Here is a 144,179-nt window from a genome sequence, read left to right as displayed (position 1 = left end):
TCTAGGGACAATAAGGAGACCTGCGTCTTGTGACCGTAGCGTACGTTTAGCTATGTACGGCAGGACCAAATCAGAGAGATTGGTAGGAGCAAGCCCATGTAATGCTTTGTATGTTAGCAGTAAAACCTTGAAATCAGCCCTAGCCTTAACAGGAAGCCAGTGTAGAGAATTGAGTACTGGAGTATTATGATCAAATTTTTTGGTTCTATTCAAGATTCTAGCAGCCGTGTTTAGCACTAACTGAAGTTTGTTTAGTGATTTATCAGGGTAGCCGGAGAGTAGAGCATTGCAGTAGTCTAATATAGAAGTGACAAAAGCATGGATTAGCTTTTCTGCATCATTTCTGGACATAAAGTTTCTGATTTTTGCAATGTTACGAAGATGGAAAAAAGCTGTCCTTGAAATATTCTTGATATGTTCGTCAAAAGAGAGATCAGGGTCCAGAGTAACGCTGAGGTCCTTCACAGTTTTATTTGAGACGACTGTACAACCATCAAGATTAATTGTCAGATCCAAAAGCAGATCTCTTTGTTTCTTGGGACCTAGAACTAGCATCTCTGTTTGTCTGAGTTTAAAAGTAAAACATTTGCTGCCATCTTCCTGGTTAGGCAATTTTGGGGCTTCCCCATGTTTAATCGAAATGTACAGCTGTGTGTCGTCCGCATAGCAGTGAAAGTTGACATTGTATTTTCAAATGACATCACCAAAAGGTAGAATATGTAGTGAAAACAATAGTGGTCCTAAAACTGAACCTTGTGGAACGGTTGATTTACAGTTGATTTGTCAGAGGACAAACCATCCACAGAGACGAACTGATATCTTTCCGACAGATAAGATCTAAATCAGGCAAGAACTTGTCCGTGTAGACCAATTAGGGTTTCCAATCTCTCCAAATTAATGTGGTGATCGATGGTGTCAAAAGCAGCACTAAGGTCTAGGAGCACGAGGACAGATGCAGAGCCTTGGTCTGACGCCATTAAAAGGTAATTTACCACCTTCACGAGTGCCGTCTCTGTGCTACGATGGGGTCTAAAACCAGACCAGACTGAAGCGTTTTGTATGCATTATTTGTCTTCAGGAAGGCAGTGAGTTGCTGCGCAACAGCTTTTTCCAAATTTTTTGAGAGGAATGGGAGATTCAATGTAGGCCAACAGTTTTCTACATTTTCCAGGTCAAGGTTTGGCTTTTTCAAGAGAGGCTTTATTACTGCCACTTTTAGTGAGTTTGGTACACATCCGGTGGATAGGGAGCCATTTATTATGTTAAAATAGGAGGGCCAAGCACAGGAAGAAGGTCTTTCAGTAGTTTAGTTGGAATAGGGTCCAGTATGCAGCTTGAAGATTTAGAGGCCATGGCTATTTTCATGAATGTGTCAAGAGATACATGATTAAAAAACTTGAGTGTCTCCATTGATCCTTGGTCCTGGCAGTTCTGTGCAGACTCAGGACAACTGAGATTTGGAGAAATACGCAGATTCAAAGAGGAGTCTGTAATTTGCTTGCGAATGATCATGATCTTTTCATCAAAGAAGTTCATGAATTCATCACTGCTGAAGTGAAAGCCATCCTCTCTTGGGGAATGTTGCTTTTTAGTTAGCTTTGCGACAGTATCAAAAATAAATGTTGGATTGTTCTTATTCTCCTCAATTAGGTTGGAAAAATAGGATGATCGAGCAGCAGTGAGGGCTCTTCGATATTGCACGGTACTGTCTTTCCAAGCTAGTCGGAAGACTTCCAGTTTGGTGGAGCGCTATTTCTGTTCCAATTTTCTGGACGCTTGCTTCAGGGCTTGGGTATTTTCTGTATACCAGGGAGCAAATGTCTTGTGACAAATGTTTTTTTGTTTTTCGGGGTATGACTGCACCTAGGGTATTACGCAATGTTAAATTTAGATCCTCAGTTAGATGGTTAACTGATTTTTGTACTCCAACGTCCTTGGGTAGGTGGAGGGAGTCTGGAAGGGAATCTAGGAATCTTTGGGTTGTCCGAGAATTTATAGCACGGCTTTTGATGATCCTTGGTTGGGGTCTGAGTAGATTATTTGTTTTGCGATCGCAAACGTAATAAAATGTTGGTCCAATAGTCCAGGATTATGAGGAAAAACATTTTTCCTCTTTACCTTTGCATCAGTGTGTGTGAGTGTCATGATACTCCCTGATCACTGTTGTCCTGCACACTCATGCTGTGTTAGTCAGAGAATAGGAAGTACAGTGTCTATTATGGTTAGTCTCTGTCCATCCGACACTCACTCTGCCTGTGTGAGCCAATCCTATGAGCCATACTCACTATTGAATCAGTTACATAATATTGTTTATTCAGCAAAGCAGGTGAGATCATCCAGCACGTGTGATTGTGAGTATTTCTGTCTCTAGCTGTCTGCCAGTGGACCAGTGTTTTTCTGTTTTATTTGTCCCTCTGTGTGTATGTGACTACAAAATCTGTTACCAATAAACTGGTGGATTTTTGTCCAGAATCTAGCGTGTGTATGTGTTCATCTGTGTGCTTTTGCGTGTGTGCTTGTACTTGGTAGCCTTCCGGCATTCAGCCCAGACATGGAGTGTCTCCAGCTCCTTGGGGACCTGTATGTGAATCAGTCTGGCCTCAAACACACATCCATAAAACCAGACTAATACACTGACTATGACTGACCATTTTCCAGGAATCATCGGTTTTCCCAAAACACCCCAAAATGGTTCTGATGATTGGTCCCGTGTCATCAAGCCAAGTAGCATGTGAACAAGTTGTCATTCAGTCAGTCTATTGGCCCAAGGCTGATTAAAGAATACAAAATACCCTGTTTGTGTGTGTCTGGCTCTTTGTTTGTGTCTGTCTGTCTGTCTGTGTTTGTTCCTCGCGCTTCAAACCAGTATGTTTCTGGTTGTATGTCAGCATCTATACCCTATACCCCACCCTATACCCTCCATACTATAACACAGGCCTTACCCTATACCCCACCCTATACCCTCCATACAATATCACACAGGCCTTACCCTATACCCCACCCTATACCCTCCATACTATAACAGAGGCCTTACCCTATACCCCACCCTATACCCTCCATACTATATAACACAGGACTTAACCTAAACCCCACCCTATACCCTCCATACTATATAACACAGGACTTATCCTACACCCTACCCTATACCCTCCATACAATATCACACAGGCCTTACCCTATACCTCACCCTATACCCTCCATACTATAACAGAGGCCTTACCCTATACCCCACCCTATACCCTCCATACTATATAACACAGGACTTAACCTAAACCCCACCCTATACCCTCCATACTATATAACACAGGACTTATCCTACACCCTACCCTATACCCTCCATACTATATAACACAGGCCTTACCCTATACCCCACCCTATACCCTCCATACTATATAACACAGGCCTTACCCTATACCCCACCTTATACCCTCCATACTATATAACACAGGCCTTACCCTATACCCCACCTTATACCCTCCATACTATATAACACAGGACTTATCCTATACCCCACCCTATACCCTCCATACTATAACAGAGGCCTTACCCTATACCCCACCCTATACCCTCTTTACTATATAACACAGGACTTAACCTAAACCCCACCCTATACCCTCCATACCATATAACACAGGCCTTACCCTATACCCCACCCTATACCCTCCATACTATATAACACAGGACTTATCCTATACCCCACCCTATACCCTCCATACTATAACAGAGGCCTTACCCTATACCCCACCCTATACCCTCCATACTATATAACACAGGACTTACCCTGTACCTCATCCTATACCCTCCATACTATTTAACACAGGCCTTACCCTATACCCCATCCCTATACCGTCCATAATATAAAACACAGGCCTTACCCTATACCCCACCCTATACCCTCCATACTATATAACACAAACCTTACCCTATACCCCACTCTACCCTCCATACCATATAACACAGACCTTACCCTGTACCCCACCCTATTCCCTCCATACTATATAACACAGGCCTTACCTTTTAGCCCAGCCATATACCCAATACCCCCTCCCTTACCTTATACCCTATACCCAGCTCCACCCCCAGCCCCAGCTCCTGCCCCAGCCCCAGCTCCTGCCCCATCCCCAGCCCCAGCTCCTGCCCCAGCCCCAGCCTCATCCCCAGCTCCTGCTCCAGCCCCAGCCTCCAGCTCCAGCTCCATCCCCAGCTCCTGCCCCAGCCTCAGCCCCATCCCAAGCTCCTGCCCCAGTTCCTGCCCCAGCTTCTGTTCCAGCCACAGTCATCCTGTATAGGATCAATGCTGGGGGCTGGGGGCTGTGGACTGGGGGCTGGGGCTGGGGGCTGGGGGCTGGGGGCTGGGGGCTGGGGGCTGTGGGCTGTGGGCTGGCGACTGGGGGCTGGCCAGTTTCTAGTGTGGACAGGGACATAGAGGATCAATCAAAGCCATGATATCTTATTACTAACCTTATTTCACTCAGGCCAGAGCAGTATAGATCCATGCATTAGCCTGGCTGCCCCAGGGTCCCAGTGTCCGGTCTGGAGCGTGAAGTCATGAGCTCTGCTGGTCGGCTACTGCATAGCAACCTTGCGGTGCCAAAAGTCCTGGTCTGCCCTAGAAAGCCTATGTAAATTACGATCGCCAGAACGGCCTAACAATCTTTTTTTAGACGGCAATTTTGGGCTCTAAAATTAGTTTATTTTGATTAAGTTCAAACCCCATGGTGAAGTCTTTTAAAGTTCGCTACAAATCAAGATATTTCATAAAATAGTGATCTATTCTGACTACTACATTTGTTGTCACACAGGACCAAGTGCTGACACAGACCAATTACGAGCTGGCAGGCTACAAGGAGGCTCCTCGTTGACTATCTCATGGAGGATGAAAATGACTACATCGACCATGATCCTTCGCTATTTCATGCCCCTTTCACCATGATCGTTAGCGATTTTTTGGTGCCATTCAGCAATATGGCTTGCTTCAAATTCTAATACTTCCGGCTTTATGCGCCATCGGGAGTTTTCCATAGGAATACGTGGATGACATCAGCGCTATCACTATCTACTGGTTTTAATGTCTATGGGCTGCCCTTGCTTTAGAGCACAGGGGAGTAGGCCGGGAGGAAGTGTGTGTGTGTGTGTGTGTGTGAGTGTGTGTGTGTCTGCGCGCAATCGTGTATCTGTTTTCGTGGAAGGGTGTTTCCTGAGAAGGCCACAGCAGGAGGATGACAGGGAACCTCCACTTGACTTGACTAGAATAAAGCCTCATACAACCAAAACAAAGCTTTAAAATATCCTCTATTAGTATGGTTTGGTTTGGAAAAGAGAAGAAAATATACACAGCTGGGAATCAAGTTCAAGTTCAGGTGTTTTGCACACACACACACGCACACACACACACACACACACACACACACACATACACACACACACACAGCGGCCCATAACTATATCAGTTGGTGTCTAACTGACAGAGCTGTGGTCAAAGACTGATTTAAGAACGTCAGAGGTTCAGAGGAAGTAAAGTTTTGGCTGCACGTTCTAGGGAAGTGAATATGCCGATTCCAGCAAATTTGGCCAAAATCCACCAAACTCTTTACCATACTTTTGTTGTGGGGAAAGCTGCTGAGAATGTCACTATTGACTACCCTTAACCCACTATCTCTCTCTCTCTCTCTCTCTCTCTCTCTCTCTCTCTCTCTCTCTACTCTCTCTCTCTCAATTCAATTTAATTCAATTCAATTTAAGGGCTTTATTGGCATGGGAAACGCGTCTCTCTCTCTCTCTCTCTCTCTCTCTCTCTCCCCTTTGGTCTATCTCTCACTGTAGAGGTCATTTTAAAGACAAGGCCTAGGCCAATCAAAGTGTAGTTGGTTAGCCCTAGTTGTGGCTCACTGATTGAGAGTGACATTGACACGATTACCACAGACAAACTTGATTAACAACGACATGGCACTCCCCTCCCATCCCCTCCCCTCCTCTCTGTCCTCCCCTCCCCTCTCCTCCCCTTTTCGCCCCTCCCCTCCCCTACCCGCCCCTCCTCTCCATCCTCCCCTCCCCTTCCCTTCCCTCCCCTCCCCTTTTCTCCCCTCCCCTCCCCTCTTCTCGTTCTCCCCTCCCCTCCCCTACTCTCCGTCCTCCCCTCTCTAGATCTCCTTTCTCCTTTCTCCCACTTGTTCTCCACTGTCTCTCTCATCCAGTCTCACTCTTTTATTTTCTTCCTATTCTTCTTCTATCCCTTATTATTATCTCCCTAGTCTCTCTGATTTGAAGGAGTATGTGTGTTTCGATGTGTGTGTGTGTGTGTTGTGATGAGGCGGAGAGAGGATTGTTCTGGCTGATGATCTAATAAGACCCCATCTCGTTTTTCAGCGCTCCCCTCAGCCCCTCTCCCAAACATGGTTAGTATCGGTGCCATGATTACTTTAATGAAGTCTGAGGGAAGTCACTTCTCTGGCCCCTCTACACATCTACCCCCTGAGAGCCTGCCACTCTGGCCCAGCAGAGTTGCTCCTGGATGGGGAAAGACTCACCGTGGGTGGGGGCTCCATTTGGGCCTCCAGAGATTTTGGTTTAGTGACAGAATTGGCACTGAAGATATATCTTTTCAAAGTGAAAAAATTGAAAAACAAACTGAATATGCAAAAGACATTCAACCATTGTCGAACAAACAACCCCCCTCCAACCCCCACACTGTCACGGTTTACTAAGCCAGAACCCAGAAGCAGACCAGGACAAGGTGAGTTGAAACGAAGGTGAGTATTTATTTAACAGATTCAAAAAACGATGTAGAATAATCCAGGGGACAGAGCGGGCGGCGGAGATGAGAAGGTGGAGGTGCAGGGGCAGATCCAAGAATGGCTCGGCAGCCGCCGACAACCAGGCAGGGGTTGGGTGAAGGTTCCGGGAGATTGACTGCAGATAGAAACAAAACGGAGGTAAGTACACGGCAAGCCAACAAGGTGCAAAACAACAAAACTAACGCTAGAAACTCCAAGGCTGATACACTGACAAACATACTGTTCATGGCTAACGATCCGGCAGGGAATGGATGTCAGGTCAGGGCTTAAGAAGGGTGATGATCAGGACCAGGTGTGCAGACCGCTGATGAGATGCAGGTGCGGTTAATCGGGAGATCTCCCGCCTAGCAACGTCGCCCGGCAACCAGGCCGGGAGCGTTCACGAACCCTCAGGAAACTGGAGATTCCGAGCAGAAAAATGGCAACACAGGCAGGAACCGACTCAGGATGCAGGGTTCATGACACACACACTGCATTTCTCAGGGTGAGTTTTACTATCTAGGCTAGGCTATAGGCTGTTCAATGTGGCTCTTATGAGTGACATTGATCCCATGGAGTGTCACCCCTGACCCTGCCTTCTATATGCAGCCCTAAGGGACCACACCAATATGGGCTATCAGCCTTTCACAATCTAATCACTGAATGCCATCATATCACTGAGTGCTGTTATCACAAAATGACTTTATGATTCATCTATAGATACCCAGCTAGCTGTTACAAACACAAATGGTTGTGTTTCTGAGCGCAGGGTAGATTCAACACTTTGATCCGTCTCTCATGTCAACAGGGATGTGTGTGTCCTTGTGTTGGAGTGTGTGTGTGTGTGTGTGTGTGTGTGTGTGTTTGCGTGTGTGTGTGTGTATGCGTGCCTGGTGCGTGTGCGTGTCCGTGCATGCGTGCGTGTCTGTGTGCGTGCGTCCCGGGCCTCCTGGCTGAGTCCACTATGTTGCTCATGTTATTGTCTCCATAGCCAAGTCTTCCGCCTACGTTGAATGAGTGTTTTATAACCTAATTATTCTTCATGACCTAAAGTGTCTCCATTAGTAGAGGCTGGGATAGAGAGCGTGAAAGGGTGAGGACAGCAGGTTGCCCTAGAGAGAGGACATGTATACTGGAGATGGTCTTACTATAACTGTTGTTCAATACAATACGCCTGCCTGCCTGCCTGCCTGCCTGGGAGACAAGCTGCTGCAGCGTTTCACAATCTGGACTCTACCGTTGGTGTATGTGATTTTACACAGTAGTGTAGTTGGGGATATTTTAATTGTATGAGGTTATCACAGTTCAGTGTGTGTCTCTGTGTGTGTGCGTGTGTGTGTCTGTTCAAGCATGTGTGTATGTATGTATGTGTGTGTATTTGTGCATATTATGCACGTGCAAGTGACTGTGTGTGTGTGTGACCATGTGTGTGTATGAGGGCCCTTTCATGAAGGGCTATCCCTAGGGGTGAGATAGAGGGAGGGAGTCAGGGTGGGCCTGCACCTTGCTCCAGACCCTCTTTGATAACACACTCTAATTGGTCTGAGTCTCACTCTCCTGAGAGGACTAATTAGAACAAGGTGATGAAGAGGAGAACAACATCTCTCTCTCTCTCTCTCTCTCTCTCTCTCTCTCTCTCTCTCTCTCTCTCTCTCTCTCTCTCTCTCTCTCTCTCTCTCTCTCTCTCTCTCTCTCTCTCTCTCTCTCTCTCACTGTTGCCCCAGTGGCCAGTTTTGAAGGCATTTCCAGACATCCTCAGGACATGGATAGACGTCCAATTTCAATCTGAGCCAAAAAAGCCAAAGCCCCTGGGTGGGTGAGCATAATAATATGCAAGGAATTTTTAAGCTGCTAAGAAGAACCTTGACAACCTTGTACCTAGCCGGTGGGAATTCCGGTAGAGACACCCACCCAGGTAGTGGCAGTGCTGGCAACACTAGCTGCAGTAACCAATGGGGAGGGGGTCACACTCTGACAATCAGAGAAATGGCAAATTATTGTGGCCCTGGCGGCACAAAATAATCAAAAGGTCTGACTGCTCAGAGATGCTTGGGAAAATAGTCACAACTGGGGACCAGCGTGTGTGTGTTTCAGTGGAAAGGGGCGTATCTGAGCTCCATCAGCTAGGACTTGACATTGGTAAAGCAAAACTCCCCATTCTTGCTAATTTTTGCATACAGCTACAACTGTGTAGGCATTCGCACATCAAGTCTTCTCTTGAGTTGGGCTCGGGGATGGAACAACTGTTGAACATCTGAGCTTGTGGTTGTTTGTGAGGGAAGGCTGGGGAGAGTGTGTGTATGTATCCCACATCTGTTGCTAAGGGGTAATGATGTTAGGGACAGTATAGGATGAATCACAATAATTGTTCCCCAAAATAGTAATTGCTTGCCAAAAAATGGAATTTTGTATTGACTGTCCTGGTTATAGGTAACAATCCTTTGCATGAAGTGTCTGAATTATTACGCATATCATTCGTTAATTGTGGAACTAAATTCAGATATGCAAGATTTTTATAAATATATATTGTATATATATTTTTAAATAACAGTATAAAATACAATCTAGGTGAGGCCGTTGGAAATACTTTTGGCTGTTAATCTGCTTCTGTTCTGTAGGTGGCACTGTGTGCTCTTTTTAAAGGATGGGTCACAATCTCTCAAAGGCTTTGGTGGTCGGCCAGTCACTGGGACAACAACCCAACTTGGGGTGGGGGAATTAGTGGGTGGAATAGTGGAGAACAATTGGAGGTTTACTCAGTAGCAGTGCAAATATCATGGTACAGCTATATGGACACTCAATCATCATGATACTTTTTAATGGTAAGTTTACAAACATATATTATGATAAATAGAATTGAAATTTGTATCTCATTACGGTAAATGGTGAAATAAGTATAGCCAGTTATAATTGTAATGACTTAGTAGGTAATAAGAAAAGAAGATCAGTATTTACCTGGCTAAAAGACACGGAATATAACATCTATTGTTTACGGGAAACTCATTCAACAATTTTAGATTAAGTTACAGTGGGGAAAAAAAGTATTTAGTCAGCCACCAATTGTGCAAGTTCTCCCACTTAAAAAGATGAGAGAGGCCTGTAATTTTCATCATAGGTACACGTCAACTATGACAGACAAATTGAGAAAGAAAAATCCAGAAACTCACATTGTAGGATTTTTAATGAATTTATTTGCAAATTATGGTGGAAAATAAGTATTTGGTCACCTACAAACAAGCAAGATTTCTGGCTCTCACAGACCTGTAACTTCTTCTTTAAGAGGCTCCTCTGTCCTCCACTCGTTACCTGTATTAATGGCACCTGTTTGAACTTGTTATCAGTATAAAAGACACCTGTCCACAACCTCAAACAGTCACACTCCAAACTCCACTATGGCCAAGAACAAAGAGCTGTCAAAGGACACCAGAAACAAAATTGTAGACCTGCACCAGGCTGGGAAGACTGAATCTGCAATAGGTAAGCAGCTTGGTTTGAAGAAATCAACTGTGGGAGCAATTATTAGGAAATGGAAGACATACAAGACCACTGATAATCTCCCTCGATCTGGGGCTCCACGCAAGATCTCACCCCGTTGGGTCAAAATGATCACAAGAACGGTGAGCAAAAATCCCAGAACCACACGGGGGGACCTAGTGAATGACCTGCAGAGAGCTGGAACCAAAGTAACAAAGCCTACCATCAGTAACACACTACGCGGCCAGGGACTCAAATCCTGCAGTGCCAGACGTGTCCCCCTGCTTAAGCCAGTACATGTCCAGGCCCGTCTGAAGTTTGCTAGAGTGCATTTGGATGATCCAGAAGAGGATTGGGAGAATGTCATATGGTCAGATGAAACCAAAATAGAACTTTTTGGTAAAAACTCAACTCGTCGTGTTTGGAGGACAAAGAATGCTGAGTTGCATCCAAAGAACACCATACCTACTGTGAAGCATGGGGGTGGAAACATCATGCTTTGGGGCTGTTTTTCTGCAAAGGGACCAGGAAAGTCCGTGTTGCCCAGCGACAGCCCCAAAACATCACTGCTCTAGAGGAGATCTGCATGGAGTAATGGGCCAAAATACCAGCAACAGTGTGTGAAAACCTTGTGAAGACTTACAGAAAACGTTTGACCTGTGTCATTGCCAACAAAGGGTATATAACAAAGTATTGAGAAACTTTTGTTATTGACCAAATACTTATTTTCCACCATAATTTGCAAATAGATTCATAAAAAATCCTACAATGTGATTTTCTGGAAAAAAAATTCTCATTTTGTCTGTCATAGTTGACGTGTACCTATGATGAAAATTACAGGCCTCTCTCATCTTTTTAAGTGGGAGAACTTGAGAAATTGGTGGCTGACTAAATACTTTTTTCCCCCACTGTATGTGGAAAATAGACTGGGGGGGTGTGAAATACAGTGCCTTGCAAAAATATTCAACCCCCTTGGCGTTTTTCCTATTTTGTTGCATTACAACCTGTAATTTAAATAGATTTTTATTTGGATTTCATGTAATGGACATACACAAAATAGTCCAAATTGGTGAAGGGAAATGAAAAAAATAACTTATTTCTAAAAATTCTACAAAATAAATAACAGAAAAGTGGTGCATGCATATGTATTCACCCCCTTTGCTATGAAGCCCCTAAATAAGATCTGGTGCAACCAACTACCTTCAGAAGTCACATAATTAGTTAAATAAAGTCCACCTGTCTGCAATCTAAGTGTCACATGATCTGTCACATGATCTCAGTATATATACACCTGTTCTGAAAGGCCCCAGAGTCTGCAACACCACTAAGCAAGGGGCACCACCAAGCAAGTGGCACCATGAAGACCAAGGAGCTCTCCAAACAGGTCAGGGACAAAGTTGTGGAGAAGTACAGATCAGGGTTGGGTTATAAAAAAATATCAGAAACTTTGAACATCCCACGGAGCACCATTAAATCCATTACTAAAAAATTTAAAGAATATGGCACAACAACAAACCTGCCAAGAGAAGGCCGCCCACCAAAACTCATGGACCAGGCAAGGAGGGCATTAATCAGAGAGGCAACAAAGAGACCAAATATAACCCTGAAGAGATTGGGGTATCTGTCCATAGGACCACTTTAAGCCGTACACTCCACAGAGCTCGGCTTTACGGAAGAGTGGCCAGAAAAAAGCCATTGCTTAAAGAAAAAAATAAGCAAACACGTTTGGTGTTCACCAAAAGGCATGTGGGAAACCTGTTTCAACCTTTCCAAAAAGTCAGTTTGTCAAATATCTGCCCTGCTAGAGCCGCCCCAGTCAACTGTAAATGCTGTTATTGTGAAGTGTAAACGTTTTGGAGCAACAACAGCTCAACCACGAAGTGAGGCCACACAAGCTCACAAAAGGGACCGCCAAGTGTTGAAGTGCGCAGCTCGTAGAAATCGTCTGTCCTCTGTTGCAACACTCACTACCGAGTTCCAAACTGCCTCTGGAAGCAAGGTCAGCACAATAACTGTTCATCGGGCAATTCATGAAATGGGTTTCCATGGTTGAGCAGCCACACACAAGCCTAAGATCACCATGCGCAATGCTAAGTGTCGGCTGGAGTGGTGTAAAGCTCGCCGCCATTGGACTCTGGAGCAGTGGAAACGTGTTCTCTGGAGTGGTGAATCACCACCTGACAGTCCACGGATGAATCTGGGTTTGGCGTATGCCAGAAGAACTCTATCTGCTCTAATTCATAGCTCCAACTGGAAAGTGGTGGAGGAGGAATAATGGTCTGGGGCTGTTTTTCATGGTTCGAGCTAGGCCCCTTAGTTCCAGTGAAGGGAAATCAACACTACAGCATACAATGACATTCTGGACAATTCTGTGTTTCTAACTTTTTGGTAACAATTTGGGGAAGGCCCTTTCCTGTTTCAGCATGACAATACCTCCATGCACAAATCAAGGTCCATACAAAAATGGACCATCAAATAATTGCCATATACATTACTCTTGCAGAATTTCGACGTGGGCGAGGATATTGGAAATGTAATCAAACCCTATTGGATGACAACTTGTTTTTAACCAGGACAGAAGAATTTATAACTTCCTTTTTCCAACATAACATAGGTACAACAGATCCCTCATTGTATGGGACACTTTTAAATGTGCCTTTAGAGGCCATGCGATTCAATACTCATCTTTAAAACAAAAGTAATCTAGGGAAAAACTGTTAACAAAGGAAATAGAGAGACTAACAGTACAGATAGATAGCAATAAAAACTGTACCATAGAATAAGTTTGAGGAAAAACAAAAAGAACTGGAGGAACTTATTCAAGAAAGATCAAGTGTAATATATGATACAAAATAAAGCAAACTGGATGGAATATGGGGAAAAAAAATATGGGGAAAAATGCACCAAATTATTTTATTATCTTCAACATAGAAATGATACCAAAAAGAGTTTACTGAAACTTTGTACAAATGACAGTCCCGTGTAGCTCAGTTGGTAGAGCATGGTGCTTGCAACGCCAGGGTTGTGGGTTCGTTTCCCACAGGGGGCCAGTATGAAAATGTATGCACTCACTAACTGTAAGTCCCTCTGGATAAGAGTGTCTGCTAAATGACTAACATGTAAAAAAATGATTCACCAAACTATATTTTGAAAGAGGAAGCAAAAAACTTTAAGCATATGGTTTTGTTTCAGTCTACTCCAACTCCACTAACCAAAGTTAATTGTAAAGATTTTTTTCTATTAATAATTTAAAATTAACAGCTGTACTGAAAGACTCATGTGAAGGACAAATTACAAAGGAGGAACTTCTTGATGCAATTAAAGCCTTTAAGTCCGGGAAACTTCAGGACTGGATGGTATACCAGTTGAGGTATATCAAACCTTTTTTGATGTACTCAGAGGACCATTATTAGCATGTTTTAACCACTCTTATAAAAATGGTAGATTATCAGATACTCAACAAGAAGGTCTGATTTGACTATTACTGAAACAGGACCCATGTGGTAAATATAAAGATCCAGTCCATTAAAAAAATTGGAGGCCCCTTACACTTCAGTGTTGTGATGCAGAAATTCTAGCAAAATGCATAGCGCATAAAATTAAAAAGGTATTGTCGGGTATTATTCATCCTAATCAGACACGTTTTTTACATGAACGATACATTGGAGATAATGTCTGACAAGTACTGGAAACAATAGAACACTATGAAAAATCTGGGAAACCAGGCCTGGTATTCGTAGCTGACTCTGAAAAGGCTTTTGATTAAAAAAAAGAGTTTTTCAATTTAAATTATTAAACAAAATTCTTGCAACCAATATAATGTTATATATATGGGATAATACAACCATCCCAGCTCTGCAGATGTTGCTGCAAAGAGACAGAATCATTCAATCATTTGTTTTGGTACTGTCCATATACAGCTGGTTTTTGGTCGCAGGTTCAGGAATGGCTGAAGAATTGCAACATTTACCTGGAGTTAACTCTGCAAATAGAACTGCTGGGTGATCTGAAAAGTCATAGTCAATTGATCAATAATATAATAATACTCTTAGTAAAAAAATGTATCTTTAATTTACAATCTGTAGAAATAATGAGAATAGAAAGCTTCAGAACTTTTGTGAAACATCACAGCACAGTTGAAAAATATATGGCAAATAGAATTCAAAACTGGATGGTGTTCGGAGATAGATGGGAGGGGTTGAGGGGAGCTGAAGAGTGGGAGAAAAAAAAAAGAAGAGATAACTAATGTAAAATATACTGTGTCCGTAAAATGTATATAGGTTCAGCACTTTTGTGAAACATCACAGCACAGAGATAGATGGGAGGGATTGAGGGTAGCTGAAGGATGGGACTAATAGCTTATAGCTGATCCACCCCCTAAATATATATATATATATATATGTGTGTGTGTTATTTCATAGTTTTGATGTCTTCATTATTATTCTACAATGTAGAAAATAGTAAAAATGAAGAAAAACCCTTGAATGAGTAGGTGTGTCCAAACTTTTGACTGGTACTGTATATATATATATATATATATATATATATATACACTACTGTTCAAAAGATTGGGGTCACTTAGAAATGTCTTAGTTTTCCATGAAAACATACATGGAATGAGTTTGAATAGGAAATATAGCAAAATGAATAGGAAATATAGTCATTGACAAGGTTAGAAATAATGATTTTTAATTGAAATAATAATTGTGTCATTCAAACTTTGCTTTCATCAAAGAATCCTCCATTTACAGCAATTACAGCCTTGCAGACCTTTGGCATTCTAGTTGTCAATTTGTTGAGGTAATTTGAATAGATTTCACCCCATGCTTCCTGAAGCACCTCCCACAAGTTGGATTGGCTTGATAGGCACTTCTTACGTATCATACGGTCAAGCTGCTCCCACAACAGCTCAATAGGGTTGAGATCCGGTGACTGTGCTGGCCACTCCATTATAGACAGAATACCAGCTGACTGCTTCTTCCCTAAATAGTTATTGCATAGTTTGGAGCTGTGCTTTGGGTCATTGTCCTGTTGTAGGACGAAATTGGCTCCAATGAAGCGCCGTCCACAGGGTATGGCATGGCATTGCAAAATGGAGTTATAGCCTTCCTTCTTCAAGATCCCTTTTACCCTGTACAAATCTCACACTTTACCACCACCAAAGCACCCCCAGACCATCACATTGCCTCCACCATACTCCTCCAGCATTTTTGCCAATGTTCTTCTTTGTGATCCGAACACCTCAAACTTCGATTCGTCGTCCATTACACTTTTTTCCAATCTTCCTCTGTCCAGTGTCTGTGTTCTTTTGCCCATCTTAATCTTTTATTTTTATTGGCTTTTTCTTTACAACTCTGCCTAGAAGGTCAGCATCCCGGAGTCGCCTCTTCACTGTTGACGTTGAGACTGGTGTTTTGTGGGTACTATTTAATGAAGCTGCCAGTTGAGGACCTATGAGGCATCTGTTTCTCAAACTAGACACTCTAATGTATTTGTCCTCTTGCTCAGTTGTGCACCGGGGCCTCCCGCTCCTCTTTCTATTCTGGTTAGAGCCAGTTTGCGCTGTTTTGTGAAGGGAGTAGTACACAGCGTTGTACGAGATCTTCAGTTTCTTGGCAATTTCTCGCATGGAATAGCCTTCATTTCTCAGAACAAGAATAGACTGATGATTTTCAGAAGAAAGTTATTTGTTTCTGGCCATTTTGAGCCTGTAATCGAACCCACAATTGCTGATGCTCCAGATACTCAACTAGTCTCAAGAAGGCCAGTTGTTATTGCTTCTTTAATCAGCACAACAGTTTTCAGCTGTGCTAACATAATTGCAAAAGGGTTTTCTAATGATCAATTAGCCTTTTAAAATGATAAACTTGGATTAGCAAACACAATGTGCCATTGGAACACAGGACTGATGGTTGCTGATAATGGGCCTATGTACGCCTATGTAGATATTCCATTAAAATTCAGCCGTTTCCAGCTACAATGACCCCAAACTTTTTAATGGTAGTGTATATATATACAGTTGAAGTCGGAAGTTTACATACACCTTAGCCAAATAACTTTTAACTCTGTTTTTCACAATTCCTGACATTTAATCCTAGTAAAAATTCATTGTTTTCGGTCAGTTAGGATCACCACTTTATTTTAAGAATGTGAAATGTCAGAATAATAGTAGAGAGAATGATGTATTTCAGCTTTTATTTCTTTCATCACATTCCCAGTGGGTCAGAAGTTTACATACACTCAATTAGTATTTGGTAGCGTTGCCTTTAAATTGTTTAACTTGGGTCAAACGTTTCGGGTAGCCTTCCACAAGCTTCCCACAATAGGTTGGGTGAATTGTGGCCCATTCCTCCTGACAGAGCTGGTGTAACTGAGTCAGGTTTGCAGGCCTCCTTGCTCGCACACGCTTTTTCAGTTCTGCCCACACATTTTCTATAGGATTGAGGTCAGGGCTTTGCGATGGCCACTCCGATAACTTGACGTTGTTGTCCTTAAGCCATTTTGCCACAACTTTGGAAGTATGCTTGGGGCCATTGTCCATTTGGAAGACCCATTTGCGACCAAGCTTTAACTTCCTGACTGATGTCTTGAGATGTTGCTTCAATATATCCACATCATTTTCCTTCCTCATGATGCCAACTATTTTGTGAAGTGCACCAGTCCCTCCTGCAGCAAAGCACCCCAACAGCATGATGCTGCCACCCCCGTGCTTCACGGTTGGGATGGTGTTCTTCGGCTTGTAAGCCACCCCCTTTTTAATCCAAATATAACGATGGTCATTATGGCCCAAAAGTTATATTTTTGTTTCATCAGACCAGAGGACATTTCTCCAAAAAGTACGATCTTTGTCCCCATGTGCAGTTGCAAACCGTAGTCTGGCTTTTCAATGGCGGTTTTGGAGCAGTGGTTTCTTCCTTGCTGAGCGGCCTTTCAGGTTATGTCGATATAGGACTCGTTTTACTGTGGATAAAGATACTTTTGTACCTGTTTCCTCCAGCATCCTCACAAGGTCCTTTGCTGTTGTTCTGGGATTGATTTGCACTTTTCGCACCAAAGTACATTAATGTCTAGGAGACAGAACGCGTCGCCTTCCTGAGTGGTATGATGGCTGCGTGGTCCCATGGTGTTTATACTTGCGTACTATTGTTTGTACAGATGAACGTGGTACCTTCAGGCGTTTGTAAATTGCTCCCAAGGATGAACCAGACTTGTGGAGGTCTACAATTTTTTTTCTGAGGTCTTGGCTGATTTCTTTAGATTTTCCCATGATGTCAAGCAAAGAGGCACTGAGTTTGAAGGTAGGACTTGAAATACATCCACAGGTACACCTCCAATTGACTCAAATTATGTCAATTAGTCTATCAGAAGCTTCTAAAGCCATTATATCATTTTCTGGAATTTTCCAAGCTGTTTAAAGGCACAGTCAACTTAGTGTATGTAAACATCTGACCCACTGGAATTGTGATACAGTGAATTATAAGTGAAATAATTTGTCTGTAAACAATTTTGGAAAAATTACTTGTGTCATGCACAAAGTAAATTTGTGGAGTGGTTGAAAAACTAGTTTTAATGACTCAAACCTAAGTGTATGTAAACTTCCGACTTCAACTGTACATACTGTATATAAATGCAAGTTTTAACCCTCCAAACTCATCTTCATTATATAAATGTGCTCGTTTAACTTTATCTGGTTTGCCAATCCAAATAAAGTTAAATGATACTTTTTTGCATTATTTGAAAAAGGACAGCTGGAATCGGTAGAACCATGAATAAATATGTAAACTGTGACCTATCACTAGAGAATTCATCAGTGTAATCGTCCCATAATTGGAAATGTGTTTCCCTCTCCACGGTTTCAAGATTCTAGCTATTTTGCTAAGTCTTCAAGTTAATAGTTGCAAGATCGCTCAACTTTTCCGGGATATGTACACCAAGCACATCGACTTCACCATCCGCCCATTTAATGGCAATTTAAAGTTTGCATCTATTAGAGACCCAATCCGTAATGTAGTACACTTATCATAGTTGGGTTTTAGTCCAGAGAAACTGGAGAAATTATCCACGTCCTCAATGAGGCATACATTGATACTTTTGTCTCTAATCCCTTAATTTGTAGCCCCTTAATGTTATCATTAGATCTGATTTTTTTAAGATAACAATTCAAGACAGAGGGCAACCTTGTTTTAGGCCTCTTGACAATTCAATGTTCTCAGAGAAGTAACCGTTATTTATTATTTTACATAAAGGATTGTTGTACATGACTTTTACCCATGTTATGAGAGATTCTCCAAAGTCGAATAAATCCGGGCACTCATAAACAGATTCTAGACGTACTGTATCAAATGCTTTCTAGAAATGTGCTATAAAGACTATACCTGGTTTCCTGCATTCTCACACTTTTCCATTATTTCTAGTAGTTGTCTAATGTTGTCTCCAATATATCTTCCTTTTAAGAATCCCGTCTGATTGTGAAGAATAATGTCCAGTATGACCTTTAAAAATATACATATATACAGTGGGGGGAAAAAGTATTTAGTCAGCCACCAATTGTGCAAGTTCTCCCACTTAAAAATATGAGAGAGGCATGTAATTTTCATCATAGGTACACGTCAACTATGACAGACAAAATGAGGAAAAAAAATCCAGAAAATCACATTGTAGGATTTTTTATGAATTTATTTGCAAATGATGGTGGAAAATAAGTATTTGGTCACCTACAAACCAGCAAGATTTCTGGCTCTCACAGACCTGTAACTTCTTCTTTAAGAGGCTCCTCTGTCCTCCACTCGTTACCTGTATTAATGGCACCTGTTTGAACTTGTTATCAGTATAAAAGACACCTGTCCACAACCTCAAACAGTCACACTCCAAACTCCACTATGGCCAAGACCAAAGAGCTGTCAAAGGACACCAGAAACAAAATTGTAGACCTGCACCAGGCTGGGAAGACTGAATCTGCAATAGGTAAGCAGCTTTGTCTGTCATAGTTGACGTGTACCTAGGATGAAAATTACAGGCCTCTCTCATCTTTTTAAGTGGGAGAACTTGCACAATTGGTGGCTGACTAAATACTTTTTCCCCCCACTGTATACGGTACCAGTCAAAAGTTTGGACATACCTACTCATTCAAGGGTTTTTCTTTATTTTTACTATTTTCTACATTGTAGAATATTAGTGAAGACATCAAAACTATGAAATAACACATATGGAATCATGTAGTAACCAAAAAAGTGTTAAACAAATCTAAATATATTTTATATTTTAGAATCTTCAAAGTAGCCACCCTTTGATGTCTTCACTATTATTTTACAATGTAGAAAATAGTAAAAATAAAGAAAAACCCTTGACTGGAAATGTATATATTTTTTATTTTACCTCCTTTTTTTTAATCTTGTCTCATCGCTGCAATGGCAGGCGAAGGTTGAGTCATGCGTCCTCTGAAACATGACTAACCAAACCACAGTTCTTAACACCCACCTGCTTAACCCGGAAGCGAGCCACACCAATGTGTTGGAGGAAACACCGTTCACCTGACGACCGAGGTCAGCTTGCAGGCGCCCTGCTCGCCACAAGAGAGCAATGAGCCAATTAAAGCCCCCCCGGCCAAACCCTCGCTAACCCGGACACCGCTGGGCCAATTGTGCACCGCCCTATTGGACTCCCGATCACGGCCAGTTGTGATACCGCCCGGGATTGAACTCAGGTCTGTAGTGACCCCTCTAGCACTGTGATGCAGTGCCTTAGACCACTGCACCACTCGGGAGGCCCAAGTAGGACCTTTTTTATTCAACACTGAGGGGTATTTTTAGGATTTTAGTTGTGGGTCAGAAAGTACTAAAATCACCAAGAATTCAGCAATTTTGTATTTTGATACCCTCGGACAGGGCTAACCAGGATATCAACAGACCACCAACTTTCTACCCTGAGACAAGGCTGAGTATAGCCCACAAAGATCTCCTCAACCACACGAGCCCGAGGGAGTGCAGAGTGATCCCCTGTAGCTCAATTGGTAGAGCATGGCACTTGTAACGCCAGGGTAGTGGGTTCGATCCCCGGGACCACCCATACGTAAAAATGTATGCACACATGACTGTAAGTCGCTTTGGATAAAAGCGTCTGCTAAATAGCATATTATTATTATTATTATAAGACTCCCTCGGGCTCCTGTAGCTCAGTTGGTAGAGCATGGTGCTTGCAACACCAGGGTTGTGGGTTCGATTCCCAGTATGAAAAATGTATGCACTCACTAACTGTAAGTTGCTCTGGATAAGAGCGTCTGCTAAATGACTAAAATGTAAAGACCGGACAGGAAGATCATGTCAGTGACTCAACCTACTCAAGTTGAGTATAGTGAAAAAAGCCTTGCACGACATGACACACCCCTCATAGGCATGGCATGGAAGAGCACTAGTAAGCCATTGACTCAGCCCTGGTCAGAGGCAGAGAATCCCAGTGGAGAAAGGTGAGCCGGCAAGGCAGAGACAGCAATGGCGGTTCGTCACTCCAGTGCCTTGTTGTTTACCTTTGCACCCCTGGGCCAGACTACACTCAATCATGAGACCTACTAGATACCTCACAATCAAATGGCAACTGTATTATCTCCCAAGCGAATTTTCCATGGTTATAGCCCTGGTCGTTTATATCCCCCCTCAAGCCGATACCACGACGGTCCTCAAAGAACTTCACTGGACTTTCTGCAAACTGGAAACCACATATCCTGAGGCTGCATTTATTGATTTTAACAAAGCAAATTTGAGGACTAGGCTGTCGAAGTTCTATCAACAAATCGACTATTGTACTCGCGCTGCTAAAACACTCAACCATTTCTATTCGAACTTCCGGGATGCTTACAAGGCCCTCCCCCGCCCTCATTTCAGCAATTCTGACCACGACTCCATTTTGCTCCTCCCTTCCTATAGGCATAAAATCCAACAGGAAGTACCGTGCTAAGGACTATTCAAAGCTGGTCTGACCAATCGGAATCCACACTTCAAGATTGTTTTGATCATGCGGATTGGGATATGTTCTGGGTAGTTTGCGAAAAAATTGTAGACAAATACACTGACTGAGTTTATCAGGAAGTGTATAGGAGATGTTGTGCCAACTCTGAATATTAAACCTACCCTAACCAGAAACCGTGGAAAGATGGCAGCATTCGCACAAAACTGAAAGCGCGAACCACCGCATTTAACCATGGCAAGGTGACTGGGAATATGGCAGAATACAAACAGTGTAGCTATTCACTACGCAAGGCAATCAAACAGGCAAAACGTCAGTATAGAGACAAAGTGGAGTCGCATTTCAACAGCTCAGACACGAGACGTATGAGGCAAGGTCTACAGACAATCACGGACTACAAAAGGAAAACCAGCCACGTCGCCGACACCGAAGTCTTGCTTACGGACAAGCTAAACACCTTCTTTGCCCGCTTTGAGGATAACACAGTGCGACCGACGCGGCCCACTACCTAGGACTGTGGGCTCTCCTTCTCCATGGCCGACGTGAGTAAGACATTTAAGCATGTTAACCCTCGCAGGGCTGCTGGCCCAGACGGCATCCCTAGCCGCGTCCTCAGAGCAAGCGTAGACCAGTGGGCTGGTGTGTTTACGGAAATATTCAATCTCTTCCTATCCCAGTCTGCTGTCCCCACTTGCTTCAAGATGCCCACCATTGTTTCTGTACCCAAGAAAGCAAAGGTAACTGAACTAAATGACTATCGCCCGTAGCACTCACCTCTGTCATCATGAAGTGCTTTGAGAGACTAGTCAAGGATCATATCACCTCTACCTTACCTGTCACCCTACACCCACTTCAATTTTCTTACCGCCCCAATAGATCCACAGATGATGCAATCGCCATCACACTGCACACTGCCCTATCCCATCTGGACAAGAGGAATACATATGTAAGAATGCTGTTCATTGACTATAGCTCAGCATTCAACACCATAGTACCCTCCAAGCTCATCATTAAGCTCGAGGCCCTGGGTCTGAACCCCGCCCTGTGCAACTGGGTCCTGGATTTCCTGACGGGCTGCCCCCCAGGTGGTGAAGGTAGGAAACAACACCTCCACTTCGCTGATCCTCATCAATGGGGCCCCACAAGGGTACGTGCTCAGCCCTCTCCTGTACTCCCTGTTCACCCATGACTGCGTGGCCAAGCACGCCTCCAACTCAATCATCAAGTTTGCAGACGACACAACAGTAGTAGGCTTGATTACCAACAATGACGAGACAACCTACAGGGATGAGTGGTGCCAGGTAAATAACCTCTCACTCAACGTCAACAAAACAAAGGAGATGATCGTGGACTTCAGGAAACAGCAGAGGATGCACCCCTCTCTCCACATCGACTGGACCGCAGTGGAGAGGGTGGAAAGCTTCAAGTTCCTCAGCGTACACATCACTGACAAACTAAAATGGTTCACCCACACAGAGAGTAGATGGTGAAGAAGGCGCAACAGAGCCTCTTCAACCTCAGGAGGCTGAAGAAATTTGGCTTGGCACCTAAAACCCTCACAAACTTTTACAGAGGCTCAATTGAGAGCATCCTGTCGGGCTGTATCACCGCCTGGTACGGCAACTGCACCGGCCGCAACCGCAGGGCTCCCAGAGGGTGGTGCAGTCTGCCAAACGCATTACCGGGGACAAACTACCCGCCCTCCAGGACACCTACAGAACCCGATGTCACAGGAAGGCCAAAAAGATCATCAAGGACATCAACCACCCGAGCCACTGCCTGTTCATCCCGCTATCATCCAGAAGGCGAGGTCAGTACAGGTGCATCAAAGCTGGGGACTGAGAGACTGAAAAACAGCTTCTATCTCAAGGCCATCTGACAGCTAAATAACCATCACTAGCATATTAGAGGCTGCTGCCTATAGGCATCAACTAGAAATCACTGCCCACTTTAAGAAATGGAACACTAGTCAATTTAATAATGTTTAGAAATCTTGATGTGATGAGGTGATTTCGAAGGAGGGTAAATCACAGAATAACAGGATTTATTCTGAAATACAGAGTTACGCAGTAATGCGTCAAAACACTTCAGTGTGCAAAACAGGCACACTGGAAAATACAAGGCACACAGGGAAATATCCAGGCGAAACAAAATACACAGAGCTCCACCGAGCTTCTCTATCCTCCACAATAAACAATCACACTGTCACGGATTCAGCCGAGGCTGCTCCTCCTCCTTACTCGGGCAGGCTTCGGCGTTCGTCGTCCCCGGAGTACTAGCTACTGCCGATCGATGTTTCGGTGTTTGTCTTGTTTTGTCTTTATTGTTTACACCTGTTTCCTATTATGTTGTATTGTATTCCCTATATTAACCCGTCTCTCATTGGTTATCGTGTGTGATTGTTCTTTGTCATTCCGGCAGTTGCTTTGTGTACGGGTATTGTGTTTTCCTCCCTGTTTTGGAGGTTTGTTGTTTTTGTACGTTTATTACTGTGTTCAGTAAAAGTACGTTGCCAGCCGCTCTGTGTCCTGTGTTTGACTTCGCTGACCGCATACACGTCGCGTGACAGAATCACACACCTAGACATGGAGTCAGCAGGAGCGACGGTGCCAGCTGGATCAATGGAGGAGCGCGTAGCACAACAAGCGGCCATGATCCAGGCTCTCAGCACCGCCATGGAACGGGTGGTGAACACCATGGAGCGATGGGAAAGAGGAGGTTTGCCCACACCTCCTCCGACGATACCACCACCATCAGCTATACCCATCGCTTCACCTCCGGGGCTCAGTGGGATTAGGCTCTCGCTTCCGATGGCTTATGATAGCACAGCGGCCGGGTGTCAGGGTTTCTTGCTCCAAGTGGAACTCTACCTGGCAACCATCCACCCGGTGCCCTCGGGATACGAGAGAGTGTCCGCCCTCATCTCCTGTCTGTCCGGCAAGGCGCTGGAGTGGGCCAATGCCGAGTGGGGGGGAATAGACGCCGCTACAGTCAACTATGCGGAGTTCACCCGCCGCTTCAGGGCGGTGTTCGATCATCTCCCAGAGGGAAAGGCGGCGGGTGAGCGTCTGTTCCACCTCAGACAGGGGAAGAGGAGCGCTCAGGAGTTCGCACTGGACTTCCGGACTCTGGCTGCCAACGTGGGATGGAATGAGAGGGCCCTCATCGACCACTAAAGGTGCAGCCTGAGGGAGGATGTGCGTCGGGAATTGGCCTGCAGGGACACCAACGTAAGCTTCGATCAGCTGGTGGACATGTCGATTCGCCTAGATACCCTGTTGGCTACCCGCGGACGTCCGGAGTCGGGGCCGTCCATTCCATCCCCCAGCACTTCCGAGCCGAGCCCTATGGAGCTCGGGGGTGCTGGTGCAAGGGAGACCAGGAGAGAGACCAGGAGAGAGGCCGTCCCCTGCACCAACTGTGGCCGCAGAGGACACACTGTATGTCGGTGCTGGGGAGGGTCTCCTAGGAATCGAGGCAGTAGGCAGCGCACTGATGAGTCATTCCAGGTGAGTAAGCACCCAACTCACCCAGAGCTCTCTGTTGCACATCTGTGTATTACAGTTGTGTTTCCCGAGGTTTCTCCTCACTCCCAGCATAAGGCGCTAGTAGATTCAGGTGCAGCTGGGAATTTTATCGATCGCCGGTTCACGTAAAAGTTAGGGATTCCTAATATACCAGTTGATGTGCCCTTCCCCATCCATGCCCTAGATAGCCGCCCTTTGGGGTCGGGATTGATTAGGGAGGTCACAGCGCCACTTAAGATGAAGACGCAGGAGGGCCATGAGGAGATTATACGGTTATATTTGATTGACTCTCCTGCGTTTCCCGTGGTGTTGGGGCTTCCATGGTTAACATCTCATGACCCCAACATTTCATGGCAACAGAGGGCTCTCAAGGGATGGTCTGATCAGTGTGTCGGGCGGTGTGTAGGTGTTTCCGTAGGGGCAACGAAGGTGGAAAGCCCAAACCAAGTTCCCACCATGCACATTCCTCCTGAGTGTGCCGATTTGGCACTCGCCTTCTGTAAAAAGAAGGCGACTCAATTACCACCTCGTCGACAGGGGGATTGTGCGATAGACCTCCAGGTAGGCGTTGCGCTTCCTCGTAGTCATGTGTATCCTCTGTCTCAGGAGGAGACGGCGGCTATGGAGACATACGTCACCGAATCTCTGAGACAGGGATACATACGGCCGTCCACTTCCCCTGCGTCCTCAAGTTTATTTTTTGTGAAGAAGGATGGGGGTTTACGCCCTAGTATTGATTACTGTGGTCTCAATCAGATTACAATCAAATACAGCTATCCTCTCCCTCTGATTGCTAGTATGACGGAGTCATTACACAGGGCACGATTCTTCACAAAATTGGATCTCAGGAGCGCGTACAACCTGGTGCGCATTAGGGAGGGAGATGAGTGGAAGACAGCATTCAGTACCACCTCGGGTCACTATGAGTACCTCGTCATGCCATACGGTTTAATGAATGCTCCTTCAGTCTTCCAATCGTTTGTGGATGAGATTTTCCGGGATTTGCATGGACAGGGTGTAGTGGTGTATATTGATGACATTCTAATATACTCCACTACACGAGCCGAGCATGTGTACCTGGTGCGTCGGGTGCTTGGTAGACTGTTGGAGCATGACCTGTATGCGAAGGCGGAGAAATGTCTGTTCTTCCAGGAGTCCATCTCCTTCCTGGGACATCGGTTGTCCGCGTCAAGGGTGGAGATGGAGATTGACCGCGTTTCAGCCGTGCGTAATTGGCGGACTCCCACCACGGTGAAGGAGGTGCAGAGGTTTTTGGGTTTTGCCAATTACTACCGGAGGTTTATCCGGGGTTTGGACAGGTAGCAGCTCCCATCACCTCCCTGCTAAAGGGGGGCCCGGTGCGTCTGCAGTGGTCGGCTGAGGCGGACAGGGCGTTTAGACATCTGAAGGACCTGTTCACCTCGGCTCCGGTGCTGGCACATCCGGATCCCTCTTTGGCGTTCCAAGTTGAGGTGGATGCGTCCGATGCGGGGATCGGTGCTATACTGTCTCAGCGCTCGGGCACGCCACCAAAACTTGGCCACGCAGAAACCTGCGCTTTCTATTCTAAGAAGCTCAGTCCGGCGGAGCGCAATTATGACGTGGGGGACAGGGAGCTGCTAGCGGTGGTTCAAGCCCTGAAGGTGTGGAGGCATTGGCTTGAGGGGGCTAAACACCCTTTTCTCATTCTGACTGACCATCGTAACCTGGAATACATCCGGGCAGCGAGGAAACTGAACCCTCGCCAGGCTAGGTGGGCCAAGTTTCTTACCCAATTTGTATTTAAGCTCACTTATAGACCAGGGTCACAGAACGCTAAGGCAGACGCCCTGTCCCGACGATATGACACAGAGGAGAGGTCCATTGAGCCCACTCCCATACTTCCGGAGTCTTGTCTGGTGGCACCGGTGGTGTGGGAGGTCGATGCGGACATCGAGTGGGCGTTACGTGCCGACCCTACTCCCCCACAGTGTCCAGAGGGACGGAGGTACGTGCCGCTCGAGGTTCGTGATCGACTGATATATTGGGCTCACACGTCACCCTCCTCTGGTCATCCTGTTATTGGTCGGACAGTGCACTGCCTTAGTGGGAAGTGCTGGTGGCCCACTTTGGCTAGGGACGTGAGGGTTTACGTTTCGTCCTGCTCGGTGTGCGCCCAGTGTAAGGCACCTAGACACCTGCCCAGAGGGAAGTTACAACCCCTACCCGTTCCACAACGGCCGTGGTCTCACCTATCGGTGGATTTTGTCACAGACCTTCCCCCCTCCCAGGGGAACACTACGATCTTGGTCGTTGTGGATCGGTTTTCTAAGGCCTGCCGTCTCATTCCTATGCCAGGTCTCCCTACAGCCCTACAGACTGCTGACGCCCTGTTTACTCACGTCTTCCGGCACTACGGGGTGCCTGAGGATATAGTGTCTGATCGGGGTCCCCAGTTCACCTCTAGAATCTGGAGGGCGTTTATGGAACGTCTGGGGGTCTCGATTAGCCTTATCTCAGGTTTTCACCCTGAGAGTAATGGGCAGGTGGAGAGATTAAACCAGGATGTGGGTAGGTTTCTGAGGTCCTATTGCCAGGACCGGCAGGAGGAGTGGTCGGGGTATATCCCCTGGGCAGAGATAGCCCAAAACTCAATCCGCCACTCCTCCATTAATCTTACGCCTTTTCAGTGTGTGCTGGGTTATCAGCCGGTCCTGGCACCCTGGCATCAGAGCCAGATCAAAGCCCCTGCGGTGGATGAGTGGTTTCGGCGCTCGGAGGAAACATGGAACGCTGCGCATGTCCATCTGCAGCAGGCTATCAGGCGGCAAAAGGCGAGCGCCGATCGCCACAGCAGTGAGGCTCCGGTGTATGCACCGGGAGATCGGGTCTGGCTCTCGACCCGAAACCTGCCCCTTCACCTGCCCTGCTGGAAGCTGGGTCAGCGGTTTGTGGGGCCATTTAAAGTCCTGAGGAGATTGAACGAGGTATGTTATAGGTTACAACTGCCCATTAATTACCGCATTAACCCCTCGTTCTATGTGTCTCTCCTCAGGCCGGTGGTAGCTGGTCCACTCCAGGAGAATGAGGTACAAGAAGCTCCTCCGCCCCCACTAGACATCGAGGGGGCTCCGGCGTACTCAGTCCGTTCCATCTTGGATTTGAGGCGTCGGATGGGGGGTCTGCAGTATCTCGTGGAGTGGGAGGGGTACGGTCCGGAGGAATGGTGCTGGGTCCGTAGGAGGGACATCCTAGATCTCTCCCTGTTGAGGGATTTCCACCGGAGTCATCCGACTCGCCCTGCTCCACGTCCTCCTGGCCGTCCCCGAGGCCGGGGTCGGCGCACGGCTGGTGCCGCGCGTCAAGGGGGGGGTACTGTCACGGATTCAGCCGAGGCTGGTCCTCCTCCTTGCTCGGGCAGGCTTCGGCGTTCGTCGTCCCCTCAGTACTAGCTACTGCCGATCGATGTTTCGGTGTTTGTCTTGTTTTGTCTTTATTGTTTACACCTGTTTCCTATTATGTTGTATTTTATTCTCTATATTAACCCCTGTCTCTCATTGGTTATTGTGTGTGATTGTTCTTTGTCATTCCGGCAGTTGCTTTGTGTACGGGTATTGTGTTTTTCCTCCCTGTTTTGGAGGTTTGTTGTTTTTGTATCTTTATTACTGTGTTCAGTAAAAGTACGTTGCCAGCCGCTCTGTGTCCTGCGTTTGACTTCGCTGACCGCATACACGTCGCGTGACACACACACAAAGACAAGGGGGCAGAGGGAACACTTATAAAGGTACTGATGAGGGGATATGAACCAGGTGTGTGTAATAAACAAGACAAAACAAATGGAATGATGAGATGAGGAGCGGCAGTGGCTAGAAGGCTGGTGACGACAAACACCAAAGCCTGCCCGAACAAGGAGAGGTGGAAGTCGTGACACTTGCATTACTCATCTCATATGTATATACTGTATTCTATACTATTCTACTGTATCTTAGTCCATGCCGCTCTGTCATTGCTCGTCCATATATGTATATGTTCTTAATTCCATTCCTTACTTAGATTTGTGTGTATTGGGTATACAGTTGAAGTCAGAAGTTTACATACACTTAGGTTGGAGTCATTAAAACTCGTTTTTTCAACCACTCCACACATTTCTTGTTAGAAAACTATAGTTTTGGCAAGTCGGTTAGGACATCTACATTGTGCATGACACAATTAATTTTTCCAACAATTTTTTACAGACAGTTTTTTCACTTATAATTCACTGTATCACAATTCCAGTGGGTCAGATGTTTACATACACTAAGTTGACTGTGCCTTTAAACAGCTTGGAAAATTCCAGAAAATGATGTCATGGTTTTAGAAGCTTCTGATAGGCTAATTGACACCATCTGAGTCAATTGGAGGCATACCTGTGGATGTATTTCAAGGCCTACCTTCAAACTCAGTGCCTCTTTGCTTGACATCATGGGAAAATCTAAAGAAATCAGCCAAGACCTCAGAAAACAATTGTAGATCTCCACAAGTCTGGTTCATCCTTGGGAGCAATTTACAAACGCCTGAAGGTACCACGTTCATCTGTACAAACAATAGTACACGAGTATAAACACCATGGGACCACACAGCCGTCAAACCGCTCAGGAAGGAGACAGGTTCTGTCTCCTAGAGATGAACGTACTCTGGTGCGAAAAGTACTTTGGTGCAACAGCAAAGGACTTTCTGAAGATGCTGGTGGAAACAGGTACAAAAGTATCTATATCCACAGTAAATCGAGTCCTACATCGACATAACATGAAAGGCTGCTCAGCAAAGAAGAAGCCACTGCTCCAAAACCGCCATAAAAAAGCCAGAGTACAGTTTGCAACTGCACATGGGGACAAAGATTGTATTTTTTGTAGAAATGTCCTCTGGTCTGATGAAACAAAAATAGAACTGTTTGGCCATAATGACCATCGTTATGTTTGGAGGAAAAAGGAGGTTCTTGCAAGCCGAAGAACACCATCCCAAACGTGACGCATGGGGGTGGCAGCATCATGCTGTGGGGGTGCTTTGCTGCAGGAGGGACTGGTGCACTTCACAAAATAGATGGCATCATGAGGAAGGGAAATTATGTGGATATATTGAAGCATATATATGGGGGGGGTGCAACTCAATATATTAGGAAGGCGTTCCTAATGTTTGATATCACTGATGTTTAAATTATGTTTTTGTCTAAAACTGTCCCTCTCTGTTAGACACCCTAAAAGAGTGCCCCACCTCATCCTGCTGCAGACAACATCATTTAAATACACACCTTCCAACCAACCCTCCTTCCCTCTCTACCTCCCTCCCTCCCTCCCTCCACCCATTCTTCCCTCCCTCTCTACCTCCCTCCCTCTCTAGCTCCCCCCTCTCTTCCTACCCCCTCTCTACCTACCCCCCTCTCTACCTCCACCCATTCCTCCCTCGCTCTCTATGTTCCTCCATCCCTTCCTCTCTCCCAGGCCAGTCAATACCCTTGAATTATTGAACTCATCCCCAGTTAATTAGATATTTAATTGACTATCTGTATCCCCTCCACCTCACCCCACACACACACACACATATACACACACATACACACATATACACACACACACATGGACACACACACGCACACACTCATAAATGCATGCAAATGAAGACCCACTTGACCCCTGGGTAGATTAAGAGGCGTAGTCCTCAGGGTTAGAGTTCAACAAGAGGCTGCCATGGTCAAGCCTGCAGCTTGCTCACTAATCACTACACTGGCACTGGACATGTGTATCAGTGGTCACTGGATGGATTATTCAATCAGACCTGGGTTTTAACACTATTTATGGTTATGTCAATTACTTTCAAATACATTATTTGGTTATTTCTGAATATAGGAATGTATTCGGAAATACACTTGTAAAGTATTGGCATGTATTTTGGCATGTACAAATATTTAAATAGACTTGTATTTGAACCCAGGGCTGTTGACAATACAAGCAAGGAATGAAAGGAAGTGACAATGGTTCAAGATCTAGTGTAGCGTCCACATCCTGCCCCCCAAAAACAAGATCTACAGTAACTTCCACATCCTTCTCCCCAATAACAGAGATGCCATCACAGGTGTCTGGGAATATAGCTATGGTAATGGGAGAGATCAGGAATACTATGCACATAATGGGGTTTGACAAAATGAAAATTAACCCATCTCTCACACACACATACTCCTTTCCTGCTGATAGCTAGTGTTGTTGATGCCCTAGTGATTAGGCTTTGTGTCTGAGAATATTCCCACCTCTCTCTCTCTTTCTCTCAAACACATACACACGCTCACATATGCATGCACGCACGCACGCGAGCAGACACACACACACACACACACACACACACTACCCCCGTTCTGTCTCCACACCAGCCATTCTCACCCAGACACTTACATTGTGGTATCCCCCCTCCTTTCGCCTACTCTCCTCTACTTCCCCTCCTCCCTCCATCACTCCCTCTCTCTAGGTGTTTGTGTCCTCGGCATCCCTCTATCCCTCCTCCCTCCTTTTTTTCCCTTCTCCTCCACTGACTCCGCTTGCTTCAATGGACTTTCATGACAACTCACTCCATAAGGGTCCCTTTTTTTCTCTCCCTCTCTTTCTGTTTCTCCTTCTCTCTCTCCCTCTCTTTCTCTTTCTCCTTCTCTCTCTCCACAGGTGAAATATTGATGGGTTTTTTATGAATAGCTATGAAAAATTCATTCAAATTCTGAAATGAAAAAGCGTAAACATTCCTGCATCTTCCTATGCCTCCCGCATTCATTATCCTTCACAACACCCTCCCTCCTTTTTTGTCTCCTCCTCCTCCTCCCTCCTTCTCCTTCATCCTTCTGTCTACCTGGAAAAGTCATGCCACTGTCTCTTTTCCCACCACTTGGCCTAATTGCTTAATTTGACCTGCTTTCTCATCAATTCTAAGTCTGTCAGAGAGAGACAGATGGAGGATGGAGGGATGGGGGGGGTCAATGGACAGATCAATGACAGAAGAGATCAATAAGTGAATAGAGAAGGACCGGGATGGAAAAAGGAAATGAGAGAGGGATGAAAAGATGAGGAGAACAAATTGAACAGGCTTGTCTTGACAAACAATCTCTTTCTCTTTCTTCAAAGGGCTTTATTGGGAAAGGGGGATACCTAGTCTGTTGTACAACTGAATGCATTCAACTGAAATGTGTCTTCCACATTTAACCCAACCCCTCTGAATCAGAGAGGTGTGGGGGGCTGCCTTAATCGACATCCATGTCCATGGCGCCCGGGGAACAGTGGGTTAACTGTCTTGCTCAGGGGCAGAACGACAGATTTTTACCTTGTCAGCTCGGGAATTCGATCTAGCAACCTTTCAGTTACTGGCCCAATGCTCCTACCCGCCAGGCTACCTGCCGCACCTATTGGCATTTGAAACATATGTTTACATTGCCAAAGCAAATGGAATAGACAATAAACTAAAGGGAAACATTAGTAAACATTACACTCACAAAAGTTTTAAAATAATATAGACATTTCAAATGTTATACTATTGGCTATGTACAGTGTTGGAACAATGTTGTTTGTGCTGCACTACACCGGCTCTGACGCTCGTCGGATTTGGCAGGGCTTGCAAACTATCACAGATTACAAAGAGAAACCCAGCCGCGAGCTGACCAGTCACTACCAGACTACCAGAGCCTTCTATGCTCACTTCGAGGCAAGCAACACTGAACCATCCGTGAGAGCACCAGCTGTTCCGGGCGACTGTGTGATCACGCTCTCCGTAGCCAATGTGAGTAAGACCTTTAAACAGGTTCACAGTCACAAGGCCGCAGGGCCAGACGGATTACTAGGACACGTACTCAGAACATGTGCTGACCAGTTGGCAAGTTTCTCCACAGCCTGTAGGGAGGAGGTCAGAGACCTGTCAGTGTGGTACCAGGATAAAAACTTATCCTTCAATGTCAGCAAGACAAAGGAGCTGATCGGGGACTACAGGAAACGGAGGGCCGATCACGCTCCCTTTCACATCGATGGGGCTGAAGTGGAGCGGGTTGAGAGCTTCAAGTTCCTCGGTGTCCACATCCCCTAAGAATCTATCATGGTCCAAACAAACCAACACAGTCGTGAAGATGGCACGACATCACCTCTTCCCTCTCAGGAGGCTGTAAAGATTTGGCATGGGCCCTCAGATCCTCAAAAGGATCTAAAGCTGCACCATTGAAAGCATTTTGACTGGTTGCATCACCGCTTGGTATGGCAACTGCTTGGAATCTGACCGCAAAGCGCTACAGATGGTAGTGCGTACGGCCCAGTACATCACTGGGGCCGAACTGCCTGCCATCAAGGACCTCTATACCAGGCGGTGTCAGAGGAAAGTCCTAAAAATCTCTCTGCTACTGCACGGCAAGCGGTACCGATGCACCAAGTCTGGAACCAACAGGAACCTGAACAATTTCTACCCCCAAGCCATAAGAATGATAAATAGTTAGTTAAATAGTTAACCAAGTAGCTACCCGGACTATCTGCATTGACCCTTTTTGTACTAAATATTTTAACTGATCACATACTATGTGCTACTGTTTACTATCTGTCACTTTATTCCTAATTATACAGTATGTACATATCTACCTCAACTACCTCGTACCCTTGCACATCAACTCGGTACTGGTACCCCTTGTATATAGCCACATTATCATTACTCATTGTGTATTTATTATTACATTTTATACTTTGCTATTATTTCTCTATTTTCTTTCTCTCTGCATTGTTGGGAAGAACATGTAAGGAAGCATTTCACTGTTAGTCCACAGCTGTTGTTTACGAAGCATGTGACAAATACAATTTGATTTGATTTGATTTATCAAGCTAGTAAAAAGGTTTGTTTTTAAGATAAACTTTTTTGAAGTTTTGAAGTTTTGACTTTCCGTTATTTTGATTGTTGATATGGAAATTACGTTAGAACCGTATTTATTATACGTGTGTGTAATAATATTTCACATAATCATATTATGATGGGTGTGTTTGTGTGCTTGCGCGAACCGTGTGTGGTACATTGGAATAATTGGCTGAGCTGTTGAGCAGTGTGTAATTTTGTTGGATGATATGAAATATGCCGCCATCGGAGTATACCGCTTGTGTTATTTGGCTACATTGGTATTTACATTTGGTGAAAATTGTTTGTCAATTTCGGTTAATAGCCTGAGTCACTCTGGTTGTTGTAGCTATCTGTTGTATGATGAACTTGTGCTTAAGGTTTATTTGTGAGTAAATCTGGCTTTGATAATAGCCCATGCCTACCCAGCCACCAACCTCACCACACGTCACTGCTGTAGATTTATTTCACATGTGTCTGAATGCATGTGATTTATCGTGGTGAGAAATACATCTCCCAATCCATAAAAGGAGGATTTCAATCAATGTGTCATAGTGATGCTGTAAATCAGTATGTGCCTCCCACATATTCATTCACACTCACACAGACATGCTTGCAGAGACACACACACACACACACACACGCATGTAAAGTTGCACATGCAGATTATGAACAAACACACAAAAGGTGCACACACACGTATACACAAACACACTTATACACACACATAAAAGTATTTGATCCCCTGCTGATTTTGTACCTTTGCCCACTGACAAAGACATGATAAGTCTATAATTTTAATGGTAGGTTTATTTGAACAGTGAGAGACAGAATAACAACAACAAAAAATCCAGAAAAACGCATGTCAAAAATGTTATAAATTGATTTGCATTTTAATGAGGGAAATAAGTATTTGACCCCTCTGCAAAACATGACTTAGTACTTAGGGCAAAACCCTCATTTTTACATTTACATTTTTCGTCATTTAGCAGACGCTCTTTTCCAGAGCGACTTACAGTTAGTGAGTGCATACATTGTTTATTTTTCATTTTTTTCATACTGGCCCCCCATGCAAATCGAACCCACAACCTTGGCGTTGCAAACGCCATGCTCTACCAACTGAGCTACATTTCACCCAGTTCTCCTCTGAATCATTCAGATGTTCATTGGCAAACTTCAGACGGGCCTGTATATGTGCTTTCTTGAGCAGGGGGACCATGCGGGCGCTGCAGGATTTCAGTCCTTCACGGCTTAGTGTGTTACCAATTGTTTTCTTGGTGACTATGGTCCCAGCTGCCTTGAGATCATTGACAAAATCCTCCCGTGTAGTTCTGGGCTGATTCCTCACCGTTCTCATGATCATTGCAACTCCACGAGGTGAGATCTTGCATGGAGCCCCAGGCCGAGGGAGATTGACAGTTATTTTGTGTTTCTTCCATTTACGAATAATCGCACCAACTGTTGTCACCTTCTCACCAAGCTGCTTGGCGATGGTCTTGTAGCCCATTCCAGCCTTGTGTAGGTCTACAATCTTGTCCCTGACATCCTTGGAGAGCTCTTTGGTCTTGGCCATGGTGTGGAGTTTGGAATCTGATTGATTGATTGCTTCTGTGTACAGGTGTCTTTTATACAGGTAACAAAATGAGATTAGGAGCACTGCCTTTAAGAGTGTGCTCCTAATCTCAGCTCGTTACCTGTATAAAAGACACCTGGGAGACAGAAATCTTTCTGATTGAGAGGGGGTCAAATACTTATTTCCCTCATTAAAATGCAAATCAATTTATAACATTTTTGACATGCATTTTTCTGGATTTTGATGTTGTTATTCTGTCTCTCACTGTTCAAATAAACCTACCATTAAAATTTATGGACTGATAATTTATTTGTCAGTGGGCAAACTTACAAAATCAGCAGGGGATCAAATACTTTTTTCCCTCACTGTACATAGACAAAGACAGGACATACAGATACAGAGGCAGACAGAGAGAAAGGAGGAGATAGAGAGAAAGACAGAGAGAGAGAAAGAGAGAGAGAGAGAGAGATCAGCCAGGTCGTTGGTCTCTGACCGTGTTTATCTTTCTGTCTTGGCTGCGTATAAGCTACTTGCAGTAGGCCTATAAAACAGATAAGGACTTCTCCTTAGTGTGTGGGTCGCTCAGGTGGGTGCCTAGGGTATAGGATTGGGGACTGTTCCATCATGATAAATAAATATACTATTTATTTAAAAATGTATATCCCATATCTGCACAAAATTGAAAGCTCTCTCTGTCACAACTCCTGCTCGCAGACACACATGGGCTCTGGCATTTGCAACCATTTTCCTTTTTCACGTAACCACACTTTTCCAATCACAAAAACACTCACCCCATCTTCCATCACAACCACACTCCCCCAACATATACACCCTCACATACCCACATAATGTGCCTTCTATGTCCTCTGTTTGCTGTGTTTTTATCTCTACCATGTTGATTCCTACCTCATTTCGGGCTTTTTAGTACTTTTGTGTTCCAGTTCCTTATATTTGAAGATGTATTATTTCAATAATTGTCCTTTCTTCAAATATTGTCTTTTATCTATTTATAAATACTATAAATAGAAAGTCAAATATTAATTATTTTACAACATTCCCTATCTTGAATGGTAGTGTATTTGTAGTTTATTACTTTATCAATTGTTGTGTTTGATTGTTTTCCTGTTATTAAAATCCCTACCATGGATAGTACTGGGTGTTCCATTATTCCACTCCTCTATGGGAACATTGTATAATTTAGAATAGCCATGGAGTAGTCTTGGTGTCTCAGAACAGTTGGTTATCAATGTACAGTTTATCAACTACGAGAGCTACACATTTCCCTTTTAGTCTATTCACTTTGAAGAGTGGGTACAGAACTTTGCGCCGTTCTGCAATTTCCTTCGGGAACTGATCATTCATGCCTATTTTCGTGCCAGCGAGTCTTTTGCCTTTTAACCATTATTTTACCCTTAAAGAATGCTAATTTGGCAACAATTGGGCTCTCGTATCACTGTCCTACAAGTTTGAATTTTGTCGACAGTATCGCCTGGGATCTGTAGCGCGTTAACCAGGAAGTCTTTCACCACACTCACTGGATCTTCACCCTCATTCTCATTAATACCGGTAAGTACCAGATTTTCTCGCATAGATCTAGTCTGTATTTCAAGTAAGGCTTCTCTCAGAAACTTGTTCTCTTTTTTAAGTTCTTTAATGTCCGTTTCAACAGTATTGACTGTACCTTTTAGCTTGTTTGTTTCTTTCTCCATTGTCGCTGACACGATCGTTGAGTACAGGATTGGACCAAGGTGCAGCGTGGTATGCGTACATGTTCGTTTATTAAATACCGAACAAAACAACAAAAGCAACGTAACGTGAAGTTCTAAAGGCTAACATCAAACAAGCCAAACACACAGAAACAAGATCCCACAACATAGGTAGGCAACATGGCTGCCTAAGTATGATCCCCAATCAGAGACAACGATCGACAGCTGCCTCTGATTGGAAACCACACCCGGCCAACATAGATATACAAACATAGAATGTACAACCTCACCAAACCAACAAGAAACAACAGGCATTAAAGGTCAGGGCGTAACAGTACCCCCCTCTAAAGGTGCGGACTCCGGCCGCAAAACCTAACTTAACAGGGGAGGGTCCGGGTGGGCATCTAGCCTCTGTGGCGGCTCCGGCTCCGGGCGTGACGTCCTCTCCCTTACTGCCTCCCCATTGCACCCCTGGTCCAGTCTGGACCTCGGCGTGATGCTTCCCCTCTCAGTCCTCCGACGATGCACCAAGCCCTGTCTGGACCCTGGTGTGGGAGGCCCCGACCCTGGAGAGGGGCTGACGTCTGGGCCTGGACCGGCAGTCCCCCTGCGATGCACCAAGCCCTGTCTGGACCCTGGTGTGGGAGGCCCCGACCCTGGAGAGGGGTTGACGTCTGGTTCTGGAGCTCTGACTTGAGCAGCTGACCAGAGCTGGACTGGGCACCACTGGAGCGGACTGCTCTGGCACTGGAGTGGACCGTACCGGGCTGGGGACACGCACCACTAGTTTGGTGCGAGGAGCAGGTACGGGGCGCACCGGGCTGGCGACACGCACCACTTGTTTGGTGCGAGGAGCAGGCACGGGCCGTACCGGGCTGGGGACACGCACCACTGGTTTGGTGCGGGGAGCAGGTACGGGGCGTACAGGGCTGGCGACACGCACCACTGGTTTGGTGCGAGGAGCAGGTATGGGCCGTACATGACTGGAGACACGCACCACTGGTTTGGTGCGGGGAGCAGGTACGGGGCGTACCGGGCTGGCGACACGCACCACTGGTTTGGTGCGAGGAGCAGGTACGGGCCGTACATGACTGGAGACATGCACCACTGGTTTGGTGCGGGGAGCAGATACGGGGCGTACCGGGCTGGTGACACGCACCACTGGTTTGGTGCGAGGAGCAGGTACGGGCCGTACAGGACTGGAGACACACACCACTGGTTTGGTGCGGGGAGCAGGTACGGGACGTCCTGGGCTGGCGACACGCACCACTGGTTTGGTGCGAGGAGCAAGTACGGGTCGTACCGAACTCGATACACGCACCACTGGTTTGGTGCGAGGAGCAGTCACGGGCCGTACCAGACTGGCGACACGCACCACTGGTTTGGTGAGAGGAGCAGGTACGGGCCGTACAGGACTGGAAACACGCACCACTGGTTTGGTGCGGGGAACAGGCAAGGGCCGTACAGGACTGGAGACAAGCACCACTGGTTTGGTGCGGGGAGCAGGCACAGGCTTTACCGGTCTGTGAAGGCACACTGGCGGCACAGTGCGTAAAACCGGCGCATAGCCTGGTGCCTTCACGGTCACACGCTCCTCAAAGCGAGTGCAGGGAGTTGTCTCTGCTAACCTCTGCTCTAAAGACTGAGCTCTCTGCTGCTGGAGGGTTCATTCCTCTCTCAGCTTCTCTTGTTGCCTGGCCAGCTCCTCTCTCCGTGCAACCATTGACTCCTTCTCCCTAAGGGCCTCCTGAGCGCCTCCTCTTGAAGGGAGCTCTCCTGCTCTATCTTCGCGATCAGCCCCCGTAAGGTGGTTGCCTCTTCTATCAGAGTGCTAATCTGCAGGTCTCTCCGAGCCTCCTGCTGCTTAGCCAACCACCCTGTGTTGCCTCTCGGGCTTCCTTAGCGGTCGGCACCGTTGGCGTCGCTGTTGATCCTCTCCTACCTGGGCTTCTCCTTTACCAGCAAATATCTCCTCCCAAGACCACATCTTCCCCACCTGTGTCCAGGGTGTGCTCCTCCTGGGCACGCTGCTTGGTCCGTTGGTGGTGGGATCTTCTGTCATGATCGTTGAGTACAGGACCAAGGTGCAGCGTGGTATGCGTACATGTTCGTTTATTAAATAAACACCGAACAAAACAACAAAAGCAACGTAACGTGAAGTTCTAAAGGCTAACATCAAACAAGCCAAACACACAGAAACAAGATCCCACAACATAGATAGGCAACATGGCTGCCTAAGTATGATCCCCAATCAGAGAAAACGATCGACAGCTGCCTCTGATTGGGAACCACACCCGTCCAACATAGATATACAAACACAGAATGTACACCCTGACCAAACCAACAAGAAACAACAGGCATTAAAGGTCAGGGCGTGACAGTCACAGCTTTTTCATCACTTATATCAAGGCTCACCTTCAACTCCTTTACAGCTTTGCTGACTAGTTCAAGTATGCCCAATTTATCATTTATCGACTTTAGCAAGTTGGTTTCTACACTTACCGTTCCAGGTGGTGAAAAGCATAAATTGTCTGTGTCAGTCGAGGAGTCTCGTTTTGCTTTTGGGAATTGGTCCTACCTGCTTATTCTCTGACATGTTTTGGTGTTGACTGTGTTAATATTGGTCGATACATTTCTATAGCCTTATCATTTGTTTTGTGTTGTTATCCAGATTGAAGGTTATTGCCCACGAGTATACGAGTATGTGGAGTGAAGTGCTAATATTTAGTCCGATTTACAGATATTGAATATTATGTTTTTATCTTGAGGCATTCTGGTCCTCTGTCTTCAGTCCGCCATTGTTTAAACTATTAATATTATGGTATTAAACCTCTCTCTTAAAGCCTCCATTGTACTGAAATTGTATCTAAATCCAAATTGGTTGTCTATCAAGCTACTAAGCCCATCCTACAGTCCCTTCAGAAAGTATTCACACCCCTTGACTTTTCCAACATTTTGTTGTGTTACAGCCAAAATTTAAGATGGATTGCATTTTATTTTGTTTGTCACTGGCCTACACATAATATCAAAGTAGAATTATAATTATAATTATTTTTTGAAACAAATTAATTAAAAATGAAACGATGAAATGTCTTGAGTCAGTAAGTATTTAGCACCTCTGTTATGGCAAGCCGAAATCAGTTCAGGAGTGAAAATGTGCTTAACAGTCACATAATAAGTTCCATGGACTCTGTGTGCCATAATAGTCTTTAACATGATTTTTGAATGACTACCTCATCTCTGTACCCCACACATACAATTATCTGTAAGGCCCCTCAGTCGAGCAGTTAATTTCAAACACAGATTCAACCACAAAGACCAGGGAGGTTTTCCCATAACTCGCAAAGAAGGGCACCTATTGGTAGATGGGTAAAAAAAGAAAAGCAGACATTGGAATATCCCTTTGAGCATGGTGAAGTTATTAATTACACTTTGGATGGTGTATCAATACACCCAGTCACTACAAAGATACAGGTGTCCTTCCTAACTCAGTCGCCGGAGAAGAAAGAAACCTCTCAGGGACTTCTCCTTGAGGCCAATGGTGAATTTAAAACAGAAACAGAGTTTAATGGCTGTGATAGGAGAAAACTGAGGATTGATCAAAAACATTGTAGTTACTCCACAATACAAACCTAATTGATAGAGTGAAAACATTTAAGCCTATACAGAATAAAAATATTCCAAAACATGCATCCTGTTTGAAACCAGGCACAAAAAATTTGGCAAAGAAATTAAGTTATGGTCTTGCCTACACCTAGCGAACAGTTTTTTAAATTATATGAGAAAAAAATATTCCATTTTATTTGGAACGGCAAGCCAGACAAAATTAAACAGGCCTATTTATATAATGAATATGAATTCGGAGGACAGAAATGATTAAATATTAAAGCATTAGACCTATCACTAAAAGCTTCAGTCATACAAAAGTTATACTTAAATCCGAACTGGTTCTCTAGCAAATTAGTAAGATTGTCTCACCCAATGTTCAAGAATGGCCTTTTTCCCTTCATTCAGATTACAACCACTCACTTTCAGTTATTTGAAAATATCACTATTTCTAAAACAAGCCATAGAAAGTTGGTTGCAATTTCAATTTAATCCTCCAGAAACGACAGAACAAATAACTCAACAAATATTGTGGTTAAACTCAAATATACTAATTGACAAAAAAAATTATTATTTATTTTTTTATAAAAAAAAAAGGTATAATCTTCGTAAATGATATCATCGGTAGGACTGGTGGAGTTATGTCGCACATGCAGCTAACAAAAACATATGGAAATGTCTGCTCTACCCAAAATTACAACCAAATAATTGCAGCCTTACCACAAAAATGGAAGAGGAAAGTGGAAGGGGGAGAAAGTAAGGAACTTGTCTGTCGGCCTTGCATTAAAGAACATAATTGGTTAAGGAAAACTGTGATAAATAAAAAAGTATATCAGTTTCATTTAAGGACCAAGGGATTGACAGCCGTCCCATATAGATTGCAAAATAGTTAGGAAGAGATTTCTGACGTACCGATCCCATGGCATAGTGTTTATGAACTGATACGCAAACTGACACCGGATTCAAAACTTAGAATCTTTCAATTTAAATGATTATATAAAATTCTTGCTACCAGTAGAATGTTATTTATATGGGGGATACAATCTTCCCAGCTCTGCAGATTTTGCTGCGAAGAGACAGAATCATTAGATCATTTGTTTTGGTACTGTCCATTTGTAGCTTGTTTTTGGAAACAGGTCCAGGAATGGCTAAAGGATTGCAATATTTACCTGGAGCTAACCTTGCAGATAGCATTACTGGGTGATCTGAAAAGTCATAGTCAATCGATCAATGACATAATAATACTTTTAGCAAAAATGTTTATTTTCAATTCACAATCTGTAGAAACAATGAGAATAGAAAGGTTCAGAACTTTTGTAAGACATCAAAGTACAGTTGAAATATATACAGTGAGGGAAAAAAGTATTTGATCCCCTGCTGATTTTGTACGTTTGCCCACTGACAAAGACATGATCAGTCTATAATTTTAATGGTAGGTTTATTTGAACAGTGAGAGACAGAATAACAACAAAAAAATCCAGAAAAACGCATGTCAAAAATGTTATATAAATGTATTTGCATTTTAATGAGGGAAATAAGTATTTGACCCCTCTGCTAAACATGACTTAGTACTTGGTGGAAAAACCCTTGTTGGCAATCACAGAGGTCAGACGTTTCTTGTAGTTGGCCACCAGGTTTGCACACATCTCAGGTGGGATTTTGTCCCACTACTCTTTGCAGATCTTCTCCAAGTCATTAAGGTTTCGAGGCTGACGTTTGGCAACTCAAACCTTCAGCTCCCTCCACATATTTTCTATGGGATTAAGGTCTGGAGACTGGCTAGGCCACTCCAGGACCTTAATGTGCTTCTTCTTGAGCCCATCCTTTGTTGCCTTGGCCGTGTGTTTTGGGTCATTGTCATGCTGGAATACCCATCCATGACCCATTTTCAATGCCCTGGCTGAGGGAAGGAGGTTCTCACTCAAGATTTGATGGTACATGGCCCCGTCCATCGTCCCTTTGATGCGGTGAAGTTGTCCTGTCCCCTTAGCAGAAAAACACCCCCAAAGCATAATGTTTCCACCTCCATGTTTGACGGAGGGGATGGTGTTTTTGGGGTCATAGGCAGCATTCCTCCTCCTCCAAACACAACGAGTTGAGTTGATGCCAAAAAGCTCCATTTTGGTCTCATCTGACCACAACACTTTCACCCAGTTCTCATCTGAATCATTCAAATATTCATTAACAAACTTCAGACTGGCATGTATATGTGCTTTCTTGAGCAGGGGGATCTTGCGGGCACTGCAGGATTTCAGTCCTTCACGGCGTAGTGTGTTACCAATTGTTTTCTTGGTGACTATGGTCCCAGCTGCCTTGAGATCATTGACTAAATCCTCCCGTGTAGTTCTGGGCTGATTCCTCACCGTTCTCATGATCATTGCAACTCCACGAGGTGAGAACTTGCATGGAGCCCCAGGCCGAGGGAGATTGACAGTTATTTTGTGTTTCTTCCATTAGCGAATAATCGCACCAACTGTTGTCACCTTCTCACCAAGCTGCTTGGCGATGGTCTTGTAGCCCATTCCAGCCTTGTGTAGGTCTACATGTACGTCATTTAGCAGACGCTCTTATCCAGAGCGACTTACAAATTGGTGCATTCACCTTATAGCCAGTGGGATAGCCACTTTACAATTATTAATAATTAATTAATATTATTATTATTATTATTATTTTATTTTTTGGGGGGGTGGGGTGGGGTAATCGTGTCCCTGACATCCTTGGAGAGCTCTTTGGTCTTGGCCATGGTGGAGAGTTTGGAATCTGATTGATTGATTGCTTCTGTGGACAGGTGTCTTTTATACAGGTAACAAGCTGAGATTAGGAGCACTCCCTTTAAGAGTGTGCTCCTAATCTCAGCTCGTTACCTGTATAAAAGACACCTGGGAGCCAGAAATCTTTCTGATTGAGAGGGGGTCAAATACTTATTTCCCTCATTAAAATGCAAATCAATTTATAACATTTTCGACATGCGTTTTTCTGGATTTTGTTGTTGTTATTCTGTCTCTCACTGTTCAAATAAACTTACCATTAAAATTATAGACTGATCATTTCTTTGTCAGTGGGCAAACTTACAAAATCAGCAGGGGATCAAATACTTTTTTCCCTCACTGTATGGCAAATAGAAATCCTATATGGATGGTGTTAAAAGATAGATGGGAGGTGTTGAATGGAATTGAAGGATGGGAGTAATAACAACTAACAACAAATAATAACAAGATAACTAATAATGTAAGCATACTGTGTCCATAATAAGTATATAGGTTGTAGGTTGGGAGCTTTTGTGAAAGAGCACAGTTAGAAAGATATGGCATATAGAAGCAAACCGGATGGACATCATGAAAATGATCGGAGAGGTTGAGAGTAAATAATAATATAATAATAGAGTAGAGGAAGTTCAGGAGAAAAAAACAAACAAAATATAATTATTGTAAAATTGACTGTGTCCAAAAAATGTAGATAGTAGGTATAAGCTGGAAGTAGAGGCCAAAGCATTGTTGTTCACTAGTTTACTCCAAGTAGGGAAAGGGTGGTGGGGTTGGAAAGTAATAAAGGGGAATATATATCTTTTTTTTAGGATATGTATGTGTATGTATGTATGTATGTATGTATGTATGTATGTATGTATGTATGTATGTATGTATGTATGTATGTATGTATGTATGTATGTATGTATGTATGTATGTATGTATGTATGTATGTATGTATGTATGTATGTATGTATGTATGTATGTATGTATGTATGTATGTATGTATGTATGTATGTATGTATGTATGTATGTATGTATGTATGTATGTATGTACAATGGGGAAAAAAGTATTTAGTCAGCCACCAATTGTGCAAGTTCTCCCACTTAAAAAGATGAGAGAGGCCTGTAATTTTCATCATAGGTACACGCTCAACTATGACAGACAAAATGAGGAAAAAAATCCAGAAAATCACATTGTAGGATTTTTAATGAATTTATTTGCAAATTATGGTGGAAAATAAGTATTTGGTCAATTAACAAAGTTTCTCAATACTTTGTTATATACCCTTTGTTGGCAATGACACAGGTCAAACGTTTTCTGTAAGTCTTCACAAGGTTTTCACACACTGTTGCTGGTATTTTGGCCCATTCCTCCATGCAGATCTCCTCTAGAGCAGTGATGTTTTGGGGCTGTCGCTGGGCAACACGGACTTTCAACTCCCTCCAAAGATTTTCTATGGGGTTGAGATCTGGAGACTCCAGGACCTTGAAATGCTTATTACGAAGCCACTCCTTCGGTCCGGGCGGTGTGTTTGGGATCATTGTCATGCTGAAAGACCCAGCCACGTTTCATCTTCAATGCCCTTGCTGATGGAAGGAGGTTTTCACTCAAAATCTCACGATACATGGCCCCATTCATTCTTTCCTTTACACGGATCAGTCGTCCTGGTCCCTTTGCACAGAAAACAGCCCCAAAGTATGATGTTTTCACTCCCATGCTTCACAGTAGGTATGGTGGTCTTTGGATGCAACTCAGCATTCTTTGTCCTCCAAACACGACGAGTTGAGTTTTTACCAAAAGGTTATATATTTTGGTTTCATCTGACCATATGACATTCTCCCCAATCCTCTTCTGGATGCACTCTAGCAAACTTCAGACGGGCCTGGACATGTACTGGCTTAAGGGGACACGTCTAGCACTGCAGGATTTGAGTCCCTGGCGGCGTAGTGTGTTACTGATGGTAGGCTTTGTTACTTTGGTCCCAGCTCTCTGCAGGTCATTCACTAGGTCCCCCGTGTGGTTCTGGGATTTTTGCTCACCGTTCTTGTGATCATTTTGACCCCACGGGGTGAGATCTTGAGTCGAGCCCCAGATCGAGGGGAGATTATCAGTGGTCTTGTATGTCTTCCATTTCCTAATAATTGCTCCCACAGTTGATTTCTTCAAACCAAGCTGCTTACCTATTGCAGATTCAGTCTTCCCAGCCTGGTGCAGGTCTACAATTTTGTTTCTGGTGTCCTTTGACAGCTCTTTGGTCTTGGCCATAGTGGAGTTTGGAGTGTGACTGTTTGAGGTTGTGGACAGGTGTCTTTATACTGATAACAAGTTCAAACAGGTGCCATTAATACAGGTAACGAGTGGAGGACAGAGGAGCCTCTTAAAGAAGAAGTTACAGGTCTGTGAGAGCCAGAAATCTTGCTTGTTTGTAGGTGACCAAATACTTATTTTCCACCATAATTTGCAAATAAATTCATTAAAAATCCTACAATGTGATTTTCTGGATTTTCTTTTCTCAATTTGTCTGTCATAGTTGACGTGTACCTATGATGAAAATTACAGGCCTCTCTCATCTTTTTAAGTGGGAATTTGCACAATTGGTGGCTGACTAAATACTTTTTTTCCCACTGTATGTATGTATGTATGTGTGTATGTATGTATGTGTGTGTGTATGTGTGTATATGTGTATATATATGTGTATACAGTATATATATATATGTGTATGTGTATGTATGTATGTATGTATGCATATACAGTGGGGAGAACAAGTATTTGATACACTGCCGATTTTGCAGGTTTTCCTACTTACAAAGCATGTAAAGGTCTGTAATCAAAAATCCAGAAAATCACATTGTATGATTTTTAAGTAATTAATTTGCATTTTATTGCATGACATAAGTATTTGATACATCAGAAAAGCAGAACTTAATATTTGGTACAGAAACCTTTGTTTGCAATTACAGAGATCATACATTTCCTGTAGGTCTTGACCAGGTTTGCACACACTGCAGCAGGGATTTTGGCCCACTCCTCCATACAGACCTTCTCCAGATCCTTCAGGTTTCGGGGCTGTCGCTGGGCAATATGGACTTTCAGCTCCCTCCAAATATTTTCTATTGGGTTCAGGTCTGGAGACTGGCTAGGCCACTCCAGGACCTTGAGATGCTTCTTACGGAGCCACTCCTTAGTTGCCCTGGCTGTGTGTTTTGGGTCGTTGTCATGCTGGAAGACCCAGCCACGACCCATCTTCAATGCTCTTACTGAGGGAAGGAGGTTGTTGGCCAAGATCTCGCGATACATGGCCCCATCCATCCTCCCCTCAATACAGTGCAGTCGTCCTGTCCCCTTAGCAGAAAAGCATCCCCAAAGAATGATGTTTCCACCTCCATGCTTCACGGTTGGGATGGTGTTCTTGGGGTTGTACTCATCCTTCTTCTTCCTCCAAACACGGCAAGTGGAGTTTAGACCAAAACACTCTATTTTTGTCTCATCAGACCACATGACCTTCTCCCATTCCTCCTCTGGATCATCCAGATGGTCATTGGCAAACTTCAGACGGGCCTGGACATGCGTTGGCTTGAGCAGGGGGACCTTGTGTGCACTGCAGGATTTTAATCCATGACGGCGTAGTGTGTTACTAATGGTTTTCTTTGAGACTGTGGTCCCAGCTCTCTTCAGGTCATTGACCAGGTCCTGTAATGTAGTTCTGGGCTGATCCCTCACCTTCCTCATGATCATTGATGCCCCACGAGGTGAGATCTTGCATGGAGCCCCAGACCGAGGGTGATTGACCATCATCTTGAACTTCTTCCATTTTCTAATAATTGCGCCAACAGTTGTTGCCTTCTCACCAAGCTGCTTGCCTATTGTCCTGTAGCCCATCCCAGCCTTGTTCAGGTCTACAATTTGATCCCTGATGTCCTTACACAGCTCTCTGGTCTTGGCCAATGTGGAGATGTTGGAGTCTGTTTGATTGAGTGTGTGTGTGGACAGGTGTCTTTTACAGGTAACAAGTTCAAACAGGTGCAGTTAATACAGGTAATGAGTGGAGAACAGGAGGGCTTCTTAAAGAAAAACTAACAGGTCTGTGAGAGCCGGAATTCTTACTGGTTGGTAGGTGATCAAATACTTATGTCATGCAATAAAATGCAAATTAATTACTTAAAAATCATACAATGTGATTTTCTGGATTTTTGTTTTAGATTCCGTCTCTCACAGTTGAAGTGTACCTATGATACAAATTACAGACCTCTACATGCTTTGTAAGTAGGAAAACCTGCAAAATCGGCAGTGTATCAAATACTTGTTCTCCCCACTGTATACATATATATATATATATATATATATATATATATATATAAAAACATGGGGGATTGGAAGTAATGCAGACAATTACATTGATGGAAGTTACAATCTATCTGCAATATTAAGCTGATCTACCCCCAAAGAAGAAGAAGAAAAAATAAATAATAAATAATAATAATAATAACGTTTTTGTCCTAAATACAAAGTGTTATGTTTGCGGCAAATCCAATACAACACATTACTGAGTACCACTCTCCATATTTTCAAGTATAGTGGTGGGTGCATTATGTTATGGGTATGCTTGTAATTGTTAAGGACTGTGGAATTTTTCAGGATGAAAAGAAATGGAATGGAGCTAAGCACAGGCAAATCGTAGTGGAAAACCTGGTTCAGTCTGCTTTCCACCAGACACTGGGAGATGAATTCACCTTCAGCAGGACAGTAACCTGAAGCACAAGGCCAAAGATACACTGGAGTTGCTTACCAAGAAGACGGTGAATGTTCCTGAGTGGCGGAGTTACAGTTTTGACTTAAATATACTTGAAAAGCTATGGCAAGATCTGAAAATGGTTATAAACAACCAATTTAACAGAGCTTGAAGAATTTTGAAAAGAATAATGGGCAAATGTTGCACAATCCAGGTGTGGAGAGCTCTTAGAGACTTACCCAGAAAGACTCACAGCTGTAATCACCGCCAAAGGTGCTTCTACAAAGTCTTGACTCAGGGGTGTGAATACTTATGTAAATGAGATGTTTATGACATTTGCAAAAATGTCTAAAAATATGTTTTCACTTTGTTATTATGGGGTATTGTGTGTAGAAAAAAACATATTGAATCCATTTTGAATTCAGGATGTAGCACAAACAAAATGTGGAATAAGTCAAAGGGTATGTAGACTTTCTGAAGGTTTAAGAGTGGGCTCTTTGCCTTTTAAAGAGTGGGCTCTTTGCCTTTTTGCAGATTAAAATCTTACATTTTTGGTTGATTGACAATGGATCCCTGTTTAAAGTATCCTCCCTTTTACATGAAATCATACAGAGTTAGATACAATTTCAATTTCATCCTCCAGAAAAGGCAGATCTTACCGCAAATAATATGGCAAAACTCCAATATACGGACAAAAAAAAATAACAATGTAGAAGTAGGGTATAATATTTAGGCAGGACATTGTAAACAAGAATGGTAAAATGATGTCACACAAGCAACTAACAACAGTGTATGGAGGTGTATGATCAATACAAAATGGTAACCAACAAAATTGGAAGAGATGATTACTCAAAGAATATATCAAAGAATTAGTCTGTCTGCCACCCATTAAACATCATAACTGGCTAAAATGATTAGTATAAATCGAAATATGTATCAGTTTAACTTAAGGTCAAAAGATTTGACAGCAATACCAGTATGAAAAATGTATGCACTCACTAACTGTAAGTCGCTCTGGATAAGAGCGTCTGCTAAATGACTAAAATGTAAAATGTAAAAATAAAATTCAAGTCAGTTGGGAACACGTTTTTGGATGTCCCAATACCTTGTCATCGGGTCTATGAACTGACATACACTGAGTATACAAAACATTAAGAACATCTGCTTTTTCCATGACATAGACTGATTGTGTATGTGTGCCATTCAGAGGGTTAATGGACAAGACAAATATTGTAAGTACCTTTGAACGGGGTATGGTTTTTCACGGAATCATGGTAATCTCTGTAAATACTCTCCCCATCCATACAACCAGCTGGGTTCTCAGTACATCGCGCACACAAGAATAAAGAACTCACCGGGAAGAAGAAAGGTGTTGGTTTATGTTTCATGATTAACTACTCATGGTGTGATTTTGATAACGTACAGGAACTCAAGTCCTTTTGTTCACCTGACCTAGAATACCTCACAATCAAATGCTGACCGTATTACCTCCCAAGAGAGTTCTCTTTGGTTATAGTCACAGCCGTGTATATTCCCCCTAAAGCTGATACCACGACGGCCCTCAAGGAACTACACTGGACTTTGTGCAAACTGTAAACCACATATCCTGAGGCCGCATTTATTGTAGCTGGGGATTTTAACAAAGCAAATTTGAGGAAAAGGCTAACGAAGTTCTATCAACACATTGCCTGTAGTACTCGCACTTCAAAAATTCTCAACCCATTGTTACTCTCCCTTCCGGGATGACTACAAGGCCCTCCCCCGTCCACCCATCGGCAAATCAGATCATGACTCCATTCTGCTTCTCCCTTCCTATAGGCAGAAACTCAAACAGGAAGTACCAATGCTAAGGTCTATTCAACGCTGGTCTGACCAATTGAAATCCATGCTTCAAGATTGTTTTGATCACACGGACTGGGATATGTTCTGGGTTTTCTCTGAGAATAACATTGATGTATACACGGACACAGTTCATCAGGAAGTTATAGGGGATGTTGTTCCCTCTGTGACTATTAAAACCTACCCAAACCAAAAACCGTGGATAGATGGCAGCATTCGCGCAAAACTGAAAGCGCGAACCACGGCAAGGTGACTGGGTATATGGTTGAATACAAACAGTGTAGTTATTCTCTCCGTAAGGCAATCAAACAGGCAAAACGTCAATATAGAGACAAAGTGGGGTCGCAATTCAACGGCTCAGACACAAGACGTATGTGGCAGGTTCTACAGACAATCACCGATTACAAAGGGAAAACCAGCCACTTCGCGGACACCGACGTCTTGTTCCCTTACAAGCTAAACACCTTCGCCTGCTTTGAGGATAACACATTGCCACCGACGCGGCCCACTCCCAAGGACTGTGGGCTCTCGTTCTCCGTGGCCGATGTGAGTAAAACGTTTAAGCACGTTAACCCTCGCAAGGCTGCCGGCGCAGACGGCATCCCTAGCCACGTCCTCAGAGCATACGCAGACCAGCTGGCTGGAGTGTTTACGGACATATTCAATCTCTCCCTGTCCCAGTCTGCTGTCCCCACTTGCTTCAAGATGTCCACCATTGTTCTTGTACCCAAGAAAGCAAAGGTAACTGAAATAAATGACTATCGCCTTGTAGCACTCACTTCTGTCATCATGAAGTGCTTTGAGAGGCTAGTTAAGGATCATATCACCTCTACCTTACCTGTCACCCTAGACCCACTTCAATTTGCATACCACCCCAATAGATCCACAGACGACGCAATCGCCATCGCACTGCACACTGCCCTAATCTATCTGGACAAGAGGAATACCTATGTAAGAATGCTGTTTTTTACATTTACATTTACATTATTTAACAGACGCTCTTATCCAGAGTGACTTACAAATTGGTATGCTGCTGTTCATTGACTGTGGCTTGCGAAAGTATTCACCCCCCTTGGCATTTTTCATATTTTGTTGTCTTACAACCTGGAATTGTAGGCCTCCTGTAGCTCAGTTGGTAGAGCATGGCGCTTGCAACGCCAGGGTTGTGGGTTCGATTCCCACGGGGGGCCAGTATGGAAAGAAAATGTATGCACTCACTAACTGTAAGTCGCTCTGGATAAGAGCGTCTGCTAAATGACTAAAATCTAATTAAAATGGATTTTTTGGGGGTTTGTATCATTTGATTTACACAACATGCCTACTACTTTGAAGATGCAAAATATTTTTTCTTGTGAAACAAACAAGAAATAAAGCAAAAAACTGAAAACTTGAGCGTGCATAACTATTCACCCCCCGAAAGTCTATACTTTGTAGAGCCACCTTTTGCAGCAATTACAGCTGGAAGTCTCTTGGGGTATGTCTCTATAAAGTTGGCACATCTAGCCACTGGGATTTACGCCCATTCTTCAAGGCAAAACTGCTCCAGCTCCTTCAAGTTGGATGGGTTCCGCTGGTGTAAAGCAATCTTTAAGTCATACCACAGATTCTCAATTGGATTGAGGTCTGGGCTTTGTTTGTTGTGGTGCCATATTCTTTCCATTTTTTTATGATGGATTTAATGGTGCTCCGTGGGATGTTAAAAGTTTAGGATATTTTTTTATAACCCAACCCTGATCTGTACTTCTTCACAACTTTGTCCCTGACCTGTTTGGAGAGCTCCTTGGTCTTCATGGTGCCGCTTGCTTGGTGGTGCCCCTTGCTTAGTGGTGTTGCAGACTCTGGGGCCTTTCAGAACAGGTGTATATATACTGAGATCATGTGACAGATCATGTGACACTTAGATTGCACACAGGTGGACTTTATTTAAGTAATTATGTGACTTCTCAAGGTAATTGGTTGCACCAGATCTTATTTAGGGGCTTCATAGCAAAGGGGGTGAATACATATGCACACACCACTTTTCTGTTATTTATTTTGTAGAATTTTTTGAAACAAGTTATTTTTTTCATATCCCTTCACCAATTTGGACTATTTTGTGCATGTCCATTACATGAAATCCAAATAAAAATCTATTTAAATTACAGGTTGTAATGCAACAAAATAGGAAAAACGCCAAGGGGGATGAATACGTGGTCCTCTGTAGCTCAGCTGGTAGAGCACGGCGCTTGTAACGCCAAGGTAGTGGGTTCGATCCCCGGGACCACCCATACAAAAAATGTTTTATGCACGCATGACTGTAAGTCGCTTTGGATAAAAGCGTCTGCTAAATGGCATATTATATTATTATTAATACTTTTGCAGGGCACTGTAGGTACAAGCTAATAACAAGGTATATATGCTATCTTATTGAACAAGCAACTTTACTCAAATAATGATGTGTGCGCTAGGCATCTCTCTCCAGCTCTCTCCAGGTTGTTGTGCTGCTTGGCTGGCTAGCTGCTCAATGGTTTCCTCCAGATATTGCCACTGTTCTCGCTCACACTGCAGTGCACACTGCCACCATCAGCTGTGTGCCTCCGCCAGTTCCAGAAAGTCCCCTCCTTGCATACGTACTGTAAATATGATGAATGATAGATTGGCAAGGAAATCCTCTTCGTCTTCACTGTCCAACTGCATTGTCAAGGAGCTGGAACCAGCAGAAGAGGATGGAGTGGCCTTAAAGCTGTATGCTGCTCTGGTGCCAAACTGCTGCAGAACTTCACTTGGTAGTTTATGCTGGTAACAGGTATCACCAGCCAGCTTCAGTCCATACCGCATCCAGGAGTATGGAGTTGAGAGTGTGCAGTGACATTCTATTTCTTAACTTTGACTTGACTACACTCATTTGGCTGTACAGCTGTTCAACCTCCGCATTTGAGTGTGGCAAGGAGAGGGCAGCGAGTGCAGCTTTGCACAGTTCTTCAAATGGATTTGACCCGGAAGAGTCCGTGTAGTTATTCACTTCACTCCAAAACTCAACTGTATTTTCAGTTGAGTCCCACCTAAACAGATGAATGTTTCTCCATTGGGAAACAATTGTATCAATGGTTTGGGGCTGGTACCCCAGTAGCTCAGCTACTTTAATAATTTCAGTGGGGCCTTTATTGTGCTTTAGTGTTTCCTTAACACTGAACAAGGCTATGTTTCACAAGGCTTCTAGGTTGTCTGGGAGCCTTGCTTGCAGCTCTTAAAGCAACAATGTAGTTGATGCACTGTCTCCGAATGACCTTTTTGTCCTCTGGCGCAAGACTGAGTTGGTACACCGTGCTCTCAAAGGTACCAAAGGTATGGTGATGGACAGAGATGTCCATCAATGGCATCCTTCAGGACATCCATTTTTGCCATAGGGTTGACTACTCTGCTGCAAATTGATGGTAAGAGGTGTACCAGATTGTCCAAAAGCTTGACAGGATCTGTTTGCTCTCCCTCAAATGACTTCACTGCAACTTGTACGTCAGACAGCGTTGATTTCGAGAATGTCATGTAGACATAGTTGGTCTTGTCCATGTACATGGCGTGGAGCACATCCACCATGTAGCAATGCTCACTGGCCTTGGTCAACTCAAAATTGAGTTTCTGGCCACAATTAATGGTGGCATACACTGCTTTGTACGCCTCACGCTGTTTTGGGGAAATCGGAAACCAGTTGTAGGTTTCCCTGATTAAGTACTCAACACTCCTAGGGATGGTTTATTTGGATGCTGCACTGACAGCCAATTGTAAAGAATGGCACACACAGCGGATGAGTACCAAATTGGGCAATGCACATTCTTCCTTTAAAATCTTGTGCACCCCGTTGTGCACCTCAGTCATCACGGACGCATTATCAGTGCCAATACCCTGAAGATTCTCTTTTTTAAGGTTACACTTCTCAAGAAACTCAACTACCGCCTTTGCTATTGATCTGGCATTGCCCCCCCTCCAATTCAACCAGCCCGAGAAATGTGGACACAACAGTTCTTTTTTAGCACTGAAATACCGAATCACCACACCCAGGTATTTCGAGACGCTGACATCAGTGGACTCATCCAAAAGGAGACTGAACTTCTCATCCCCCACATCTGATGTTACCCTTTTGAGAAAATAAGGAGCCAGTACTCCCCTAATCATTTCTGTGCACTTGGTGCATTTGGAAGTTTGTTGCTGCCACAGAATCTGAAAAGGCAGCTTTGCAAGCCATACCTAAATGGTTGCATGCTAGCAGCGAACAATGCTCCGCAATGGCCATTGCCATAGTAGCTTCTGCGCTTTTGCAGTTATCCACTTTCTTAACCAACTGTGGTAATGTAGACTGCGTTGCGGGGTTGTACAGTTTTGATTTATTTATTTGCTTTGCTGTAGCACAATGTTTTTTGATGTCATACATTTTTGCAAGCATATCTGATTTGCAGTACGCACAGTATGCCCAACAATCATCCCCAATTACTTGCTTCAGCCACCCTTTAAATTCAGGCACAGACTCCCACTATTTTCTGTACTTCTGGCTGTACAATTTTGATTGAGACATGTTGATTGAAGTTGTAAGTTCTGTTCAAGATCAAACATTCGTGACCAACTATATTCATTGGGTTTGTCTCGTTGAACGCATACTACTGCTGCTGCAGTCAGCCAACAATGATTTGCAATTTGCTGAAATTGCTGCTGGCCTGCTGCTGCCTGTGCACGAGCTGAGCAACTGCTGCTGACGTCACTCACAATGCACTTTTGCAGCCAGGCATGTGTGTTGTGACTGCGTGTGTGACAGATACATTTTTTTTTGTGTCATTTAGAGGGAAAATGCATGCATTTTAGCGTTTGAGTCACTTTTGAAAAGTTGCTAAAAGTTCCAAATAAATGTGTAAAAATAGCTACAGTGGGGAAAAAAAGTATTTAGTCAGCCACCAATTGTGCAAGTTCTCCCACTTAAAAAGATGAGAGAGGCCTGTAATTTTCATCATAGGTACACGTCAGCAATGACAGACAAATTGAGAAAAAAAATCCAGAAAATCACATTGTAGGATTTTTTATGAATTTATTTGCAAATTATGGTGGAAAATAAGTATTTGGTCACCTACAAACAAGCAAGATTTCTGGCTCTCACAGACCTGTAACTTCTTCTTTAAGAGGCTCCTCTGTCCTCCACTCGTTACCTGTATTAATGGCACCTGTTTGAACTTGTTATCAGTATAAAAGACACCTGTCCACAACCTCAAACAGTCACACTCCAAACTCCACCATGGCCAAGACCAAAGAGCTGTCAAAGGACACCAGAAACTAAATTGTAGACCTGCACCAGGCTGGGAAGACTGAATCTGCAATAGGTAAGCAAATTGGTTTGAAGAAATCAACTGTGGGAGCAATTATTAGGAAATGGAAGACATACAAGACCACTGATAATCTCCCTTGATCTGGGGCTCCACGCAAGATCTCATCCCATGGGGTCAAAATGATCACAAGAACGGTGAGCAAAAATCCCAGAACCACACGGGGGGACCTAGTGAATGACCTGCAGAGAGCTGGGACCAAAGTAACAAAGCCTACCATCAGTAACACACTACGCCGCCAGGGACTCAAATCCTGCAGTGCCAGACGTGTCCCCCTGCTTAAGCCAGTACATGTCCAGGCCCGTCTGAAATTTGCTAGAGTGCATTTGGATGATCCAGAAGAGGATTGGGAGAATGTCATATGGTCAGATGAAACCAAAATAGAACTTTTTGATAAAAACTCAACTCGTCGTGTTTGGAGGACAAAGAATGCTGAGTTGCATCCAAAGAACACCTTACCTACTGTGAAGCATGGGGGTGGAAACATCATGCTTGGGGTTGTTTTTCTGCAAAGGGACCAGGACGACTGATCTGTGTAAAGGAAAGAATGAATGGGGCCATGTATCGTGAGATTTTGAGTGAAAACCTCCTTCCATCAGCAAGGGCATTGAAGATGAAACGTGGCTGGGTCTTTCAGCATGACAATGATCCCAAACACACCGCCCGGGCAACGAAGGAGTGACTTCGTAAGAAGTATTTCAAGGTCCTGGAGTGGCCTAGCCAGTCTCCAGATCTCAACCCATAGAAAATCTTTGGAGGGAGTTGAAAGTCCGTGTTGCCCAGCGACAGCCCCAAAACATCACTGCTCTAGAGGAGATCTGCATGGAGGAATGGGCCAAAATACCAGCAACAGTGTGTGAAAACCTTGTGAAGACTTACAGAAAACGTTTGACCTGTGTCATTGCCAACAAAGGGTATATAACAAAGTATTGAGAAACTTGTGTTATTGACCAAATACTTATTTTCCACCATCATTTGCAAATAAATTCATTAAAAATCCTACAATGTGATTTTCTGGATTTATTTTTCTCATTTTGTCTGTCATAGTTGACGTGTACCTATGATGAAAATTACAGGCCTCTCTCATCTTTTTAAGTGGGAGAACTTGCACAATTGGTGGCTGATTAAATACTTTTTTTCCCTCTCTCTCTCTCTCTCTCTCTCTCTCTCTCTCTCTCTCTCTCTCTCTCTCTCTCTCTCTCTCTCTCTCTCTCTCTCTCTCTCTCTCTCTCACTCTCTATTTTTCCCTTTACATCTATCTTTCTCACTGTCCAAAGTATTGAGAAACTTTTGTTATTGACCAAATACTTATTTTCCACCATAATTTGCAAATAAATTCATTAACAATCCTACAATGTGATTTTCTGGATTTCTCATTTTGTCTGTCATAGTTGACGTGTCCTATGATGAAAATTACAGGCCTCTCTCATCTTTTTAAGTGGGAGAACTTGCACAATTGGTGGCTGACTAAATACTTTTTTTCCCCACTGTACATGTTACCTCAATTACCTCGACTAACCGGTACCCCGCACATTGACTCTGTACCGGTACCCCCTGTATATAGCCTCCCTACTGTTATTTTATTTTACAGTTGCTCTTTAATTATTTGGTATTTGTATTTCTTACTCATCTATTTTTTACTTAACACTTAAAACTGCATTGTTGGTTAAGGGCTTGTAAGTAAGCATTTCACTGTAAGGTCTACACCTGTTGTATTCGGCGCATGTGGCAAATACAATTTAATTTGATTTGAGGTCCAGGAATGGTTGTTATGTCATAATATCAGGGTTCAGATGGACCTGCAAACTGTATTGTTAGGGGATCTGAAAAAACACAATCAGTCAATGGGAAATATCATTATACTCTCAGGTAAGGTATTTATTTTTAGTGCTATAGCGTCAGAAATGTTACAAATAGGGAGGTTCAGGACTCTCGTAAGACATCATAGTAAAATGGAGGGATGTATTACAGAAGGAAATAGCAAAATGGTATTATACTGGGAAAGATGGGTTAATCTGTGGACATCGGAGGGTTGGCGTTAAGATCAGAATGAAAAGTGGATTGGCCACTGTGGGTGAAAATCCAGCACTTGAAGAAAGAAGAAATTAGGAATATACAGTACCAGTCAAAAGTTTGGACATGCCTACTCATTCAAGGGTTTTTCTTTATTTTTACTATTTTCACATTGTAAATTAATAGTGAAGACATCAAAACTATGAAGTAACACATATGGAATCATGTGGTAACCAAAAAAGCGTTAAACAAATCTAAATATATTTTAGATTTTAGATTCTTCAACGTAGCCATCCTTTGCCTTGATGACAGCTTTGCACACTCTTGGCATTCTCTCAACCAGCACTTGTTGGCTGCTTTTCCTTCACTCTGCGGTCCAACTCATCCCAAAACATCTCAGTTGGGATGAGGTTGGGTGATTGTGGAAGCCAGGTCATCTGATGCAGCACTCATCACTCTCCTACTTGATCAAATAGCCCTTACACAGCCTGGAGGTGTGTTGGGTCATTGTCCTGTTGAAAAACAAATGATAGTCCCACTAAGCACAAACCAGATGGCGTATTGCTGCAGAATGCTGTGGTAGCCATGCTGGTTAAGTGTGCCTTGAATTCTAAATAAATCACTGACAGTGTCACCAACAAAGCACCCCCACACCATCACACCTCCTCCTCCATGCTTCACGGTGGGAACACACATGCAGAGATCATCCGTTCACCTACTCTGCGTCTCACAAAGACTCAGCGGTTGGAACCAAAATCTCAAATTTGGACTCATCAGACCAAAGGTCAGATTTCCACTGATCTAATGTCCATTGCTCATGTTTCTTGGCCTAAGCAAGTCTCTTCTTCTTATTGGTGTCCTTTAGTAGTGGTTTCTTTGCAGCAATTCGACCATGAAGGCCTGATTCACGCAGTCTCCTCTGAACCGTTGTTGTTGAGATGTGTCTGTTACTTGAACTCTGTGAAGCATTTATTTGGGCTGCAATTTCTGAGTTGCAGTTAACTCTAATGAACTTATCCTCTGCAGCAGAAGTAACTCTGGGTCTTCCTTTGCTGTGGCGGTCCTCATGAGAGCCATCACAGCTCTTGATGGTTTTTGCGACTGCACTTGAAGAAACTTTCAAAGTTCTTAAATGTTTTGTATTGACTGACCTAAATGTCTTAAAGTAATGATGGAGTGTCGTTTCTCTTTGCTTATTTGAGCTGTTCCTTGTCACAACACAACTGATTGGCTAAAAACGCATTAAGAATGAAAGAAATTCCACAAACTAACTTTTACCAAGGCCCACCTGTTAATTTAAATGCATTCCAGGTGACTACCTCATGAAGCTGGTTGAGAGAATGCCAAGAGTGTGCAAAGCTGTCATCAAGGCAAAGAGTGGATCCTTTGAAGAATCTCAAATATAATATCTATTTTGATTTGTTTAACACTTTTTTGGTTACTACATGATTCCATATGTGTTATTTCATAGTTTTATTATTAATTAATTAAATAATTAGTTTTGATATCTTCACTATTATTCTTCAATGTAGAAAATAGTAAAAATAAAGAAAATCCCAGGAATGAGTAGGTGTGTCCAAACCTTTGACTGGTACTGTATGTATAATTATTTAACTACAGGCATCGTAGATGTGAGCGAAATAGCTGTAAGTAGCAGTAGAATATTGTTGTCCGTTAGTTAACTCCAATTAGGGTAGGGATGGGGGCCAAAAACAACAACTTGCGGAACAGTTTTTGCTGTTGCTGACTCTTTTCATAAACCATGGAAAAACAAACATGAATACTGATAATGATCAGTGTGTATATCTCAGTCCCTGACACAGCACATAGCAGTCTCTGTCTTATGACCTACAGCATTTGATTCCACTGTCGACATGTTAAACAATAACTGAGAATAGGATTATTGGTCTAACTGTTGTGTTTGTGCTGTTACAATGTTTGACAAAGATCTTGCAATGATGTTGTGTTTTTCTGACATATTGAGTTGAGGAAGTCTATCTGTTAGGTGTGTCTCCCATGGGAACTCTGGGACAGCTGTAAGGTGAGAGCATCAGGAATGCTCGTCAGCAGAATCATAGCATGGTAACGTTTAGTGAGCGTTTGAACAAAACTGTTGACTAAGGATTGACATTACCTTCCCATGATATGATGGCATAGTGGTGAATTACAGGAAATACATGGAGAATACTCTGTTGGTCTGAGAAACATTCATTGTCTCTTTATCTCTCTGTTTCTCTGTTTCTTTGTTTCTCTCTCTGTGTTTTTGTCTCTTTGTGTCTCTGTCTGTTTGTCTGGGAGATATGGAGGTAGAGAGAGACAGAGACTGGGAGATATGGAGGTAGTGAGAGACACAGACTGGGAGATATGGAGGTAGAGAGAGACAGAGACTGGAAGGTATGGAGGTAGAGAGAGACAGAGACTGGGAGATATGGAGGTAGAGAGAGAGAGACTGGAGGATATGGAGGTAGAGAGAGACAGAGACTGGGAGATATGGAGGTAGAGAGAGACAGAGACTGGGAGATATGGAGGTAGAGAGAGACATAGACTGGGAGATATGGAGGTAGAGAGAGACAGAGACTGGGAGATATGGAGGTAGAGAGAGAGAGACTGGGAGATATGGAGGTAGAGAGAGAGAGACTGGGATATATGCAAGGTGAGAGCATCAGGAATGCTCGTCAGCAGAATCATAGCATGGTAACGTTTAGTGAGCGTTTGAATAAAACTGTTGACTAAGGATTGGCATTACTTTCCCATGATATGATGGCATAGTGGTGAATTACAGGAAATACATGGAGAATACTCTGTTGGTCTGAGAAACATTCATTGTCACTTTATCTCTCTGTTTCTCTGTTTCTTTGTTTCTCTCTCTGTGTTTTTGTCTCTTTGTGTCTCTGTCTGTTTGTCTCTTTCTGTCTCTCTGCTTCTATCTGTCTCTCTGTCTGTCTGTTTATCGCTCTCATATTAGTGTCATGAGGTTTGAAACACGACCAGAACCACAAGCTGCCTTCTTCCCCTTGGTTTGGATAGAGATGAACTTGTCCATATCTTTTTGGCTTCTTTAAATGTTTGCTTATATAATATAATTTGTCTTTATTTATTATTATTCTTTGTGTCTGGAATGGTTCTAGACTTGTGCATGTATGTGTATTTCCGTGTGTGTGTTTCTGTCTGTGTGTGTGTATGTGTGTGTGGCTGCTCTGTGTGTGTGTCTCAGAGGATTGTGGAGAGCATATGGTAACATGGTGCCATGGCACAGCCCACTGCCTCTGACATGAACACACACAACACAGAGGAGGGCCTGAGGGAGAGGAGACGGGGACTCTATCTCTCTATCTACCCCTTTACATCTCTCTGCTTCCCTCTCTCACTCTCCCTCCCTCCCTCTCTCTCTCTCTCTCTCTCTCTCTCTCTCTCTCTCTCTCTCTCTCTCTCTCTCTCTCTCTCTCTCTCTCTCTCTCTCTCTCTCTCTCTCTCTCACTCTCTCTTTTTCCCTTTACATCTATCTTTCTCACTCTCACTGTCCAGAATTACCAGTCTCTTTCTCCATCTTTTGCTCTCACCCACACTTTTTTCTCAAAGTATTGACGGTAAGAACACAGTTTTCGCTTTTCTTTTCCACCAGTTTAAATGAGGCTGTGTGTATTTTGCCAGACAATCCTGGGACGGTGGGTGTGTGTATGCGTTTCTCCTCCTCCTTCCCATCCTTCCAGTCTCCCCTCCCTTTCACCTTCTCTCCTTCTCTCTTTCCTTCCCTTCCTGTCAGAGAGTTCTCCTCTTGCCCCCTTCTACATCTTTCTCTCCTCCTCCCTCCCACTCTACCCATTCTTATCTCATTTTCTCTCCCATCCACGCTGCTCCCAATCCCTCTTCCCCTCTCTCTCCCCCTGTTTCCCTCCCTCTCTCCCCCACCATCCAGATGTGTTAATCAGTTCGCCCTGTTAACACATGATTCTCTCCATATGTCTGCTGCAGCGCAAGGACTCCACTGGGGAGACCGGCCTGTGTGTGAGTGAGTTTGTGTGTGTATGTGTGTGTGTGTTTGTGTGCAATGTGCGTGTGAATACAATTGTTTGTGTATTTGCAAGTTTGTGAGTATGTGCATGTGTATTCATGTGTTTATGTGTGTGTGTGTGTGTGTGTGTGCGTGTGTGTGTGTGTGTATGTGTGTGCATCCAGCAGGTCCTCTCCGTTGGGATGTAGTGTGGCTGTCAGTTCGAATCAGCCTCTTCTCCCCATGAGTGAATGCAGTAATCCAGGGGTTGGCCCTCTCTCTCTTTCTGTGTGTGTGTGTGTGTGTGTGTGTGTGTGTGTGTGTGTGTGTGTGTGTGTGTGTGTGTGTGTGTGTGTGTGTGTGTGTGTGTGTGTGTGTGTGTGTGTGTAAGCGTGCTAATCTAGGGGAGGGCCCTGCCTAACATCCCATGAAAACACTCCATTCACCAGCAATTAGAGCCTGGGGCCCTGGATCCACCTCTAAACCTCCACTGGGAGAAAGACAGACAAAGGAGGGGAGGGGGAGAGCGAGAGAGAGAGCAGAGAGAGAGCGAGAGAGAGAGCGAGAGAGAGAGAGAGAGATGGGGAGGAGGGGAGGAGATTGGGAGAGCATGCAGTGTTATCATAGAAGAGATAATCGTCCAGCCCTTGACTTTGTTTGAGAGAGGGAACAAGGGAGATATGGAGGTAGAGAGAGACAGAGACTGGGAGATATGGAGGTAGAGAGAGACAGAGACTGGGAGATATGGAGGTAGAGAGAGACAGAGACTGGGAGATATGGAGGTAGAGAGAGACAGAGACAGGGAGATATGGAGGTAGTGAGAGACAGAGACTGGGAGACATGGAGGTAGAGAGAGACAGAGACTGGGAGATATGGAGGTAGAGAGAGACAGAGACTGGGAGATGTGGAGGTAGAGAAAGACAGACGGAGATATTGAGGTAGAGAGAGACAGAGACTGGAGGATATGGAGGTAAAGAGAGACAGAGACTGGGAGATATGGAGGTAGAGAGAGACAGAGACTGGGAGATATGGAGGTAGAGAGAGACATAGACTGGGAGATATGGAGGTAGAGAGAGACAGACACGGGGAGATATGGAGAGATAGAGACAGGGAGATATGGAGGTAGTGAGAGACAGAGACTGGGAGATATGGAGGTAGAGAGAGACAGAGACTGGAAGGTATGGAGGTAGAGAGAGACAGAGACTGGGAGATATGGAGGTAGAGAGAGAGCGAGACTGGGATATATGGAGGTAGAGAGAGACAGAGACTGGGAGATATGGAGGTAGAGAGAGAGACTGGGAGATATGGAGGTAGAGAGAGACAGACAGAGACTGGGAGATATGGAGGTAGAGAGAGAGAGACTGGGATATATGGAGGTAGAGAGAGACAGAGACTGAGAGATATGGAGGTAGAGAGAGAGAGACTGGGATATATGGAGGTAGAGAGAGACAGAGACTGGGAGATATGGAGATAGAGAAAGACAGACAAAGATATGGAGAGATAGAGTCAGGGAGATATGGAGGTAGTTAGAGACAGAGACTGGGAGATATGGAGGTAGAGAGAGACAGAGACTGGAAGGTATGGAGGTAGAGAGAGACAGAGACTGGGAGATATGGAGGTAGAGAGAGAGAGAGACTGGGAGATATGGAGGTAGAGAGAGACAGAGACTTGGAGATATGGAGGTAGATAAAGACTGACGGAGATATGGAGGTAGAGAGAGACAGAGACTGGAAGGTATGAAGGTAGAGAGAGACAGACACTGGAAGATATGTAGGTAGAGAGAGACAGACACGGGGAGATATGGAGGTAGAGAGAGACAGAGACAGGGAGATATGGAGGTAGAGAGAGAGAGACTGGGAGATATGGCGGTAGAGGGAGACAGAGACTGGGAGATATGGAGGTAGAGAGAGACCGAGACTGGGAGATATGGAGATAGAGAAAGACAGACAAAGATATGGAGGTAGAGAGAGACAGACTGAGAGATATGAAGGTAGAGAGAGACAGACATGGGGAGATATGGAGGTAGAGAGAGACAGAGACAGGGATATATGGAGGTAGAGAGAGACAGAGACTGGGAGATATGGAGGTAGAGAGAGACAGAGACTGGGATATATGGAGGTAGAGAGAGAAAGAGACTGGGAGATATGGAGGTAGTGAGAGAGAGACTGGGAGATATGGAGGTAGAGAGAGACAGAGACTGGGAGATACGGAGGTAGAGAGAGACAGAGACTGGGAGACATGGAGGTAGTGAGAGAGAGACTGGGAGATATGGAGGTAGAGAGAGACAGAGACTGGGAGATATGGATGTAGAGATAGAGAGACTGGGAGATATGGAGGTAGTGAGAGACAGACTGGGAGATGTGGAGGTAGAGAGAGACAGAGACTGGGAGATACAGAGGTAGAGAGAGAGAGACAGTGAGATATAGAGGTAGAGAGAGACAGAGACTGGGAGATATGGAGGTAGAGAGAGACAGAGACTGGGAGATATGGAGGTAGTGAGAGAGAGACTGGGAGATATGGAGGTAGAGAGAGACAGAGACTGGTAGATATGGAGGTAGAGAGAGACAGAGACTGGGAGATATCGAGGTAGTGAGAGAGAGACTGGGATATATGGAGGTAGAGAGAGACAGAGACTGGGAGATATGGAGGTAGAGAGAGAGAGAGACTGGGAGATATGGAGGTGAGAGAGACGAGCTTGGAGATATGGAGGTAGATAAAGACTGACGGAGATATGGAGGTAGAGAGAGACAGAGACTGGGAGATATGGAGGTAGAGAGAGACAGAGACTTGGAGATATGGAGGTAGATAAAGACTGACGGAGATATGGAGGTAGAGAGAGACAGAGACTGGAAGGTATGAAGGTAGAGAGAGACAGACACTGGAAGATATGTAGGTAGAGAGAGACAGACACGGGGAGATATGGAGGTAGAGAGAGACAGAGACAGGGAGATATGGAGGTAGAGAGAGAGAGACTGGGAGATATGGAGGTAGAGAGAGACAGAGACTGGGAGATATGGAGGTAGAGAGAGATAGAGACTGGGAGATATGGAGATAGAGAAAGACAGACAAAGATATGGAGGTAGAGAGAGACAGACAAAGATATGGAGGTAGAGAGAGACAGACATGGGGAGATATGGAGGTAGAGAGAGACAGAGACAGGGATATATGGAGGTAGAGAGAGACAGAGACTGGGAGATATGGAGGTAGAGAGAGAGAGAGACTGGGATATATGGAGGTAGAGAGAGAAAGAGACTGGGAGATATGGAGGTAGTGAGAGAGAGACTGGGAGATATGGAGGTAGAGAGAGACAGAGACTGGGAGATACGGAGGTAGAGAGAGACAGAGACTGGGAGATATGGAGGTAGTGAGAGAGAGACTGGGAGATATGGAGGTAGAGAGAGACAGAGACTGGGAGATATGGATGTAGAGATAGAGAGACTGGGAGATATGGAGGTAGTGAGAGACAGACTGGGAGATGTGGAGGTAGAGAGAGACAGAGACTGGGAGATACAGAGGTAGAGAGAGAGAGACAGTGAGATATAGAGGTAGAGAGAGACAGAGACTGGGAGATATGGAGGTAGAGAGAGACAGAGACTGGGAGATATGGAGGTAGTGAGAGAGAGACTGGGAGATATGGAGGTAGAGAGAGACAGAGACTGGTAGATATGGAGGTAGAGAGAGACAGAGACTGGGAGATATGGAGGTAGTGAGAGAGAGACTGGGATATATGGAGGTAGAGAGAGACAGAGACTGGGAGATATGGAGGTAGAGAGAGAGAGAGACTGGGAGATATGGAGGTAGAGAGAGACAGAGACTTGGAGATATGGAGGTAGATAAAGACTGACGGAGATATGGAGGTAGAGAGAGACAGAGACTGGAAGGTATGAAGGTAGAGAGAGACAGACACTGGAAGATATGTAGGTAGAGAGAGACAGACACGGGGAGATATGGAGGTAGAGAGAGACAGAGACAGGGAGATATGGAGGTAGAGAGAGAGAGACTGGGAGATATGGCGGTAGAGGAGACAGAGACTGGGAGATATGGATGTAGAGATAGAGAGACTGGGAGATATGGAGGTAGTTAGAGACAGACTGGGAGATGTGGAGGTAGAGAGAGACAGAGACTGGGAGATACAGAGGTAGAGAGAGAGAGACAGTGAGATATAGAGGTAGAGAGAGACAGAGACTGGGAGATATGGAGGTAGAGAGAGACAGAGACTGGGAGATATGGAGGTAGTGAGAGAGAGACTGGGAGATATGGAGGTAGAGAGAGACAGAGACTGGGAGATATGGAGGTAGAGAGAGACAGAGACTGGGAGATATGGAGGTAGTGAGAGAGAGACTGGGATATATGGAGGTAGAGAGAGACAGAGACTGGGAGATATGGAGGTAGAGAGAGAGAGAGACTGGAAGGTATGGAGGTAGAGAGAGACAGAGACAGGGAGATATGGAGGTGGAGAGAGACAGAGACTGGGAGATGGAATGATGTGTAAGTGATCCAAACTCAAAAATCAAATCAAATCAAATTGTATTTGTCACATGCGCCGAATACAGCAGGTGAAATGCTGACTTTCAAGCCCTTAAACAACAATGCAGTTCAATAAACAGAGTTAAGAAAATATTTACTAAATTAACTAAAGTAAAAGTTATTGTGTAAAAGTTACACAATAAAATTACATAACAATAACGAAGCTATATACAGGGGGTACCGGTACCGAGTCAATGTGCGGGGGTACAGGTTAATCGATGTAATTTGTAAAATGACTTTGCATTGATAATTAACAGCTAGTAGCAGCAGTGTAAAAACAAAGGGGGTGGGGGGTGGTCAATGTAAATAGTCCGGGTGGCCATTTGATTAATTGTTCAGCAGTCTAATGGCTTGGGGGTAGAAGCTGTTAAGGAGCCTTTTGGAACTAGACTTGGCGCTCCGGTACCGCTTGCCATTTGGTAGCTGAGAAAACAGTCTATGACTTGGGTGACTGGAGTCTTTGACAATGTTTTGGGCCTTCCTCTGACACCGTCTAGTATATAGGTCCTGGATGGCAGGAAGCTTGGCCCCATTGATGTACTGGGCCGTACGCTCTACCCTCTGTAGTGCCTTACGGTCAGATGCTGAGCAGTTGCCATACCAGGCGGTCATGCAACCGGTCAGGATGCTCTCTATGGTGCAGCTGTATAATTTTTTGAGGATCTGGGGACCCATGCCAAATCTTTTCAGTCTCCTGAATGGGAAAAGGTGTTGTCGTTTCCTCTTCACGACTGTCTTGGTGTGTTTGGACCTTGATAGTTCGTTGGTGATGTGGACACCAAGGAACTTGAAACTCTCGACCCGCTCCACTACAGCCCCGTCGATGTTAATGGGTGCCTGTTCGGCCATCATTGTCCTATAGTCCACGATTAGCTCCCTTGTCTTGCTCACGTTGAGGGAGAGGTTGTTGTCCTGGCACCACACTGCCAGGTCTCTGACCTCCTCCCTATAGGCTGTCTCATCGTTGTCGGTGATCAGGCCTACCACTGTTGCGTCGTCAGCAAACTTAAGGATGGTGTTGGAGTCGTGCTTGGCCACGCAGTCGTGGGTGAACAGGGAGTACATGAGGGGACTAAGCACGCACCCCTGAGGGGCCCCGGTGTTGAGAGTCAGCGTGGCAGATGTGTTGTTGCCTATCCTTACCACCTGGGGGCGGCCCGTCAGGAAGTCCAGGATCCAGTTGCAGAGGGAGGTGTTTAGTCCCAGGGTCCTTAGCTTAGTGATGAGCTTTGTGGGCGCTATGGTGTTGAAAGATGAGCTGTAGTCAATGAACAGCATTATCATGAGGAACAGCATTCTCACATAGGTGTTCCTTTTGTCCAGGTGGGAAAGGGCAGTGTGGAGTGCGATTGAGATTGCGTCATCTGTGGATCTGTTGGGGCGGTATGCGAATTGGAGTGGGTCTAGGGTTTCCGGCATGATGGTGTTGATGTGAGCCATGACCAGCTTTTCAAAGCACTTCATGTCTACCGACGTGAGTGCTATGGGGCGGTAATCATTTAGGTATGTTACCTTAGCTTTCTTGGGCACAGGGACTATGGTGGTCTGATTGAAAAATGTAGATATTACAGACTCGGTCAGGGAGAGGTTGAAAATGTCAGCGAAGACACTTGCCAGTTGGTCCGCGCATGCTTTGAGTACACGTCCTGGTAATCCGTCTGGCCCTGTGGCTTTGTGAATGTTGACCTGTTTAAAGGTCTTGCTCACACCGGCTACAGAGAGCGTGATCACATAGTCGTCCGGAACAGCTGGTGCTCTCATGCATGCTTCAGTGTCACTTGCCTCGAAGCGAGAATAAAAGGCATTTAGCTTATCTGGTAGGCTCGCGTCACTGGGCAGCTCGCGGCCCTGCTCAAGCCCTGCCACATCCGAAGAGCGTCAGAGCCGGTGTAGTAGGATTCAATCTTAGTCCTGCCTGTTTGATGGTTCGTCTGAGGGCATAGCAGGATTTCTTATAAGCGTCCGGATTAGTGTCACGCATCTTGAAAGCGGCAGCTCTAGCCTTTAGCTCAGTGCTGTTGTTGCCTGTAATCCATGGCTTCTGGTTGGGATATATACGTACGGTCACTCTGAGGACGACGTCGATGTACTTATTGATGAAGCCGGTGACTGAGGTCGTATACTCCTCAATGCCATTGGATGAATCCCGGAACATATGTTCCAATCTGTGCTAGAAAAACAGTTCTGTAGCGTAGCATCCACGTCATCTGACCACTTCCATATTAAGCAAGTCACTGGTATTTCCTGCTTTAGTTTTTGCTTGTAAGTAGGAATCAGGAGGATAGAATTATGGTCAGATTTGCCAAATGGAGGGCGAGGGAGAGATTTGTATGCGTCTCTGTGTGTGGAGTAAAGGTGGTCTAGAGTTTTTTTCCCCTCTGGTTGCACATGTGACATGCTGGTAGAAATGAGGTAAAACGGATTTAAGTTTGCCTGCATTAAAGTCCCCGGCCACTAGAAGCGCCGCTTCTGTATGAGCATTTTCTTGTTTGCTTATGGCCTTATACAGCTTGTTGAGTGCTGTCTTCGTGCCAGCATCGGTTTGTGGTGGACGGCTATGAATAATATAGATGAGAACTCTCTTGGTAGATAGTGTGGTCTACAGCTTATCATGAGGTATTCTGCCTCAAGTGAGCAATACCTCGAGACTTCTTTAATATTAGACATTGCACACCAGCAGTTATTGACAAATAGACACACACCCCCACCCCTCATCTCACCAGACGTAGCTGCTCTGTCCTGCCGATGCACGGAAAACCCAGCCAGCTCTATATTATCCGTGTCGTCGTTCAGCCACGTCTCGGTGAAACATGAGATATTACAGTTTTTAATGTCCCGTTGGTAGGATAGTCTTAATCTTAGATAGTTTGTTTTCCAATGATTGCACGTTGGCCAATAATACGGAGGGTATTGATGGTTTATCTATTCGCCGGCTAATTTTTACAAGGCACCCCGCCCCCACTCCCCATTTTTGACGGGGATTTGGGCCTGGTCTCGACAAAGTAGTATATCGTTCGTGTCGGACTCATTAAAGAAAAAATCTTCGTCCAGTTCGAGGTGAGTAATCGCTGTTCTGATGTCCAGAAGCTCTTTTCGGTCATAAGAGATGGTAGCAGCAACAATATGTACAAGAGAAGCGAACAGATTTCCTCCATTAGTGTCCCAACTGAGAGAGAAGATCTGTGTATGTGTGTTATGTTTGTATACATGTAGACTGCAGAAAACATAGTTGTGTGACCCACCACCTGGGTTCGGTCCTATGTAGCAAAATTTTAAATTGTGTTTTTTACATTGGATAAAAGTAGCAACTCCGAGCTAGATAATGGTATATCATACACTGCAGTTGAGGAACAATGGGAAAGTAATTATTCTTTGAAAGTTGATAAACCCCACTTTTGAGAAAATGGCCCTTGAATGTTTTGGTACACTTAATGGAGAGCTCTTCTTTGTCTACACCTATTCAGCATCGCCCACACCCTCTTAAGCCTTAGCCCCACCCATCTCTTTATGGATTCACAAGTGAGGCCATCTGCTAAACAGAGTGAGTAGTGTATAAACAACCAAAAATGTCAATACTAAAAGTGGTAAAAGTAGTAGCCTACAATAAGGAAAAGCTCCAGGCAAAAATACACTTTATCTAGTCCTTGGCCTATATTCTAATCTGACTTTGGTGCAGGTCAGGTTGTTCTTCACATTATCGTCTCTGGTAAACACACACTATATCAAATAAAATCTAACCTTATTTGTCACATGCACAGGATACAGAAGGTGTAAATGGTACAGTGAAATTGTCACTTGCATAGTAGCAATATCAAAAACAGAAAGTGTCCAGATAAAATTATTTTATTAATATTTTATAATTATTAGATGCCGCTTACCCAGACACACTTACTCAGACCACCCCCCAGCCACATCTAGCTAAGTGGATGGGTCACTATTGTCTAGACATGTACACATGTTAATGAAATACAATAGATGGCCGTAATCACCCCCAGACACACCTGGCTAACTTGATGGGTCATGTAATCATCTGGCGAAGTGGAGTCTTTTGTTTAGATAGCTAGCTAAACAATGAACTGGCATAGTCCCAACTCATACTACCACCAATACAAACATTGTCATAGCTGTAGTATGAATCTGCAGGTAGCTAAAGCTAACCAACTATGTTCAATGGTAGCTAGCTAACATTAGGCTATAACTAGCAATGCAAAATGATTTCTGATTCAAATAATATTACTACACAGATCATATATGTAACATTAGCTAGTGAGCTAGCAAAATTCAGGCCATCAATGTTGTTGAGAAAAGTAGCAAAACTTTTGTAGTTCTCGATGGCTAACGTTATATCTTTAAAAACACTGCAGTAGAAAGGACTGTCTACACATACTGAGCAGCTCACGTTATAGACAGAAGCATGCTACATGGCAGACGAATCCAAAATCATCTCCCGGCATGTCCAGCTCATCCATTATCTCAGCCAATCATAGCTAGTGGGAAGGTTCCTGTCTTTTTCCGTGGCTAAACCAACTAGGCTCGTAATTTAACAATTTTATTCGCATTTACAGATGGAATACAAGTTTGTTATTAAGGCACATGAAAGTTCACATGTTCCAGAAGGCATTTCTGCCAAAAAACGCATTTTCCTCTCCTGTGAAGTAGTGACGTGCGACATAAGCCTAGCGTCCTGAAATGGGTCACAGTTGTTAAACAGAGTGTGCCATGAGAAGAACCAACACCTGGAGAGACTGTGGGGGCCTCGCAATATTCTAAAGTGGCATCTGAGAAAGAGGACAGGATGGTGAAAAGCTAGAAAATAAGTTAGAGAGCCATAGAGGTATAATATACCATGAAGGTAAAATGCTGAGATGTAGAGAGAAAAGGAGAAAGAGAGAATAGAAAGGAGGAAGGAAGGAGGGAAGGAAGGAAGGAATGAAAGCAAAGTGCTGTAACAGTAAAAACAGCAGGTGTGTTAGCACGGCAGAGCTCTGCTATTTCAACTATTACTGAGAAGCACTGGGTATTACTCACACTCACAAACCCACACCCAGTCTATAGTGTGCTTACGCTCATGCCATTCCAACCTGCAAGCACACACACAAGCACACACACACACACACACACATTGTAGCACACACTTGACTCCCCTTGCATAACGAGTGCAGAGTGTGTGAGAGAGAGAGAGAAAGAAAGAAAGAGAGAGAGAGAGAGAGAGAGAGAGAGAGAGAAAGAGAGAGAGTGAGAGAGAGAGAGAGAGAGAGGCCTACCTTCAAATCATAGCTATGAGCCATAACCTTGAAAACTCCAGTTTAAAACATTTCTCCCACTTTTTTATTGCTATTTATGTTGACAGCCACTTGGCACTTTGGAACACTCAATCTATCAAAGCGGTTTTCCCCGTTTCAAAACTGCTTCACTGGCTCTTACAGAAACAAAAAAGTCCCTTTAAACATGAATGAAATAGTATTGCTTTTGAACTCGCAGGTCTGACTTCACAATGCCCTCCCCATCCTGTCTTTCCCCTGCACCCCCACTGTCAGTTTAATTATTAATGCCTGTTCCTGAATAGGTTTGTAATAAAGAATAGGTACAGTAAGTAGCATAAAATATTGATTTTGTACATTTCCTTGTGAATTTTTATTCTGTGGAATGATTAAATTTGTCATATTTTTGGCGCTCTGGAGGTTTCTGACAAATTCATCCCATTTTATTGTGTGCACACAACTGGTGCTTCCAATTTGGGAGAATGAATTATGCAGCCGGGGTCGTGTGTGTGTGTGTGTGTGTTGCTCTGTCTTTCTCTATGAGTGTGTGCATTTGGGCTTGTGTATTCGTATACAGCATATTATAAGTATACATCTATATTATGCATACAGGTGTGTGTCTTCCCACGCAGTGAATTTGACTTCGTAGGAAATAGCTGTTACAACCCAAGCACAGATACAGAGGAAGGCAAGACAGTTTCCAAGACAGTGTGTGTCTGTGTGTGTTTCACAGTGCATATTTGTGTGTATGCTGGCTTGAGGGCTGGCTGTGAAGTGGTAATTAACACAATAGTATGATTACCCATGCAGACGACTGGCCACAGGCTACGAGAGAGAGAGAGAGAGAGAGAGAGAGAGAGAGAGAGAGAGAGAGAGAGAGAGAGAGAGAGAGAGAGAGAGAGAGAGAGAGAGAATGAGAGAGAGAGAGGGAAAGAATGAGAGAGAGAGAGAGAGAGAGAGAGAGAGAGAGAGAGAGAGAGAGAGAGAGAGAGACAAAGGTAGAGCGAGAGACAGAGAGAGAGAGCGAGACAGAGAGAGAGAGAGAGAGAGAGACAGAGAGAGTGAGAGAAAGAGAGAGAGAGGGAGACAAGAGAGAGACAGAGAGAGAGAAAAGGGAGAGAGAGAGAGAGAGAGAGAGAGAGAGAGAGAGAGAGAGAGAGAGAGAGAGAGAGAGAGAGAGAGAGAGACAGAGAGAGAGACAGAGAGAAAGGAGGGGAGACAGAAAAGAGAGAGACAGAGAAGAGTGAGACAGAGAGAAGAGAGAGAGAGAGAGCGAGAGAGAGGGAGAGGGAGAGAGAGGGAGAGGGAGAGGGAGAGGGAGACAGAGAGAAGAGAGAGACAGAGAGAAGAGAGAGAGGGGAGACAGAGAAAAGAGAGAGAGAGAGAGAAGAGTGTCTGAAAGAGCAGTTAACTGGGTCTCTCTCCATCCTGCAGCTCATTCTAAAGCACTACATTAAATCAGTTTACCTCTGCCTGGAGTGCTCTGAGGGCAATAACTAATAACTACCCCACTCACCCATCATATACACATGCGTTCATGCACAATAGGGCAGCTTTCTTAACTAATCCTGGAGATCACATATTATAAGGGTAACAAACCTTAATCGTATTCAAGCATCAACACACCTGTTTTAATGACTCATTAATTAAATCAGGTGTGTTGGTGATGGGCTGGAACAAAAATGTGCACTTATGTGGATCTCCATGGCCAGCGAAAACCCCTGGTCTAAACTATTTTATTTTGGAATACATGTTAAAGCTATATTAGTGAAACATAAATATAGCTTTCCAATATTCTGTAGGGATCTCATTGTGCAGGAATCAGGTTTTATTGGTTACAATGAGAACAGGAGAGTAATTGCACCACAGCTGAACTGAAATTTTTTTTTTGTAATATGAATTGTGAGCGGTGCAAAGAAGAGGACTTCATTTTGAGGTTAATATATTTGAGGAGACCTTGAGCATGAGTTGAATGGGATCGATGTGCGTAGGTCGGGGGAAGCCGATGCTGATCAATGAGAAGGGATTTAGCTAGGCGGGGGGTGGCTAGCTGCTGATATAGACTTTATGAATATTAACCAGAAAGGGATCGATAGTGGGACACCACTACACAGCCAAACTGAACAACTGACTTAAAGAGATAGTGGGGGGAGGAGGGGAGGAAGGGGAGGTGTCACACTGTCCACAGACAGGTATATGCAGGTATGAAAGAGAGGAAAAGAAAGAGAGGGATGGATGGAAAGGGAGAGGTGGACAATCACTTGATTTCCATTCTATGGGATATTCAGATATAAAGGAAAATAACCTTTCCACTGCAGGAGTTCATCACAACAAACATGACATATGTTGACCAACAAAAAGGGGTCATGAGACTTGTAGTTCAATATGGGTTTCCTCTGCCTCTTCTCCCTCTCCTTCCCTCCTACTTCCTCCCGCTACTTCCCTCCTCCTTCCTCCCTCTCCTTCCCTCTCCTTCCCTCTCCTTCCTCTCCTTCCCTCTCCTTCCTCCCTCTCCTTCCCTCCTCCTTACTCCCTCTCCTTCCCTCTCCTTCCTCCCTCTACTTCCCTCTCCTTCCCTCCTCCTCCCTCCTTCTCCTTCCTCCCGCTCCCGCTCCTTCCTCCTTTTCCTTCCCTCCTCCTTCCTCCCTCTCCTTCCCTCCTCCTTCCTCCCTCTCCATCCCTCTCCTTCCACCCTCTCCTTCCCTCCTCCCCTTCTCCCCTCTCTGTCCCTCTCCTGCCTCCTCCTCCTTCCCTCTCCTGCCTCCCCCTCCTTCCTTCCTCCTTCCTCCCTCTCATTCCCCCCTCCTTCCTCCCTCTCCTTCCCTCTCCTTCCTCCCTCTCCTCCCCACTCCTTCCCTCCTTCTCCTTCCTCTCGCTCCTTCCTCCCTCTCCATCCCTCTCCTTCCGCCCTCTCCTTCCCTTCTCCCCTCCTCCCCTCCTTCCCTCTCCTTCCTCCCTTATCCTTCCCTCTCCTTCCTCCCCCTCCTTCCTTCCTCCTTCCTCCCTCTCATTCCCTCCTCCTTCCTCTCTCTCCTTCTTTCTCCTTCCTCCCTGTCCTTCCCTCTCCTTCCCCCTCCTTCCTCCCTCTCCTCCCCACTCCTTCCCTCCTTCTCCTTCCTCCCGCTCCTTCCTCCCTCTCCATCCCTCTCCTTCCTCCCTCTCTTTCCCTTCCTTCCTCCATCTCCTTCCCTCCTCCTTGCTCCCTCTCTTTCCCTCTCCTTCCTCCCGCTCCTTCCCTCTCCTTCCTCCCTTTCCTTCCCACTCCTTCCCCCCACTCCTTCCCCCCCACTCCTTCCCTCCTCCTTCCTCCCCCTCCTTCCTCCCTCTCATTCCTTCTCCTTCCTCCCTCTCCATCCCCCTCCTCCCTCTCATCCCCCTCCTTCCTCCCTCTCCTTCCCTCCTCCTTCCTCCCTCTCCTTCCCTCCTCCTTCCTCCCTCTACTTCCCTCCTCCCTCCTCCCTCTCCTTCCTCCCTCTCCTTCCCTCCATCTTCCTCCCTCTTCTTCCCTCTCATTCCACCCCCTCCTTCCCTCCTCCTTCCTTCCTTCCTTCCTTCCTCCCTCTCCTTCCCTTTCCTTCCTCCCGATCCTTCCCTCTTCCTTCCTCCCTCTCCTTCCTTCCTCCCTCACCTTTCCTCTCTTTCCCTCTCCGTCCTCTCTTTCCTTCCTAACTCCTTCCTCCCTCTCCTTCCCTCCCTTTCCCTCTCCTTCCTCCCTTTCCTTCCCACTCCTTCCTCCCTCTCATTTCTCATTCTCCTTTCCTCTCCTCCCTCCCTCTCCTTCCCTCCTCCTTCCTCCCTCTCCTTCCCTCCTCTTTCCTCCCCCTCCTTCCCTCCTTCCTCCTCCCTCTCCTTCCCTAATCCTTCCTCCCACTCCTTCCCTCATCCTTCCTCCCTCTCCTTCCTCTCCTTCCCTCCTCCTTCCTCCATCTCCTTCCTCCTTCTCCTTTCCTTTCCTCTCCTTCCTCCCTCTCCTTCCTTCCTCCTTCCTCCCTCTCCTTCCCTCCTTCCTCCCTCTCCTTCCCTCTCCTTCCTCCCTCTCTTTCCCTCCTCCTTCCTTCCTCCCTCTCCTTCCTTCCTCCTTCCTCCTTCTCCTCCCCCTCCTTCCCTCTCATTCCTCCCCCTCCTTCCCTCCTCCTTCCTTCCTCCTTCCTCCTTCTCCTTCCCTTTCCTTCCTCCCTATCCTTCCCTCTACTTCCTCCCTATCCGTCCCTCTCCTTCCCTCCTCCTTCCTTCCTCTCTTCTTCTCTCTCCTTCCTCCCTCCTTCCCTCTCCTTCCATCTCCATCCTCCCGATCCTTCCCGCCTCCTTCCTCCCCTTCTCCTTCCTTCTTCCCTCTCCTTTCCTCTCTTTCCCTCTCCGTCCTCCCTTTCATTCCCTCCTACTTCTTCCTTCTCTTTCCCTTTCCTTCCTCCCTCTCCTTCCCTCTCCTTCCTTCCTCCTTCCTCCCTTTCCTTCCCTCTCCTTCCCTCTCCTTCCTCCCTCTCCTTCCCTCCTCCCTCTCCTTCCTCCTTCTCCTTTCCTCTCCTTCCTCCCTCTCCTTCCTCCCTCTCCTTCCTCCCTCTCCTTAATCCCTCTCCTTCCCTCCTCCTTCCTCCCTCTCTTTCCCTTCCTTCCTCCCTCTCTTTCCCTCCTCCTTCCTTCCTCCCTCTCTTCCTTCCTCCTTCCTCCTTTTCCTCCTGCTCCTTCCCTCCTCCTTCCTCTCTCTCCGTCCCTCCTCCTTCCTCCCTCTCCTTCCCTCCTCCTTCCTCCCCCTCCTTCCTTCCTCCCTCTCCTTCCCTCCTCCTTCCTCCCCCTCCTTCCCTCCTCCATCCTCCCTCTCCTGCCCTCCTCCTTCCTCCCTTTCCTTCCCTCCTCCTTCCTCCCTCTGCTTCCCTCCTCCTTCCTCCCTCTCCTTCCCTCCTCCTGCCTCCTTCTCCTCCCTCTCCTTCCCTCCTCCTTCCTCCCTCTCCTCCCCTCCTCCTTCCTTCCTCCCTCTCCTTCCTTCCTTCTTCTTCCTTCTCCTCCCTCTCCTTCCCTCATCCTTCCTCCCTCTCCTTCCCTCATCCTTCCTCCCTCCCTCCATGTCTTTTCTGTATTTATCCCTTTCTTAATCTTTGCTGTCAGAACCAGAACCTGTGCTCTATGTAAATAAATCAATACGCAAACAAAGCATGTTTAAAGCACAAAGTGACCTCTCTCCTACTATCTCACACACATGAACGCACACACACACACACACACACACACACACACACACACACACACACACACACACACACACACACACACACACACACACACCTCACTCTAGTAATATCATCCAGCATCTCTGGACCCCCAACAGGTGAACTTGAGACCACCTCAAGGGTATATCGGAATAATGTAGTGTGTGTGTGTGTGTGTGTGTGTGCGTGTAAATAATGTGGTCGCTATTATGGAAACAAATTGGTCTGATGTAACAACAGTATCTGAGTATGAGGGGCTGTCAGTAATGTGTTCTAACATGTACCCCCTAGACCTGTGGTGTGTGTATGTGTCTGTGTGTGTTTGCGTTTTCCTGTTGTCTATGTATCCTGTGGTTGGTTGAAATTGCACTGACAGCAAAATATGGGACTGTCCCGAGAGAAGCAAGGATGAGAGGACAGAGAGAGGATAGCTACAGAGAGATCGGAGACGTAAAGAGGGAGTCCCCACGTTTTCATATTTCTTCTGGCACTCATCTTCTAAATTTGTATTGGAACTATCATGGACTACCCCACGAGTTCTGCTATTTATTCAATGCAACTTCTAAGGCAAATGGAGACAGTTGTCGTAACTGCAGGCAACAGAGATTACGGAGTGTGTTGCCCTTTTTATAACGGAATGTGGTGCCTTCAGTAGATTATGGGGTGTGTTGACGTTTTAATTACAGAGTGTGTTGCCGTCTGTTAGCTGTCAGTCAAACTGTCAGTCAAACTGCTTAAGGTTAGGTGTAAGGTTCAGGTTAGTGTTAAAACTGAAAAACTAAAATTACAAATAGAGTGCCTAGAACTTGGATTGCAACAACATCTCACGGTTTGACCAATTTTACTTCAGATTTTGACGTTTTTCCAAGTTTCTTCAAACATCAAATGTCGAAGTTGCACCAAACGTCACATTTCTAAGTGTTTTGGACAGCATGGGTTGCACCTCCTGCTGCAGCTGCACCTGGGGTTGCATCCCTGCTGCATCTCATTCCAAATGGTGAAGTTTAGAGTTAGGTTTTGGGATAGGGTTTAAACAAAAACAAATTGACGGTTAAGGTTAGGCATGCATTCCAAATGGTTAAGTTATGGTGTCCGCATACATAGGTTCAGTTTGCTCTTAGCAGTACTCAATGAGGCGAATTGAATGTCTGTGCTCGTATACTCCCTTAAAATACCTTCGCTTAAAAAATTAGAAATTATTACTGTTTGTCCCTCTTGAGACACCGTAGCAACAACTACACTTTCTCAAAATAGTCAGAATTAATCTAAGATAACTCAAGAAATCTGTAATTAATTTTGAGGTTTTTGCCGATGAGGTCTTAATCACGCAATTTTACATCTAACTATGACGTTTGGTGCAGTATTGCTCAAGTAAAGAAATCTAGTCGGCTGTCATTTAAGGACAACAAACACTTCATTGAAGAATCACCACTGTTGACCAATCACCGACAATGGGGCGTAGACTTCGGCTACCAAACATCAACAAGCCTCAAGAAAAAATGTTGTGTGCTCGAACAGTCGGAAAAAAACCTAAACGTACCAAAACGAACCAAAACTTCACACAAGTTTTCATAATATATTTACGAACTGTTTCGACTAGGAACCATAGAGTAAGCTTTAATGGTTAAGGTTTGGGATAGGGTAATTTTTTTTTTTTAAAGACGGTCTAGCACTGGGATTGAACACATGACCCTCAGAGCCGGAGTTCGCAGCTTAAGCCCATCCACCATCCCTGTCCACTATGCCTTACCAAAACCCAAGCCTACTTGATGGTAATAGCACTCACCGTTGCCCCTAGTGGCGGGTTTTGAAGGCATCTTCCAATTTCTAAGTGAATCCTGAGAGACCTGGCTGGGGATTGAACCCAAAATGTTTGGTTTTAGTCCATCAACTTAAACCAGTCAATATTTTATGTAAATAGTAAACAGGAGTGGGCAGAGTATCAAATCTTGGGGCACCCCTTTATGTAACTCAAGGAGCTCATATTTGACCCCATCTACCTAGATGGCCAGAGTTCTGCAATTTGATCATTATGAAACCATCAGCAAGAATCAGTACCCAACCTTATCGAGGACAGCTTATTCAACAGAATTACAAAGTTGGCAGCATAATTCTTTCTATCATCTAAGGCATTTGCAATAAAATTTACAACAAGCATGGTAGCCATAGTGGTGCTATGTTTAGGTCTGAATCTGGAATGATTAACCTCTTAAGGATCGGACCCTTTTTTTCAATTTTCGCCTAAAATGACATACCCAAATCTAGGATATGCATATTCTTGATTCCATTTGAAAGGAAACACTTTGAAGTTTGTGGAAATGTGAAATTAATGTAGGAGAATATAACACATTAGATCTGGTTAAAGATAATACAAACAAAAAAACATGTTTTATTTTTAGTTTATTTTTATCATCTATGAAATGCAAGAAAAAGCCCACAATATAATTGTGCAGTTTAGGCGCAGTTTAGATTTTGGCCACTAGATGGCAGCAGTATGTCTGCAAAGTTTCAGATTCACCCAGTGAAGCGTTGCAATACGGGACTATTTTGTATCAATTCTGCCCAAATGTGCCGAATTGGTCAATTGATACATTTTCAAGAACATAACTATAGAGAACATACAAAAATGATATGGTAATACAAAATGTACGTTTACACTCCCTGGAATGTCATACATGAAGCTTATACACTAACTTTCACACATCTAGATGGCCGGGCGGGGTGGATGTGGAGCCAGAGACAGCAGGGGTTCAAACTGTAGAACCCAGTTCCTACATTTGAATATAAAAATTGATTTTATCAAACACAACTATGCTACAACTATGACCACAAGTTCTCAATGGGATTAAGGTCTGGGGAGTTTCCTGGCCATGGACCCAACATTTCGATGTTTTGTTCCCCGAGCAACTTAGTTATCACTTTTGCCTTATGGCAAGGTGCTCCATCAAGCTAGAAAAGGCATTGGTTGTCACCAAACTGTTCTTGGATGGTTGGGAAGAGTTGCTCTCGGAGGATGTGTTGGTACCATTCTTTATTCATGGCTGTGTTCTTAGGCAAAATTGTGAGTGAGCCCACTCCCATGGCTGAAAAGCAACCCCACACATGAATGGTCTCAGGATGCTTTACTGTTGGCATGACACAGGACTGATGGTAGTGCTCACCTTGTCTTCTCCGGACAAGGTGTTTTCCGGATGCCCCAAACAATCGGAAAGGGTTGATTTAGGTGCAATCTTACTAGCAGCAATATCCTTGCCTGTGAAGCCCTTTTTGTGCAAAGCAATGATGACGGCACGTGTTTCCTTGCAGGTAACCATGGTTAACAGAGGAAGAACAATGATTTCAAGCACCACCCTCCTTTTAAATCTTCCAGTCTGTTATTCTAACTCAATCAGCATGGCAGAGTGATCTCCAGCCTTGTCCTCGTCAACACTCATCTGTGTTAACAAGAGAATCACTGACATGATGGCAGCTGGTCCTTTTGTGGCAGGGCTGAAATGCAGTGGAAAAGTTTTATTGGGATTAAGTTCATTTTCATGGCAAAGAGGGACTTTGCAATTAATTGCAATTAATCTGATCCCTCTTCATGACATTCTGGAGTATATGCAAATTGCCATCATCAAAACTGAGGCAGCAGACTTTGTGAAAATTAGTATTTGTGTAATTCTCAAAACTTTTGACCACGACTGTATATGCAGCAGTACATACAGCTGTTTTACCAAAATAATGCAAACTAAATGCTGAAAGTAGTAGCCTAGTTATTTATGCATGCAAATAAAAATACTGAATAGCCGTTTGGCTTAGAATACCGGCACAACTGCGAATGAATGAGAACAGAACCAAACAGCAATATGAAGTAGTAGTCCTAGTAAACAAAATATCAGATTGATAAAGGCATGACACAATCTATATATAGGCTAGTTACATTAACAGTATACAAACACAGTGAACAAAAGGAGAATGAAGATCCAAATAACCAAAACATTGCCTACAGCCTACTACAGTGAGCTGCAGCCATGCACAGCTGTCTTGCCAAATAAATAGGCCTACAGGTCCGCTTCAAACATGGAAAATCACATTGTGTGTCACGTTCGATTACAGATGGGACGGACCAAGGCGCAGCGTGATATGCGTACATGTTTATTAAATATCAAACACAACGACAAAATAACAAACAAAACTAAACGTGACGTCCAAGGCAGCACAACTCAACATAACTTAACACGGAACAAGATCCCACAACCCACTAGTGCCAATAGGCTACCTAAGTATGGTCCCCAATCAGAGACAATGAGCTACAGCTGCCTCTGATTGGGAACCACACCGGCCAACATAGATCTACACGATCTAGATCTAAACATAGAAAATGCAACATAGAACATACCACACAGAAAATACACACCCTGACTCAACAAATACGAGTCCCCAGAGTCAGGGCGTGACAGTACCCCCAAAGGTGCGGACTCCGACCGCACAACATAAACATAACAGGGTAGGGGCCGGGTGGGCATTCCACTTACTCTCCGCCTCCCTGTTGCGCCCCTGGTCTGGTCTGGACCTCGGCGCGCTGCTTCCCCTCTCCTTCCTCCCACAAAGTACCAAGCCCTGTCTGGACCCTGGTGTGGGAGACCCCGAACCTGGAGAGGGGCTGACGTCTGGGTCTGGACTGGAGCCGCTGACCGGAGCTGGACCGGGCACCGGTGGAACATGCACGGGTCGTGCCGGACTGGACACACGCACCACTGGCTTGGTGCGGGGAGCAGGAATGGGCCGGACCGGGCTGGCGACGCGCACCACTGGCCTGGTGCGGGGAGCAGGAACAGGCCGGGCCGGGCTGGCGACGCGCAACACTGGCTTGGTGCGAGGGGCAGGAACAGGCCGGACCGGGCTGGTGATGCGCACCACTGGCTTGATGCGAGGGGCAGGAACAGGCCGGGCCGAGCTGGCGACGCGCACCACTGGCTTGGTGCGGGGAGCAGGAACGGGCCGTACTGGACTGGCGACGCGCACCACTGGCCTGGTGCGGGGAGCAGGAACAGGCCGGGCCGGGCTGGCGACGCGCACCACTGCCTTGGTGCGAGGGGCAGGAACCGGCCGGACCGGGCTGGCGACGCGCATCACTGGCTTGGTGCGAGGGGCAGGAACAGGCCGGGCTGGGCTGGCGACGCGCACCACTGGCTTGGTGCGAGGGGCAGGAATAGGCCGGGCCGGGCTAAGCTGGCGACGCGCACCACTAGTTTGGTGCGAGGGGCAGGAACAGGCCGGGCTGGTGACGCGCACCACTGGCTTGGTGCAAGGGGCAGGAACAGGCCGGACCGGGCTGGCGACGCGCACCACTGGCTTTGTGCGAGGGGCAGGAACAGGCCGGAACGGGCTGGCGACGCGCACAACTGGCTTGGTGCGAGGGGCAGGAACAGGCCGGGCCGGGCTGGACACACGCACCACTGGCTTGGTGCGGGGAGCAGGAACGGGCCGGACTGGACTGGCGACACGCACCACTTCCTTGGAACAAGATCCCACAACCCACTAGTGCCAATAGGCTACCTAAGTATGGTCCCCAATCAGAGACAACGAGCTACAGCTGCCTCTGATTGGGAACCACACCGGCCAACATAGATCTACACGATCTAGATCAAAACATAGAAATTGCAACATAGAACATACCACACAGAAAATACCCACCCTGACTCAACAAATATGAGTCCCCAGAGTCAGGGCGTGACATTGTGATATGGCACAATACACTTCTGTGAATCAAATTCGACCCATGTATTAAATTAAGCAATGCCGGCCTACCATAAAAATGTTTCCAATACGTACAGTTCAATTTACAACCACGAAAACCAACAGGCTACCAAGAAAACCATAATCGTATGTATCTACAGTGCCTTGCAAAAGTATTCATCCCCCTAGGCGTTTATCCAATTTTGTTGCATTACCACCTGTTCTGAAAGGCCCCAGAGTCTGCAACACCACTAAGCAGGGGCACCACCAAGCAAGCGGCACCATGACGACCAAGGAGCTTTCCAAACAGGTCAGGGACAAAGTTGTGGAGAAGTACAGATCAGGGTTGGGTTATAAAAAAATATCCAAAACTTTTAACATCCCACGGAGCACCATTAAATCCATTATTGAAATGGAAAGAATATGGCACCACAACAAACCTGCCAAGAGAGGGCCGCCAACCAAAACTCACAGACCAGGCAAGGAGGGCAATAAACAGTGAGGCAACAAAGAGACCAAAGATAACCCTGGAAAGCTGCAAAGCTCCACTGCGGAGATTGGAGTATTTGTCCATAGGGCCACTTTAAGCCGTACACTCCACAGAGCTGGGCTTTACAGAAGAGTGGCCAGAAAAAAGCCTTTGCTTAAAGAAAAAAAAAGCAAACACGTTTGGTGTTTGCCAAAAGGCATGTGGGAAACTCCCCAAACATATGGAAGAAGGTACTCTGGTCAGATGAGACTAAAATTGAGCTTTCTGGCCATCAAGGAAAACGCTATGTCTGGCTCAAACCCAACACCTCTCATCCCCCTAAGAACACCATCCCCACAGTGAAGCATGGTGGTGGCAGCGTCATGCTGTGGGGATGTTTTCCATCGGCAGGGACTGGGAAACTGGTCAGAATTCAAGGAATGATGGATGGAGCTAAATACAGGGAAATTCTTGAGGGAAACCTGTTTCAGTCTTCCAGAGATTTGAGACTGGGACGGAGGTTCACCTTCCAGCAGGACAATGACCCTAAGCATACTGCTAAAGCAACACTCAAGTGGTTTAAGGGGAAACATTTAAACATCTTGGAATGATCTAGTCAAAGCCCAGACCTCAATCCAATTGAGAATCTGTGGTATGACTTAAAGATTGCTGTACACCAGCGGAACCCATCCAACTTGAAGGAGCTGGAGCAGTTTTGCCTTGAAGAATGGACAAAATTCCCAGTGGCTAGATGTGCCAAGCTTATAGAGACATAACCCAAGAGACTTGCAGCTGTAATTGCTGCAAAAGGTGGCTCTATAAAGTATTGACTTTATAGAGTTATGCATGCTCAAGTTTTCAAAGTGGTAGGCATGTTATGTAAATCAAATTATACAACCCCCCAAAAAATCCATTTTAATTCCATGTTGTAAGGCAACAAAATAGGAAAAATGCCAAGGGAGGTGAATACTTTCGCAAGCCACTGTATTTGGATGCTGGATGCTGGATGCTGACGGGAGAGGTTGTGTTTTCTCTAGCAGGAGGTAAGCTTGGCTTCTTATATGGTGTTGAGTAAAGCTTAAACCATGTATTTAGATTGTAGGTAGGTATTGTAGTTAGGTATTATAGGTAGTTTACTCAGGTAGTTATTGTAGGTTATTGTAGGTAATTATTGTAGGTAAGGACTGTATTCGGCGGACCCCGGCGAAGCACGAGGCTAGCTTACCCACTACTTGGACCAACAAAGCTAGCTAGCTAGCGGGTAGTTACTGGTAACTTTTAGCAACTGTGGTTAGCTGTTTCCAATGTTATTTCACGCTTAAGAGTACCTGTAATTGAGCCAGCTAGCTGCCACCATTCAGCTGTTTTTTCTAACCTCATTCGATCATTAACGTTAGGTGGCTGGTAGCTGCTGTACTTAATTTCGCTACTGATTGCAGTCTGCCAGTTTGGCTTTATACATAGCTTGGGCTTTGTCGAGTAAGGCTTAAACTATGTATTTAGATTGTAGTTAGGTACTATAGGTAGGCATCGTGGGCTGTATATTATTAAGTAGTATAGGTAGGCATCGTGGGCTGTTGTGGGTAGCTGTTGTGTAGTTATTGTAGGTTACTTTTGTATTCGCGGTGCCGGTGTAGCACGAGCTAGCTAGCTAACTCACCTCCTGGATTAGCTGGCTGAGTAGCTATTAGCAACGGTTGCAACTAAAAACAATATCCTTTTAGCCAGCTACACTCGCTTGCAGCGAACGCCGTTTTCAAACAAAGTCAACACAGCAGCCATTGCTAGCCAGCCAACACTACCAGCTGGCTGTACTGTGGTAGCTAAATACAATATATTTGTGCTAGCTACCCAACGTTTAATCATTGCTGCGTTATGAAAGGTAAGCTTGGCTTCTTATATGGTGTTGAGTTAAAGCTTAAACCATGTATTTAGATTGTAGGTAGGTATTGTAGTTTGGTATTATAGGTAGTTACTCAGGTAGTTATTGAAGGTTATTGTAGGTAATTATTGTAGGTAAGGACTGTATTCGGCGGGACCCCGCGAAGCACGAGGCTAGCTTACCCACTACTTGGACCAACAAAGCTAGCTAGCTAGCTACCGGGTAGCTACTGGTAACTTTTTGCAACTGTGGTTAATTGTTTCCAATGTTATTTCATGCTTAAGAGTACCTGTGATTGAGCCAGCTAGCTGCTACCATTCAGCTGTTTTTCTAACCTCATCCGAGGCATTAACGTTAGGTGGTTGGTAGCTGCTGTACTTAATTACAGCTACTGATAACAGTCTGCTGTAGTTTGCAACAATTCTAATTTCTAAAGTGGAAGTTGGGAGAGTTTTACTCGGGTGGTTCAGTGAAACAATTATAGTTTCTGAGGTGGAAGTTGGGAGAGTTATATATATATATTTTTTTTTTGGTGAGGGAGGCCTGCTCTCTCCTTTCCCTGATGTTTAGTTCATTTCATTCCGATCTCCTCTGCATTATTGTAGCCATCTGCTGCAGCCTGTCAACTATGCCTCTGCCTATCCCTGTTCTCTCCTCTCCGCACAGGCTACACAAACGCCTCACACCGCGTGGCTGCTGCCTCTCTAACCTGGTGGTCCCTGCACGCACCACACACCTGGAGTTCCAGGTCTCAGGCAGCCTCTGGAACTGCCATTCTGCCGCCAACAAGGCTGACTTCATCCCAGCCTATGCTACCCTCCAGTCCCTCGACTTCCTGGCGCTGACGGAAACATGGATTACCACTGAAAACACTGCTACTCCTACTGCTCTCTCCTCGTCTGACCATGTGTTCTCGCATACCCAGAGCATCTGGTCAGAGGGGTGGTGGCACAGGAATCCTCATCTCTCCCAAGTGGTCATTCTCAATTTTTTCCCCTAACCCATCTGTCTATCTCCTCATTTGAATTCCACGCTGTCACAGTCACTAGCCCATTTAAGCTTAATATCCTTGTCATCTATCGCCCCTCCAGGTTCCCTTGGAGAGTTCATCAATGAGCTTGACGCCTTGATAAGTTCCTTTCCTGAGGATGGCTCACCCTTCACAGTTTTGGGGGATTTCAACCTCCCCACGTCTACATTTGACTCATTTCTCTCTGCCTCCTTCTTTCCACTCCTCTCCTCTTTTGACCTCACCCTCTCACCATCCCCCCCACTCACAAGGCAGGCAATACGCTTGACTTCATCTTTACTAGATGTTGCTCTTCTACTAATCTCACTGCAACTCCCCTCCATGTCTCCGACCACTACTTTGTATCCTTTTCTCTCTCGCTCTCCTCCAACACTACTCACTCTGCCCCTACACAGATGGTAACACGCCGCCGCAACCTTCGCTCTCTCTCTCCCACTACTCTCTCCTCTTCCATCCTATCATCTCTTCCCTCTGCTCAATCCTTCTCCCTCCAATCTCCTGATTCTGCCTCAACCCTCCTCTCCTCCCTTTCTGCATCCTTTGACTCTCTGTGTCCCCTATCCTCCCGGCCGGCTCGGTCCTCCCCTCCAGCTCTGTGGCTTGATGACTCATTGCGAGCTCACAGAACAGAGCTCCGGGCAGCTGAGCGGAAATGGAAGAAAACTAAACTCCCTGCCGACCTGGCATCTTTTCACTCCCTCCTCTCTACATTTTCTTCATCTGTTTCTGCTGCTAAGGCCACTTTCTACCACTCTAAATTCCAAGCATCTGCCTCTAACCCTAGGAAGCTCTTTGCCACATTCTCCTCACTGCTGAATCCTCCCCCCCTCCTCCCTCTCTGTGGATGACTTTGTCAACCACTTTGAAAAGAAGGTTGACGACATCCGATCCTCGTTTGTTAAGTCTAATGACACTGCTGGTCCTGCTCACACTGCCCTACCCTATGCTTTGACTTCTTTCTCCCCTCTCTCTCCAGATAAAATCTTGCGACTAGTGACTGCAGGCCGCCCAACAACCTGCCCGCTTGACCCCATCCCCTCCTCTCTTCTCCAGACCATCTCCGGTGACCTTCTCCCCTACCTCACCTCGCTGATCAACTCATCCTTGACCGCTGGCCATGTCCCTTCCGTCTTCAAGAGAGCGAGAGTTGCACCCCTTCTCAAAAAACCAACACTCGATCCCACTGATGTCAACAACTACAGACCAGTATCCCTTCTTTCTTTTCTTTCCAAAACTATTGAGCGTGCCGTCTTTAGCCAACTCTCTTGCTATCTCTCTCAGAATGACCTTCTTGATCCAAACCAGTCAGGTTTCAGGACTGGTCATTCAACTGAGACTGCTCTTCTCTGTGTCACGGAGGCTCTCCGCACTGCTAAAGCTAACTCTCTCTCCTCTGCTCTTGTCCTTCTAGACCTGTCTGCTGCCTTTGATACAGTGAACCATCAGATCCTCCTCTCCACCCTCTCCGAGCTGGGCATCTCCGGAGCGGCTCACTCCTGGATTGCGTCCTACCTGACCGGTCGCTCCTACCAAGTGGCGTGGCGAGAAGCTGTCTCCGCACCACGTGCTCTCACCACTGGTGTCCCCCAGGGCTCAGTTCTAGGCCCTCTCCTTTTCTCCCTATACACCAAGTCACTTGGATCTGTCATATCCTCACATGGCCTCTCCTATCATTGCTACGCTGACGATACACAACTAATCTTCTCCTTTCCCCTTCTGATAACCAGGTGGCGAATCGCATCTCTGCATGTCTAGCCGACATATCAGTATGGATGACGGATCACCACCTCAAGCTGAACCCTGGCAAGACGGAGCTGCTCTTCCTCCCGGGGAAGGACTGCCCGTTCCATGATCTCGCCATCACGGTTGACAACTCCGTTGTGTCCTCCTCCCAGAGTGCGAAGAGCCTTGGCGTGACCCTGGACAACACCCTGTCGTTCTCCGCTAACATCAAGGCGGTGACCCGATCCTGCAGGTTCATGCTCTACAACATTCGGAGAGTACGACCCTGCCTTACACAGGAAGCGGCACAGGTCCTAATCCAGGCACTTGTCATCTCCCGTCTGGATTACTGCAACTCGCTGTTGGCTGGGCTCCCTGCCTGTGCCATTAAACCCCTACAACTCATCCAGAATGCCGCAGCCCGTCTGGTGTTCAACCTTCCCAAGTTCTCTCACGTCACCCCCTCCTCCGCACACTCCACTGGCTTCCAGTTGAAGCTCGCATCCGTTACAAGACCATGGTGCTTGCCTATGGAGCAGTGAGGGGAACGGCACCTCCGTACCTTCAGGCTCTGATCAGTCCCTACACCCAGGCGAGGGCATTGCGTTCATCCACCTCTGGCCTGCTGGCTCCCCTTCCTCTGCGGAAGCATAGTTCCCGCTCAGCCCAGTCAAAGCTGTTCGCTGCTCTGGCACCCCAATGGTGGAACAAGCTCCCTCATGACGCCAGGACAGCGGAGTCACTCACCACCTTCCGGAGACATTTGAAACCCCACCTCTTTAAGGAACACCTGGGATAGGATAAAGTAATCCTTCTACCCCCCAAAAAAAAAAAAAAATATATATATATATATATATATATAATTGTAAAGTGGTTGTCCCACTGGATATAGGGTGAATGCACCAATTTGTAGTCGCTCTGGATAAGAGCGTCTGCTAAATGACGTAAATGTGCCCTTGAGCAAGGCACTTAACCCTAATTGCTCCTGTAAGTCGCTCTGGATAAGAGCGTCTGCTAAATGACTAAAATGTAAATGTAAAATGTATTTCTATGATGAAACATCCCTGATATGTAGCTATACCCAAGGGCGTCATTTGGGTTCTTGCATTGGAATTATATTGATTTCTGCTTATACTGTATCACGCTATAGAGTACCACAATAAACATAAAAGTTCAAATGCTTTTGACCAAGAAGTAAGAGGTTGGCGCGAAATTACTGCTGTGCTCTATCAGCAGCATGGACAGCGCCCTACACACTAAAGCAAGATTTATTTTTAAACCAACTAGCTGAATTGTTTCTTATCTTACATTTGCAGCCTCCTTGATGCTCTGTGGCACTTCCTGAGTTATCAATCGATCATTCCATTCTCCCTGAAATCTTCTTGTAAGATCCCCCTCATATGCGAGTTGGATTAGTTAAGCTTTCCTCAGGTGTAGCATGCTTCTTCTGTGCTAACGTTTGTCAAAGTGGAAAATGAGTTCTCCCATGTAGCTTAATCAGTGTCAATCTCACTCATGAGCCCAATGATTTCATGTTGAATATTGTGTGATGTGTATGTGGCATTGTGGGGTATGGTGCTAAACACTTTGGCAAGTTTCTTGTATTTTTGGAGAGTATATTCCATTATAAACTGAAAAAGTCCACTGCCCCCCTCCCCTGTTGACTCTATCATGTCCAATGTACCCATCAGTGGTTGCTGGTTTAAAACAAGGAACTCAATAATGTCCACAATCGCGGACACATACTGTACATGCGAGTTCTTGCCAGCTGCCCATCATTAACAAGTGTTGACACCTCAGTACACATACCAGAACTTGTCTTTCTTTCTACAGTGCAGTGCATTTCAAATGCTCTTTGCTTGATGCGTGCCTAGCTAATCCTTTGGTACTATCAATAGCATGCTTCCTGTTAGAATACCCAGCTTGGGTGAAGGCCTTGTCTGCGTTAGCATTGGACCTAACACATACATTTCGACATGGGAAACAAAATGCTTCATCTTCAGTAACTGAGTATTCCAGCCACTCTCTTCCTATGAACCAGTTGCTATTAAAGGAACGTTTTTGGACAGAAAACCTGCAGCTAGGGTAGGATTCTAGGCTAACCTGGGTTGGCTCCTCTGATCCAAGATCGTCAGGAACAGTCGAAGGTGGATGGGGCCGTGGAGCCATTATCCTGGCTTGCTTGTGGGCGTGCTGGCAGTATTTTACATTAAAATTTTAGTCATTTAGCAGACGCTCTTATCCAGAGCGACTTACAGTTAGTGAGTGCATACATTATTATTTTTATTTATTTTTCATACTGGCCCCCCGTGGGAAACGAACCCACAACCCTGGCGTTGCAAATGCCATGCTCTACCAACTGAGCTACATCCTTGCCGGCCATTCCCTCCCCTACCCTGGACGACGCTGGGCCAATTGTGCGCCTCCCCATGGGTCTATGGCAGCATATAGCAGCAGTTCGGTTGTGGATTAATAATTCAGCATAGCAAGTTTGTATGAAGGTCTGGTTATTAAATGGGTAAATAGTTTAATCCATTCTCCATTTCATGAATTTATTCACAGGTAAAAAGTAACATGCTCTAAAGCGCTCTGGTGACTAACACATTTTGCTGCCCTGTTTCTAATTGTTCACATGGCTGGGAGAACCTATTCAAGTAAGTAAATACATTTTGAAAATATAAAAAAATATGTATTATTAGCTAACTAGTTACAGTTCAGGCTAACTCAAATGAGCTGCTAACATAGGTAGCTAGCTATCTAGCCGACTTGAAATACTGTATAGCTAGCTATGTGAATTAAAGATCACCAGCTACGTCACTTCATATTAACTAGCTGTCTTTATCATTGTAAAAAACAAACTCCAAATGCATTTGTGGGTAGCTAGCTAACAGCCATGGAAGATGGTGAAAGGATAGCAGCTCAGACTGTCAAAGAAGGGAGAGAGTAGTGTCACGTTGTATAATGATTTGAAGACAGGCGCAGGAATACGTATTAGGGGTTTGATTTACTCTACCCAACACAAGGTACGTCATGAAAAATGATGGAGAAGAAGCCCAAAACAAACACGTGTATATTTAACACAGGGATGTAACCCAAACAAAAGAGCGAGGTGTAAACCTCCAAACAAATACACGGGACGAGACAAGTAATCACAAGAGCACAATACACGGTACGCACGAGACCAACGGACATGGGACAAGACAGTCCGGGGTTGGTGGTAATGATCCATGTCAGTGACCACTAGAAAGCTGGTGACGTAGACCTCCGGAACTGGTGAATGGAATGAGCAGCAGTACCGGGGGAATCCGGCTATGATAGCTGAGGTTCATTACTAGGTTCATAGCTAGCTAAATATTGACATTATAATATTGTCATGTAACATTCATGTGTGTAACAGTCATTTTCTGCAATTTCTTGGCGATTAACGATTAACTGGTGGAAGCAATTAAAACCACTGTTCTGAACTAATATTTATACCAAATGTTTTAGGGTCCATACACGGCTACATACAGTGGGGAGAACAAGTATTTGATACACTGCCGATTTTGCAGGTTTTCCTACTTACAAAGCATGTAGAGGTCTGTAATTTTTATCATAGGTACACTTCAACTGTGAGAGACGGAATCTAAAACAAAAATCCAGAAAATCACATTGTATGATTTTTAAGTAATTAATTTGCATTTTATTGCATGACATAAGTATTTGATACATCAGAAAAGCAGAACTTAATATTTGGTAGAGAAACCATTGTTTGAAATTACAAATATACATTACATACGTTTCCTGTAGGTCTTGACCAGGTTTGCACACACTGCAGCAGGGATTTTGGCCCACTCCTCCATACAGACCTTCTCCAGATCCTTTAGGTTTCGGGGCTGTCGCTGGGCAATACGGACTTTCAGCTCCCTCCAAAGATATTCTATTGGGTTCGGGTCTGGAGACTGGCTAGGCCACTCCAAGACCTTGAGATGCTTCTTACGGAGCCACTCCTTAGTTGCCCTGGCTGTGTGTTTCGGGTCGTTGTCATGCTGGAAGACCCAGCCACGACCCATCTTCAATGCTCTTACTGAGAGAAGGAGGTTGTTGGCCAAGATCTCATGATACATGGCCCCATCAATCCTCCCCTCAATACGGTGCAGTTGTCCTGTCCCCTTAGCAGAAAAGCATCCCCAAAGAATGATGTTTCCACCTCCATGCTTCACGGTTGGGATGGTGTTCTTGGGGTTGTACTCATCCTTCTTCTTCCTCCAAACACGGCGAGTGGAGTTTAGACCAAAAAGCTCTATTTTTGTCTCATCAGACCACATGACCTTCTCCCATTCCTCCTCTGGATCATCCAGATGGTCAATGGCAAACTTCAGACGGGCCTGGACATGCGCTGGCTTGAGCAGGGGGACCTTGCGTGCGCTGCAGGATTTTAATCCATGACGGCGTAGTGTGTTACTAATGGTTTTCTTTGAGACTGTGGTCCCAGCTCTCTTCAGGTCATTGACCAGGTCCTGCCGTGTCGTTCTGGGCTGATCCCTCACCTTCCTCATGATCATTGATGCCCCACGAGGTGAGATCTTGCATTGAGCCCCAGACCGAGGGTGATTGACCGTCATCTTGAACTTCTTCCATTTTCTAATAATTGCGCCAACAGTTGTTGCCTTCTCACCAAGCTGCTTGCCTATTGTCCTGTAGCCCATCCCAGCCTTGTGCAGGTCTACAATTTTAATTCTGATGTCCTTACACAGCTCTCTGGTCTTGGCCATTGTGGAGAGGTTGGAGTCTGTTTGATTAAGTGTGTGGACAGGTGTCTTTTATACAGGTAACGAGTTCAAACAGGTGCAGTTAATACAGGTAATGAGTGGAGAACAGGAGGGCTTCTTAAATAAAAACTAACAGGTCTGTGAGAGACGGAATTCTTACTGGTTGGTAGGTGATCAAATACCTATGTCATGCAATAAAATGCAAATTAATTACTTAAAAATCATACAATGTGATTTTCTGGATTTTTGTTTTAGATTCCGTCTCTCACGGTTGAAGTGTACCTATGATAAAAATTACAGACCTCTACAGTGAGGGAAAAAAGTATTTGATCCCCTGCTGATTTTGTACATTTGCCCACTGACAAAGAAATGATCAGTCTATCATTTTAATGGTAGGTTTATTTGAACAGTGAGAGACAGAATAACAAAAAAAAATCCAGAAAAACGCATGTCAAAAATGTTATAAATTGATTTGCATTTTAATGAGGGAAATAAGTATTTGACCCCTCTGCAAAACATGGCTTAGTACTTGGTGGCAAAACCCTTGTTGACAATCACAGAGGTCAGATGTTTCTTGTAGTTGGTCACCAGGTTTACACACATCTCAGTAGGATTTTTGTCCCACTCCTCTTTGCAGATCTTCTCCAAGTCATTAAGGTTTCGAGGCTGATGTTTGTCAACTCGAACCTTCAGCTCCCTCCACCGATTTTCTATGGGATTAAGGCCTGGAGACTGGCTAGGCCACTCCAGGACCTTAATATGCTTCTTCTTGAGCCACTCCTTTGTTGCCTTGGCCGTGTGTTTTGGGTCATTGTCATAGTGGAATACCCATCCACGACCCATTTTCAATGCCCTGGCTGAGGGAAGGAGGTTCTCACCCAAGATTTGACGGTATATGGCCCCGTCCATTGTCCCTTTGATGCGGTGAAGTTGTCCTGTCCCCTTAGCAGAAAAACACCCCCAAAGCATAATGTTTCCACCTCCATGTTTGATGGTGGGGATGGTGTTCTCAGGGTCATAGGCAGCATTCCTCCTCCTCCAAACACGGCGAGTTGAGTTGATTCCAAAGAGCTCCATTTTGGTCTCATCTGACCACAACACTTTCACCCAGTTCTCCTCTGAATCATTCAGATGTTCATCTGAAAACTTCAGACGGCCCTGTATATGTGCTTTCTTGAGCAGGGGGACCTTGCGGGCGCTGCAGGATTTCAGTCCTTCACAGCGTAGTGTGTTACCTATTGTTTTCTTGGTGACTATGGTCCCAGCTGCCTTGAGATCATTGACAAGATCCTCCCGTGTAGTTCTGGGCTGATTCCTCACCGTTCTCATGATTATTGCAACTCCACGAGGTGAGATCTTGCATGGAGCCCCAGGCCGAGGGAGATTGACAGTTCTTTTGTGTTTCTCCCGAGTGGCGCAGTGGTCTAAGGCACTGCATCGCAGTGCTAGCTGTGCCACTAGAGATCCTGGTTCGAATCTAGGCTCTGTCGTAGCCGGCCGCGACCGGGAGACCCATGGGGCGGCGCACAATTGGCCCAGCGTCGTCCAGGGTAGGGGAGGGAATGGCCGGCAGGGATGTTTGTAGAGCATGGCGTTTGCAACGCCAGGGTTGTGGGTTCGATTCCCACGGGGGGCCAGTATGAAAAAAAAATATATATATATATATATCTAAAAAAAATGCACTCACCTAACTGTAAGTCGCTCTGGATAAGAGCGTCTGCTAAATGACTAAAAATGTAAAAATTTAAAAAATGTAAACTTGCGAATTATCGCACCAACTGTTGTCACAGTTGTCACATAATCTCACCAAGCTGCTTGGCGATGGTCTTGTAGCCCATTCCAGCCTTGTGTAGGTCTACAATCTTGTCCCTGACATCCTTGGAGAGCTCTTTGGTCTTGGCCATGGTGGAGAGTTTGGAAACTGATTGATTGATTGATTGCTTCTGTGGACAGGTGTCTTTTATACAGGTAACAAACTGAGATTAGGCGAACTCCCTTTAAGAGTGTGCTCCTAATCTCAGCTCGTTACCTGTATAAAAGACACCTGGGAGCCAGAAATCTTTCTGATTGAGAGGGGGTCAAATACTTATTTCCCTTATTAAAATGCAAATCAATTTATAACATTTGTTTTTCTAGATTTTGTTGTTGTTATTCTGTCTCTCACTGTTCAAATAAACCTACCATTAAAATTATAGACTGATCATTTCTTTGTCAGTGGGCAAACGTACAAAATCAGCAGGGGATCAAATACTTTTTTCCCTCACTGTACATGCTTTGTAAGTAGGAATACCTGCAAAATCGGCAGTGTATCAAATACTTGTTCTCCCCACTGTAGCTAGCTACACATTCATAGGCATACAAGTATTTTTATCCTCCACTACACAATAAGCAAGAAAATAGTTAGCTAGCTATGTTACTTCAGCTGCATTGCATGGCACATATCAGCAAGGCAAGCTTAGAAAATTTTACATTCAATTTTCAGTAAATGTTTTAGCTAGCTAGATTCTTTACATCCACTGTTTCACAAGACGACAGCCTGGTTTGCTGTTTTTTTCAAGAATCCCTAAAATATGAAACAACATGAATTACAATTTCATACTCATGTCAAAAAGCCTGTAAAGCTAGCTTTTTTTCCTGCTTTTTGTGGAAACCGAAAGGAGTCATAACTAACCGCCCAGTGGCTTTCCATAGCCCTCCTTGACATAACGCGGCGTGCTCTGACCATTGTGCTGACACAGGGCAGCAGAGACACAGATTTTTGCTCCAAACTGTCACTCAATTATTTGGAACTTTTTTTCTATTTTTATATAGGGACATAACACTAAAACTGAGGGGGCACAAGTTTCAACTGAGGGGGCTAAGCCCCCTTTTGCCCCCTCGTGGAGCTGGGTACGGTGTGTGTGCGTGTGTGTGTTTGTGTGTGTAAGTGAAAGTCTCTCTGTACCTCTATATCTGTGTGTGTTTAGTTACAGCACACTGGACATAACCCAGACCTTGCTCTCAACTTGACCTTCTGTGTTACAGATGTAAGAACTTAATTTGGTCACTCTTTAGTTGCTGAGAATTTTCCTGCAAAGCATTTTCAGACTTGATTTGCACTACAAAAATGTCCATTCATTATAATCCACATGATAATTCATATTTCCTATCTCTGCAAGATTATTTTCCTGCTGTAGCAACCTGGCTCAAGTTAAGATCCTACATCTGTACAGAAACATGCACTTGGCTACTGTTCTGAATCCACAGTGAAAGAACATGAAATAACTCTCTCTCTCTCTCTCTCTCTCTCTCTCTCTCTCTCTCTCTCTCTCTCTCTCTCTCTCTCTCTCTCTCTCTCTCTCTCTCTCTCTCTCTCTCTCTCTCTCTCTCTCTCTCTCTCTCTCTCTCCCCCTCTCTCTCCCTCTCCCTCTCGCCCTCCTTCCTTCTCTCTCTTTGTCCGAGTAAATCCTCTAATTTAGGCTGTGTGTCGGGAGTGCTGTCAGGCCATAATCTAAGGAATTGCAATCCATTAGTTTGAAGAAGCACAGATTCGAACAGAGCCGTGTATGTGTGTGTGTTTGTATGTGTGTGTTTCAGTGTGAGTATAAATAACACTCTCCTGCCAAGGATACCTCTGACAGAAGGTTCAGTAGAATATCTGTCTCTCTCTCTTTCTCTCTCTCTCTCTCTCTCTCTCTCTCTCTCTCTCTCTCTCTCTCTCTCTCTCTCTCTCTCTCTCTCTCTCTCTCTCTCTCTCTCTCTCTCTCTCTCTCTCTCTCTCTCTCTCTCTCTCTCTCTCTCTCTTTCTCTCTCTCTCTTATATCTTATCTGAGAGTAAAGTTCATGTTTGTGGCTCATCACACCAAGGACATGAACTACTACAGTAAACAGACATCAGTCACTGGAGTCTCTGGGCAGCTTGTATACTTTACTGTCAATCTTATGTGTGTGTATGTGTGTGTGTGTGCATATGCTTGTGCGTGTGCGCTCATACGTGTGTGTATGTTATATCTTTACATGCTACTAATCATCTGCAAATAGATTCAATATGCTTTCACACCCACACACTTATTGACCTATCAACAAAGCGGCAAACACTTTTAAGTAAAACACATGTCAATACAAGCACAGACACACAGAGCATTGATTACTGCTAGCATCTCTCTAGACAACAGTCCCACAGGATAACAAATTGCTCGACTCTCAGGGGGATGGAGAGATGGAGAGATGGAGAGAGGGAGAGAGAGAGAGAGGGGAGGAGAGAACAGGAGAGAGAGAAAGAGAGAGACAGAGAGAGAGAAAGATAGAGAGAGAGCAAGTGAGTGAGAGAGAGAGAAAGAGAGAGACAGAGAGAGCGAGAGAGAGAGAGCGAGAGAGAGAGAGAGAGAGAGAGAAGAGAGAGAGAGAGAGAGAGAGAGAGAGAGAGAGAGAGAGAGAGAGAGAGAGAGAGAGAGAGATAGTATGTAAGAAGTATAGTGCTATAGTGGGTGTGAATAGTTTCACATAAAATGTTAGACACACATTTAATATCATATTCAGACTGTATTCAATCTCATAATAAGATAATTCCCTTACGTTTCTGTTATGTGAACGTAAAACACCTATATCCTGTATACCAGACACTTCCCCTCCTCTGGCCTGACTCTCTTATGATGAATGGTGTGTGTGTGTGTGCGTGTGCGTGTGTGTGTGCGTGTGCGTGTGCGTGTGCGTGTGTGTGTGTGTGTGTGGTCCAAGGCCGTGTGTGTGGCGTGGAGAGATCAATGGTGCGGGATTGGGTCTGAGATGGAAGGAGCTGTCAGGCCTGAATTAGATGTTAAATCTTTTGGACAAAATGTATTGTGTTCAGAATTTATCATGTGCTGTTTCCTGCCCTGTGATGGATGCTGTAGCGACTCAGTGTGTGTGTGTTTGTACGCTGGAAGGGCCAGTCAGAATGGGCTGTTTCAGAGCTAAAGTGCCTGTCCAGAAACACATGATGGGTTCTTATTGTTGGTCTCCTCTCTACCTCTTTTCTCTTCCCTTCCTTTTCCCTTTCTCTCCCATTTCCTCATTCTCTCTACACAACTTCCTCTTTTAATCGGTTTGCATTTTTCTCCCTCTCTCTTCAGTCCAGAACAATCTTTGTTCATTCTTCTATTGCTTTCTTTCCTCACGTTTTCCCAGTTTCTTAATGTTATTATTTACTTAACAATGAATCTCCAAAATGGGACAAATATCTATATTGATTATAATTTTGTTTGCTTGCTTATATGCTGGTTTGATTGACTAATTGAGTTACATTTTTAATTAGTTGATTGATTTATAAATTGGTTGATTGCAGTAAACAGTGGTTAGATTGAACTGGAAGGAAATGGGGTTCCGATCACATAGTGATATTCATTTTATATATCCTAATTCTATGTTTCTGATGCGCAGGGTGTCTGCATCTATCCTGGTGGAAGCAGCCTGATCACTTTGAAGTGAAATAGAATGGTGAAGGCATGCAGCGATCAGGCTAGTTCCACCAGGCTAGGCTGCATCAAGACCCGACAGGAATTCCAAATCCCTATGGTTCCTGGGTGATAGGAGATATCTGGGTCAGACAGAGGGGTAACTGCTACATCCCTACACACCTCTACTGCCAGTCAGGGGTGATAATGCCATCCTCCACCATGCATCTACATGTCTCTCTTTTAATCTACATTTACATTTCAGTCATTTAGCAGACTCACTTATCCAAAGTTACTTACAGAGCAGTAATTTATGTGGTACTATTTACCTCTCTCGCTGTCCTTCTCTCTATATCTCTCTCAACTCCATCCCCTCTCTTGTGCCACTATGTCTGTGTGCTTATCTAGGGATTTGTCTGTGTGACTACGAGACTTCTCTCAGCTAGTATACACTACAGTACCCATCCTTTCTCCATAAGGTCTGTCATCATCTCTGTCTGTCTTTCCTCAAATTCCTCTTTGAGTTATCTCCCATTGTTTCCTCTTTCTCTCCCTGTTTCCCTGCACATGTAAAAACCAGTAAACAGACGCACCTCAGAAACAATGCTGTAGCTAGGGCCCGTACATGGTGAGAGGTTGGGTCTTGCGTGGGGCACGGCCGTCCCTGTGAGAAGTCCACCGCAGCAATTAACACAGAGATGAAAGACACCAGGCTGCACGATTAATAATTGACTCCCTCTTGATGAGCAGGAGGGATGTGTGTGTTTGTGTGTGTGTGTGTATGTGTGTGTGTGTGTGTGTGTGTGTGTGTGTGTGTGTGTGTGCGTGTGTAATTCTGCTAATTACAAAACTACACACACACATAAACACACACACACAGCTCTGTCTGGTGTTGTGTAGCTGTGTTGTAATGTGGTAATTGCATGAGCCTACTTATTTGTCTGACGGAACAATCTTGTTTAGGGGTTGTGATGTGATAGGGGGAGGAGGAGCAAGAGGGATAGGATAATTGTAGAATAAGGTAAACACAGGGTTACAGAGAAAATATGACTGAGACAGGAAAACTGCTTAATATATTTAACAACAGAATGAAAGCAGAGGGTTCAGGTGATTTTAGTGTCTCTGTTTACGAGTGAAGACCTGCTGAGACTGCACAGAAATACTAGCTGGAGTGATTTAGTTCAAAACAATTTCACTGAACATAATATTATCAGCATAGCAGCTGCAACAATAGTTTCCCTTCAAAATTTGAAGTATTGTGGATGAATGTCTATTTTTGACTCATTAATTCTGCGTGGTTGCAGGGTTCATTCCGTGTGGTTGCAGGGTTCATTCCGTGTGGTTACAGGGTTCATTCCGTGTGGTTACAGAGTTCATTCCGTGTGGTTACAGGGTTCATTCCGTGTGGTTACAGGGTTCATTCCGTGTGGTTACAGGGTTAATTCCGTGTGGTTACAGGGTTCATTCCGTGTGGTTACAGGGTTCATTCCGTGTGGTTACATGGTTCATTCCGTGTGGTTACAGGGTTCATTACGTGTGGTTACAGGGTTCATTCCGTGTGGTTACAGGGTTCATTCCGTGTGGTTACAGGGTTCATTCCGTGTGGTTACATGGTTCATTCCGTGTGGTTACAGGGTTCATTACGTGTGGTTACAGGGTTCATTCCGTGTGGTTACAGGGTTCATTCCGTGTGGTTACAGGGTTCATTCCGTGTGGTTACAGGGTTCATTCCAAGTGGTTACAGGGTTAAAACAGAAACAACTCAAAGGGTTAAGATATTAAATCTGAGTGGTTAAGGTTAGGGCTATGGTTTGGGGAAGGCTTAAAACAAAATAATTAAAGACAACAAGCTATTACCATCAAGTATCATCAAGTATTCTCGTAGCTTGCTAGAGCATTGTAAACTGCGAAGGCGCCGAGTGTCACGAGTTCGCGCCCAGTGCTGGGCAATCGTTTTTATTTGTTTTGTGAGTGCAGAGGAAGGCATATATCGACGTTCTGGGGACCTTTTCAAACGTCTGAAATCGCCTTATATTTGGTATATGGTAGAGTGTTTGTTGATTCTCCAGCTTCACAAGCCAGTCAGATGAAGAGGGCAGCTCTCTCTAACCACAGCCCTTTATAACCTGCTGCCATTGATCCATCGACTTACGTCTGTCACACCAATTCAATTAAATTAAATTCAAAGGGCTTTATTGGGATGGGAAACATATGTTTACATTGCCAAAGCAAGTGAAATAGATAAACAAAAGTGAAATAAACAATAAAAAGTGAATAGTAAATATGACACTCACACCATCGCTCTCAGCCACCACACATCTCTCCTATCCTTTATTTTCTCCATCCCTCCTTTTTAATTCTCCTCATATCCTCTCCTGAATTGATCATGTGATTATCTGTCCTGTGGTCTTCTCTCTCTGTTTGGGGGAAATAGACAAATAAATAGTTAATAGCTAACCAGGTCTCTTTATGACCTCTGCATTGATCTATTGACCAGTGTCTGTCTGGACATCGCTTTGACTGGATGTGTGTTCCCTCTGTCTTCTCCTCCCTCCATCTTCGCCTCCTCCGTCCATCCTCTTCCTGTGGTCGTCTCCTCTGTGGTCGTCTCTCCACCTGGGGTAGGATGTAGAGAGGCTGTTGATGAGTGTCTGTCTGGCCGACGATCTGGTGGTTTTTGGTGGCAGCCTGTCTGTGCGGGTCCATCTCAGACCTCATGCAGCCAGTGGGACAGGCAGTATGGACCAGATGGACCAGAAAACACATGGAAGGAATATACAAAATGTTAGATTTTTAAGAATTACCATTATCAGTACCATGCTTAAAGGGGAGAGAAAGAAAGTCAAGTCTCCAGGGATGCATTTTAATTCTCCCCATTGCCCTATATTCCCCTCCAGTTGTTGTTTTGATGATGAAAACGCTTTGCATATTCTCACCTTCAAAGCAAAACTGGGATAGTGCACAGGAGGGGGACCTGTGTGTGTGTGTGTGTGTGTGTGTGTGTGTGTGTGTGTAGGACACAGATGGGGTGGGTGATATCATGTGATCACAACTCACAAGATAAAGAGCAACAGTAAAGAGAGATAGAAGGAGGGAGAGGAGTAAAAGAGAATAATGCTCTGTTCCAACACTCTGTTCTGTGGGAGACGGTTACGGGAGTAAGGAAACCGTTAACTCTGAGTAGGAGTCTAGTGTGTGTGTGTTTGTACAGTATGTGATTGAGTTCATGTATTTGAGTGTAGGTCTGTGAGTGTATATGTGCTGAGCAATGCAGGGTAGAGCTGGGAAGAGCAGTGTAACAGAGATGTATTCTGTTAGTTTTATGGCCACAGTGAAACTCCGGGCCTACCCTGGCACTATGCCCACCCACCTTTATTCCAGATGTTACCATGGTGAAACTCAGGGGCCGTAGCTTGGCAACCAGGCAGGGATTCTGGAAGTGGAGAGGTATGTAAGAGGGAGGATGAGAGAGAGAGACACAGAGAGATAGACAGAGATAGAGAATGGTGTGTATATGTGTGTGTCTGTGTGTGTGACTGAGTGAGAAAGAGAGAGAGAGAGAGAGAGAGAGAGAGAGAGAGACAGAGAGAGAGAGAGAGAGAGAGAGAGAGAGAGAGAGAGAGAGAGAGAGAGAGAGAGAGGGGGAGAGAGAGAGAGGGAGAGAGAGAGAGAGAGAGAGAGAGAGAGAGAGAGAGAGAGAGAGAGAGAGAGAGAGAGAGAGAGAGAGAGAGAGAGAGAGAGAGAGAGAGAGTTTTTGAGTTTTAAATAATCTTTATTGGGTCTGGGAGCCCACCACACAAATACTCATACAAAACCGTATTTACACATCAATTAAAAACACAACTCCAATTCCTCCTCCACAGTAACTGAACACAAAAGCATCTGAATGCCCCATATACTCATAAACAGATCAATATTGTTGACCAGTTTATAATAGGCAAACTCAATTCTTAGTCTTGCTGCCAACATTCCCTCCAGCATTCCCACCACATCCACAGACCCCTGTCCCCGAATACTGTTCTTTCGGGTCTTCCATATGGCTAATTTTGCTGCCCCTAACACAAAATTAAGCAACACAACTACAGCTTTCTGACTAAACCTGTACTTTGGCCCCAATATGTACAGTTGGGAAGAGAAAACCTCTCCCAGAGCTGAGAACCAATTGGTGATCAGGTCAATCATCCCGACCAACCTGGGACACTGTAAAAACAGATGTGCCAGAGTTTCAGGTTCAGCACAGAATGGACACTCCTCCCCAACAGTAGGATCCAGGTGTACCAGATACATGTTGGTGGCTATGGCTCCATGTATTATCCTCCATTGGAGGTCAGCTGTCCTCTTATCGATAGGCAGTTTGTATAGTGTTCGCCAACAGCCTTTTGGGGAGGCACCTGGACCAAGCACACCCGCCCACCTCGTCGATTTTACCCCTTCCAGGGAAGAGGCATGGGACACCTTTACACATGTTCTGTACATGGCCTTCTTTCCCACCTCCTTGAACTCCCCCAGCTCCGGGGTATCGAAGGAAAGCAGCATCCCCACGTCCTCCTCGAATGCCCCGCCGCAGCACTAACAATCAGTGCAGGGAACACATAATCCAGACCCTCCTTCCACCGATCAGAATTGGAAGTGTCAGTCACATACTGCAGATGAAGTACTGGCAAGGAATCACAGACCTCAGCGACGACCTTCCTCAGTAGGCGAGACGATCGGATCCCCGCTCTTTCTCCCAGCTCCTCCAACGACCTATTCCTGTTCCACATCAGATGACCCAGCTTAGTACACCCCACGCCTAACAGGCATGAACGTAGGCTAGCTGAACCCAGAACACGGGACTGGATGGCAGTGTTGTGAAAAAGAGGCTCTTCAAAAAGCCACATCCCTGGTGGCGTGCAGGCCTTACGGGACTTGACCAGAACTCTCCAAGCCTGCATAACAGACTCATAAAATGGAGTCAGGCCAGGCAACTCACCCCCTCCAGCTTTAAGAGGAAAAGGTGCTTGTCTAAGCCCAAACAGCCCGCTCTCCTCATCAATGCGTAGGCTGTGTCAACCCAGCTAGAACCGTCACTGTACAACAGTCTCTGGGCTGCTTGAAGCCGGAAAGCCATGATCCTGGAAGAAATGTCCACCAGGCCTTGCCCACCCTCGTGCAGTGGCAGGTACAGGGCTGAAGCTTTAATCCAATGTTGTCCAGACCAGAAGAAGTTGACAAGGGTCCTCTGAAGCTCTTGTATCAGACCCTTTGGTGGCTGTAAAATCATTAGTCTGTGCCACAGGGTAGAGGCAGCTAGGTTATTAGCTACCAGTACCCTTCCCCTATAAGACAGCTGGGGCAGCACCCATTTCCATCTTGACAGTCTGGCACACACTTTCTCCACTACACCCTCCCAGTTCTTTTTCTGAAAGACATCGGAGCCTAGAAAAAACCCCCAAAGTCTTCATCCCATCTCTGCCCCACTGAAGCCCCCCTGGTAACCGTGGAGCGGACCCCATCTGAAGCTGGCCTGCCCACAGCGCTTCACTCTTTCCCCAATTGACTCTAGCTGAGGAGGCCCCCTCATACACCTTTAAGGCGTCTGAGAGAACCTTAACATCCTCACCCCCTGTAATAAAAACTGTCACGTCATCTGCATACGCAGACAGTGCTATCGTGGGACCCTTCATTACACCTGGCACAGAGAAACCAGTAAGCTTCGCTCTTAAAAAACAAAGCATTGGTTCAATCGCCAGACTGTATAACTGCCCTGAAATTGGGCATCCCTGCCTGATGCCCCTTTGGACAGGGATGGGACAACTCAAACCACCCCCCCACCTTCACCATACACGAGGCCCCAGCATACAGTAACTTCATCCAAGACAAAAAAACATCCCCAAACCCAAAGGCTTTCATTGTTTTAAACAAGTACTGGTGGTCCACACGATCAAAAGCCTTCTCCTGATCCAAAGAAAGTAAACCCACATTTACATCAGACAGTTTACAAATGTCCAAAACATCTCTTATTAGAAACAAGTTGTCAACAATAGAGCGATCAGGTACACAGTAGGACTGGTCCTTGTGGACCAACAATCCCAGATACTCTTTCAACCTGTTTGAGAGACATTTAGAAACAATTTTATATTCTGCACACAGCAAAGCAACAGGTCTCCAATTTTTTATGAGAGCCAAATCCCCCTTTTTTGGCAACAGTGAAAGTACCGCACGTTGACAAGATACAGGAAGAGAGCCCTCATGAAAAGATTCACACACACTTCATAAAAATCCTCCCCCAATAGACCCCCAAAAGTGCTTGTAAAACTCAGATGGTAAACCATCAATGCCAGGGGCTCTGCCTGTTGAGAGCTGCATAACTGCTGTGGACAGCTCTTGCAGTGTAATGTCAGAGTCCAATGCGACTCTTTGCTCAGGTCCCAATTGAGGAAGACCGTGTAACAACTGTTCAGTACACAGAGAGTCACAATCCTCCGCCTTATAGAGGGCAGAATAGAAATCCACGGCATGTTGACGCATTTCACTGTCATCCGTGGTCACCTTCCCATCAGGGAGACGAAGGCAGACCATCTGTTTACGTTGCAATGTCGACTGTCCTAGGTTAAAAAAAAAAGCACTAGGAGCATCCATATCCTTGAGGGAAGCGAAACGAGACCTAATCAAGGCACCCTTCACTCTTTCATGCAGAAACGACCTCAATTCATGTTTCTTGTCCTGTAAGTTCATGACTAGTCCGGGGTCATTCTGAGTGAGTAACTTCAATTCAATAGATTTAATGTTCTGCTCAAGGCCCCTGATAGTCTCTTTAACTTCAATTCGAGACAGAGCAGTATACTGTTGACAAAATAATCGTATTTGGGCCTTCCCAACCTCCCACCATTGTCTCAAGGACTCAAAATTCCCTTTTGTAACCCTCCATTTTTCCCAAAACAACAAAAACCTTTCACAAAACATGACATCATGTAACAATTTAACATTAAAATACCAATAAGATGATGACCTTCGTGGACAGGACAAGTGAATATCAACAGTGACAATATGGTGATCAGAGAAACCCACAGGAGTAATGTCACACCTTCCAACCCTACTACAGTATTGCTCAGATACATACAACCTGTCTAACCTTGCTGCACTGACATGACCTTCATTAACTTTTAGCCATGTGTACTGCCTAACTTTTGCATTCCTTACTCTCCACACATCAGAAAGCTCAAACTCAGTTAATAGACCAGACAGACAAATTGCTGACCGCAGGTGAGGTTCTTCAGCGGTGCGATCAACAGTAAAATCCACTGTACAGTTCCAGTCCCCCCCTAAAACCATACACCCCTCTTGGTCACACTGTCTTAAGGTTTCCTTTATTTTATCAAAACCAACAATACGCTCTGTACCCTCATTAGGAGCATAACCATTCAAAAAAACAAACAAAAACCCCATAACATCCACCTTGACCAATAAAACCCGACCCTTGACAATCTCTGTTGTAGATACCACAGTCACCCCTAAGCCTGAAGAAAACAAGATTGCCACCCCAGCACTGAAATTAGTACCATGACTGAGTATATGCTGCCCCTCCCACCACATACCCCAGTCAGCCGCATTTTCCTCATCACTATGTGTCTCCTGTAGGAAAACTACATTAAGCCTTTTCTGTTTTATTACTTCTAATACCCAAGCCCTCTTATTCCTGTCCCTTCCTCCATTAATGTTGAGAGAACCTACCCTTAGTACCTCCATATAGAAAAGAAAAAGGAAAAGCAGAAGATACCACAGAGAAACCAGACAAAGAGAATAGAACACCCTATGAGGCATAATCATCATCATTATTTAAATTTTCTCTTAACCTGACCACGTTTCCCACCACCCTTTGCTGCTGCAACAGCAGTAACAAATTTCCTCAAGCGAAACCGCTTCTTCTCACTCAACTGGTCTAACCCCACCGTCTTCTGTAACATCACAGCTGACCTCACAAACTTATCAACATCAAAATAATCTGCCAATTTGACAGATTTCCCAAAAGTCTGATCCAGAAACCCTTTTACCTCCTCTAGATCGTAAATTGAGTCCTCACCAGCTGATACCGTATCAAGAGAGATATCCATATCCATATCCTTCTCCTGATCCTCCTCAACTGAGGCCACAGACCACTGACTCCCCTCTACCACATCCCTTTCAACACTCCCCACTTGCACCCCATCACTGTACCAGGCATCTCCTCCACTACCTGGGAGACTAGCCCCACCTGAACCCCATTACTCGTAGTGGGCATCTCCTCCACTACCTGGGAGACTAGCCCCGCCTGAACCCCATTACTCGTAGTGGGCATCTCCCCCCACTACCTGGGAGACTAGCCCCACCTGAACCCCATTACTCGTAGTGGGCATCTCCTCCACTACCTGGGAGACTAGCCCCCCTGTAACCCAGCACTCATAGTGGGCATCTCCTCCACTACCTGGGAGACTAGCCCGCCCTGTACCCCAGCACTCATAGTGGGCATCTCCTCCACTACCTGGGAGATGAGCTCCACATGAACCCTCTCCTGTAACCCATTACTTGTAGTGGGCATCTCCTCCACTACCTGGGAGATTAGCTCCACATGTACCCCCTCCTGTACCACAGCACTCGTACTGGGCACCTCCTCACCAGTCTGAGGAAATGGCCCTTCAGATCCATCCTTACCTTCTACAACAATATTTTTCTGCTGCATAACATTTCCCTCTGGTACAAGTTGCACCTCTGTGCCCTCAACACGGACAACTTGTTCCTCAGCAACAGATGCGTGCGGCTGCTCTACCACTGTCAGCCCACCTCTTCCTACATCAGTGGGCCCAGGCGTTACGAGGACCACCTAAAACAAAACAAACAAATTTAATTCACATGCGCCACTACCTCAATGCTTACTTACTTCAGCCCTTTTCAGGGCAAGCATGTAAACGCTTATGACCAACATCCCCACACTCAAAACACCGTTGACTACCTGTACTAGCATAAGCCATATACAATCTATTGTCATACTTGACTTTAAACGATAACTCCAAAGTATGTTCCGGTGAGTCCAAAAACATAAACACCTGTCGCCGAAACGACATTACCTGTTTCAACGCCGGGTGTTTGCAACCCAATGGGACAACCTTAATTGAACTTGCAAACTTCCCAAAGCGCAATAACTCGCGCTCCAATAGCTCATTTGGAATGAACGGCGGTACATTTGAAATCGTTACCCTTGTTGACGGAGAAAAAAGCGGCGTAACTTGAATAAACATTCCTTTAAGAAGTATGCCATGCTCAACCATACGATCAACAAGGCGCTCTTCTTTAAGAAATACCACCACCGCTTTATTCATCCGTGACGCATAAGCAACATTCTCATATCCTACCTTCTCTCCTACGGCGACCAAAACCTCTTCCACCGTGACAGTAGCTTCAGTAACACACCTAAAGCCGTGCCGAAGTGACAGGGACGGCGTCCCCGATTCGGGCCGCCATCCCCACCAAAATCAGGGTAATTTCGACACGAAAAACAATATACTTAATTCTACCGCAACAAAAAAATAGAAATAATAACCTTAATCATGCATAGAAGAAAAAAAAGGATATCACCAAGAAAAGGAAAACCCAGGATATCTAACTCTACACAACACTCGCACTTAGCACTCACTCAAACAATTCCCAGCACGCACCAAACACTCCCAGCATGCAGAGAGAGAGAGAGAGAGAGAGAGAGAGAGAGAGAGAGAGAGAGAGAGAGAGAGAGAGAGAGAGAGAGAGAGAGAGAGAGAGAGAGAGAGAGAGAGAGCAGGAAAGACATTCACACCTCCAGCTGTAGCTGTATGTTATTGAACTTTCCAAAGTTTGTGTAGCATATTTCTCTGTGTTTTTCTTCCTCCTCTAGAGGAGCAGGACTGGTGTTAATTTAGGCCTTGTGTTAACTCCATTATGACCGCAATGATAAGATACATAGCCCTGCTTGTTCCTCTCGCACTATTGATTTCAATTTCAAACTGTAATGGAGAGGAGCAGACTCTCTCTCTCTCTCTCTCTCTCTCTCTCTCTCTCTCTCTCTCTCTCTCTCTCTCACTCTCTCTCTCGCTCTCTCGGACATCTCCTTTTTTCCCCTCTATTGCTCCCTTTCTGTCTCTTTCTCGGCTGCTTGCTTTCGTTTTGTGTGCTGCAGGGTGAGAGAGGGTGTGCGTGTGAGAGAGGAGACAGAAGGATAGAGAGAGAGGGGGAGGGAGAAAGAGGGATTGTGGTTTGGCTTGAGCCAGGGAAAATGTAACTGTTTGAGGGTTACAGAGAGCAGTCACTGGGCCTTAGACCAAAATACCAACAGACCCAATGGCTGAGTTGAGTGAAAAGTATTATTTATTCAAATTCAAACTTTATCTGCATGAATTAGGAGGATGAGCGGATAAGATAGCTGGGAAGGGAGAATACATTTTGAAGGGAAAAAGACAGGGATATGTAGCTGGGTTAATTTAGCCTCGTCACGAACCAGGCTTCCCTGGGGAAGTTCCATGGCAGAAATCAGCCAAAGAGGGGTCGGAACCTGGTGTAAGTCAGAGATGCCTCAAAACACATAAAACCAATGAAATGCCTTGCTTGGGCGGAGCTCCAAAGGTGCTCACCAGATTAGTGCCATAGGAGCAACAGTGCTCCTAAAAATTGAACGTTTGCAGCACGCTGGTTTTCACAGCATTTCTCTGTTATTACGAGATGGGTAAAAGCTGCAGCAAGAGGGAAGAAATGGTCTACAATGCTGGCCATATCAATGTAGTTTCTGAAGTGACATTTGGCTGTAAAGGTTCAAGAAGTAGCTAGCCACAATGAGGTCAGTTTTGAGAATAGTCAGCTAACCTTGTAAGCTACGTAGGTATAACCAACTAGCTACAGTGAGGGAAAAAAGTATTTGATCCCCTGCTGATTTTGTACATTTGCCCACTAACAAAGACATGATCAGTCTATAATTTTAATGGTAGGTTTATTTGAACAGTGAGAGACAGAATAACAACAAAAAAGTCCAGAAAAACGCATGTCAAAAATGTTATAAATTGATTTGCATTTTAATGAGGGAAATAAGTATTTGACCCCTCTGCAAAACATGACTTAGTACTTGGTGACAAAACCCTTGTTGGCAATCACAGAGGTCAGACGTTTCTTGTAGTTGGCCACCAGGTTTGCACACATCTCAGGAGGGATTTTGTCCGACTCCTCTTTGCAGATCTTCTCCAGGTCATTAAGGTTTCGAGGCTGACGTTTGGCAACTCGAACCTTAATCTCTCTCCACAGATTTTCTATGGGATTAAGGTCTGGAGACTGGCTAGGCCACTCCAGGACCTTAATGTGCTTCTTCTTGAGCCACTCCTGTGTTGCCTTGGCCGTGTGTTTTGGGTCATTGTCATGCTGGAATACCCATCCACGACCCATTTTCAATGCCCTGGCTGAGGGAAGGAGGTTTTCACTCAAGATTTGACGGTACATGGCCCCGTCCATCGTCCCTTTGAAGCCACCTTGTTTTGCTAAAATATAGTCCACGACCCATTTTCAACAGCGTCAGTCTGTGACTTCTTTGATTATTCGACAGAAGGTTAAACCCTCTTCTCGTTTCATTTGCAAAACCCTGCAAAGTATAGGTAATACTATCAATGTGATCTGCCAAAAATGTTACACCATACCATGGAAAAAGTCCAAGTCCCCACTTCTCTCCTAGACTTATCCTCCAATGGTAGGCTTCCAGACTATGAAATTTCGCCATGTCTCTTTTCACCCTATTTCCAAACCTAGACTCAGATTTATCTGTGTCCGGTGCTTCCCCTCTTTTAATGGTAAAAACCTCAAATGGAAGCTTCAACGTCGACATGTAACAACATCCTGTCCATCCATAGGGTAAGAATATATACACTTTATCACCACAAACCCACCAAATATCTCTAAAATTCCCAATAGTCACATTACCAGGCAAAAGCTGATCTTTCACCATCAAAGTCCTGCTCTTCTTACTAACTGGAACATAAAAAGTTACATTATATTTCTCATTACTAACCTTATGTTCATGCTTACCCAAAGTCATCATATAATCATCACAATCTGATATTCCCATAAACATACCATTTCCATCATATGTTTTATTAGAACAAAAACAGCTTTTAGCCCTCACTGGTTTCACCTCCAATGCTTCAGGAATCGCTGTTAACTGATTTTCCTTCCCATCTAACAAATTCACATAGGGTAATTCATTTAACCAAGAACACTTAAACCTAGGCCTAAACAAATGCTTCGACAATGACATTATTGTATCTGTTAATGATTGTTGCTGATACAACAGCCATGATAAAGCATAAGATTGACACATACTTGATAGAGGTTGAGCCACCGTCTCTAAGATTGAACCCCATGTGCCTGGTGCTGGAATTCTCAACAGACATGGACCCTCAAGATTCCTCACTGATCTTACAGAATGAGTTAACTGCTGGAACCAAAGATTCCTACCTGCCCATCCATCTTTAATTTGCAAAACAGAAGAATCAAATCCATATGCCTTCCATTTAGTTTCTCTCTTCCCTAACGAGCGGTATTGATCAGATATATCTTCTTGTCTTCCATTAAAATCAAAGAACTCATCCTGTACCTCCATGATAGTAGTCTGCACTATTTCAGATGAATCTACATCATTCTCTACTACCATCTGCTCTCCTATTTCAACACTATCCTTACTACCATTGACAGCACTCTCCATCCGTATCATAAACTCCTGAGTCACTCTTACTACATCCTTTAGTTTCAGAAAAGTTGTTGTTGGTGTCTGTGTCATATTTCCTAAATTTGTTATTGCCGTCGTACCATTAATCTCTTTCAAAGTTACTATTAAAATAGTTGCTTTAGTTGATATATTAACACTCTTAACTATTTCCAGTGGGAAAGTTACAGATATCCTCTGTGTATTATTTACTGTTGAAGTGGCTACTGTAATATACTTCTCCTGAACTCCTTTAGTGACTGTGGAAGCTTCAACAGACTTCAAATCTTCCATCATAAGCGTCACCTTACGAGTTACATAGCCTTTTAACCAATAATTCTTAACCGGAACAAATTTTAATGCTTGCACTAAATAAGTACACATATATTCTCCCTGATCTTTCCATGTAACATTACGCAAAATAAGTTAGCAATCACTCATAACCCTCTTCCACTTCATATCGTTGTACAAAATATACTTCCTTTGACTAGGGGGCACAGCTTCTACTTCTGGTCCTGATAACAACACTTCTTCTCCATAATTATCTCTCCACTGAACTCTAAATTTCCTTCACCACTGTTCTCTCTCTCTTACTAACATTGAAACTGAGCTGACTGTCCTAGAGTTAATTCAACCCTAGTTTTCGTAACGTTTTAGTCTGACTTTTTCTCCAAATTTTTCAAAAAACATTTCACTGATTTATCCACAAATTCCTTTCCCACTAATTTTTTGATATATGATCGGGAAGTCCCCACCTGTTTATGACTTCTTCACACAAAAACTTGGCAAACGATTGAGCATCTTTTCGCTTGGTTGGACAGGCCTCCGGCCATCGTGAAAATCTATCTACAACCACCAACATGTATCTTTTCCCATCAACTGGTTTTATCATATCAACAAAGTCGATAACCAACTCACGCATAGGACCTCTCGGTGTAGGAATATAACCAGGAAGAACAGTCACACCCCTGCGAACATTATTTTTCAGACAGATTATGCACCTGCCTATGACATAGTCAATCTGTTCAAGCAAATATGGTGCCCAAAAACCATACTCCTTTGTGATCTTTCTCCTAACCTCCCCCCTTGTAACATTAGCTAACCCCTAGCTTCCTAAATCATCAGACCTAATAGGTCTAGAGGCGCTACTATCAACCCCTCATGGTTTCTCCCAAAACAACAATTGATTGCTACTCTAAGGATTTTTCTATTGTCTTCAAAACACCTGCTTCTGAAAGTCCTTAAATTTGTGGTTCAATCCCTAAGATTGCTTCATCTTTCAATGGATACTGATTCTTCCAAGGAGGTCTGCCTCCTGGTTGAAGTTCAACTTTCACAGGTTGGGCTGATTTCACAAGTCCAATATCGGTACTGTGTTGAGACCACAAACATTCTGGAACTTGTTGCAACATCTTCTCTTTCATAGGGTCTGAATTCATCTGCACACTGCAAATAGATTCATGTGTCATCTGTACAGCTTGTGGCTCTCCTTGTCCTTGAGCCGAAATCATTATTTTGAGAAATCGCTGATCTTCACTCCTCCAAATCGCCAAATTCTCTTTCATCGGTACGAAAACAGCTTTCTCTGCTTCTGTCATCATTTCTCCTATTTGCTTCTGCTCATAGCCTTCAGAAACCAACAAGGTCACATGTGGCACACTCTTCTCAATCTCAAATTCTTTATCCAGATAATCGTCTGTGTTTATCTTCATAGCTGCTCCTTGTGGTCCTAAAATAATGCAACATGAGCTGAGTTGAACTTTCTTTGGTTGATGACTCAACCATTCCCCTGAGTTCGATTGGGCAGCATTCTTGAAATACTTTAGCGTACAATGAAATGGATATTCCGGAAGCCTCGCATCTGGCATATTTGCCACAATAAATTTCTCCCATATCTTAGCCTGCTTCAAAAAATCTTCACTGAGATTTCCAATCCAGAATACTGAAGACGAATCCATCTCTGTCATCATCAACAATTGGTTCCGTAAGAGGAATCAGCTGTTTTACTCCCTCAAATCCGATTGTCCTAATTAGTTGATTGGACATAGTGAGATATGTAGCCTCTTCAGGCCGAACGCAGGTAAAAGCAGCTCCGCTATCCGCCATCACTTCCAATGGTCGGTTGTTTATTTTCACCTCAATTGTTGGATCTTTTTCCGGTCCTGATGCTACCAGCTGACACCCCCCTTTCGGATCTTCTGGGCACCCCTAGAATCCTTGCTCCTTGCCCCTATAAGGGTTCACCTGTCCTCCAGATGATCTTCACTTGCTCCTGTAGCTTCCTCTGAAATTCCCTCTTGTGTTTCCTTCTGGCCCATTGCACTCACAGCAAAGTCACCAACCCGTCCACAATCACAACACACCTCTCAAGATTGCTGGAAGTATGGCTTAAATCTTCCTCCTCTTCCTAAGCCTTCTCGTCCTCTTCCTCTCCAATTCTGTGTCAGTCCAGAGACTGGCTATCGATATGAAACAACTTGTACCACTAGTTGTGGCTGGTACAATTGCATTTGACCTGGTTCAGTTGAAGCTGTGGCAGTGATTGTTGATTTGGTGCACACTGATTCTTCATAACCAAAGCTTGTTTCTTCTCCTTCTTATTCTCCACCAGTTGTATTTCATCAAGTTTTCTGAGAGTTTCTTGGTCCTGTTCTTTCTAGTTGTGTTCCTTCTTCCTGTACAGATCCACTTGATTGCCTATATGATCTGTTTAGACACCTTTTGTCATGCTTCCAAGTCCAACCACCTCTGCCAGTTTGCTCCTTACTGGTGAGGGCAGTCCCATCTGCAGTTTAGCTCTCAAAATTGACTGCTCAATTTGACTCACGTCTGGATCATTTCCGGTAATATTTCTCCACACTTGATGAACTCTTGACACATAGGCTCTCGGATTTTCTTGTTGTCCTAGTGGGTCAATCAGAATGTTGTCAGGATGCACATTTGTTGGAAACATATCTTTCAGTGCTCTCCACAGCCGATTTCTACTTGCAGCCAACAATTCAGGGTCATTCACTGCAGTCCCCACATATCTATTGAGTCCAGCTCTCTGAAATATTTCTTCCATATCTGGAATCCCAAGGAGATTAGCCAAAAGTCTCTTAATGTCTCCTATGGCAGACTGTGTTCCCACCATAATTTCTTCCAATTTTGAAATCCAAGGATATTGTCACACTCTGGCTCTGGGGACTTTATATGTTGAGCCAGGGTGTGTAGATTCCGTGTGTTTATGTGCTGTGTTTTGAGTGTCTAGTTGTTCTATGTCTATGTTGGCCAGAGTGGCTCCCAATCAGAGGCAACGAGTGTCAGCTGTTGTGGGTTGTCTCTGATTGGGAGCCATATTTAAACTGTATGTTTTCCCTTGGGTGTTGTGGGTTTTTGTTCCTTGTCGGTCTTTGTCACCGTGGACTTCACGAGTCGTTTATTGTTTTGTGTAGTGTGCTTATTATCACTGACGGTAATAAAGTCAATCATGTTCGCTCAACATGCTGCGCATTGGTCTACTTCTCTTCAAGGCGATCGTGACAGAAAAACCCACCGTAAAAGGACCAAGCAGCGTGTCCAGGAGCAGGCAGACTGGACATGGGAGGAAGCGCCAGGAAAGGAGATGGAGAGGCTGGCGATGGCCCAGGTGGGCAAATCGTGGTCCTGGGAAGACATGCTCGGGGGCAAGGGACCTTGGGGTAGGATTAAGGCCCTGGCGAGAGAGGAGCAGCGGCGTCAGCAGTGCCATCGTCGGAAGGACGAGAGGCACCCCCAAGAATTTTTTAGGGGGGGGCACACGGCATGGGCGACTGGGCAGCAGGAGGCTGCCACAGGGCGAAATGGGAGACGAGGAGAGAAGGGCACCGGGTTACGGGAGCCATTGGCGAGAGGAGGGAAGGAAGTTGTAGAGGCACGGCGAGAGGTACTGAGGTGTATTGCCAGTCCGGTCCGGCCCGTTCCTGATCCCCGTTTAAGGCCAGTGGTGTGTGTTCCCAGTACGGTTCGGCCTGTTCCTGCTCCACGCACCAAGCCTACGGTGTGCGTCGCCAGCCCGACCCGGCCTGTTCCTGCCACTCGCACCAAACCTACGGTGTGCGTCGCCAGCCCAGCCCGGCCTGTCCCTGCTCCACGCACCAAGCTTACGGTGTGCGTCGACAGCCCAGCCCGGCCTGTTCCTGCTCCACGCACCAAGCCTACGGTGTGCGTCGCCAGCCCAGCCCGGCCTGTCCCTGCTCCACGCACCAAGCCTACGGGGTGCGTCGCCAGCCCAGCCCGGCCTGTCCCTGCTCCACGCACCAAGCCTACGGTGTGCGTCGCCAGCCCAGCCCGGCCTGTCCCTGCTCCACGCACCAAGCCTACGGTGTGCGTCGTCAGCCTGGTCCAGCCCGTTCCTGCCACTCGCACCAAGCCAGGGGTGCGAGTCGTCAGCCTGGTTCAGCCCGTTCCTGCCACTCGCACCAAGCCAGGGGTGCGAATCGTCAGCCTGGTCCAGCCCGTTCCTGCCACTCGCACCAAGTCAGGGGTGCGAGTCATCAGCCTGGTTCAGCCCGTTCCTGCTACTCGCACCAAGCCCGGGGTGCGAGTCGTCAGCCAGGTCTGGCCCGTCGCTGCTCCACGCACCAAGCCAAGGGTGCGAGTCGTCAGTCCAGTGAGGCCCGTTCCGGCTCCACGCACCAAGCCAGGGGTGCGTATCGTCAGCCCGTCCGGTCCGTTGCTGCTCCACGCACCAAGCCAGGGGCGCGATCGTCAGCCAGGTCCGGTCCGTTCCTGCCTCACGCGCCAAGCCAGGGTGCGCGTCGTCAGTCCGGTGCCTGATCAGGTACCGGTCAGCTGCTCCACAACGGAGCGTAAGCAATCCGCTCCGTTGATGTCCAGTCCAGATCCAGCCAGCGGGGTCGGGACCGGACCAGGGCGCTACGGGGAATTATGGAAGGGTGGTGGTCAAGCCCGAGCCGGAGCCGCCTCCGAGGAGGAATGCCCACCCAGCCCTCCCCTGTTTGGGTTTTGTTGAGGCGCGGTCGCAGTCCGCGCCTTTGGGGGGTACTGTCACACTCTGGCTCTGGGGACTTTATATGTTGAGCCAGGGTGTGTAGATTCCGTGTGTTTATGTGCTGTGTTTTGAGTGTCTAGTTGTTCTATGTCTATGTTGGCCAGAGTGGCTCCCAATCAGAGGCAACGAGTGTCAGCTGTTGTGGGTTGTCTCTGATTGGGAGCCATATTTAAACTGTATGTTTTCCCTTGGGTGTTGTGGGTTTTTGTTCCTTGTCGGTCTTTGTCACCGTGGACTTCACGAGTCGTTTATTGTTTTGTGTAGTGTGCTTATTATCACTGACGGTAATAAAGTCAATCATGTTCGCTCAACACGCTGCGCATTGGTCTACTTCTCTTCAAGGCGATCGTGACAGATATGCTCCATCTTGAAGAGTAGGCAGCTTCTCAAGTATATCTGACATATCGGTATTTTGCAAAGGCTTATATTCTAGGTTTTGTCCTCGAATGATCACTGGCATCATCTTCTTACTGATGCCCTCTTTCCTTGGCCTCAATGTATACTTCTTCTCCAATTCTTGGGATCCTTTTCTCAGCAGTTTTTTCTTCTGTATCTTCAGCTTCTTGAGTTGTTCTTCAGTTCTCTTACTTCTTCTAAATTATTCGCTTTATCCAGGCATGATACACATCGGTCTATATCTCTTTCTATTTATTCTGTGCTAGTCATTGTAGGATAAAATCCTCTTGAATATGAAGCACCTTTAATCTCCAAATCTTTATCGCTGTCTTCATCTTCGCTTTCATCAGAACTAGAATATCTTGTATTCTTCTTCTTCAAACATCCATCACCCCTTCTTTCCGCTCTGGCCAACCTCTGTCTAATCACAGGGTCATATCCACCCATGATCTCTTCTGAATCACTCTGATCATCATCATCATCATCTTCAAGTTCCATCTTCCTCAACCTCACTCCACCCATAGTTTCCAGACATCTCGTTTTCTTCTTACTTTTGGAGTTTGGATTCATCTTTATCGTCGTTTCTGCTTGTCCTCTCTCTATTATTCGTTCATCTTCATCTCTGATGCAATAATCACCCTCCTGAATGATCACTGGAAGCTGAGGAAAGATGTCCTTAAACTCTACTTCTTTCTCATAAGGTGGGGGTCTTTTTGCTGAATCCGTATGTGAGAAAGGTGTACTGACTTCTGTCATTAGTTTTTCTGTCACCTTCACTTCTTTTACAATTTTCTCTATACCTTTGTTTCTTTTATCGTTTGTATCTTTCATCAGTTTTTGTCCTTCATTTTCAAACAGCTTAAGAACACCCAGCTCTCTTTGTCTCTTTTCTTTACGTTGTTCCCTTTTTTCCCTTCTTTTGATCTGCCTTATAAATTGACAGAAGCACTTTCATTATGTTGATGACGTCAGGGTTAAGAGTCCCTTCCACTGGCCATGGTTGTTCAATGTCAGGCCAACGTTTATTCCATTTTCCAGATAACCTTGCAATACCATTAACTAGAAGATTACTATTTTGTACTACATCAACAGGAGTAATTACTTTCATAGTTTTTATGTCCTTTTTCCCCATTGTAACAACTCTTTTATATTCCTTTTTTTGTGAATTATTTTATTATTTTAGACTATATAGCTTATGGTTCCCTCCCTTTTTTAAAATTGTTTTATCTTATTTTATTTTTTATTTAATTTTTTAAAACAATTAATTACTTAATTAATTAATTAATCAATCAATATATGTATAATGTTTTTATTTTTTATTTTATATTTAATTTTTAATCTATTTATTTTACCAATTTATTAATTAGTGGCAATCTTACCACATCCGATCAGGAAAAGTAAAGGAAAGTAGTCAACTTCAGAGCAATCCAAAAAAGAAAGACCTATAATCCAGCAACACTACAGCACTCACAAACCAATTGCTTAATAAGCACCCAATGACCTTAATTTTACAGAATAATGTCAGTACTCGATTTCCAACACAACTCTAATCAAACCAACTTATGCACAAAAACTCCAATATGCAATTACATAAATTGATAAGTCTGATGCCAAGTCCCTGTCAAATTGTCACAACATGAAATATGCTAGGCACACACAATATCCTGTATGGGAAGGTAAGTTTTGTAAATAGAACAGTACTGGCCTTAAATTGACTGGATCCGTTGCAGCACACCCTGTCGCGTGATGTACTTGTCAGCACCTCCTCTCTCTCTTTGTCTCCTCCTTCTCGTCTCTCAAATGACAGAAGAACAAAGAACAGACAAGAATTTAGTATTTTATGCACTCACTGAGTTATTTCAATCATTCAATATTCCTCTGTTCTCATTCGCGCTAAGAAATAAGCAAACAACTTAACTCAGGAATATTTATAGATAGCTCAATAACATTTTATTTTATTTATTTTTAATCCGTCAACATATCTCTAGTTTATCAATTCAATAGGTCTCAATCAAATAGTTTCATCGTTAAACAACAGCCGATTTAACAAACAGACTACTCTATTAGTGTCTAAATCTCCCCCTCCCTCTCTGTCTGCTCTGAGTCTGCGTCTCCCAGCAGCTCAGTGCAGGCAGGGGAGTGGCATATTTGCTCTACGTAACTCTAAACTCATAAAATCCCACGCATGCGTAGTTCATTCACCAGTGCGATTTCAGAGTGAAAGGAGCTCCCAAGCAACTCTCTCCCAGCTAAATAACAGAAAGTAGACAGACCAACTTTACCTCCGTTCTTCCCCCAACAGACAAACAGTAACACTTAACAGAGCTCACAAACCAACACAAAACATAGAACACAAATCCTACTTTGAAGTTTCTTAACTTCACTTATCCTAATCTGCAGATTCATAGTTATTTTCTTATCCATTACAAAACATCTCTATACACTCTTAAAAACTCCTCCCTGTAGGCTCATGATATTCTAATAGTTAGTAAACATTCTCTTTTTATAGAGACTCATAAGATTTTTAACCTAAACGTCCTTCCAGGGAGCTCATATATAGTTAACAATTATTAACGTTCTCACCAACAGAGACTCATAAGATTTTTAACCTTAACTTACATATTTCCTTATAAAAACAAAAACCCCTGTCCTCAACCAAAACATATATATGTATATATCTCTAACATAAATCTTATCCTAACATGAGTCGACACACAGTTTAAACACAACAGAGATGTCTTTATTTAATTTAAATTTTCTCTCTCCCACACACACACACATACACAGTTTAAGAGGCTTTTTTTCCGTTCCTACGGACCCCTAAGGCAGTATTCTACCTCCATTGCGCCGTTTTTTTCCCATTGTTCCTAAATTTCTGCTACCACGAGTTCGCGGATATTCAATGAGCGGTTACATCAAACATATACTTCGTCAACTATAAGTTGAGCGGTAATTTGCAATAGAATGTATATACCACAAACTCCAGTCCCCGGGACTGACCTAAATTCACCTAATGTGCTTTTAGGATTTTCGGCCCATCCTAATGATTGCCTCGTTGGAGGGCTTATCATAGATTTGCGATGTCCTAATTTGTATACATTTTCCTTGGCCTTATTCCTTCATTCTATTCTTCAATAGTTATAGACACTCCCCCCTGTTTGCGTTGCTTTCAACGCAAACAAATTTAGAAATTTAGAACGGACTCTTATCCCACAGCAAATAACAGCAAAATGCACACATAAGTCTTTATAACGGTACATCTCCCCAGCGCACACACCCACATAAGCAAACGAACCGAACAGCGCACAAAATTGTGAGCAATCTCACCTTATGAGCCGGCGTCTTGAGCGGGAGTCACTTCGTAGCTCATGAATGGAACACTGGAGAGACGCAGCACGTCCCAACTACCTCGTCGCCATTCTGTGGTATCTAAATAATGATGCTAATTATGCTGTGAGAACAAGGAGTCCGCTTACACTGTACTTTGATTATAAAGGTTTATTATATCACAAGATTTCAGCGTAAATTTACAGACATCTGCAGACATCTGGAGAACAACGGACCCAATCTAATATGTTGTTACTCCCCGTCCTTTGTTTTAACCGTGGTATTTATTTCCTATGCCCTATGTAACATAATATGGGTGTTTTCCCATAAACCAATCACAGGAGGCCACCTAACAGACTTCCTCTAACACACCATTTGCAAACATCAACAAAGTCATAAACTGTTTAGACACTACACAGCTCAGTTGAGTTAGCCTACAAAGTGGCCTACTGTAGCCAGCTAGCTAGCTAGCTAATAATACATATATATTTGTTTTCATTAAAACAATGTATTTACTTACTTGAATAGGTTCTCCCACTGCCTCAGTTTTTTGGATCCTTACAAAAATAAAATAATGGATGAATGGAGACAAGGGATGAAAGTGTGTTTGTCACCAGAGCGGTTTAGAACGTGTACCAGCGTAATCCACTTTCAATTTCAATAAATCTCAGACTGTCGGCCACACTTGATAACTTGAAAACGAGCACTTGAAACTAGCATAGGCAACAACTACCCGGATGGCAAACAGTGACACACAAAACACGACCTTTTGCAATACAAAATTCTCCAGACCTCCAAGGGAGGCGTGACAACGACATGATATTGGAGGTATGGCAACACGAGACTAGGGTTAAATCAACTTGGGTTGTAGGAGGGATGTCTGGGTTTGGCTCCAAATGAAGGTTAACTCTTTGTGGTGTGAGTAAAAAGGCAATACATTAACTATTTGGGTGACAGAGTAATTTTATGTTGACCTACAACTCTAGTCAGGATTGGGAAGGAATGTAAAGTAAAGTAAAATAAAAGAAAGCAGGATAAATGCAGAGGAAGGAGGGAGGGTGTTTCTTACTTAAGAGACACAGTAACCAATTAGGAGCCAGACAGTGATGGACTTGTTTTTAATTGGTCAGACAGATTGATGTGCTCATCCTCATTAGCATAATCATATTCATCATCATGATCATAATACTCAAACTGAGCGAGATGGAGTGTGTGTGTGTGTGTGTGTTTATGTGTGTGTGTGTGTGTATGTGTGTGTGTGCGTGCGTGCAGCCTGGTATCAATTGAGTGTGTGTCTGTGTGTGCATGTGCGTGCATGCGTGTGTGCATACATGGGTGTGTGTGCATGAGTACGTGTGTGTGTGCGTGCGTGTGTGTGTGTGTGTGATTGTGTGTCTAAGTAACTGAGAGCGAGAACTTATCATGTCACAACATTAGACTGAGTATATGAAATTATCAAGTCAATTTTGGCAACACCAACACATTCTTTGGTAAAATGTTTTCTTGGTATGATAAATGATGCTAAAATAATCTACTTCTGTCCTGAGAGTGCACAAGAGGTTTGTGTGCACAAGAGGTTTCAAGGACAAATCTAAATGATATTCAGTGAGAGTGTGTCTGAATGAGAAATAAGATAAAGGGAGAGACAGAGAGAGAGAGAGAGAGAGAGAGAGAGAGAGAGAGAGAGAGAGAGAGAGAGATGGAGAGAGAGACAGAGATGCTGAGAAGATAGCAGCATTGTTGAATATCTTTTTGTTGTTTGGAGTTTTTTCTCCTTCCTTCCCCTGAAGTACAAAAGAATATGAAAGTTGACATTCACTGAGCTGAGAGCCTCTGTATCGAGGAGCCAGGCAGCTGATAAACCTACTGCTGCTGCTACACCTCTAGGTGTGTGTCTGTTTGTGTGTTTATCTCGCTCTCTCTCATACACACACATGCAAAGACGAATGCACACACACACACACACACACACACACACACACACACACACACACACACACACACATGCACACAGGCACAGATGCACGCATGCACACATTCACACACACACGCACAGACGCACACACGCACACACACACACGCACAGATGCACACACACAAACACAAACTCACACAAACACACAAACATACTACCTACCTCGGTAGCACTGCATCTTGGTGTGTGAAGCCTTCCTGCATTATCGACACAGACAGACAGACAGTCCAGGCATCTCAATTAAGAACACAGACACTGGGAACCCAACCACCTCCCCTCTCTTCCTCTCCTCTACTCCTCTCACCTCCCACACGTTACCTTTTCTTTGACCCTCCTGTCCTCCACCCTCCCCCTCGTTTAGCTCCCTCTCTACCTCTTTCTATATGGTTAAGGAAAAAGATTTAGGAGAAGGACTTAGCTCTTTATTTGCTTTCTAGTGGACATACATATTATCATACTTAAAGAAGGACTCCTAAAGTGTATGGTTTCCTTTCTCTTTTACTGTATTGGTACATATAGTGAGATAATATTGTTGTCTCTATAGTGTGCTAGAGGACAGATCCTATTGAGATGCCAGGTGTGTGTCAGAGAGAGAGAGAGAGGCAGAGACAGAGACAGAGAGAGAGAGAGAGACAGAGACAGAGACAGAGACAGAGACAGAGACAGAGACAGAGACACAGAGAGAGAGAGAGAGAGAGAGAGAGAGAGAGAGAGAGAGAGAGAGACAGAGACAGAGACAGAGACAGAGACAGAGACAGAGACAGAGACATACTACCTGATCAATCAGGAATCCCTTCATTCATTATTTAAACTGTACTGATCCAATAGCCATCAGCCTTGAGGCCGCCGCGTGCTGTCATCAATGCTGCTATTGATTCACCCACTATCATCAATGCTGTTATTGATTATCAGGCCTCATCAGCATTTGTTTGGCTTGTCAAATCAATGTCTTTTTAACGTCAGATCATCTGTAGGGACGACACATTAATATTTCATATCCAATCTGATTCTGTCATGATTCAAACTGAATCAGAAAGGTCTATTATTATTCTGCCTCTAGAGGTAGCGAGACTGAGAATTGTCACTCAATTTGGTGGGCATCTTAGGTTTGTTCTTATTTTTGTGTGTGTGTGTTTGGTTTTACTATGCTTGTGGGGACCAGAAGTCCTCACAAGAATAGTAAAACAAAGAAAATGTGGACAAGTGGGGACATTTAGCTGGTCCCCACAAGGAAACAGGCTAATTTAGGCTTAGGAAAATAGGATTTTGAATGTGTGTGTGTGTATGTATTGCTGTTACTGAGGTAATGGTGACCACAGGAGTGGGGTTGGTGATTGTGTTTGTGTTTCAATGGGTGGCCTCTGGTCTGTGGTTTAGCTTGCTGTTGTCTTTAGGTCATCGCTCTCTCTCTCTCTTTCTCTCTCTGTCTGTATGTCTCTCTCTCTTTGCCTCTCTCTTTCCATTACTTTCAATCTCTCTCTCTCTCTCTCTCTCTCTCTCTCTCTCTCTCTCTCTCTCTCTCTCTCTCTCTCTCTCTCTCTCTAACCCCCCTTCCCCTCTCTCTCTTGCTCTCTGTGGTCCAGATAGTTCAGTGCAGACAGAGTGGGACTCTGTCTCCTGGTTTTGACGGGAACAGAAGAGTAGAGTTCCCCTGTGTGGTTAAGTGTGTGTGTGTGTGTGTGTGTGTGTGTGTGTGTGTGTGTGTGTGTGTGTGTGTGTGTTTTGTGTGTGTTTGTGTGTTGGTTAATTAAAGGAAGTCACCAGGAAATGGAGGGGACTTCTCCATGACATTGTTTACTTTCCCATTTATGCAAAAGTAGGTTTTTATTCCCACTCAACATAAAATTGTGGCAAATAGACAAAGCGGGAATTATCATATCCTCTCCCTCCACACACAGGAACTGTGAGCGGTAAATATACCAGACTGATATTCATGGATGGGAAGATATATTCACGGATGAAGCATACTTATTTTCAGTACCAGAGGGATGTTTGGGAGGGCGAGAGATAGAGGGATGTTTGGGAGGGTTAAAGACATAGAGGGGTGTTTGGGAGGGCGAGAGAGACATAGGGATGTTTGGGAGGGTTAAAGACATAGAGGGGTGTTTGGGAGGGCGAGAGAGACATAGGGATGTTTGGGAGGGTGAAAGATAGAGGGATGTTTAGGAGGGCCAGAGACGTAGAGGGATGTTTGGGAGGGCCAGAGAGATAGAGGGATGTTTGGAAGGGCGAAAGAGATAGAGGGATGTTTGGGAGAGCGAGAGTGATAGAGGGATGTTTGGGAGGGAGAGAAAGATAGAGGGATGTTTGGGAGGGTAAGAGAGATGAAGAAGATGGACACAAATGGAGGCAGAACTGAGTGAATTCCGCTAGATTGGCCAGATGCAAAGTCAACATTGGATATATTGTAAAAATTATGCTTTTGTTCTTAATTTAAGGTTAGGGTTAGGCATTAGGGTTAGCAGTGTGGTTAAGGTTTAGGGTTAAGGTTAGGGTTAGGGTTAAAATCAGATTCTATGACTTTGTGGCTGTGCCAGCTAGTGACCATTCTGCAGAGCTGCCTCCAGGGCAAGATTCATTACAATAAATGCCAACCTGCGAAACAAAGACAGGGAGAGAGTGAGAGAGAGAGAGAGAGAGAGAGAGAGAGCGAGAGAGAGAGACTTTTTTAAACGTTTTGCCTTTCTTTAATGATACATTCTAATTTCATTTAATAAAAAACTCACCCCCACACCCCTCCAACCCCTCACCCCCCTTTAAAAAGGAATAGCCCCGCTGTGCTGCATACTCACCATGCCCTCTACCCCACGATACAAAACAATACCACACATCAAAATAACCAAAACCTCACCACTTCTACAACCGTATATCCAACCCATCTTCCCCAGGTGTACAGACAGCCCACCATATCTCCTGAAACATCTCCACACTGTTTATCATTTTATAGAACTCAAATTCCACCCTAAGGCGCGCAGAGACCATCCCATTAAATAATAGTAAAGGATCTGTTATCCCTCTACCTTTGACACTGTTCCTCCTTGTTAGCCAAATAGGCAACTTTGCCTGAGCAAACAGAAAAGTCAACAACACACATTTGGCCTTTTCCTTATTCGAATACCTGTGCATACCAACAGTAAACTTCACCCCCAACCTCACACACAGACATTCCAACAGAGACAGTAATGGCATTAACCTGGCACACACAGAAAACTGTCATGAATCCCGCTTCCTGAGTCTGTTTCTGCCTGAGTTGCCTGTTTTCTGTCTTGGAGTCTGTTTCCTGAAGGTTCCTGAATGCACCCTGTCTGGTTGCCGGGCGACGAAGCTAGGCGGGAGATCTCTCGATTACCCGCACCTGCATCTCATCAGCTATCTGCACACCTGGTCCTGATCATCACCTCTTCACTTCATAAGCTCTGACCTGACATCTATTCCCTGCCGGATCGTTAGCCATGAACAGTATGTTGTGTCAGCGTATCAGCCTCAAGTTTTCTAGAGTTAGTTTTGAAACATATCATGATTTGGGTGAAGTGTTCAGTAAGCAGAAGGCTCTGTCACTTCCTCCCCACCGACCTTATGATTGTGCGATTAATCTGTTTCCTGGAGCTGCCTTTCCCAAGGGACGTTTATACAGTATCTCTCGACCTGAACGTGAAGCCTTGGAGACCTACATAAAGGAGTCTCTTGCTGCTGGTCTTATTCGTCCCTCGTCAACACCCCTGGGAGCAGGATTCTTTTTTGTGAGTAAGAAGGATGGCTCTCTTCGACCATGTATTGATTATCGGGGTTTGAATGATATTACGGTCAAGAACAAGTATCCCCTGCCCTTGATGAGCTCTGCTTTCGACTCCTTACAGGGTGCTACTGTGTTCACCAAGCTGGACCTACGCAATGCGTATCATCTGGTCCGGATCAGAGAGGGGGACGAGTGGTTGACTGGGTTCAATACACCGATGGGCCATTTCGAGTATCAGGTGATGCCGTTCGGACTGACCAATGCTCAAGCAGTGTTCCAGAGTATGGTGAATGACGTCCTGAGAGATATGATCGGTCTTATCGTGTTCGTTTACCTGGATGACATCCTGATCTTCTCTAAGGAGCTTTCCAGCCACGTCCAGCATGTCAAGCAGGTTCTGCAGCGATTGTTGGAGAATCGCCTGTTCATGAAGGCCGAGAAGTGTGAATTTCACGCCCACACTACATCCTTCCTCGGGTACATCATCTCCAGGGGAGAGATTAGGATGGACCAGGAGAAGGTTAGGGCGGTTCTGGATTGGGCCCAGCCCGGTACGAGATTGCAGCTCCAGAGGTTTCTGGGGTTTGCAAATTTCTATCGCAGATTCATCCGGGATTACAGCCGTGTGGCCGCTCCTTTAACTGCCCTGACTTCCAGTACCAGGACCTTCAGTTGGAATCCTGAGGCGGACCGAGCTTTCCTGGATTTGAAGAGGCGATTCACCAACGCACCGATTCTCTCTCAACCTGACACGGCCCGTCAGTTCGTCGTTGAAGTGGATGCGTCTGATGTGGGGGTTGGCGCCATCCTGTCCCAGCGATGCTCCACTGACGGTAAACTCCATCCCTGCGCCTACTACTCTCGTCGTCTTTCGTCTGCGGAGAGGAACTACGATGTGGGTAACCGGGAGCTTCTCGCGGTGAAACTTGCCTTGGAGGAGTGGCACCACTGGTTGGAGGGGGCGGAGCAACCGTTTGTTGTCTGGACTGACCACAAGAATCTTGCTTTACGTGCAGTCGGCTAGACGTCTCAACTCCCGTCAGGCCAGGTGGGCTTTGTTTTTTGGACGCTTTAATTTTTCCCTGACGTTCCGACCTGGTTCCAAGAACGGCAAGGCAGACGCCTTGTCCCGGATGTTCTCCAAGATGGAGGAAAGTGGGGCCAAGACTGAGACGATTATTCCCCAGAACTTCGTCGTGGGAGCAGTTACATGGAGGATTGAGGAGGAGGTTATGGCGGCCCTTCGGACGCAGCCCGGTCCCGGTAACGGTCCACCCGGTTGGTTGTTTGTGCCAGAGTCTGTCCGTTCTGCTGTCCTATAATGGTCCCACACCAGCAAGATGGCTTGTCACCCTGGCGTGGCTCGGACTATGGCGTTACTGCGCAGATTATTTTGGTGGCCTGCCATGGGAGAAGATACCCGGAGGTTTGTTGCTCCCTGTCCAGTTTGTGCGCAGAATAAGAGTACCAATCGGCCCAGCTCTGGGCTTCTTCATCCCCTACCTATTCCCCGGCGACCATGGTCGCATCTGGCCCTGGACTTTGTCACTGGGTTGCCCTCTTCTGATGGGAACACGGTCATTCTGACTATTGTGGACAGATTCAGCAAGTTCGCCCACTTTGTTCCCATCTCCAAGCTTCCCTCTGCCACTGAGACGTCCGAGATCCTTGTTAGGGAGGTTTTCAGGGTCCACGGCTTGCCCAGTGACATAGTTTCCGACCGTGGTCCTCAGTTTACCTCTGCTGTCTGGAAATGCTTCTGTTTGGCCATTGGAGCTACAGTCAGTCTCACATATGGATTTCACCCCCAATCTAATGGTCAGGCGGAGAGAGCCAACCAGAAGATGGAGTCCACGCTGCGCTGCCTTGTCTCCTCCAATCCCACCTCTTGGGTCTCTCAGTTGCCCTGGGTCGAGTATGCCCACAATACTCTCCCTACATCTGCCACTGGGATGTCTCCCTTCCAGTACCTGTACGGCTACCAACCTCCCTTGTTTCCTTCTCAGGAGAAGGATCTGTCGGTTCCCTCTGTCCAGCCCCACATTCATCGTTGCCACCGGACTTGGCATCGGGCCAGGAAGGCCCTCCTTAGAGTTTCTGACCGGTATCAGCTCCAGGCGAATCGTCGCCGTATTCCAGCCCCCGCTTATGCCATCGGAGATAAGGTCTGGTTGGCTACACAGGATCTTCCTCTGCGGACTGAGTCGAAGAAACTGTCACCGAAGTTCATTGGTCCGTTTGTGGTGGAGAGAGTCATTAATCCTGTTGTGGTTCGACTCAAATTGCCTAGGACGCTCAGAGTCCATCCCACCTTTCATGTCTCCTGCCTCAAGCCTGTTCTCCTCAGCCCTCTGCTGCCCCCTTCGCCTCCTCCTCCTCCTCGGATGATCGGAGATGGTCCTGTCTACACGGTGCGCCGCATCATGAATTCCAGACAGCGGGGTCGGGGTTTGCAGTATCTCGTGGACTGGGAGTGGTATGGTCCTGAGGAGAGGAGTTGGATTCCTCGGCATCAGATCCTTGATGCTGACCTCCTTCGTGACTTCTACCGCCTCCATCCTGGTGCTCCGGGTAGTCCGCCCGGAGGCGTTCATCGGAGGGGGGGTACTGTCATGAATCCCGCTTCCTGAGTCTGTTTCTGCCTGAGTTGCCTGTTTTCTGTCTTGGAGTCTGTTTCCTGAAGGTTCCTGAACGCACCCTGTCTGATTGCCGGGCGACGAAGCTAGGCGGGAGATCTCTCGATTACCCGCACCTGCATCTCATCAGCTATCTGCACACCTGGTCCTGATCATCACCTCTTCACTTCATAAGCTCTGACCTGACATCCATTCCCTGCCGGATCATTAGCCATGAACAGTATGTTGTGTCAGCGTATCAGCCTCAAGTTTTCTAGAGTTAGTTTTGTACTTTTTGCTTGCCGTGTACTTACCTCCGTTTACTCTGTCTACAGTTATTCTCCCGGAACATTCACTCCACCCTTGCCTGGTCATCGGTGGGTTCTGTAACATCATTGGATCTGCCTATTCACTTCCACCAACTCACCTCCGCTGCCCGCTCCATCTCCTGAATTATCCTGCTTCCACATTTGAGTCGTTAAATAAATACTCCCCTTCTGTCTACTCACCTTGTCCTGGTCTGCTTTTGGGTTCTGCTTTAGAGAATCGTGACAAAAACACACAATGCACATTTTCACTCATGACACAGAAAGGACACCCATGTCCGACTCCCTGGTCGACCCGTGCCAACCAGCTGTTAGTGGCTAGGGCTTCACGTAGAACCCTCCACAGGAGGTCCCCTGACCTCTTTGGTACTGGGAGTTTATAGAGCCCCCTCCATCTAAAACCCACCATACTCTCCGTCCCACATACCCCCTGCCACTGACGTACCTTCACTCCTGTTAGGCTCCTAATGTTCCTCATCTTAATGCATAGATTGTAGAGGGCTTAACCTCCCACACCCTCAAACTCCCCCAGGCCTGGAGTGTTAAAATCTAACAAGTCCTCCAGACCCCCTTGCCAGTCCCCAGTCTCTGCCGTCACCTGCAGTGGTGGAAACATTGGCGGCCCCTCCCCCTTTGGCTGCTCAAACGCCCCCCTTTCCTGCTCAGAAGTGCCTCCTGGACCTCCCCCAGAAATCTCTCCAGCAGCCTAAGAGATGTTAGTCCTGTTTGTTGTGCCAGGACTTCAGAGGTTTTCCACCCCTCCTCCCCCAGCAGCCGCAGGTCACCCAGCCTTAGTAAACCCGCTGCCATCAGCCGCCTCTGCAGGGTGGCCGACTGAACCGATCTCAAAAGGATGGCTGGGTTGTGGAAGATAGGATCCTCCCACAGCCCAGGCTCCACACTCCCTTCTCGTGTGGGCCTTAGCAGCTGCCAGGCCCTCAGCACCGCAGAGTAAAAGTCAGAGAGACCTGCTGTACTCAGCCTCTCCATCCTCATGAGGAACAGCTGCCGGTCCAACCCTAATCCGCCAGCTATCCTCAGCAGGGCGCATGCTGGTTCCCTCCAGCTGACATCAGTATTGTACAGCAGTCTCTGTGCTGCCTTTAGTCGGAAATCAGCCACCCTGCTCTCCAGTTCCACCAGGTCCTGTCGTTCTTCGTGGATGGACATGTCAATGTGAGTTGAGGACAGACAGTTTATGCCACAGGTAGGACGCCGCCAGGTTGTTGATTATCAGCACCCTCCCTCTATATGACACTTGGGACAGGAGTCACCTCCACCTGGCCAGTCTTGACACCACTGCCTGTGAAAGCCCCTCCCAGTTCTTCCTGACCCACCTCTCCGAGCCCAGGTACACCCCCAAAATGTTAAGTCCTTCACAACCCCACTGCAAACCCCCTGGAAGCAGATAACAGAGCTTAGTTCTTGCCCCAGTTCACCTTAGCTGATGAAGCTCCCTTATACACCTTCAGACTAGTCTCTAGTGCCTGCATGTCCTGCCCATCCCTGACCATCACAGAGACCTCATCTGCATACGCCGACACTGCTATGCCTGTCAATACAACCATGCCTGTCCAGCACACTCCCCGCAGTCTCCTGTGTAGCATGCCCAAAAAAGGCTCAATGGCTAGTGCACATAACTGCCACGATAGATGCCATCCTTGTCTAATGCCCCGCCTAACCCAGACTGGCCTACTGAGCCCGCCTCCCTCCTTGACCATACATGACGCCCCAGCATACAACATCTTCACACAGGCCAACCTTTCCCTAAACCCAAACACAGACATCACATTAAACAGATACTCAGGGTCCACTCTATCAAAAGCCTTCTCTTGGTCTAAAGAGACCAGTCCAAAGTTCACATTAGACACTCTCGACAAGTCCAACATGTCGCTGATTAAGAACAGGTTGTCCGTGATTGCGCGTCCCGGTACACAATATGTCTGGTCCTTGTGTCATGACTGTCCTGTGTGAGGATCTAAGGCCTCAGATCATCTTGGCAATGGCTGATAATAACCAAACCCACAGAAGAAGGGAGGGGGGGACTGGGCTGATTTTGACACCTCACACCCGGTCGTAAATTAGGCAGGAAGGGCATCTCTTTCTACACCTCCAGTATTGGTGTTTGGAATGTCCCTATGTCTCCAGAATACGTTTGCCGCCAAAACTTTAACGTCCACAAAGTAAACACTGGAACAATATTTCTAAGATAAGAATGTGGGGAATGGTTAGTGGGACCTAAAGAATAATCATGTCATATTGTTTATTATTTTGTGATATCATTAAGAATGGTATCAAGAATATACTGTAACTTGAAAGTATACACACTTTATCTGTCAAGTTTACATCCAATATGTTGTATATGATATATGAAAAATGATGAGAGTATTTCTGTTAAGATAGGAATGTGATTTTAGTGAGATAATTGTTTGCACCAGTAAGTAGTCACGCCCGAGTGATCTTAGAGATCATGTCAGCATGATGGAACACCCCTTTTAACCTCTACTGGATGGGTATCCCAAAATCGGGACAGTTGTTGCTCAATACGAATAATGTGACTACAAAGACGTTGTAAAGAAAAGCATATTTTCACGGACAAATACATGTCTTATATGGGCAGAAAGCTTAAATTATTGTTAATCTAACTGCAGTGTCCAATTTACAGTATGTATTACAGCAAAAAAAAATACCATGCTATTGTTTGAGTATAGTGCACAACAACAAAACACTTTTATCACGGCGACAGGTTTGATACATTCACATCTGAAGGTAAATAATGTACTTACATTCAGTAATCTTGCTCTGATTTGTCATCCTGAGGGTCCCAGAGATAAAATATAGCGTACTTTTGTTTGATAAAATCTATTTTTATATCCTAACACGATCCATGTTGTATGCACGATCGATGTTGTATTCCCACTCGTTCAACTTGCAAAGAAAGAAATCTGTGAAAATCTTAAACTAAACCTTGTTTCAGCCAGTCAAGTTAGGTTCCTACTTATTCCTCAGACACTCCAGAAGGTAACCAGTCTTTTCTTCATCATTCTACATTAGGTATATCCAATAAAGAAACAATTTTAGCCACGAAGACATGACATCATTACGCGCCGATGAGACGGGCGGTGTTCACTTGATTGACTGTATCTTGGTCCAATGACTACATATCATTTTGAAACATAGCTAGCTAGATAGCCAATGAGCCAGGCTTTACAGGAGTATGAGATGGTCCTTTGTCTGAGGAAAAGCCTGTGTATTCAGCACGCGCGCAACGCGATCTGGTGTCCATTGGAAATCTAAACAAGGAAGTGGAACATGACGTTACGCACAGCTCGATTTAGTAAACGTTTTCTGCAAATTTTGAAAGTACAATGTGGCTACTAATACTGGAAAAGCTAAATCAAAGTCCAGGTTTGGACGAGATTATAGCAGAAATCGACTGGGAAAATGTCACAGAACCAGTAGATGAAGACTTAGTGAATATAGTTTAGACTCAACAGCTGAAGATGTTTTTGGAAGGAGAGGACGCTACTTTAGACTGGTAAGTGAAATGCGTTCTTTCTACTCATGCTTATGCAGTTGTTTGAATGGTTGCATATTATTCATTTGAGATATTTTTGAGATTTCTTCTTTGATTGCTATATACAGTGGGGAGAACAAGTATTTGATACACTGCCGATTTTGCATTTTTCCTACTTACAAAGCATGTAGAGGTCTGTAATTTTTATCATAGGTACAATTTAACTGTGAGAGACGGAATCTAAAACAAAAATCCAGAAAATCACATTGTATGATTTTTTTATAATTCATTTGCATTTTATTGCATGACATAAGTATTTGATACATCAGAAAAGCAGAACTTAATATTTGGTACAGAAACCTTTGTTTGCAATTACAGAGATCGTACGTTTCCTGTAGGTCTTGACCAGGTTTGCACACACTGCAGCAAGGATTTTGGCCCACTCCTCCATACAGACCTCCAGATCCTTCAGGTTTCGGGGCTGTCGCTGGGCAATACGGACTTTCAGCTCCCTCCAAAGATTTTCTATTGGGTTCAGGTCTGGAGACTGGCTAGGCCACTCCAGGACCTTGAGATGTTTCTTACGGAGCCACACCTTAGTTGCCCTGGCTGTGTGTTTCGGGTCGTTGTCATGCTGGAAGACCCAGCCACGACCCATCTTCAATGCTCTTACTGAGGGAAGGAGGTTGTTGGCCAAGATCTCGCAATACATGGCCCCATCCATCCTCCCCTCAATACGGTGCAGTCGTCCTGTCCACTTTGCAGAAAAGCATCCCCAAAGAATGATGTTTCCACCTCCATGCTTCACGGTTGGGATGGTGTTCTTGGGGTTGTACTCATCCTTCTTCTTCTTCCAAACACGGAGAGTGGAGTTTAGACCAAAAAGCTCTATTTTTGTCTCATCAGACCACATGACCTTCTCCTATTCCTCCTCTGGATCATCCAGATGGTCATTGGCAAACTTCAGACGGGCCAGGACATCCGCTGGCTTGAGCAGGAGGACCTTGCGTGCGCTGCAGGATTTTAATCCATGACGGCGTAGTATGTTACTAATGGTTTTCTTTGAGACTGTGGTTTCAGCTCTCTTCAGGTAATTGACCAGGTCCTGCCATGTAGTTCTGGGCTTATCCCACACCTTCCTCATGATCATTGATGTCCCACGAGGTGAGATCTTGCATGGAGCCCCAGACCGAGGGTTATTGACCGTCATCTTGAACTTCTTCAATTTTCTAATAATTGTGCCAACAGTTGTTGCCTTCTCACCAAGCTGCTTGCCTATTGTCCTGTAGCCCATCCCAGCCTTGTGCAGGTCTACAATTTTATCCCTGATGTCCTTACACAGCTCTCTGGTCTTGGCCATTGTGGAGAGGTTGGAGTCTGTTTGATTGAGTGTGTGGACAGGTGTCTTTTATACAGGTAACGAGTTCAAACAGGTGCAGTTAATACAGGTAATGAGTGGAGAACAGGAGGGCTTCTTAAAGAAAAACTAACAGGTCTGTGAGAGCCGGAATTCTTACTGGTTGTTAGGTGATCAAATACTTATGTCATGCAATAAAATGCAAATTAATTCCTTAAAAATCATACAATGTGATTTTCTGGATTTTTGTTTTAGATTCCGTCTCTCACAGTTGAAGTGTACCTATGATAAAATGTACAGACCTCTACATGCTTTGCAGGAAAACCTGCAAAATCGGCAGTGTATCAAATACTTGTTCTCCCCACTGTATACTGTATACAGTGAAGGAAAAAAGTATTTGATTCCCTGCTGATTTTGTACGTTTGCCCACTGACAAAGACATGATCAGTCTATAATTTTAATGGTAGGTTTATTTTAACAGTGAGAGACAGAATAACAACAAAAAAATCCAGAAAAACGCATGTCAAATATGTTATAAATTGATTTGCATTTTAATGAGGGAAATACGTATTTGACCCCTCTGCAAAACATGACTTAGTACTTGGTGGCAAAACCCTTGTTGGCAATCACAGAGGTCAGACATTTCTTGTAGTTGGCCACCAGGTTTGCACACATCTCAGGAGGGATTTTGTCCCACTCCTCTTTGCAGATCTTCTCCAAGTCATTAAGGTTTCGATTTACAGGTTTCGGTAATCAATTTACAACATTTTTGACATGCGTTTTTTCTGGATTTTGTTGTTGTTATTCTGTCTCTCACTGTTCAAATAAACCTACCATTAAAATTATAGACTGATCATTTCTTTGTCAGTGGGCAAACGTACAAAATCAGCAGGGGATAAAATACTTTTTTCCCACACTGTATACAGTACCAGTCAAAAGTCTGGACACACCTACTCATTCAAGGGTTTTTCTTTATTTTTACTATCTTTTACATTGTAGAATAATAGTGAAGGCATCAAAACTATGAAATAACACATATGGAATTATGTAGTCACCAAAAAAGTGTTAAACAAATCAAAATATTTTATATTTGAGATTCTTCAAAGCAGCCATCCTTTGCCTTGATGACAGCTTTGCACACTCTTGGCATTCCTATCTGAATGTATGGCTTTTCTTTTTCATGTCAAAGATGATGCAATAAAAATTAAAATAGAAAATATATGTTTTTAGTTTTTAGTTTTATCTTTTACCAGATCTATTGACATGAGGCGGTCGCTACACGTCTGAAAATGGTTGGAACATTGCATCTCAACACGAGGTGAAGAAGATCATCTCTCAGACTAGACCCGTACATTGCCAGGCTGCAGCTGTGTGTGTAAAATGGTTCAGACTCTGACTAACCACATGAGGTGGAGTAGAAAGCTCCCCTCTCAGACAATCACTGGGACAGCTAAGTAGCTGTTTCCTGAGAGACTCCACTACAGACCAGGACAACTAAGAAGAAGAAGGACATTGTGACCTCTTGTGGACAATCAGAGACTTACAACTGAGCTGAGTGAAGACCCAGCCAAACCCCCATTCAAGAAGGCTTTGGTAAACAGAGATAGACGACGAACAAAGACATCCACATGTAAATACATTCATGATTTCTTACTCCAAACGGGCGGTGGTTCGTGAGCAAAGTGTAATGATTACCTTGTCTCTTTCTCTTTGTCTCTCTCTCTCTCTCTCTCTCTCTCTCTCTCTCTCTCTCTCTCTCTCTCTCTCTCTCTCTCTCTCTCTCTCTCTCTCTCTCTCTCGCTCTCTCTCTACCCATCCCACTCCCCCTCTCTCTCTCTCTCTCTCTCTCTCTCTCTCTCTCTCTCTCTCTCTCTCTCTCTCTCTCTCTCTCTACCCCTCCCTCTTTTGGTAACCAAGCAGTCATGTTGTTGTTGGTCCGCTAGGGAATTTTGCTCATCTATTAAGTGTGTATGTTATTCTGTGTTATTATTTTGTTAGCTAGTAATGCTAGTAGTGCTGAATCATAAATAAAGCTGGGGTTCGTGCAGATCCAAGAAGTCTACGACCGTTCAGAATGAGACTGATAAGAGGTCATGATTAATACGTTGACTGTTTTATACATTGTGACGTCCACGAGAGGCTACACAGCTTTCAGCGGGATTGCTCAAGTAGTGCAAGGAGACAAGGTTCAAACAAAACAAGGATTTTATTATAGGTCTTGGCGAAATTAACAACGAAAATATAACAAAATTCTGTTCTCTTGTGGCTCTTTAAGGGTTACCAAGTTCAGGGATGTCTCTTCCACATCCAAAATCATAATTCTCACTCCCAGACAAATACTTTTCCCCAGCCTTACTGTAGTCCACGTTGCAGCGCTAGTGGCCAACCCAGCAAAAAGTCCTTCCAAATTTGTCTCTCACAATTTTCAGGTGCATATCCAAAGGTGAGTATTTCCCAAAGGTAAGTATCTCCAAATCCTTATATTCCCCCTGATGGACGTGCAGCACTCTTGTCCTCCAGAGAGCCCAGGTTGAGACTGTGTCTCTTCACCCCCCACACACTCCCTCAGTGTGTCTTTTCCTTCCCAAACCTTCAGCTCATCAGCTCCTCATTTGTTTCAGCTGCGTGGGAAGATTGGCCATAGAGGGGTGGAGTTCCGACCATACCAGCAGATGGAGCCATAGCTGTCTGGGTTTGCAGCCATCTCAGGGGATGTAACGTCCCTCCAGGACAGCCTCTCGTGTCACCCATCCCCCTCTCGGACCGACGTCCTCGTAGGGGTAAAGGCAGCGAAGAAGGCATCACGCCGGGAGAGGGCGTCCGCATTGCCGTGGTGCTTGCCAGCCTGCTCTCTCTTCAACTCCTCCACCTCTAGGACCAGGGACTCAGCCTCCTGTTGTCTCTCCTTGAGTTTCTTACTGAACGCATCAGCCTTGGTTTTAGCAGAGTTTAGCTTCTGTTGAGCAGCTTTCAGTTCCTTCTCTCTCTCTGCCTCCGCATTCTTCATCTTGTTCTCCAACACCTTGTACTTCTCCTCTGCCTTCTTCTGGACCTCCTTACTACTGCGCAGGGTCTCTCTCCACTCCTCGATGGTCCTGCGCAGCCTCTCCAGCTCCTCCTGTTGCTTATGGAAGGAGCTCTGTTGAGTTTAGCCTGGAGGATATCTAACTCTTCTGTCTTCATGTCTAACTGTTGCTTTAACAAACGATACCTCTCAGCGGTCCCCTTCCGACCAGACAGTTCTTTGTCCAGATTCTGTAGCTCCGTCTCTGTGTCGGTCTGGGCACCTGCCATCCCTATCAGAGCCCGGGCGGGAGTGAGTAATTCGGAGGATTGCACCGGAGCCTTCCCAGGATGAGTCTTGCCTCTCCGTTTCCGAGGTACTCGGGTTATCCTCTCCTGAGACTCTCTCCAGAGTGGGTAAAAGGCTGGGCAGTCTCGTCCAATATAGGACAGGGACGGGGAGGGGAATCAACCACCCCGCCCGTCGTGTGTATGGTTCCCCGTGTGCTGGTCATTGTAAGTTCAGTAATGGGGTATTCTCTGGTGTCCCCATGGACACAGGAAACTGGGAGGACTTTCCCCGGGGTCAGACACGTTGGGCCCACCAAATCCTTACGCACCAGGGTGGCCCAGCTACCAGAATCCAGTAAGGCCTCCACATCATGGTGATTCACAGTTACCGGGCAGGTGGGGGGTCGATCTGGGCCGCCATCTACGACTCCCAAGAGCGAGGCAAAACGGTGTGTGGGTGCTGAGCTGGAGGACTCCGCAGTGGGCATAGGTTCATCGGCTGGTTTCCCACACTGCCAGGAGATATGTCCCATCTCCCCACACCGGCTAACACTGCTCGAGTTCCCCCCTCCTGGTGTACTCTTCTTGGACCCGCCTTGGTTTCTGGCTCCCCCTGGAGCCGGGATAAGTCCTGACGTGGCTGGGTTCGAGACCTTGGGGGTCCTTTGGACGGGTTCTTCCCATTTGTGGTGGGCCCCCCCTCCTGGGGTCTTTTTCGGGAAGCATTCAGCATCTCCGCTGTGGCCTGGTACTTTTCCACAGCTTCCAACGGTCAGATCAGCCGTGGTCAAGGCCTGTTGACTGATGACCCGTTTTGCCTCATAAGGCAAGCAGGCGCGTAGGTAACGATCCACCACAACGCGCCTCCACCACCGCCGCTGCTGTATTCCTCTGCGGATCCAGCCATTTCCTTGCGGTCGGTCGAGGTTCATGCATCTGCGCCCGAGGAGGTTGGTCTGGTTGGAAGGTCCAGCTGTGAAAGCGCTGGGCCATACCAAACTTTTGTGAGTCCATATCTGCTGAGGATCTCAGACTTCAGGGCATCATAGTCAGTAACCTGGTAGGGCCCAGGTCCCGGACAGCATTCAGCGATTCCCCGGTTAGAAAGGGGGCTAACACGACCAACCCACTGTTGCTTGGGCCAGGCTTCCCTAGTGGCCGTGGCCTCAAATGCATGCAGGTATGCCTCAATGTTCATGGTAGCTCCCATCTTAGATATAAAGTCACTTGCCTTTATTGGGCGCGGGTATTTTGGACCACCCTCTGTCTCTGCAACTGCAATTCCTCTGCCTTCAGAAGGTTGGCTTTCTTTTGCTCCTCCAAGAGAGCCACGTTTGCTTGCATCTGGGCTTGCTGGCCAGCAACAAGGGCTTTCAATATGTCCTCCATTTCAGTCGGGGGAGCCTACGGCCAACTTGGAAAACTGGGTGATCAAACCTCCGGTATCCTCCTCTGACATGCACTATTAACGCTTGAGCGTGCCCGTATTCTCCACCATCTGTGAGCGTCACGAGAGGCTACACAGCTTTCAGCGGGATTGCTCAAGTAGTGCAAGGAGACCAAGGTTCAAACAAAACAAGGATTTTATTATAGGTCTTGGGAAATTAACGAAAATATAACAAAATTTCTGTTCTCTTGTGGCTCTTTAAGGGTTAACAGTTCAGGGATGTCTCTTCCACATCCAAAATCATAATTCTCACTCGCTCCAGATAACTTTTCCCCAGCCTTACTGTAGTCCACGTTGCAGCTAGTGGCCAACCCAGCAAAAAGTCCTTCCAAATGTCTCTCACGTATTTCCACAGGTGCATATATCCAAAGGTGAGTATTTCCCAAAGGTAAGTATCTCCAAATCCTTATATTCCTCATGGAAGTGGACGTGCAGACACTCTTGTCCTCCAGAGAGCCCAGGTTGGAGACTGTGTCTCTTCACCCCCCACACACTCCCTCAGTGTGTCTCTTCCCTTCCCAAACCTTCAGCTCATCAGCTCCTCATTTGTTTCAGCTGCGTGGGAAGATTGGCGGCATAGAGGGGTGGAGTTCCCGACCATACCAGCAGATGGAGCCATAGCTGTCTGGGTTTGCGGCCAGCCATCTCACGGGGGATGTAACGTCCCTCCAGGACACAGCCTCTCGTGACATCACAACATATTGATAGGTAAAGACCTTTAGAGTTTTGGGAGATGGTTAATCTATTAACAACTTCTTCTGTGGTGACCCAAATCCTAATGAGTCAATAGTTACATTATTAATTTAATCGAGTAACAATTAAACATAGTCAGTTGATTCGATAAATAACAGTCATCATATTAATGAAAATCACGTCACAACACTTGTGTACTATAGAGTCCAGATGGGACTTCAGTCCGTTAGCGAGGACCTTGGCAAATATCTTGTAGTCTGCACAGAGCAATGCCACAGGCCTCCAGTTGTTAAGTTCACACAAGTCCCCTTCCTTGAGCAGGAGAGTCAGAGCCGCCCGACGATAGCTCATCGGCAACTCTCCTACCCCGACGCACTCACGCAACACGCAAAGGAAGTCCATTCCAATTATTCCCCAGAATTTTGTATAAAACTCCACTGGGAGTCCGGTGCATGGCCGAGGGACATCTGGGTTACGGCCTCTGCCAGTTCATGGGACAACAGGGAAATGTCCATTTCATCCCTCTGTGCCAGAGAGAGCTTAGGGAGTCCAGCAACCAAGAACCTGAGCACACATAGGATTACACAGTTCTGCCCTAGACAACTCAGTTTAAAACTCCACAGTCCGCACCCGCATCTCCCCCACCACAGAGGTCACCCGCCAATCCGACAGCCATAGACAATGCATACCCTTGGCTTCACCGCTCTGTCTTTCCAAACCAAAGAAGAAGGAGCTGGGAGCATCCATCTCCTTGAGCATGGAGAACCTAGCTCTTACAAGTGCTCCCTTTGGTTTAACCTGGAAAAAACTGCCCAGGTCCCTATAAATAGACAGCCGAGCCATGGTTATGTGGTTATCCGAAAAACCCACCGGGAGAATGGTAGCGCCCAACAGCCTATTGCTCTGATTCATGGACATGTAAAACCGATCGAGTCAGGCTGCACTCACCCTAGCCCCAAAGACCTTCACCCACATATACTGTCTTGTGTTGGGATGTCTAGTTCTCCAAACATCCACCAGGTCAAACTAATTAATGATGTCCCTTAACACCCCCTCTGAGCCTGAATGACGCTCCTCGCCATTTCTGTCTTTCGTAAAATCCATTGTACAGTTCCAGTCCCCGCTGTCCACTAGCATCTCCTCAGGCGCTACCTCTGAGAGTTCCTGTCTAAGACACCCAAATAGAAGCCTCCTCTCCCTCCCTGTGTTAGGCACATACACATTTATAAGGACAAAACCCTTGTTACTAATTTCTGCTTTTACTCTAAGCAGTCTACCCCTACACACCTCCTTTGAGGAGCAAATATTTATGGCCATACCCGGTGCAAAAAGGACTGCCACCTCTGCACTAACATTTGTTCCTTGGCTCAGCACACTTGCCCCTTTCCACCAGAGTCCCCAATCGACTTCATTCACCACATCACTATGCGTCTCCTGCAGAAACAACACCTGTACTTTTTTTTGTTTTACATATTCACCCAACAGACTCCTCTTTCCCGCATATCTGGCACCATTTATATTAAGCGAGTCTACCCGAAGAGTCTCGAAGTGCGAGAAAAGCCAGCAAAGAAAGAGACCAATAGCAAAGCTTAAAAAGCCCCAGTGCCAGAAAAAAATGATTCATTTAAACAGCATCTGAAGGTAGACCCTTACACATGGTTGTGACCCACTTTCTCAAACTAAAACGTTTCCTGGGTGAGAGGACACCACGCCCTTCATTTTTCAGAGCGTGTTGTACTGATCTGACAAACTTTCACGGATCGCAAAAAAAAGCTTCAAGATTAACCTTATTTTTCCCTTTAGTCTCATTCAGGAAACTTGACAGTTCCCTCACTGTTTACTTTTACCCCTCTGCCTGACTGGCTGTTAGCTCTGGACCCATTGAGGAGGAATCTGAAAAGAAAGCCTCCTCATCGTCCTCTTCCTCAGACTCACCTTCCTCCTCCTTGTCTCCATCTCCCATCCTGACCACCTGCCCTTTCTCTCTGGTCGGGGCCTCCCCCCAGCACCATGCAAAGGTTATTTGATGCCCTTGACCACACCAGCCTCTCTCCTCCCACCTCCTTTCTTCTCCCCCTTTTTCCTCTTCCGCATGACTCCCTCCTCCAACACCCTAGTCGCTTACCCTTCCCCACTATACTCTCCTCATCCACTAGCATAGCATGACTAGACCCAGCCTCAGCTACACCACCATCTATAGCATGACTAGATCCAGCCTCAGCTACACCACCATCTATAGCATGACTAGGCCCAGCCTCTGCTGCTTGTGTCTCATGGCCCTCTGCATGTTGATCTCGATTTCCCCCACTGGCGCTTGTACCCTCACTTTGTCTATGGCCTTTATGTGGGCACGCAAAGCTCTTATGCCCCAAATCCCCACACTCAAAACATAGAGCCCCTCCCCATGCCTCACTTTAAAATGCACATTTAACTGTTGCTTATTGCTGTTCAGAAACATGAACACTTGCCTCCGGAATGAAACAACATGCTTAATGGCGTCTGCCTGAAAACCTGCAGACAGTACACGAAAACCGCTAGCAAATTTACCAAAACGACTCAGCTCTTTCCGGATTTTATCATTCGTAATAAACAGAGGCAGATTCGCAACTAGAACCCTTGTCGAAATCGGCACCAACACATCCCTTACAAATATTCCACTAGCAATCAGCCTGCTCACTAAATTTACTCTTTTCATGAACACAACCACAGCTTTGTTCATTCTGGATGCAGAATGTATAAATTCAGCTCCTACCTGTTCGCCGACCGCGAGCAGAACCTCCTCCACCTTAGCTCCCTTCTCAGGAACACACCTGAATCCATGCCGTAATGACAGAGCCTCCTCCACACTAGGCTACGAAGCCATCGCACACACCACACCATTCAAACCCCAGGAAACTAAAAACCTGTCCCCTTCCTTCCTAACTTTGACCGAAAACAGTGAGTACTGCTAAACTAACAGTGCATTAACCCTCCACCATAGAAAATAAAAAGACAAAGGAAAGAAGCAAGAAGTAAGTAAGGACAGAGCCCTCCACACTGCCTCTCAACTACAAAACACTCCCAGCATGCACTGAGAGAGAGAGAGACAGAGAGAGACAGAGAGAGAGAGAGAGAGAAAGTGAGAGAGAATGAGAGAGAAAAAATTAGAGAGTGAGAGAGAGAGAAACTGAGAGGGAAAGAGAGAAAGAAAGTGAGAGAGAGACAGAGAGTAAGTGAGAGAAAGAGCGAGAGAATGAGAAAGAGAGAGAGAGCGAGAGATAGAGAGAGAAAGAGAGAGAGAAAGCAAGCAAGAGAGAGAGACAGAGAGAGAGAGAGAGAGAGAGAGAGAGAGAGAGAGAGAGAGAGAGAGAGAGAGAGAGAGAGAGAGAGAGAGAGAGAGAGAGAGAGAGAGAGAGAGAGAGAGAGAGAGAGAGAGAGAGAGAGAGAGAGAGAGAGAGAGAGAGAGAGAGAGAGAGAGAAAGGTAGATAGATAGATAGATAGATAGATAGATAGATAGATAGATAGATAGATAGATAGATAGATAGATAGATAGATAGATAGATAGATAGATAGATAGATAGATAGATAGATAGATAGATAGATAGATAGATAGATAGATAGATAGATAGGTATAGAGGTGTAAGTAAAATAATAATAGGTACTAGGCCGAGGTATCACATAACTTTATTACCTCTGTATGGAATTTAGCACAGCAACTAGTCGCTGCGCTCTAAATGGTGATTTGAGGTAACACTTTCGCCCCAAAATGGCCTCCTGTCATGAATCTGATTTATATATAGAACAGGAGCAGAGAGGGGGGGAGTAGGATAGAAAGAGAGAGAAGAGCAAGGCGCTATTGGGACATGCTTTGTGGGGCTGGGGTGGGGTAGGGAAAGTACACATGCTCACTCATAAGTAGGTTGTTCAAGCTTTAACATGAGGGGAGGAGTGTGTGTGTCTATGTGCCTACAGGTTTCTGACGGTGATATTATGAGTGAAAATACCTGATGAGGCACATCGGCTGGGCTGAGGGGTCAGACACAACACACACACTGTGACTAACACGTAGACACGTAGACCCTGGACTGCATCAGTCTGTATGTGTGTGTCTGTGTCTATGTCTGTTTTGGTGTCAGAGTGTGTTTCCCTGCATGAGAACTTGAAGTTGTTTTTGCTAAACAGAGCCCAAACAGAGCTGTGGGCCACTGTATGTTTTCTAGCTGGGGGTAGAGTGAGTGTTATATATAGTGTTTAACAGGGGATGTAGAATAACAAAATACGTGCCTACAGCTAACACAGCTAACATAGCTAACACAGCTAACACAGCTAAAACAGCTAGCATAGCTAATACAGCTAACACAGCTAACATTGCTAACACAGCTAACATAGCTAATACAGCTAAACAGCTAACACAGCTAACACAGCTAACATAGCTTATGCAGCTAACATAGCTAACACGGCTAACACAGCTAATACAGCTAATACTCACACGCCTCAGAAAAGATACTGTAGGTTAACAGCATGAGGGTTAGGAGGTATAGGGAGAGCTGGAAGGAATGGAGGAGAGAGGAGAGAGAGGGAGGAGGGAAGGAATGGAGGAGAGAGGCAAGAGAGGGAGGAGGGAAATAATGGAGGAGAGAGGAGAGAGGGGGGAAAGAGGGTGATGGGATGGGGGCAGATATTCGGACACAATAAAGTGAGCGAGAGAAAAGACAGAGATAAAGGGATGATAGTATACAGTATATAAACAGATAAGTGAACGACAGAAGTATAAACATGCAGATAAAGGTGATAGTCTGTTTTAGATCTGGTAGATGAAGCTAAAACAGTACACACTAAGAAAACCTCAAGGGTTCTTTGGGAAGGGTAATGGTTCTATGTGTCACGACTTCCCCCGAAGCTGCCTCCTCTCCTTGTTCGGGCAGGCTTCGGCGGTCGTCGTCACCGGCCTTCTAGCCACTGCCGCTCCTCATCTCATCATTCCATTGTTTTTTCACGCATTACTGCGTAACTCTGTATTTGCGGAATAAAGCCTGTTATTCTGTGAATTACCCTCCTGCACCTGACTCCTTCGACATCACCTTAACACACTATGTGCAACCATAATGACTCAAAGAAACCTTTCAGCCCTTTGCAGTGCACAAAATGGTTATTTGCTCTTTTAGTGATAATTAAAAACTAGGGCGGGGCTCATTCAAATATTTTGGGGCGTGGGTTGCTCACTGATTTTTTTGTGCAACAGTGAGTGAGAGTGTCATTCCAGTTCTTCTAATCTGCTGTGTTAATCCATTACATGTTAAATATGACTATGGCCAGTGACAGTGTCTTGTGAAAGACTCATGTATGGCATTGTGTAAATTGAGAACTGTTGTCTTAATTAGTGGTTCTCAATTCTCTCATGAATCCCCAGCCGTTCCAGAGCTAGCACACCTGATTCAACTTGTCAACTATCACAATAATAATTTTAACAATATAAAATGGCTAACTATTCTCTATAAATGTTCTATAAAGAACTATTAAAAAGGGTTCTATATTACACCAAAAATGGTTGTAACGATAGTGGAGCCCTTTTTCGGTGCTATATAGAACCTTTCTTTAATAGTTCTTTATAGAACCGTAAGAAAGGGTTCTTTATAGCACCATAAAGGTTCCATTTAGAACCTTCTGAGCATGGTTCTTTATAGAACCTTTAAAAAAGGGTTCTATATAGCACCAAAAAGGTTTCTGATATGGTTACGAGCCAAAGAACCCTTATTTGGCACTATACAGAACCATTTGTTTTAAGGGTGTAGCAGCCGTAAGTGTGTGTGTGTTTAGTTTTGCCTTTTTAGATAGATCTGATAAGCAGGACAGCCACAGGCTGACAGTCCTGGGAGCAGGCAGTCTCAGCTCTTCACACACTGAGGCAGAAACAGCCACACACACTGCCGCCCAATACAACTACACACACACACGCGCGCACGCACGCACTCAAATACGTACGCACGTGCGCACACACACAAACACACACACACACACAATATAGCCACTTTTCATATTTCAACTTCAGTTTGGGCCGTGTTTGTGTAATGAGTAATGAACATTAGATAATCTCAGCAAAAATGTATATATTACAAGAAAATGTTGTATTATCAATGTGCCATGCAAATCTTCCAGTGGGAATGAACGCCTGTTATGTTTGTGACAGGTACTGTATGAGTTACAATACACCTCTCCTCTCAGGGATGTCCACTGTCACTCCACACAGGTTTACGATCTCTGCGTGTGTGTGCGTGTGTATGTGTCTCCCTCGGAGTGTGTTCTGGTCATGTCGGTCTTCGTTTTTTAAATTTCTCTCTGTCTCTGATAGTTTTCCCACAGGACCGAAGGAGAAGAGAAATCCCCACCAAACAACACACTTAACTACACATATTCAATGTAACATACACATGTGAAAACACACATCTGTGACACAAACATGCCCCTATACACCAACATGTCCCTATACACCAACATGTCCCTATACACCAACATGTCCCTATACACCAACATGTCCCTATACACCAACATGTCCCTATACACCAACATGTCCCTATACACCAACATGTCCCTATACACCAACATGTCCCTATACACAAACATGTCCTTATACACCAACATCTCCCTATACACA

This window comes from Coregonus clupeaformis, chromosome 11 (assembly GCF_020615455.1).
Source record: "Coregonus clupeaformis isolate EN_2021a chromosome 11, ASM2061545v1, whole genome shotgun sequence".
Lineage (NCBI taxonomy): Eukaryota > Metazoa > Chordata > Actinopteri > Salmoniformes > Salmonidae > Coregonus > Coregonus clupeaformis.
Note: the sequence above shows the minus strand (reverse complement) of the source record.